This window comes from Bufo gargarizans, chromosome 9 (genome assembly GCF_014858855.1).
Source record: "Bufo gargarizans isolate SCDJY-AF-19 chromosome 9, ASM1485885v1, whole genome shotgun sequence".
Classification (NCBI taxonomy): Eukaryota; Metazoa; Chordata; class Amphibia; order Anura; family Bufonidae; genus Bufo; species Bufo gargarizans.
The window spans coordinates 179,597,101-179,738,967 of NC_058088.1; the positions used below are offsets into that span (position 1 = coordinate 179,597,101).

Below are 141,867 nucleotides of genomic sequence, written 5' to 3' on the forward strand. Positions count from 1 at the left end.
CGGGGGGCTGTGTGCGAGGGTGGCTTGCACCGTTTCTTTCCTCTTTTCTGTTTGTTCTTGGTCACTTTCCAAGCTGTGCTTCAAAGCACAAGGTTATTTTTTGAATTATTATTTTGCGGCCAAAATCAGCAAAGCGGTAAGAAAACGGCAGCAACCCTCTCCGCGTGAGGATTTTACAGCGACAGGCCTACTTACACTCTCACCAGCAGATCTAGACGGTTTATTATTGCCAGGCATGAGTGAATTCCTCAGGGGACACAATGTATCAATCTCATAGGCTCCTAAATGTACCCAAAAATTCACTTGTTAGAGAAGCAGTTTGTGCTCCAGAGCTGCTCTTCCTACACAGCAGCAACCCTCTCCAGATGAGGATATACAGCGACAGGCCTGCTTACACTCTCACCAGAAGATCTAAATGGTTTATTACTGTCAGGCATGAATACATTCTTGGGGATAAAGTGCACCTGTCTCATATGCTCCTAAATGCACAGAAGTTCACTTATTAGGGCATTAGTTTGTGCTCAAGAGCTGCTCTTCCTACAAAACAGAAACCCTTTCCACATAAGGATTATACAGCGACAGGCCTGCTTACTCTCTCACCAGCAGATCTAGGCGGTTTATTATTGCCATGCAAGGATGAATTCCTTAGGGGATGCAATGTATCAATCTCATGTGCTCCTAAATCAACAGAAGGTCACTTGTTAGAGCAGCAGTTTGTGCTTCAGAGCTGCTCTTCCAAAACCACAGCAAGCTTCTCCGTGTGAGGATTATACAGCAACAGGCCTACTTACACTTTATTAATGCCAGGCATGAGTAAATTCCTCAGGTATACAATGCATCAATCTCATATGCTCCCAAGTGCACAGAAGTTCACATTTTATGAGCAGCACTATGTGCTCCAGAGCTGATCTTCCTACTTGAACTAATTTCATTTTGAACTAATGGAACTGAATCTTCTGGTTCTGCAATCAACCAGTAAACAAGTATTCCCTCCTCCCTCCTTTTCGCCTCTCTCTGTTCGTCATCCATATTTTTACCAACCCTTACCTTGTGTCTTCTGAGTCTGCTTTAGGTGATAGAGAAGCTCTTCAGCTCTTCTGTCTGTTTTAGTAGCATTTAATAGGAAATAACAATATCTTTTCTATGAACTCCGTATTGTGTTGTTCCTCTGTTATTCGTCCTGGAAATGTATGACTAAATTAACTGCTGGGTGGTCTCATTCTCCTAGCCAATGGGTTTGGTCCCTGCATACTGTGTAAAGACACACTCTGTTGGAAAGTAGAATATATAACACCCAGAGGCAAATGTAGTCATAGATTTCAAGGAGGAATAATAGAGGAACCACACTATGCAGAGATCTAAGAAAAGGAATACAGGCATTTACTAAAACAGATATGTCAGAAGAGCCTAAGTATGTAGAAAGGTCCACTTCTTTGGGTATGTTCACATAATGCAAATACGACATGTATTTTCTACAGGATCTGTAGGTTATGGACCATGTGACGGACCATGTGATGAGCGCAGTGACGTCACCAAAGGTCCTTTTCCTCCCAGGTCCTCAAAGAAGAAGAAAAAAGACAAGCCGGGCTGCGCGAACAAGTGGATGAGGTGAGTTTAATTATTTTATGAATTAATTTACTGAATTTATTTTCCCGCAACGCACCCGCATCTTGTCCGGCCCTCACACGCGACGCCCGTGTGAAAGAGGCCTAAGGTTTCCATTCACTTCAGTAGAGGTTGCAGCCTGGGAGGAAAATCATGCAATTTTTGGAGAATTTGGTGACCCGATTTACAGAAATCTAGAATATATCAAAGAAGATTCCCACTACTTACAGCGTGAAATTAGATACGAATGCCGAGCTGGGTAACTCCAAATCAAAGATGGCCTCCTTAGATTCATCATGAGGGTTGACCATAACAGTCTGCACCTTGGTAAAAGCATAGCGGGACACTATGGTAGATTGGATGTGGAGACTGCTGATCGTCAACTAGGAGACAACAAATATATTAGTTATAATTATGCACATATATTAATACATAATTTAGTTTTTAGAGCAGCAGTGTGTTCTCCAGAGCTGTACCTTCCTACTATAATAGGGAACAGGAAGGAGCTTTTCAGACCCTGCTGCTTGGAGAGGTAACAAGTTAAGACACCCTACACAGCTCAGGAATGACTTGGCCAGTCGTATCATTGAACCTGCGTGCCACTGTGCGAATTGCAGGTATTATTGATAGACTACAGTTGCCAGCCAGATTCGAGAGAGAGAGAGTTTAGCAAGAGAGTGTAATCAGAAGGCCATTGCGTCTAGCACTGCCTAACTCATGCACAGTCATCTAGGAAAAAGGATTTGCACTGTGTACAGACTGTTGTTGGATGTACTACAACTCCTAATTTGCATTCAAGTAAAGAAGGAGATTTTATTTGTTGAACTGGGCCTGGTTACTGATTCCTACTACACCATTCGCTAGCCATTGTGTCGCATAGCGCCTACCACACCTTCTGCCAGGCCCACATACAACCACCAACATCAAGGGCACCCCAAACCACCTTCAGGCAGGAGCCCCAACTATTAGGAGTGCCGAGAGGGAAGAAAAGGTGCACCCTCCTTTTCACTGCACTGGACCTAGGGAGTGATGGCATGGGGGAGACCACTGTGACACATCCTCTAGTCGGGGCCACTACCACTCCGATCCTCCGTTCTGACTCTTTAGGTGCTTGCTGCAGATGCTGGATTTAGTAACCAGAGTAGTTGTAAAAAAATAAATGTCTCTTTTTAATACAGTACACAATGGGAGGTGTAGTACATCCAACGGTATCAAAACACAGTTCCAAGGCAAGTCACAGTGCTATGTCTGCATATAGGCAAACTGCAATGATGATAATAGGAGTAGTAGTCCCTGAGCTCCTTCTAAACACTTTACAACCTTTCCAAGATGATCACATGTGTGCAAAATTCTCAAAAATAGGTATTGCAGTTCCCACGGCGGGGTGCAAATCCTACAAACAGTCAGCCAACCTGTTATATAAGTGTGAACTGTGAAGTTAACTGTTAATCCTTCCACAAGCTGCAAAGTCTATAGCCGTAAACACTGAATGCGTTGCTAGCATGAACAGCCTTGTGATCATGTACAGTCTATGAACGTCTTCTCCAGCTTTCCCTCATGGATTGTTCTCTCAACAGGAATGATGTTTCTCCTGGAGCTGAACTGGCATCTGCCCTGAATGACAGGCAGAGCTAAACTGAAGTGGCTGATGCAATCCTAACTAAAAAGCTCAAGAGAAGAAAGCTAGGTCCCTCTGCTGAGTCAAAATGGCACCTACAGACAGCTTTTGGGAACACATACAAAGCGCAATACAAAACATTAATGGTTTTAGTAATGTACCAAATTGAACCCTTTGCAGGATCCCAGTTCTGGGTTACTGCAATTGCAACAAAGAGAAGAGGGGTAGGAGTATATTACTTTGTCTTAGAAAATGCTGGCATAAATATCCCCTGACTCTATAATAGATATTCACCAATCACAGAGGGTAGAGACCAGCTGGAGACTAAGGGTATGAACCCTTTTGCAATCAGTCTTTTCGACACAAAAGCATTATGTATGCAGCTCCTGTCCGCAATTCAGTTCCCCAAAAAAATAGAACATGTCTTATTCTTGTCCACAATTGCGGACAAGAATAGGCATATTCTATTAGTGCCGGCAATGTGCGGTCCGCAAAATGCGGAACGCACATTGCCGCTGTCCGTGTTTTGCGGATCTGCGGATCCGTGGATCCGCAAAACACGTTATAGACGTCTGAATGGAGCCCTATTCTATATTTTTCTGGAGCTGACATACGGATGCAGAAAGCACACAGATGATCAGAAAGACAGAACATCTCCTATACTTGGCAGCAAAATGCAGATCATGGACCCACTGAAGTCAAAGGGTTGGAAAATAAACGCGGATGTGACGCAGGCGATATCCGTTTTTTGCAGATCCACATTTTGCGGACTCGAAAATACCTACAGTCATGTGCGTGAGACCTAAGTGTGACACTGTATAGACTATCTCTTCAAATGTATGGAAGCCTCTCTAGCATTATCTGGGACATCTCTGACACAGTAAGCTGGCACATCTGGCACTGTAAGGGGCATCTCTGTTGTAGGCGTTCTGGAGGGCATGGCTAGAGAAAATGTTCATTTCTTCCACTTTCTGCAGTGACTGTTCCCCTGAATCTTTGCCTATTTTTGTCCTATAATGTCTTACGAGCCTCCTTAGCACAAAGTGCCATAGAAAGTGCTGCCCCTTTGCCTCCTAGAATCAGCCCTTTCTTTGGTGTCCATATGTTTAACCTGTCAGACAGCTGTCTATGGAGAAACGCATGAGAGTCCTGCAGCCTCCACTCTCCGGCGGCAGAGGAAGCATTAAACACCTGCTTCCTCCACCGTGACTTCATTACACACAGCCACTGGAAAATCATCTGCTTGTCCAAGGTCCTAAAGACTGAGGATTCTGACCTGCTGTTCCCTCAGGCTCTCCAGGGAACAAGGGAATATTTGATTTCACTTACTCCTATGTAACTGCCAGTCCTCACTGGCACACTGTTATTAGAATCCTGCACCAGGCTATAATCTGTAAATGTTGAGAACAGAGGGACTGTTACTGTTCACTGACGACCAGGGCTGGTCATAGGGGTATACAACCTGTGCAGTTGCACATATGGCCTGGCACTTGACCACGATGGTGGTTAAAGGAGTTTTACAGCCAAAAATTGGTGGCAATGGTCTCAGAGTGGCTTAAGAACATAAAGGAACCGATACTTCACTGATCTCCCGTCTCGACAAACAGGAAATGCTTGGAAATGCCCTCTCAGCCAATCACTGGTCACAGCAGTGACCCACCTCCAGGGCCGTCTTTAACAAGGGGCAAAAGGGGCAGCTGCCCTGGGCCCAGTTGCTCCTGGGGGGCCCAAGGCAGCTGCCTCTTAAACCCTGCTAGCCACTGCCCCGGGTGTCAGGCTGTCAGCTACACAGGGGGTGCTGCCAAGCCATGCCTGCCGGCACTCCAGGCAGCGTACTGTGAGAGCTTTGATTCTCTAGGACCTTAGATGACATCATCACCATGTGACCAGTAACCTAGCAATATTACTGGTCACATGGCTATGAGGTCATCAAAGGTCCTACCAGGAGTGTTGCTGTAGAAGTTTGCCTTAACTGTGGAGCTTTTTTTGTGAAGATTACATCAGAAAAAGGTGACGGCGCTGTTATGCTAATATACTGTAAACTACTGTATAGTGTGGGGGGCTGTATACTGTGTGGGGTGGTATACTGTATACTGTGGGTGCTGTATATTGTGGAGTGCTAGACTGTATATAGTGGGGGGCTGTATACTGTGGGTGCTGTATATTGTGGAGTGCTATACTGCTGTACTGTATAGTGTGGGGGGCTGTATAGTGTGGGGTGCTGTATTGTGTATAGTTTGGGGTGCTGTATACGGTGAGGAGCTATACTGCTCTACTGTATACTGTGAGGTGTTGTATACTGTGGGGTGCTGTATACTGTGGGGTACTGTATAGTGCGGGGTGCTATACTGCATACTGTGGGGTGCTGTATACTATAGGGTGCTATACTGCATACTGTGGGTTGCTGTATACTATAAGGTTCTATACTGCATACTATGGGGTGCTGGGGTGCACTGTAACACTAGGGTGAGCCGAGCCCTGGTCTCCTTCCTGCAGAGCGGTGCCCACTTCCAGCCTGAGCCCAGCTGCCCAGAGCACTGATCCTGAGCCGCTGGAGTCTTCAGAACTGGAAGTATTTACAGTAATTCCCTGTACTCTACCAGATGTGTGGATTTTTTGTGTGTGTGTGTGTGTGTGTGTGTGTGTTATGGTGGAGGGCGTGATTGCCTGCTAAGGTGTGGGAAGGCGGGATCCAGGGGGCCCAAGTAAATTTTTGCCCAGGGTCCAATCAATATTAAATACTGCCCTGCCTACCTCAGTCGGTGATTGGCTGAGTGAGCATTTCCTGTCTGCTGAAACGGGAGCAGGAAATGAAGGGCAGCATGGACCCACATAGGCAACTTCGAAATGGTAGCAACAAGGAATCGGTAAGAATGTCTGTTTCTTAGTCACTCTTCAACATATACATTCTGGGAATGCAGTAATATGTACAGTATATACTCAGTTAAACGTATAGCAGCTGACTGTAAATGTGACCCCATCATGTTGTGTGCTTCTCTACCTTCCTGATATGACACATTAGGATATTACTAGGCCTTTCATAAGTGTGGACTCTGGACATTAGTCCTTCCATACCAGGCAAAACTAATGGATGAGACACAGGGATACACATCGATGGCCTATCCACAGGATAGAACATCACTGTGTGATCAATGGACATCTAACAGCCTAGGTCCTAAACGATCGGCAGGACAAAAGGGATGCTAAGCTTGCTCGAACCTTACAATCCTGACAAAGTTTTTCCTGATACATCACCATATTCATAGACTGTGACTGTGCCACGTGGCGGTACAACCTCATTCAAGTCAAACAGAATAGGCTACCAAAGTATATTGCTGGAAAACCCCTTGAAGGAAAGAGCATACATTTCTCATCGGTGGAGAAACCTTACTGATCACAGTTAGTGATGGACAATGGGCCCATTTGACCCGTTGCTTGGAATTATTTTATATCCGTGATCCCTCGGGACTCATGTGACTCCCTGGCAGTAAGTATTTTATGGGTACCAATGGGTAAGTTCAACATGACCTTATGGAGTACTGTACTTTGGACCATCCTTTCTTTTTAGAAAGATAGTCAAGAGATACATTGATCACATGGAATCCTGCGGCTTGGACCATGAGAAACGAGCTTGGGGAGGAGACCAACAGAAACTGTTTTCCTGCAGCACCCCCACAGGGGAAATTAAGTATCACACAATTAATTAATAGGCTGGTCATGTAACGTTCCGATGTGCTGGGTCTCCCAGAGTAAGATATGCGCTTTGGAACCAATCTCCAATCGAGCAAGTCTTGAACTATGGAACCATGTCTGCTAATGCCTTCAATGGATATATACAAGGTTCCTTTGGCTATAAAGTCATAAGCTATTGAATATATTCACCATCCAGGTATCGAAATGGCAAGGATCGATTGATTATTTTACAGCCATGGGATGCTTGGATGATAAGCGGCTTCAAAATTATCAAAGGTTAGCTGACCACGTTCTGCATGTCTATTCATAGAGGACTGGGACAGTGGGAGACTTCAGTGATTGGGACTTTTATACTTCCATCAGGCGAGGACCGCAAGGTTGTCGTGTAAACATCCTGTCCACCTCACATTCTTGAAATGTTTCTCTTAGTTGAAGGGCGCACAGATCTTTGCAAGAGGTACTATATAATCAGTATGAGAGTCAGTACCGTATATGCATGCAAGATGGCAAGAGTAAAAGCAGTAATAATATGTCCGCCGATACATGTTGAGATGCTTAGGGAAAAAACATATTTCAGCGCTGATGTCACTTTAATCAAAGCTGATTATAAGTTCTTTGCTGGTTTGTAAAGATTGCATTCATCAGGAACATACATATTCTAGAGGAAGACCATAACATCAACCCCATACCCTATCCTGAATTAAATTGCATCACCATACCCCCTCATTCACCCGGTAATAAGTTCCATATTTGTCTGAGGATCCCCACGGACCTTGGGTCTTAGAGCATTGCCGAAATGGTCAGGTCATCTCTGGTGCATGTGGATAGTTAATCCCATCTCCATTCCTTAGAAATTGAGCTTGCATCCCTCTTCTGCAAAGGCCACATCCCATTTGCAAGGGGTTCTTATAATATGTTCCCGATAGCATCTCTTCTTGCACGTCAAAAATTGTAGAAAAAAAAAAATTCACCCTGGAAAAAGACCAGAATCCCAAAATAAGGAACATGCCCTTTATTTTGGGAGCTCAGTGTTTTCTTAGTAATGGTTAGGAGTCCCAAAGGTCAGACCTATTACACAAGTCATAAAATTTCAATATGGAAAGCAACCCCTTTAAACTCAAAAAGTTCCAGTATAAGGAGAGTCTATGGAATTCTCGCAGCTCCACTTTTTTCGGTGGATTTTATGTTTCCTAGTAGCCATCGTAATCCCTGTTTGGGTGACCACAGTTTGAGTACATGTGCAGAAATAGTCACAGTAATTCTGTCTATGTGTTCTGTCTGATGTACAAAAGTCTGCCTCTCCATACTACAAGATGTTACAGCAGTGGGTATGTAACCACTGTGTCAACCAACCGCTGTACAGAGATCTGGACTTCACTAAAGGGGTGCCACCAGGCCTCTACCTCCTGGAATAGTCCCAGTGTGGTTGACAGCTGACCCACAAGAGTCAGGGACAGAACTAGAGTACATGCGTATATGTGAAACAAGTCTGAGGTCACGGCTGGCAGCAGAGGGTCACTACGGTAAAGAGGCACAGGTCAGACAGCGGAGGGTCAGAAACCAGTAAACAGGCAGGGGTCAGTACATGGGCAGACAACAGGTACAAACACCTTAGCAAGGGACTAGCAAACTAGGAACATTATTGTTCAAGCAAGGAATGAGACAAACAGCTAGGCATATATACCAGTATACCAGCAGCTGATTAGCAATTGGAACAGCAGCTGAACAGAGCAAAATGAGGATTAACCCTTGCAGTACTGCAGCATGAGGGGAGAATCGATGAAGAAAGTTTCTAATATTCCCATAGGACACCGAAGCCCAGGTCACTGCTGGAGTGCTGGAATTGCAACAGACAAAGGGCGAGTGGAACAGCACCCATGTCTGTGGCGGACCTGAGAAGCCAACATAATACAGAGGAATGCTTCAGGCAACAGGAAGCACGGGAGGAACACATCATAAAACTTCAAGACGAGACAAGGAACATATAAGTCCAAGAAAGCCTTAAGGGTTAACTTTAAACTTATTGGGAGGCTTGAGGAAACAACTACTGTAGGTGTCATGGACACTCCCGTGACAGGGACAAGGAGATCAGAGAGACTGGCAACAAGTGGGTTAATCTGAATGCTTCCTTGTGGATCATTTGTGTCTGTGTTGTTTTGGTAATGACCACACCTCTGGCAGGTGTTGTTGGTTTGGTCATTTAACTTCCACTATTTATTACTGCTTACCCCTTTAAGGGGTGCGGTTTATTGCATCAGTTTCTGGACTCTGGGCTAGCTGGTTGTTGGTTCTCGGTTGAGCTCTTGGCACTGCCTTTGCTCCACGTGAAGTTAAGTGTCGTCTTTCCTATTTGTATTTTGTTTGTTGTATTCCCCTGTCTGTTGTATCCAGGCCTGTGGGAGACGCCTGTTCATCCTTCTGGTGGAGGAATAGGGTGTCTTAAGTCCTGTCACTATACCAGGGCCCTACAGGGTGTGTTAGGGCTCTAGGTTCCTGTGTATGAACTTTCCTACCATCAAGGTCAGTTCATACTGATAGTTAGTCAGGACTTTGATTAGGGTTATTCTAGGAGGTGACCTTCTCCTTTACCCTAGTTTCCAGGACTCGTTCTTATCCCCTTCCCTCCTGTGCTCGGTGTGGAGTTTTCCACCCACACTGCATCCATGACATAAGGGATGCTCAGGGGCGCAGCTATAGGAAGTGCAGAAATAGCAGTTGCAACCAGACCCTGGTACCTAAGGGGGTCCAAAAGCTCTCCTGCCACATTATAAATGTTGACTGTTACAGATTTACACCTCTGGAAAGGGTGTAGAGTGTAAAGGGGTGCCCCGGTGAGGACTTGTGGAGCACATAACTACTCCTTTCAAACAAACTGCCAGTGGAGTAACTGGTGACCACCAGTATGTTATGTTACGTGTGCTGAAATATGCCACCTATTGTGCTGGGCAGAGATTTATGTGTGAAGATGAAAGTGCATTTTATTGTGGGCACTGTGTTTTTGGGTGTATTGTGCCCTTAAGACCATAGCGGTGGTCATACGTGTGGATGCTGTAACATTGCTCTACACAAGTTAAGTCTTAGGCAAGCTCAGGTTATCAATCAGAGGAGCTCAGAGATCCTCATGGTCAGCGTACAGCTGTTGAGCCTAAGTGCACCTGTCACTAGTTAGCCAGCAGTGAGGAGGATCGAGGGTTGGAGTTGGGCCAGTGATAAAGGAAGAGATGGAGTTGCAGACCTCTGCCTTTGTTGTGGGCCTGCTCTGGACCGATGCCTCTGATTGGGCCTCTGGAGTAAGCACCTGCTCCAGGAGAGGAGACTGGTGCAGATAACGCAAGTGGATTGAGGCTACTTTTGGCCTGGAGACGGTAGAGTGGTTCCACCAGACCTGATACTCTGGAGTAAATGGTAGCCAGATATTGTGACCAACCAGCCTGCCAGGCCCTGCAACCGCCCGCTGTAAGTAAATTCAGGACTGTGCATGGTGGCGGGGCGGATTGGCCATAGACCTTACAGGGAAAATTCCCGGTGGGCTGATGCCAAGGGGGCCCCCTGAGTCCTCCTCACAGCTGGCCAGTGGAAGTTTTTGGGTATGTATTTTTTTTGCACTGCTGGGGTATTTTGTGATGGACTGTGGTATATGGCTCTGTTGGGGTGGTATAATGTGCCACAATATGGTATTGCTGGCCCTGCCTACTTGTGTTAGCCCTGCCTTCCATCAATTTGGACCCTACTACAAGACTTTTAGTATTTTTTTCAGGGCCACCTTAAGTTCCCAGTCCGCCCCTGAATGGTAGCCCTGTTAATAAGATGCCTGGTTCTAGAAGCTGTCCTGTTCCCAGCAGAAAATGACTTTGGAGTTTAGAGACTGTCCCAAAACTGTTAGCAACTGCCAAGCTCTGTGCCACAATACTATGTGTAACCATGAAGTTTGTGACCTCTGGAAGAGTTCACAACCATAAGCTTGTTGCCTTGTTGCCTCCATCTGGATCTGGGCCGAGTCTGTGTGAGTCACTGCGCCATCCTTGAGTGGGATACCGTGTAGAGGTCATGGGCTACCCCCATATTTCTGACCTTCTTACATAGGGACAACATATGTTCTTTCTCCCAGGATCTTAAGAGATCAGTATGAAGTCATACGTCTACTGAAGAAGATTCTTCTTCTTTTTTCTCTCTTACCTCAGTCTTGGTTGCTCGGATCTGACGCTTGAATCTCTATTGGAAAAAAAAGAGGCAACATTTTTAAAATTTTTGTAAAATTTTTCATCATGAGTATTAGTATTACATTAACATTTTAACGGGAATTACATTCTTTTATGCCAGTATTTTTGTGGACACACATGACAGCTGGTTTGTCTTATTTGTCCCAATTTTGGTGCCATAGTTCGTACCCATAAATATCAACTGCGAGCCCAAATCTCATCTATTTCCTTTTTTTCTCTTTTTTTTTTTTTTAAAGCCCCTTGCGGCCGCTCAGAAGTTGTTACTTGTAAACACAACTTTGCAAAGCTTGGGAATCTGCCAGAAAATAATTTGCAATACTCAAGAGATAGAGAAGTAAAAGCTCCAGTTACAAACTCCTCTGCCGACAAAGCTGCCTAAAAGACCTAGGAGAAAGTGGAATTTTGTTTTATATTTTCAAAAATTTTAAACCGACCCAAATGTTCAAACTTTTCGTATCTTCTAACCACAGGAATATATCATGTAACTTGTGCTAGTTGTGTTAGTAGATAATACACTGTATTACCTAAGAGTAGACTATGTCTAACCCCAAAGGACAACCATTAGAATTCCCAGGGCCCCTCAAAGCTAAATGGTATGGACTCTCTGCGATACCTCAGATAAGCAATTTGCCTTTTACAACCTCTTATTAAAGGGGTTTTCCCGGAGTTAAATATTGATGACCTATCTTCAAGATCCGACACTGCGGCCACTTCACTGTATACCAACCACAGCACTAAATTGAATGGAACAGCTGCAGAAAGACCAAGTGATTAATAAATGTAATATCACAGGTCACAGGCCCAAAGAAGAGGTTGCATGGCACATCCCTTTAATAATTTCTAAAATAAACTGAATGAGAGCTTTATAAATCTGTTTGCAGTGAGCAACCTCTAGTGGCGTCTACTGTCAGGCAGAATTTTATTTTTTCACTCCAGCTTTGGGGCTGCTTTCCTAGAGGTAGACTGGCAGGCAGGACCCTGACTGTCTCTCCTGCACTGCTCTGGTGGTGGCTCTGTGCTTTATAAATGCTTCCTAAAACAATATCTGTCTCTAATTCCTGGCAGCTACTTTGTTTACTCCTCCTGCATAGCTACTACTTCTCCACTCTTCCTTCTACCAACCTGCTCCTTCTCTTGTCTCCTACCTAGTTGCTCCTCCTCTTCTCCACCTTTTCTCCTGCCTTTTATCTCCATCTTCTACCAACCTGCTCCTTCTCTTGGCCTCCTGCCTAGTTGCTACTTCTCTTGCCCTCCTGGCTGGTTGCTCCTCCTCCACCTTTCCTCCTGCTTTTATCTCTGTCTTCTACCAACCTGCTCCTTCTCTTGCCCTCCTTACTAGTTGCTCCTTCTCTTGCCCTCTTGCCTAGTTACTTCTTCTCTTGCCCTCCTGCCTAGTTTTTTCTTCTCTTGCCCTCCTGACTAGTTGCTCCTTCTCTTGCCCTTCTGACTAGTTGCTCCTTCTCTTGCCTAGTTACTTCTCTTGCCCTCCTGCCTAGTTTTTTCTTCTCTTGCCCTCCTGTCTAGTTGCTCCTTCTCCTTTCCACCTTTCCAGCTGCCTTTTATCTCCTACTTCTTCTACCAACCTGCTCCACCTCTTGCCTAGTTGCTCCTTCTCTCGTCCACCTTTCCTGCTGCTCTTTATCTCCTACTTGTACCAACCTACTCCTTCTCTTGTCCTCATGCCTAGTTGCTCCTTCTCATCTCCACCTTTCCTGCTGCCTTTTATCTCCTGCTTCTTCTACCGAACTGCTCCTTCGTTTGTGCTCCTGCCTAGTTGCTCCTTCACCTTTCCTGCTGCCTTTTATCTTCTACTTGTACCAACCTGCTCCTTCCTAGTTGCTTCTTTTCTCCTCCACCTTTCCTGTCCTCCTTCTTCTGCCAATTTTATCCTTCTATTCTGCTCCTGTCTAAATGTTTCTTCTCAATAGTGACTGATGTGAATCTTCTCTTTTATAAATTTTTCTGCAAGAGCTGAATGTCACATAAAGCTGGGAATGGGCCAAAATATGTGCACAGGTAAGAGCTGTGGCCATAGGGGTGACCTTCATGTGGCTTGGAACTGATGGCAGCTGCAGAGCCTACTGTGCACCAATAAATTTGGCACATAATAACAGTAATGTGATTGCCAGTTGATGCCAGGTACAATCATACTTGGGTCAGGCTCATAACCAACTATATTGGTATTACTATAATTCTAATAATTGAAGTGGACACCGTGGCACTTTGCCCTGAAAGCTGAGTCCAAGGTAAATACTGATGGTAATCTAAGAGGGCACCTAAGGGGTTCAGATATTCACAAGGCTTCATGTTCACTGATTCACTGGCTGGATTGCTAAATCTATTAATAATGCCATGTACTACTCCCCCATCAATGTAAAGGTCATATAGTAAAAGCCCCCTACTGTATTACATAACTCTTATGCCTCCTTGTGCTCATAAGCATAGTGGGCATTTCATATCGTTGGTGGTTCGCTTTGGACAACCCCCTTTTGTTTGTAGGGCCCCACTGCTGCAACCCCCGGCTATCCACTGTAGTCCTTGGGTGAACCAAGCAGAATGTGTTTAAGTTCCCTGCAGCGCCACCTTAGGAGAAATGAAACATTACACAGATCTCCCTTAAAACCAATGGGCTGACTGTGTAATGTAGACATGACAGGTCCTACAGGGCAAGATAACTCTTGTAGGCTCTTGTAGCTTCTAATGTGGGTCCTGACACAAGGGGACCTCCATCCATAGAATAAAAAGGAACTGAAAAAACAGACAACCCTCTTTAATACTAGATATAAATAATGCAACATTTTGACCCACTGCAAAAATAACAGTATCCAGCAAAGAAATATTCCAAAAACTAATCCAAAATGGACCAGACCATTACTGTTTATGACACTAGCTACACTGTAGGACAGGGATGTGAAACGCGTGGCTCTCCGGCTGTTGCAAAATTACAACTTCCACCCTGCCCAGACAGCCTACAGCTATAAGGGCATGCTGGGAGTTGTAGTTTTGCAACAGCTGGAGGGCCATGAGTTTGGCATTACTGCTGTAGGATATCAGAGAAGTTGCCAGGAGACATGGATATGTATACAGTTCATCTTATACTATTATGGCTATAGAAAATTATGGTGAAGACACACCAATGGCTGTCATCTCTCAACTGCTATCATAAAACCTTAAAAAAAAAAATCCATAATCCCAAATTGCATTTTTGCAACACAACCCCAAAAATTGTGAAAAAAACCCCATTCCCCACATGATTGCAGTTCAGTATATCTGTTGTACCCAGCAGAAGGTCATGACAGAGAGTTCCAGGTTGACTTACCTTCACGTAGGGACTCGTTGGGCTCCTCTGATCAGTGAATGACAGGTCCATCAGGAACAGGAGCACCATCAGTAGAAAATAAGTTCTTGATAAGTTTCCCATAGCAGACATTGAAAAATTGCTGGTGAAACATCTAAGGAGCATCACTAGGAAGACTCTGCTCGTTGACTTCACTCCGTACGGATGGACTTTCCTTTGCACTTTTAAACCTAGAGCATTTTTTCTTTTGGGTGTTAAGGTCTATAAAAGATGCATTCATTCCTTTACAAGCCATGATTGTCCAGATGAGTTAGACTTGGGACGCTTAATTGGAGACAGGCCAACTTCTTCCAAAACCTCCCCCCCCCCCTGCACTAAATGAAACCAAAATATTCTGAAGTTTAGCCCAGTTTCAGAAGTGTGTCAATAGCTCTTTAAATAAAGTCGAATGCAGCCCCGGACATCAAAGAGTCAGAGGGGAGGTAGACAGCTAAAAGATGTATTTACCCATTTACTGCTGGGTCAAAGCTGACAACTGCCCTAGCTAATATTCAGGAGATTAGTGGTCGCAACCTCTTCACAAGGTGACCTATCCAAACCACCCTCATCCACCTCCATACTCTCCGGAAATCTTCTAAAACTTTCTTTAGTATTTTTAGATACGTTTGTTCCTGTGGAAAAAGGCTGTTTAAGCCATAAAAAACAACAAAAAAAACCAAAACCCCTTCTGACAGGTTTTATTGGGTTATCCCACACACTACAAATATAGATGTGCTTTGCAAGAGCCCTCTGGAGGTGTGGCTTCAACCCACTCACCAGAGGTGTAACACCCCAGAGGTGCATTACCACTTATGCACCCTGCTACTGTCTCCTATGGTTAACCACGTGTCAGCCTATGTATTAATTTCTAGGTCCTGAAAAATGTGTATTCATATTTCTTATTATGTAACTGTTTACATGTAATGTGCCTGGATCAACAGCAGGTGGCAGCAAATATGACAGAGCTACAGGTACATAGAATGGAGCCTTCTCTTCCATTCTAACACCCCCCTCTGTGGTGTGGTGGGCGTGTCCCACTGCCTGCAGGAAGGGTGGAGACCAGTCCTAGTCAGTCTAGCTTACCCCCTGCTAGGGGAAGGTCTATCTTACCCCCTGCTAGGGTAAAGTTCTAGCATACCCCTTGCTAGGGGAAGGTCTAGCTTACCCCCTGCTAGGGGAAGGTCTAGCTTACCCCCTGCTAGGGGAAGGTCTCGTTTACCCCCTGCTAGGGGAAGGCAGCAGGTGCACGTCCCTGTTGGACGAGCCCTGTATAGGCCAGCTGGAGCGCCTTCAGCTCAGCTGGATATGGAGGCAGAAGATGGAAGCCTCTGAAGCCAGGAGTGAAGTTTCCTGGACCAGTTTAGAGACAGATTACAGAAAGGAGTTGCAGCCCACAGCTAAAGCTAAGTTATACAACCAGCCTGCAAGCACAGCAGAGCCAGAGAGCAACAGATGTAGCAGAGAGGAGTTTACCTGCCACAGTTAATGCCAAAGCCTGCTGGAACCAAGATAAAGTCTGCACATTGTTTGGAGAAACGTTTATTCAAGTAAAGCTGTTATCAACTTCATCACAAAGTCTGGACTCAATTTATTTCTTCATCCCCTTCATCCCCTACCCCCTTGCTCTGCTTCAGACGACAACGCCTGGGGTACCAGCATATCCAGGTAGGAGCACCGTGACACGTGCACAAAACATTAAGGGACATTTAGGCTGCCCTACACCACTCTGGCATTCCTACACCTGGGTACCACCTACTACATCACTAAAAGGGGCCCTGTGCCCTTGTTGCTTCGCTGCAACTGGCATCACGACAAACATGTACTTTAAGGGACCCCTTGCCGTGCATCCGACGCTACTGCAGAGGCAATAAAAGCAAAGGTTTGAAAAAAGTTGAGATGAGAAAAACAGGGCTGCTTTCTTCCAGAAACAGCGCCACTACTGTACATGGTCTATGTTTGGTATTGCAGCTTAGTCCAGAATCGGGATAAACCAGACATGAAGTATGGACAAAAGTGGTGCCGTCTCTTTAACAACCAGAAACTTGCTTTATTGATTTAAAGGGGCTTACCAGGATGACTCTGGTTTTTAACAGATATGTTCATGTACTCTCCTGACCTGTTTTCAGCATGTAAACCAATCATGGTGGTTTGTTTCCCTTCTGTATGTAGCACTTCCTGTTGCTGTATCCAACCAAACCCATGATGCACTTCTCCTTCCTCTGTCACAGCCCCTAACCATGCCCAGCTAGTTTCTAGCTCCTCCCACTGAGCTATTTACATAGGCACTCCCCTATCACTGACACACCCACGTGGACAGGACATCACAGGAAATAGGAAAGAGCTGCATGGACATGGTCATGTGACCACGGCCCAGAATGAGAAGAAATACATTACAAAATGACAGCGACCTCCATAAAGGATTACTTTAAAGGATGTTGATCCAAACTGGAAAACCCCTTTAAGGAGAATCTGTCATCATAAACATGCAGCCCAATCTACAGGCAGTATGTTACAGTTTTGTGTGAAAAGATTCAGTAAAACTTATATCTATGCAGTGACATCTCTGCTCTTTCCATGTTTAGGAGTCCAGTGGGCGGTCCTATTAGTGAGGACTATGTACAGAGATGACTCAATCACTTTTAGCACCGCCCACTGGACTCCTAAGCATAAAAAGAAGGGGATTTCAATGGGTAAATTACAAGTTCTACTGAACATTTTCCTACAAATCCATACATCAATCTGCTCAGCTCCTCCTTCTCTATAACATACTGGATGCTCATGGTGACAGGTTCCCTTTAAATCCTCCATAATAAGTGTTAATGTACCTTCAGGATCATTATCCTTGGAAACGGGCTTCTTTGTAAATTACAAGGTCTTTCATTTATTGCACAAGGCTGTTTACCGCGTAGCCTCCAGAGTAGGAAGTTCAGTGACTCAGATGTTGACCAATGCTATTAATAAAGACGTTTTTCACATTTAGAAACCCAAGAGGAAAGGCTTGGTCTGTCGGTTTTAGGACATTTTCAGGACTTTATAGTAGGACCTGGCATTCCCTCTTAGGCCTCTTTCACACGGGCGTCCCGGATTTGCTCCGGATGCGTTGCGCGCGCATTGCGGGAAACCCGCGGGGGGAAGCACGCAGTTGCAGTCAGTTTTGACTGCGATTGCGTTCCGATGTTCAGTTTTTTCCACGCAAGTGCAATGCGTTTTGCACGCGCGTGAGAAAAATCGGAATGTGGTACCCGGACCTCTTCACTGAAGTTCGGGTTTGGGTTAGGTGTACTTATAATATAACATGGTTATAAGGGAAAATAATAGCATTCTTAATACAGAATGCTTACTAAAATGTGGCTTGAGGGGTTAAAAAATAAAAAAATTATTAACTCACCTCATCCTCTTGTTCGCGCAGCCGGCATCGTCTTCTTTCTTCTTCTTTCAGGACCTGCAAAGGGACCTTTTGATTACGTAATCGCGCTCACCACCTGGTGAGTGTAGTGACGTCAGCGCAGGTCCTGCTAAATGAAGATAGAAGGATCTTCTATTTTTATACAGCAGGACCTGCGCTTACGTCATCAAAGGTCCTTTTGCAAACAATGCTTTATTGTTGTACATTTCTACAATAAAAATGATCTGATTTAAAAAAAAAAAAAAAAGGTCCTTTTGCAGGTCCTGAAAGAAGAAGAAAGAAGACGATGCCGGCTGCGGGAACAAGTGGAGGAGATGCTTTAGAAGGCAACGGCGCTCCTGTGCACTGCGGCCTTCTCCAGCTTAGCCTAGGCCATGTAAATGCCACGTTCATCGGAGTGAATGGGGCTGAGCTGCGATACCAAGCACGGCCACTATACACGGTATGGCGCCGTGCTTGATGAGTAGTGTTGCCAACCAGAATTTTTTTTTTTTCTGGACAACTTATCACAAAATCACGGACAGCCAACATTTTTTATGGACAAACTGGAAAACCATAATTAGTGATCAAGTTTATAAGCAATCCATATACTTATAAGAACTCCTTACCTGCATTTACTGTGAGCTGTAAAATGATGATAATTACCACCGAAATAATCTAGTCCAGTACTTCCAGCCTAAAAAAAAAAAAAAAAAAAAAAAAAAAAAAAAAAAAAAAAATCACGAACACATCCAATTTGGTTCACGGACACAGAAAAACTATTTTACGGACTGGCCAGAAATTTCATGGCAACCCTGTTGGTAAGCTGAGAGAAGGCTGCCATGCTACGAGGGCGCTGGTGCCTTCACAAACAGATGAGCGGCGGGGGTCATGGGTGTCGGACCCCTTCCGATCAGATACTGATCATAGGTCATCAGTATAAAAGTCTCAGAAAAGGCCTTTAAAAGAAACATGCACCCTCAGCTGAGCCAAGTGTGCATGTCTACAGTAGACTCGTCTACAGAAGAATCTTATGAGACATTTTTCCACCTCTGCTTCCCTGCCAATCACTCTCATCATCTCTACTCGCCAGACAGCGTGGGCCTATGAGCTGCTCGCTGCCCATGGGCGTTAATCACCCGTAGAAGTTCAGCTTCCATTTACTTAAAGCTCTTTTGTTCATTGCCCAAATGTTATAATTAGAGGAGCTCATCCGGGATGATGGGACAATAATGCTATATATTGTAAAGAGGTTAATGAGTGCGGTTCATTCATTCAGATGTTGTCCTCAGCCCTTCAGCCGTCATGTCAATGAATAGCCCTCCGTACCCTCAGCTCTAAGTGAATCAGTGGGAATATGTCTCTTCTTGATGGGCACAAGGGGAAGCGGTGCAGAATAAAGTTATTGTAGAGTATTCATTAAAAAAGGATTGCATTGATCAGCTGTTTTTGGGCTGCCGCCGCGCCGAGGGCTGCCAGGGTGCAGAGCGGAAGGAGAAGACTCCATACACTGTTTAAAGGGGTATTCCCATCTTAGACAATAGGGGCATATCGCTAGGATATGCCCCCATTTTCTGATATGGCGGGTCCCACCGCTGGGACCCGCACCTATATCGAGAACGGAGCGGGGAGCGCTGTGGCTGGAGGACCCCAGATTTCTCGGGGTCCATCCACCACCAAGCGCTAATCCCCGCCTCTCCAATAGAAGTGAATGGGAGCGTGCCGTGCATGTGCGGCCCATGCATCCCATTCATTTCTATGGGGCAGACGGCAATAGCCGAGCCAGCACTCGGCTATTTTCGGTGGCCCCATAGAAATGAATGGATGCACAGTGCGCTCTCCTTAACTTTCGGGGCTCCGTTCTCGATATAGGTGCGGGTCCCAATGGTGGGATCCGCACCTATAAGACAATGGGGGCATATGTGATATGCCCCCATTGTCTGAGATGAGAAAACCCCTTTAATTAAAGCTCAGTTGCCGTTCACTTGAATGTAAGCTGAGCTGCAGTACCCTGGCACGGCCACTACACAGTGTATGGCGCTGTCTGCCTCCAGCTCCACACGCTGTAAAGCCTCCGGCACCGCGGAAGCCTGAAACTACAGATCGGTGGGAGTACCAGGTGTCGAATCCTCACCGATCTGATATTGACGACTTATCCGGAGAATAGGTCATCAATATCTCTAAACTGGAGAACCCCCTCAATCGTCCGTCCAATGTATAGTTTCCGGAAACAGTTTATCTGTGGTGGTCAGGGGCGTAGCTATAGGGGGTGCAGAGGTAGCAGTCGCTACCGGGCCCAGGAGCCTGAGGGGCCCAAAGACCCTTGTACTGCATAAGAAGACACACAAAGCACTGAGGGAAGGGGGGCCCAAGCCTAACTCTTGCACCAGGGCCCATGAGCCTTTAGCTACGCCCCTGGTGGTGGTGCCAGATATTCTGATATTGATCAATATCTAAGTCCCAGAAAAACCCGTTCTACTATACTTGTACTTCTAAGTTAATAGGGGGGCTTGTTTAAGACCCTTATCTATAAGCCAGAGCAAAGAGAGGTTGCAAAGAGTGTCTCTTGCTTTGGAGGACCCAGCTTGTCCATGCTTTGAATGGTCAGCCCACTGATTTAAAAGAAAATTTAGTAATACTTCATTTCACCAGTGGTGGCACTGCAGGAAAAATACACACTCGCTGCAGGGTAAATGAACATCGATTATAGCTGATCGCTAGAGGGACTGAAAGAACACCCAGTGATTAGTCTAGTGTCCAGAGACCATTCTAATAAAAAGGGACTACCCAATGCAGACCAGCCCTTTAATGGCGGTGTATGTACAATCCGATTATCAAAACTAACTCTCATGGTCCATTTTATAGTTAAATGTTGCGTTCACTTTGTGAGCCCCCTCTATGTTATACGGACCCACTGCGTACATTTTACGGTCAGCTGCCTGTGAGTTATGGACATTCCCCCTCTGGCTCATCCTCCGCTATAGCTCTGTCACATAGCGGCCCTGCTAGGAAAATAATGATGTCATTTGTCCATGAACTGTGAATGGAAGTCTTTTCAAAACATTGAAAATGTTGTAAAATTAGGAAAAAATAATCATAGTGACAGCGCCAATACCGTCTGGGGCCAAAAGCGCATTAATAATGGTCTACTGACCCTTGCCCTCTGTACTTAGGTTGACAGGGCCAGGCATGAAGACGCTTTCACTGTCTGGCCCTGTCAATTAAAGTACAGAGGACGTGGCAGTTGCAGAGAGACTGAAAACTAAAAAAATGTTGACGGGATGGCGTTACCCCGAAGCGCGTTTCGGCGTGCCTTTGTCCGGGGACTGTGCACATGTCATCCACAATGCTTTTTGTGTGAGGACCTTTGTATTTTTGGCTTTTTCCGCCAATTGCTGGTCCATTTCTGTCCTATCCATGTTATTTATGCTGTGGGCTCACCTTATTATTTAGGAGTATGCTATGCACTTGACTCAAGGATTTTTGACTATATGTATTCTACCTTTATTCCAGTGGTCTGACTATGCCGGGATGGTGTTTTTTTTCTGTCCCCTTCGCTCTTTTTTAATGGCAACATATACTATATTTATTATGTAACAATAAAGTATTTTTCTCAATTGGTTGTTTATGAGCTCTAGTTTTTTTTAGTTTTCAGTCATAGATTCAGTGAGCCTTACCAAGTTATTTTTGTGTGGACGGTCCCTATATGTAGCCGCAATACTTATTGGTACTTTTTCGGCAGGGATACCCATGGTCATATTTGTTTTTTTTCAGTTGCAGAGAGAGCAGAGCCTCTAGGTGTAATGACAACGCCCCCGTTGCTCCTAGAGGCTCATTTGCATATAGTAAAACAGCATTTTTCTCAGCAATGCGGACACATATGAACATGGCACCAACACGGATGTCTTTAGCTGCCAAGTGCACGTGTAACAGGTCAGCCAGTGTCATAAGTACAAAACTGCTGACAGATGCCCTTTTTAACATGAAGAGAAGCACAGAAACAGACGTGGATATCATATACAGGTAAACCAGGCTTACCGTTTAATGTATACAGCTCCTAGGCAGACCTATGTGCAACACCCCAGGTCTAACCTTATGTCATCTTATGCATTTATTCCAGGTCCTCCACACTGTGCATTTCTAATATTATGTAACTGTTCATGTAATGTGCCTGGTTCACCAGCAGATGGCAACAAACCTAGCAGAGCTATACTTAGATAGAATGGAACCTTCCATTCCATTCTAACCCCCCCCCCCCTCCTCTCTGGAGAGAAGTGGGCTTGTCCTACTTCCTTCAGGAAGGGTGGGGACCAGTTAGAGTCAGTCTAGCTTACCCCCAGCTAGGGGAAGGATGTGCAGGGGCACTTCTCTCCCTCAGGAGCCAGGAGAAAAGTTCCCTGGCATAACCTAGAGTCAGACTACAAAGTGAAGTGCAGCATACAGAAGAAGCTGAGTTATACAGCCAGCCTGTCAGTACAGCAGGTTCAGAGAGAAACAGATATAGCGGAGTGGAGTTTGCCTGCCAGTGTTAAGGCTAAAGCCTGCTGGAACAAAGATATCTGTTTTGGAAAAACGTTTACTCAAGTAAAGCTGCCATTGAACTTCATCTCAAAGGTCTGGACTCAAGTTATTCTTTTATCCCTCAATTATTTCCCCTATTTATTGCTTCAGAGCCAAAGCCTGGGGTCTAGCCGTACACAGGTAGGAGCAGCGTGACACACAATAAAGAGACATTTTAGGCCTCAACATACCACTCGGCATTTCCTACACCTGGGACGCGTTATATAGAGGGCCGTGGGGGGAGGCGCCCGCTGCATATGTGCCTCCACAAACTCTGATTTAAATCTGATTTGTTAATACATCCGTCTCCTACTTCACTGATGGCCGATATCTAAAAGACCCCCCCCCCCCCAAATGCCTGGACCCCTTGTATGGATTAGACTTACCTGCTCCTGGCACCTGCGTTGATCGCTGCAGCGGTGACCAGCCTCAAGCAGTGGCGGCCGTGCAAGTATCCAGAGCGTCGCAGGTGCCGGGGAGCAGGCAAGTATAATCCATACAAGGGGCCCGGGCATTGAAGGAAGGGGGGGGGGGATCTTTTTAGATATCGGATAACCCCTTTTAATTCACCATTATAGCAGTATTATTTAGACACTCTGTATAGTAGAGTTTTTGTTATTACATTATATAGGAAGCTGTTATTTGGTCACCATATGTTGGTACCATTTGGTGGTTTTTACTGTACTGGATGGTGGCAACAACTGTATGGAAGTGTTATTTGAGCACTATATTTTCTATATTTTGCAGGTTTTGCGGGACTAGAACACTGATGTCTTTTTCTGTGCATGGGTCATCAATATCTAATTGGTGGGGTCTGACTCCTAGCACCCCATCTGATTAGCTACTTGAAGAGGCCAGGGCGCTGCGGACTCTTGAAAGGCCAGTGATGTCACGTTTTTGTCGGCAACGTGGCCTAGGCGACGCTCAGTTCTATTCAAGTGAATGGCCCTGGGCTGCAATACCAAGCACAGCCACTACACAATGAACGGCGCTGTGCTTGGAAAGATGTGAGGAGGTGCTCACTGGTGATTGGTAGCGGTGCCGGGTGTTGGACCCTCACTGATCTGATACTGATGAGCTATCCTGAGAATAGGTCGTACTCTGGGAAAACCCTTTAAAATTAGGTATTTCTTGGTATGGTTATTTGTGTACTGTATGACTGTACACCATATGGGGAGCAGACACCATAGGGCCACCATTTAACATAAGACTGGCCATGTAAAATAGTATATCTCCGTATACCTATACCTCAACCAAAATTGCAATATATATACAGGGGTGCACCACCAATGAGGCCAGGTGAGGCGATCGCCTCAGGCAGCACCAGGAAGGTCCAAGAGGGGGGCAGCTGAAGGGCCATGGGCAATGAGCGCTTTCATTGTGGTAAAGGGATTAGGTTAAGAAATTGGCATGGGGGGGGCGCCATTTAAGTTTTCGCCTCAGGCAGCAGAAAGGCTAGGTGCACCCCTGTATGTATATATACATACAAAATTACTATGAGGGTCGTTTTTATTCATATAGATGGAGAGATTTTTTTTTTGAAACTTTACGTTCCTTGCCTGTTGTGTTTTCCAATACCCCCCTGCCTTGATTATCATGGAAAAATACGTAAAGAAGTAGAAAATTTAATTTCATATAATTGGCCTGGGGGTGAGATCACCCTCTTAGGAACGGTAAATTCTTTAAAATGAAGTCATTTCGAGTGATAATGTGAATTTGCAACTTCCCGGCTCCACACCCACGATTGAGTTTCCTGAGTTATGTTATGTTCCGGGAGTTTTAATTTTTAGGGCTCTACATGACATCGGGAAGGAGAATCTGGGGCCTCCGCACGCCATTGTTGTGGTGGTTGAGGAGATCTGTGTAGAGGTTTTATATGAAAAAAAGTAATTTTACAGCGCGTTTCGGGACCATAAAACCGGCAGAAGTTGGAAACTATAATTTCATCTTTCCACTGATTTGGCAAATACGTTCATTAGAAACTGAGTTCATATACATGGATAACATATTACACTAGTATGTTGACTCTCAATCAGAGCTACACTCGCTCTTTCTGGAAACCGGTTGAATTTTAAGCACCTGCACCCCCAGCGATGTGACCATTAGGGTCCATTCACACATCCGCAATTTCGTTCCGCAAAATTGCAGACCCGTTCATTTCTATGGGGCAGCACGATGTGCTGCCTGGATCCGGAATTGCGGATCTGCACTTCCGGGTCCGCAATTCTGATCCCGAAAAAATAGAACATGTCCTATCCTTGTCCACAAGGCATTTTCTATGAGAATGCGGGCGATGTGCGGTCAAATAATACATTTTTTTAATGCTTTTAGTTTGCTATTATTTTTTATGCTTTTATTTTGCTATTATTTTTATGCTTTTAGTTTGCTATTATTTTTATGCTTTTATTTTGCTATTATTTTTTATGACTTTATTTTGCTATTATTTTTATGCTTTTAGTTTGCTATTTTTTTATGACTTTATTTTGCTATTATTTTTATGCTTTTATTTTGCTATTATTTTGTTATGCTTTTAGTTTGCTATTATTTTTTATGACTTTATTTTGCTATTATTTTTATGCTTTTATTTTGCTATTATTGTTTATGCTTTTATTTTGCCATTATTTTTATGCTTTTATTTTGCTATTATTTTTATGCTTTTATTTTGCTATTATTTTGTTATGCTTTTAGTTTGCTATTATTTTTTATGACTTTATTTTGCAATTATTTGTATGCTTTTATATTTTTTTCCCCATTTGTCTTAAAAAAAAAAAAAAATCAGAGTGCTATGCAGTGTCAGAATCCAAGGCAATCTCATTACTGATCTCAGGAAAATAGGGTTAAGGCGGGTTCACATCCCCATTATGGATTCCGTCATTGTTTTCCGTTATAACGGAAAATAACGGAATCCATAAGACGGAAGTCAAAACGGAAGCCTTTAAGAGGCATTCCGTTTTGATCCATCATAATAGAAGTCTATTTGCAATCATAACGGATCCGTTTGGTTCCCGTTTTGCAAGACTGAAAACAAAGTCCTGTCGTCTTGCACTTAGGCTACTTTCACATTAGCGTTTTTCCGTCATGGATCTACAAAACTGCTTCCGTTACCATAATACAACCGCATGCATCCGTCATGAATGGATCCGGTTGTATTATGTCTTCTACAGCCATGACGGATCCGTCATGAACTCCACTGAAAGTCAATGGGGGACGGATCCGTTTTATATTGTATCAGAGAAAACTGATCCGTCCCCATTGACTTACATTGTGTGTCAGGATGGATCCGTCTTGCTCCGCACCACATTGCGGACAGAAAAAACGCTGCTTGCTGGAGATTCACACATACGCTGCGGATACTAACACCAGGCTAGGATCACAAGACCAATGTACATCACATGCTCCCGGTGGTGGCCGCGGGGGAGGATTGGGGCACAACCTAGATAACCCCTTTAAAGGGGTCCTCTAGGATAGAGGGAGTCTTTCTAAAAGAGCACCACACCTGACCATGGGTTGCATGTGGTATTGCGCCTCAGCACTATTCAAGTCCAAAGGGTTGTTGTCCCACCATAAGAGTGTATCCCCTAACCAAAGGGCCGGCCACTGGGACTCCCACCGATTATGAGAACAGGATCCTGGACTCCCCGGAGTAAATGGAGCAATGTTTGCGCAAGCGCCCTGCCACTCCATTAGTCTCTATGGGACTGGCAGAAATAACTGTTCATGTGCGACCTCCGCTCCACTTACGGAGGAACCTCTTCTCATGATTGGTGGTGGCCCCAGCAGTCAGATAGTTGCTAAGTTCTTATGGTGTGACTAGCCCTTCAATATTGCTGAGCTTCAATACCACATACAACCTGCGGTTAGGTATGGCACTGTTTTTGGAAGAAAGCAGCCATGTTTTTCCTGTACATCCCCTTCAATGAACTACTGTAAGTCTTCTACAACAGTGGTCCCCAACCTTTTTTGCACTAAGGACCAGTTTCATGCAAGACAATTTTCCTAGGGATCGGCGGGGGGGGGGGGGGGGGGGGGGAGTTTAGGGTTTTATTTTTTGTTACGGCACTCACCACATCGGATTTTTTTTTAAATATTTTAATAGTTAGGACTTTTCAGATGTGGTGATATGTAATATGTTTATTTATTATTTATATATGTCATATGTAAAATTGGGAAAGGGGGTGATTTATACTTAATATTTTGGTGTTTTTTTTTTTTTACTTAATAACTATTTCCCCCCTTAGAGGCTAGAACCTGGGATCTTTTCATCCCTTGTCCTATTCACCCTGATAGAGCTCTATTAGGGTTAATAGGACCTCACACTCTCCCTTGTGCACACAGCAGCAGGGAGGTTACCATGGCAGCCAGGGCTTCAGTAGTGTCCTGGCTGCCATGGTAACCGATCAAAGCCCCGGGATTACACTGCTGGGGTTCCGATTAGAAGCTGCCACTGCCACCAATGAGGAGAGGGGACCCTGTGGCCACTGCCACCAATGATTTTAATACTGGGGGGGGGGGGGGGCACACTGCGCCTTCAATGTTTTTAATACTGGGGGAACTGCGCCACCAATGATAATTAACCTTTAATACAGATACAGGAGTTGGGCGCGGCAGAATCACATAGCCGGCACCCGACCTCTGACAGGGAGCTACGATCAGCGGCAGTTAACCCCTCAGGTGCCGCACCCTCCTCCTGTATCTGTAAGAGGACCTTTCATGGGTCCGGACTTTATTAACTAAGTAGCAGGACATGCAGAGCGGCGCCCAGGGATCTGCCTGCACTTACTATTATATCTGGGAGCTGCTCCGTTCGCCCGCTGTGGCCTTCATTACCATCTCCCTACTATGGGAACACTAGGGAGGAGACAGCAGCTTCTCTCCCTGGGCGTTCCTTCTCCCTGGCTGTAGCGCTGTTCAATCGCAGCGCAGAGCGTCACAGACAGGGAGAAGGTGAGGTTTTTTTTCTCCCTGGCTGTGACGCTCTGCGCAGTGATCGGACAGCGCTACAGGCCAGGAAGAGAAGCTGATATCTCCTCCCTGGTGTTCCCATAGTAGTAATTAGCATACAGCGCGGGAGACGGTAACGGGGGCCACACAGCGGGCGAACGGAGCAGTGTCCAGGAATAATAGTAAGTGCAGGGAGATCCCTGCACGCCGCTCTTCATGTCCTGCTACTTAGTTAATAAAGTCCGGACCCATGAAAGGTCCTCTGGTAAAGTCCGGACCCATGAAAGGTCCTCTGGAACGCTCTCCTTCCTTCCTGTTGTACGGCTGCCCGCTGTGTGTATCAGGCGCGCATGCGCCTGGCTTCTCCACTCCTCTGTATTGCCACGGCCCGGTCCTGGCGGTTGGGGACCGCTGTTCTACAATTTATGTCCAATGAAGATGCATTTAGTATGGTGAAGATGGCAAAGTCCCAAGGTCTACATACCAAAAATGCTCCCAATGTCATTGCATTTGACCCCCTGAGGGTAGGTGCCTAATCCTCAGTTGGTCTCATCCACTTTGCTATTGGGTGGTGAGAACCTGTGCAGGACTCGCCTCTCCAGGAGAATTGAATTATTAGCAAATAAGGGGGTGAGAAACAGGCAGACCCAAAAGGTTCTGGTAGGAAGATCGAGACCAAGGACCTTCTGTCCTGAGTGGCAAAACATGGCAGGATAATGGGAGAGGTCAATTTTTTTCTTTTCTTTGCCCATTTCCTTATTTTAACCCCCCCCCCCCCCCCCAAAGTCTTGGTCTTCAAGGTATAGACTCATTCCTACAATAGAATTTACTTAATATTTTGGAAACAGGTATGAATTAAATCTCTCCCTTGTGCTCTTCGCTTTCATCAAAACGTGTTCAGTATCACATGTTGTTTTGGAGCTGAAATAGCAAGATCTTTGCAGATGTTCCACATAAAAAGCCTCCTGCCCACGCTTTATTGGTTTCAGTTCTTGCCTCATCTCTTTTAAAAATCCTTCATCACGCAAACCCTTCCAGATGTTCTGGCCGAGGCCGAAGGTGACAAAATACTTTCTACAATGAAAACAACCCAAACGAGGAGAGTAAAGTGAGCTCATAGTAGGGACTTATTAGGATCTTGGACATGAAAATATGGGGATTGTCATTGGACTCCATATAATTGTGGGTTGCGGCAACACATGGAGTGATGCCCTGTGCTACTGTACTGCGGCCATAATGCATGCGATTGGGTTACATGGAGGAGGGCAGGTTCTGTAGACATGTGTTTCGACAGACTGGGTTGAAGATGGCAATAACTTCCACCCAAACCCTGATTTAGATATATGCATATTATGGCGTGTCTCATCATTTAGAATTAGCTGCCACCTGAGTAGATGTAGTTGGAGGATACCCATGTATACTCATTGCCTATAAAAAAGCACCTCCTTGAAGGTGTCACATATGACGTATGCAGTATTAATGTTAGTGAGACGCCATTACAAGATGGCGCTAGCACACAGATGTTTACATTAAGTTCACATACCAAAGTTTGTAAGATAGTGCACAATGCGTAGATGCCAAGTATTATCTCTTTTCTTATCTCCTTTTCCTTCTTAGCCAATGAAATAATGGCATGAGCCTCAGAGGGCCCCCCCCCCCCTGAAGATGTATAAACTGCTTTACTTATTGTAATAAACAGAGAGACTGTCTTTGACCTGCCTTTGTGTCACCGTATGTCTCTTTGTGTCAGCGCATGTCTCTGCCACGTGTGGATATTAACCCCTTGGGTTAAAAGCAGCTTCAACATAGACAACCAACTCTAGGCCACCAGGGCCCAAACACTCAAGTTACCATTTACTAGATGGAGGACTCTACATTCTAGGTTCTCAGCCCGTGGTATGTGTACCATGTGGGGCAGAGGTATAAGTAGAAGCTCTTGGACCCCAATGGGAAATCTGTAACAGTATGTCAACCTACTAAGTGCAATTTATAATATTAGTGTCTGGCCTAGAGGCCTTTGGGCCCCTCTAGGCAACAGGGTACTTGTGCAACTGCTACCTTTTGTATGGTGGCTGGTAAAGTACTCAAGGGGGGGGGGGTGTATATCTCACCCAGAGTCCTCAGATTGATGAAGTAAAAAGATTCCCAAAAAGCTGGGTTGTTTTAGTAAAGGGTAGTTTGCTCAGGCACTTTTCTTTAAAGTGTATTATGGGCAGGATTTTTTATGGAATGGCAGATGGTATGTGGGACTTGCCATTCCCTCCCCACTCCAGTACAATAATTTCTCGTAGCTCGAGGCAAACCAACGTGTAGCTGCTGGGATCATTACTGGGGAAATAAATACAGGGCTAAGTGCCTCATTCAAGGTCAGAGCCAGGAAAGTGGTTGACCTGTTGGCTGTGTAAAGTGGATCTCACTGTGTTTGCTGAAAGTGTCTAGGTGAGAAAAAAAATAATAATTTTTAGTTAGCGCCCAGCCGGGCAAGGATTTCTTGTTGCTGTTGGTGTAGATTTTGCTGTGGAACTATACAAGTGATTGTTGAACTTGGATGCCACTTGGATGTCGGAGGAAATATAAACAGTTTTGGACTTTTAACCTGTTGGAGCCTCTGGATCTGTCACCGCTGACCCACCCCCAACACCCAGATCGCGCACTTTGTACGTCTAATGGCTACTTTCTGCCGTGTCTCTAGGGGATACTAACATTGTCCTCATGCTGTGCTTATAATAGGTGCAGCATAGTGGGGTACTGGGGTACTTTCAGGAACACTGCTCTACACCCCTGTGTTGCCAGGACCTGGGCTCTACACATATACCTACCACTGGCTTATCACGGTTAGTACACTGCTGCATATTTGATAGGGACACACAGAAGACAGCTACTCATACTTACCAATGTTGTAGTTGCTAAATTAGGGGCATGTAAGCCCTACCCACCAAATATGTTGGAACCCACATTGATGGGTGAGGCCTACATAAGCCCCACTCATTTTCAGCCTAGGACAGCCCACCTTTGCCATGACTAGCTATGAAAATTATGGACAGTCCCTGCAAATTTGGGAACTGTTGTCAACTACGGTTACTGACTGCAGAACCGAACTTCAGCCGCCATCTTTCCACAGACCCTGTTTTGACTGGTGCCTACTAGAGATCATGTGATGGCGAAAAGATCATGTGACTGCAGTAGACCGAATGAATGAAGCGATGTGATTGGATCTGAGCTGATGAAGACATGTGACTGAATGGAGAGGTAATAAATCACGTGACTAGAACCAAGGGGATGAGGTCACGTGACTTGTGCCGAGAAAGAATCATGGAATGAGCTACGCTGTATATACCCCACTGCATTTACACATACATGCCAACATTTTGGCATAACACCTGGGAGGCAATGGTCTGCAATCAGTGTTGCCCCAAATTTTGACAAGCCACGACCCCTTCTCCCCTTATTGTGTATTCAGCCCCTGGGGCTGTGCCCGATGACGCAGCCCTAATACCACATATGGTTAGGAGCCGATCTCAGATGTCCTGGGAGAGGTCCGCACCCCCCGGGAGATCTGCCAACACCTACGGGAGTCTGGGAGGTCTCCCCTTTTTGGGAGATTTAGCCAGTATGCATTTACATGGTCTCTGAAGTTGGGCATTGTGTCATGGGCTTCAATTAAAATAGAGGCAATGACAGTTGAATATATAATGTACAGTATCTATATGATATAATTTATAAGATAACGCATCACCTACTATAAAGTATCTAAATATTCACAGCCACTGAGGAATTCCGAGCTGGCGATCACTACTGCAGCTGCTGAGGAACCTCTTAAAGGGGTTATCGCACGACAAATATTCTTCAGTTTTGAAAAGCAACACCTGGATCTGAATACTTTTGTAATTAGATGTCATTAAAAATTTAGCACAGTCACTGAGTTATTCAATAAAATCTGTCTGTATAGCGCCACCTGCTGTCTGTTTTTTTTCTGACTTCTTTGTCCGACTCACTGAGAAGGCCGCACATGCTCAGGTTCATCCTTTAACTGCCTCCTGAGCTGTGATAGGGAGAGAGGTGCAGCAGAAAGAACATGTGTCCTGAGCTGCAGCAGAAAGGACACATCTCTTAAGCTGCTAGCTTGATTTAAATTTAGCTTAGCCATTGGAGCAACGAATGATTAGATATCTGGGTCCATGTGAGGTACAGGGCTGGTTCTAGTTTTGTTAGAAAGAGTTTGTCATGTACTATATGATGTCTGGTTTTCATTTTTTACATCAGTCCTGGGAGAACCCCTTTAAAGGCAAAGGCAGCATTACATGTCAGCCTATCAGAGGTGGTCCAGGAAAGGAAACCTTCTACAAGTGTTCTCCGACACACTGCTTAGGCAGGATGAGATGATCAGCGTCTATTTAGCGCTGCTCTTCTCTGTATAATTGGAAGGTTCTGTTATTAGAACGTGATTTTAATTACAGACAAGTCATGAAAGGTTTTAGTCGAACCGAGAAAATTCAAGGAATCGCAGCAATGCAAAAGGCGGCCGACCGGGAAGAGCCCAGCAGGCCTGTAGTTTTAGAGACTGGTGGGGTCCTAGAGATTGGACACCATAAAATGTCGAGGGATTCGACGACATGTCACGTACAAGACAGTAAGGCCTCCTGCACACGAACGTGTGCTTTGCGTTGCCATATTGCGGATCCGCAAACACGGGCACCGTTCCGTGTGCATTCCGCATCACTGATGTGGACCCATTCCCTTCAATGGGTCCACAAATCCAGAGATGCGGAATGGAAGCACGGAACGGAACCACTACGGAGTGCTTCTGCGGGGTTTCATCCCGTACTTCCGTTCCGCAAAAAGATAGAACATCTTTTTGCAGAACGGCTGGATCGCGGACCCATTAAAGTGAATGGGTCCGCGATCCGCTGTGGCTGCCCCACGGTGGGTGTTCGTGAATTGCGGGCCGCAGCACGGCCACGGGACGCACAAGTTCATGATGCCTAGTTGTTAATCTGTTTATACATTTTCAAGAGGAATAACAGAGGAACGGCACCATTCATATTTCTTAGAAAAAAAAACGCTACTGAATAGGTATTTCGGGGCAACTAAAACAGACAGGACAGGAGAGCAGACAGCTCCTCATTAACTGGTTTTGATGCAGTTTTGAACGCCCCTCAACTGCTACGTATGAGCACACCTTAAAGGGGTTATCCCATCACTAGCATATGCCCCCATTGTCTGATAGGTGCGGGTCCCAGAGGTGGAGCAGGAGAACGGAGCAGAGAAAGTTGAGGAGGGCACACCGCGCATGCGCAACCGCCCTCCATTTATTCATTTCTATGGAGCCGTGGAAAATAGCCGAGCGCTGGCTCGGCTATTTCTGTCGGCCCCATAGAAATGAATGGGAGCGGTGGCCGCGCATGCAGCGGTGCGCTCCCATTCACTCCAATGGAAAAGGACCTTTGGTGACGTCACTGCGCTCATCACATGGTCCATCACCATGGTGATGGACCATGTGATAAGCGCAGTGACGTCACCAAAGGTCCTTTTCTCCCAGGACCTCAAAGAAGAAGAAAGAAGACAAGCCGGGCTGCGCGAACAAGTGGATGAGGTGAGTTTAATTTAGTTTTTTTAACCCCTCCATCCCTAATTTACTTAGCATTCTGTATTAAGAATGCTATTATTTTCCCTTATACCCATGTTATAAGGGAAAATAATAAAGATCCGTTCCCCATCCTGATCGTCACCTAGCAACTACGCGTGAAAATCACACCGCATCCGCACTTGCTTGCGGATGCTTGAGATTTTCACGCAGCCCCATTCACTTCTATGGGGCCTGCGTTATGTGAAAAACGCACAATATAGAGCTGGCTGCGATTTTCACGCAACGCACAAATGATGCGTGAAAATCACCGCTCATGTACACAGCCCCATTGAAGTGAATGGGTCCGGATTCAGTGCGGGTGCAATGCGTTCACCTCACGCATTGCACTGGCGCGGAATTCTCGCCCGTGTAAAAGGGGCCTTAAAGTTTGCAATTGCAGCTGACCCCCTGTAACAGATCATTAGTGGTAAGCCCAGAGACGCGTGCAATGGGGCCTGAGAGCTTAAAGGGGATGTCCACTTTGTAGTCAAATTTCCAAATGCCCTAAGCTGTTGTGTTCTGACATCGCCAATCATAAACACCTCCGCTTCCTATCCCAGAGCTGCATTCAAAGGCTCCCTGCTGCGCAAGGATCGGCTGTGGATGACGGCGGTGTCCCTGTGGACTGGACTCAAGACAGCAGGGGACAGATGCGGAGATGCAGGCAGTATAAGCTTCAACATCTGTGCATATGCTGAATGTGTTCAGCCATTGTTTAGCAACCTCAAGCACTCCAGCTTTTGTGAAACTACAACTCCCAGTATGCTCCAGTCACTTCTATGGGTGTTCTTAGAACAGTCAAGGTTGCTGATCCTTGGTTTGGTGCCTGCTCAAACTGCGTGACCACCGCCATCTTGAAGTCCTATAGGGGGTATTTATGTTTGGTTCTGTCTGAACACAACAGTTTACGCATTTTGGATTTTTTTTTTTATATCTCTGGATACAGGATTAAGAAAATCATGGCTGCTTTCTTCCAAAAACAGCGCCCCCTCCTGTGAACAGGTTGTGTATGGTATAGCAGCTCCACTCCATTCACTTTATTGCGGCTGAGCTGCAATACCCAACACAACCTGCGACCGTGGCGCTTTCTCTGGGAGAAAAAACTGCCACGTTTTCTAAAGGGTCCATTCACATGACCGTATTTTTGGTCCGCATCCGTACGTCAGTTCCGCAAAAAAAGATTATGTCCCATTTTTGTCCCACAATGATTAGGCATTTCTAGCACAGGACAGAAAGTGCGGGAAGCACACGGTCGCTATCCGTGTTTTGCGGACCTCAAAACGGATACGGTCATGTGAACGGCCCCTTATCCTGTACGGCCAGAAGAGGCTTAAACCTGGCTGGTTGTGGAGTCCTTCAGTCCCGACGAGATCCTGGGCCCATCCGCACCTGTACCATGCTGATCTAAAAAACGATTCTTCTAATTGATGTTTTTAAAAGAAGTTGAAGTGAAATTAAATTACGTTTTTTTAGAAATCACAACCAAACTGCAGCTAAAAAACATTCTAGTAGTGTAACTTTTATGTGCACATCAGCGTCACTATCATTTCATACAGGACTCGTCAGTGGCGTCCAGAAGACTCGCGGCTCCACTTCTGTAGAATCTTTTCTGCAGCTTCCAGTGTAGCATCCTCCTGAGGAGAAAACGCACAGCGCCCATCAGTACTCTGTGTACACTGCCCCCTAGTGTACGCACTCTGCAAGCAAAGTATCTAGGAGCTTGTGCTACTTTAGGTAGTATTCTTTAGGACAGCTGTAGAGCATGAAAGCACAACATGCACCTTGGGGGCCACATGCCATTCTGTGTGGCCCTAACCATCTGGTCTGTCTAGTGGCTGCTTCCATGCATTTTATATGTCAGAGGCGAGTGGCGTTGTTGGGGAGTAGACAGGCAAGTACTAATGGTCACTGTGAGGTCCTCTCTGGTAGCCCCATAGATAGACAGAAATGGTGGTCTCCTGACACTCCAAGAAGGAGTAGATCAGATTTGGAGGTGGGCACTCCCCATTCTCCTGGAAGTGGAATCTGCTTTTTTTTTTTTAGCCCTTGGGAATGGCTGGGCACGCCTTCTCTAGAGTAAATCTATGCTATATTAAAAGGGGTTGTCTGAGATTTTGATATTGACGGCCTATCCTCAGGATAGGTCATCAATAGCTGATCAGTTTGGGTCCAACTCTCGACACTCCCGCTGATAGACTGTTTGAAGAAGCACAGCGCCGTACATTGCATAGTGGCTGTGCTTGGTATTGCAGGGCAGACCCATTCGCTTGAATGGGACTGAACTGCGCCCAGGCCATGTGACCGATGTACATGATGTCACTGGCCTAGGAAGAAGCCGAAGTGTTCACTGGAGCACTGTGGCCTCCTGAAACGGCTGATCGGCGAGGGTGCCGGAAGTCAGACCCTCCAATGATCAGCTAGGCCTGTGATGGATAACCTCCGGCACTCTAAGCTGTGGTAAAACTACAACTCCCAAGATGCACACTTGCTTGGCTGTTCTCAGAACTCCAAAGAAATGAATGGAGCATCCTGGGAGTCGTAGTTTCACCACAGCTGGAGTGCCGGAGGTTAGCCATCAATATCAAAATCTCAGCAACCGCCTTTATAAGGGGTTGTCCGGGTTCAGAGCTGTACCCGGACATACCTCCATTTTCCCCCGGCAGCCCCCCTGACTTGAGCATCGGGGCAGTTCATGCTCCGATGCTCTCCTTTGCCATGCGCTAAATCGCGCAGGGCAAAGGCATTTTTTTTTTAGATCTGGTGACGTACCGGGGCTCTCCATGGGGCTGCCAGGAATCCCGGTGACATCACTGGCACTGATGGGCGGGATTTAGCACTGCTCTAGCCAGTAAAACTGCTAGGGCAGCGCTAAAGCCTGCCCATCAGAGCTGGTAACGTCACCGAACACACTGCCGGGCGGAAGTTTCCGCCCGGCAGTGTGTTATGATAAACAAAAGAGACCTTGCCCTAGGCGATTTAGCGCAGGGCAAGGGAGCGCATCGGAGCATGAGATGCTCCAATTCTAGCCTCAGGGGGGCTGTCTGGGTGAAAATAAGGGTATGAACCCGGACAACCCCTTTAAAGAGTTTGGCCACCTTGGGGAGTGTGTACATTCCAGAATCCAGACCCAATAACCTAATCTTATTGATGAAGAACACTTTAAATTGCAATAACCTTACCTTTACGAAGCAAAACCTCAGGTAGTTCTCAAACTGCTTCTTATGTGGGCCGCTGTAAAAGGCAGACATCGGGATAGCGGCCAATTGCTGCAATGAGGAAAAGCAAGAAACACGCCACTTGTAACAGGTCCAACATCAAGAATTCCAGACTGTAATAAGGCTAATTAGCAGCTAGGGCATTTTGTCTGTATCCCACATAAAAACACCTAATTTTAGGATCTACTGTAGGAGCGTAAAAGAAAACACTATGACACACTTCTGAGCAGTCTTCTCTGTGCAAAAGTCAGAAAAGCAAAGGCGATGTCTCATCCAAACAGATCTGCTCAGGACCACACTCTACTACCCGAAAGCTACTGCATGTAATACTAAATTTCACCTGCAGTGGCCGCTGTAGTGAATCTACATGGCCAGCAGAAGTTCCGGGTTACTGAGGTCAGACCCACAGCGATCATCTGATCACCGGCTGCCTTCAATATGAAAAAAATATTTTTGCTTTCGGGATGTAAATACATTTTTTGTCGCCTTCTTTACTATATTCATGCCTCATTATTTCTATCCTTATAGCCTTTGCTGAATGAAGCCAGGGTCACCCGCTGCTTCGCAACAGGAAGGGCCATCTATTTATTTTTTGTAAAAAAAAAAAGCACGGGCACCAAATGTGTCACACCACCCCCAAACCTTATAACTTGTGTTTTCATGGGGTATATATTTTTTTAGGTACTTTTTGAGGATTTACTCTTTAAAACAGAGTCCCCATCCAAGTCTGCATATGACTTACTTTATGTTTCATCATCCATTTTGTAAAGTAGTGATCGTAAGGTACGTTTGGATCTGTGGGAGGGGGAACCTCAGATTCTGCAAAAAAAAGAGAATGAAAACCAAAATATTTCCTGTGGTCCCCAAACCCCAGGAATGGACGGATACCTTGACAAGAAACCTATTAGACTGATGCAGGCAAACTTACTGAAGACAGAGATGTCAGCGATCATAAAGTAAGAGCCTTGGGACATCACGGGTTTCATCCCCACCTCTGTAAGGCAGCGGTAAAGCCGGTCCCGCTTCTTCTGCAGGTCATCCCGCAACTGTACAAAGTAACACTCAGGCTTTCCTAGCCTCTCCAGTTCCTTCTGAAATCCTTGGGCCACTGCTTCCTATGGGATGAATTCAGGTTACTGCATCGTTTCGACGTGGACTGTTCAGCTTTCACTCTCATAAGGCGGACATCCCTTTTGAGCAGTAAGAAGATAAATGGGGCAAAAATATAAAACCATTGCAAATATGCTTTTTATCCCTTAATACCATGAAAACCAAGGGTGTCCCCAGCTGTTATAGGAGCCTTTATCGATAAGGAAGAGGAAGACATCCTCTGCACAGACATAGTCAGGAGTTGTGCTGCCATTGCCTGACTTTTCTTAAAGGAAACCTGTCATCAACTTTATGCTGATCTCACTGTGGGCAGCATAAATTAGTGACAGAAATGCCGATTTCAGCGGTGTGTCACTCATCAGCTAAAAGTAAGTGGTTGCTGAGAACCAGCATCATAATCATTGCAGGATGGGCCTTGAAAAGAGTCACATCTACCTGAGAAGAGTCCTGGTTATACATAATCTCCTGCTCTCCCGCCATCTGCTGATGATTGGCAGTTCTCTCCTACAGAGAAAGGGAGAAAACTAGGTAGAAGCCGGTCAGTAATCAGCAGGTGGGCAGGAATGACCAGGACTCTTCTCAGGTGGCCGGGACTCTTCTCCAGGCCCCGTCTGCAACGATTGTGATGTTGGTTCTCGGCAACCACTAACTTTTAACTTATAAATGACAGACCGCTGAAATCAACTCACCTGTGTCTAGTTTATACTGCCGTTAGTATGGGCACTGCCGTTAGTATGGGCAGCATAAAGATGATGACAGGTTCCCTTTAAAGGGCTTGTTCACTTAAAAACTTCTTTCCATAAACGTCTTTAGGACGCATGCACACGACCGTATTTTTGGTCTGCATCCAATCAGTATCTTTTGCAGATCGGATGTGGACCCCATCATTTCAATGGGGCTGCAAAAAATGGGGACAGCACATTTGTGTGCTGTCCGCATCAGTATGACCGTTCCACTGTCCCGCAAAAAAAAAAATAAAAAAAAAAATATAAATTCCTGTTCTTGTCCGTTTTGCAGCTAAAAATAGACATTTTTAACATAGGGTGGGACATGCGGAACGCACACGGCTGGTATCCGTTTTTGCAGATCTGTGAATCGCAGAATGGTTTTGGTCGTGTGGCCTATGGCTCATTCACACGTCAGTGTTCGGTCAGTGATTTCCATCAGTGATTTTGAGCCAAAACCAGGTGCGTCTCTAAATACAGAACAGGCGCAGATCTCTTCCTTTTGCCTCACAATGACTGATGGAAATCACTGACGTGTGAATGAGGCTTTAGTGTGTATGAAAGTATGAAGGTCGGTCCTGTCCTTCCTCGACTAGCCAAAGTGGACAACCCCTGTGAAGAGCCGCTCTCCCTCTTACCTGGGCGCCGGTTGCACAGTGATAGACAGAATTCTGATGCACAGTCCTCAGGTGTTTAAGAAGAGAATCCGGCCCAAAGGCCCAACCAACCTGTAACAGAGAATATGCTCTGAAGTAGGAATGTAATAGGACTTTAAAGGAAATTCTGAAGGAATGATTATGGGGAGCAGGGATTACTCTGGACAGTAAAGACGGCCTTACACCTTAAGGCGGGTTTACACGGGCCGAGGGGCAGCTGATTGTCGGGAAGAAAGTGTTGTTTCCCAACAGTCGGCTGCTCGTTCAGTGAAGGAGACCTCCACATTTACAGGCACAGTAATGAGAATGAGGGATCGCCTATGGGATCCCTCGCCCTCATACAGCTGCATTGTTTATAGACATCAGACCGCTGTTTGGACCGCATGATCTGCTGCTCAGAAACAATGATTGATGTGCCTGCAGGAACGAAAGGATCACCTGCTTAATGAGCGTTTTGCTCGTTCATCGGGTGATCGGTGTCATATTGATATGTTGTTCCCAATAATTTGCCCGAATATCGAACCGTGTAAATCCACCTTTAGGCAGCTACTTCCGAACACCTACACCCTTTGGAAGATTATCTCCAGAGCTTGTAGGTGTTCTCAATAGGGAGAGGCAAGGAAGTTGTTGCCAGATCCCCCTGGCGTCAGCATACATCCCAAAAAAAACACAAAGCATCAGTTACGTTGGAAAGATCCTCCTTTCCACCAACATCAGCTTTCGGGGGAGAGTGTAGACGCCCCGCATGCACAGTTTCCGCCAACATATATCTAATGTGTATGAACACCTTCATTTCACTGAAGAGCACTAGACACAATAGACTGCACTGTAATGCACCGTGAACCTAAATTAGAAGTTTAGTGTCCCTTTAATGGCCACATATATCGCAGCAGCTGTAAAAGTGTGACATCAAGTCAATAAATTCACCTTCCATCCAGTGGCGCTAAATGTCTTCCCGGCACTTCCAATGGTTATGGTCCGCTCCCACATTCCTGGAAGGCTAGCTGGAGATATTAACAGAGGCATGGTTAAAGCCTGTAGACCCTACAGACAGACGAGGCATCCATCTCTATCACATTCTTGGCCAGTTCAGTTGGTAAGCAAAAGCAGTGTGCAGCCCCTTAAAGGCTATGTACATCTTCGGAGGCAATTTTTTTTATGATGGCATTTTACGGTTAAAAATCATTTTTTCAATTGGCCTTTATTAAAAATATTGAGCTGTTCTGTCACAAAGGGTTAACGGTTTATGTGACTGGTACTTTCACTTTGTTCAGTCATCTAATACACCTTATCTCTAATTTACTAAGAGGTCATAAACACTTTTTTATCAGTAAGATAAGAGCTGAGCTATAATGAGTGTTTATAAGGTCAGAGAGCAGAGATAAGGAGCCCGTCTGCTCCTGGTCTGACGGAAAAGACAGAAAATCCAAAGGGTGCTACTAGAGCATCTCAGCTCTGTACAGAAAAAAGGACGCCATAGTTTTAATAAAGACCAAATTAGCTAAAAATAAGTACAATGCAATAATTTAAAAAAATTGACCCCCAAAAGGTGTACATAGCCTTTAAGACCATGACTCAAGATCTGCAAAGTAGACGCACCTACACTACCCACCCACTAGTTTAACCATTAAAATGTACCCCCAGAGTTACTTCTGGCTATGTCTCCCGCCATGACAGCGCGATACTCAGCCAGTAGACTGGGTGGTACTGTTGCTTAGGCAGCTGTACAACGTCAGAAGCTTCTGCAGCAAAGCTCCTATGCAAGAGAGGTTTTCAGTATTGTACATTGATTTGGCACCAGTATCACGCGATGTTAGCTGGAATGTGAGGGGAATGGCGGATGCTACAAAAAGACATGGTCTGTTCCGTTACCTATCTAGATATCAGCCAGCAATAGTATGCTTGCAAGAAACGCATATGACTAAACAATCTATACATGTTCTGCAAAAGCCGTGGTTGGGGTATTCGGTGCATTCCGTCTTCTCCTCGCATTCCAGGGGTGTTAGTATCCTAGTTCATAAGAATGTCATGTTTGAGTGCCTCAGGGTATGTGTGGATGAGGAGGGCAGGTTTATAGGAGTGCATTGTGTGGTCCAAGGGATGAGGATGGCGCTGGCGACAATTTATATACCCCCGCCATTTTCCTCGGTGCCTTTGAGGAAGCTCATGGAGTTTATGGCAGAATTTTCAGAACTTCCAATGTTAATAGTTGGCGATTTTAATAATGTACTTGACAGTTCGCTTGATAGATGCCAGATCACACCTAGTGGTAGTAGTACGGGGGAGACCCCATTTGCAAGATTACTCCGGGAAGTGGGTCTGATGGATGTATGGAGAGAGACCCACCCCCTGGACAGGAAGTACTCGTGCTGCTCCTCGTCTTATGGTTCCCTGTCACGCATTGATCTGGGTTTGGTGAATGCCCATATGTTTCCGCTGGTGCAGAGTTCGGAGTATCTGGCTAGAACCTTATCAGATCACTCCTTATTTAGTATCGCTCTTGATATTTCTGTGGCGGCCAGGCCGGGGGTTAGATACTGGCGATTGAATGCCTTTTGGTTGAAATTGATAGGTGACCCGTCCGAGTTGCTTCAGTCCCTTAGGGAGTATTTTTGTATAAATGTGGGGACTGCATCTCCGATAATTGTTTGGGAGGCGATGAAGGCCTTCCTCAGGGGCTCCCTTATTAAAACAGTCAATAGGATTAAATCTAAATCTAGAGAGCTTGATCTGCAGAAACACGATAACATGAAGCTAGCGGAGGAAGCATTTGTGCTGAATCCATCTACCCTAACTAGCAGTGCCTTGAAAATCAGACAGGAGGAACTGAGGTGTCACCTCTTGGAAATAGCAGAGAGGAAAAGACTGTTTTATAGGCAGCAGTTTTTTACTGAAGGGGAGTGTGTGGGCCATATGCTCTCGGTTATCGCAAAAGCGCAACAGGGGTCTCAATGCATACCTGGCCTGCTGGATGCTGATGGCGTCCTCAGGCGTGATACTGACAACATTTTGAACATATTGAATAATTTTTACTCTTCTCTGTATGCTCCTAAGGTGACATGTTCGGAAGAGGATATTGACGCATTTTTAACCACATTGAATCTTCCTAAGCTTTCCAGGGAGGACAGTATGCGGTTAGAGGAGCCGATTGAGCTAGAAGAGTTGAGGGCGGCGTTGGCAGCTATGGCTAATGACAAGGCTCCGGGTTTAGATGGGCTTCCGGCGGAAGTGTATAAGACCTTCGCGGATGTGTTACTCCCGGAACTTCTGAAGGTATTCAATTATTCCAAGGAAGGAGGGGTGCTTCCTCCGTCTATGCAGGAGGCATTAATTGTAGTCATTCCTAAGCCAGACAAGGATCATTCTCTCCCAGACTCATATAGACCGATATCGTTACTCTCCACTGACGTTAAGTTGCTTGCAAAGGTATTGGCCATGCGTCTGTCTAAAGTGATTTTGTCTATCATACACTCTGACCAGACCGGCTTTATGCCTCAGAAATCGACGTCACTTAATATCAGAAGAGTGTTTGCCAGTATTCAATTGCCAGCTGAGAATGTTGGAGATAGAGCTATCCTTTCTTTAGACGCGGCCAAGGCCTTTGACAGCATTGAGTGGCGCTTTCTGTGGAGAGTTATGGCGTTTATGGGGTTTGGGGATGAGTATATATCCTGGGTCCGGGTGCTATACTTTAATCCCAAGGCATGTGTCAGGGCGAACGGAGGGGTATCTCCCAAGTTCTGCTTGGGCAGGGGTACCAGACAGGGGTGCCCGCTGTCGCCTCTGCTATTTGCAGTGGCGATTGAGCCGTTAGCTGCAGCGATTCGTCAGTCACTGGACATTCGGGGGTTCCAGTATGGAACAGTTAATAATAAAGTGGCGATGTACGCAGACGACACTTTGCTTTTTTTAGGGGACACTGGTCCATCTTTGGAAGCGGCTATGAAAATTATTGACTGCTTCGGTGCCCTGTCGGGTCTGACTATTAACTGGAGTAAATCGGCAATTATGCTGCTGGACGGGCAGGGGCAGTCGCAGATAGTGAGGGACAGAAATATTCCATGTGTAGCGTCCTTTAAGTATTTGGGTATCCATATATCGCCTAGAATCCGGGACTTTGTGCGCCTTAACTTTGACCCGCTGGTTGGTAAATTTCGGAACAAGGCTAAGGCATGGTGTAAATTGTATCTGTCGGTGGCGGGAAGAGCCAATCTCATTAAAATGGTGTTGATGCCTCAGCTGCTTTATATTCTACATAACTCCCCGGTCTGGCTGCCAAAGTCCAAATTTGTTCCAATTAATGCTATTTTCAGGGAGCTCATATGGCGGAAGGGGCAACCGAGGATTAAGCTTGAAACGCTGCAGTATCCTAAGATGGAAGGGGGCCTTGCAGTGCCAAACCCCTGGGTATACTTCCTGGCTGCACAATGCCAGCATTTTAAAGGGTGGATAGAACTGGAGTCGAGTGAGGTGTCGTGTCAGTTGTTTCAGCATTGTTTGTCATCTAAGGACCTAATGATGATTCTTGAGACTAGAGGAGGTGGGAAGAATGGTCTGTTGGGAGATTTGGGTTACTTGATGCATTCTGTGTGGAACTGGGTTAAGATCCTAAGGGGGGTTGTCGGCAGCACGGAATACACTCCATTGTGGGATAATCCCGTGCTGCCGGAATTCCTCTCTCTGTCTGATTTTGGGGAGTGGAAAAGGAAGGGTATTCTGAGGTTGGGCCACCTTCTGGAAGAAAAGAAGTTCATGTCCTTTACCAGATTTCAGGAATTGTATGACCTACCTAGAACACATTTTTATAAATATCTTCAGGTGCGTCATGCGCACAATTCCACATTTAAAGGTACGACTGTGATGGCGGGGAGAGATGCTGCATTGCACCAGATTCTGTCCAGGGGGGCAAGGAGAGGTATGATCTCATGTATATACAAGCTGCTGCTTGATAAGTTCCTACTGTCACATCCGCTTGCGGCTAAAGGTAAATGGGAGAAGGATGTTGGCGAGTTAACTGATGACCAATGGTCTGACATACTGGAGGCGATACCTCTCTCTTCCTTGAGTGAGGGGCGTAAACTCTCGCAACTGTTCATTGTCCATAGGGTCTACAAGACACCGGTTTTTTTGTTTCGCATAGGGTTTAGACCCACGGATGAATGTCCAAGGTGCTCTATGGCTTCTGCTGATTTGTTGCATATGTTGTGGACGTGCGAGAGATTAGGGAGATACTGGGAGATGGTATCTCAGACGATACAGGACGTTTATAAGGTGCCGGTGCCGCCTGATCCGAAAGTGTGTGTGTTGGGATACGTATCTGAACTGGCCACTAGTCAGGTGCATAAAATAGCTATAGGTAGAGTGTTATATGTTGCTAGAAAGTTGATCGCTCTGCACTGGATACAGACAGCGCCGCCAACCCTAGGTGAATTCCTAAATGCTGTTGACACAATGTTAAGCTATGAACGGATGGTATACCAGAAGCGTGGATGCCCAGCAAAATTTGAAAAATTATGGGAACCGTGGCTGTCGTCTCGACGTCTGCATAGGAATATATGTTAGTGCGCCTATGTATTGTGTAGATTAAGAGGGGGCGGGATGGGTGGGATGGGGGGGGTTGGGGAGTTGGGCGGAAATTAGATTTTTACTCATGGATTGGTATCCTGGGTGTTACCAGATTTGCTGAATAATGTGTCTGTATGTCATATTGGTTGTGGCACGCTATAGTGTGCATTTACTTTGTACATTTTTCAATAAAAAAGATCTGATTTAAAAAAAGTATCACGCGATGTGCACCTCCTGCTCTTTGTAGGGGCTGCAGTCGGGTGTAACTCTGGAGGACCCCTTTATGGCACTTGGAGCTATAAGAAGGTTAAATATTTCTAAATGTAGAGCCAGAAACACAATACAACCATAAATTGTCCCATCATTTCCATAACGGACTTCCACACTTTTAGGACCCTACATCTGCTGCATCCCCTTTGATGCTTGTACTTCCACTTTCATACTCACCAATCCGTACATGTCGATTCCCGTCATACACCAGCCATTCATACACTTCATCGGAGACGCACAGTAGGTCATATTTCACGCAAATATTAGCAATTTCTTCCAATTCCTCTTTATTAAATACCTACAAAAAGCAAGCAAGGAAAATATTAGACATGAAGTCCAGTAGGAATCGGCTATGAAGAGTGTCTCTTGCTCTGGAGGACCCAGTACGTCCATACATTTTCCAATATGAACCTATGGGTTTCAATAAGGAATGTGTAATGCTCCATTTCTCCTGTGGTGGCGCTGTGGGGAGATTGAACACTAGCTGCTCAGTTCTCCCAGTGATTATAGATCCCAGCAGTGGGACACCCTAATGGCATGAGACCCTTCTGACAAAAAGGCGTTGTCTAAAGTGGACAACACCTTTCATTTAGGCATTCAAAGGCCCAACCAGACAGGACGTGGGTCCAATTGTCAACTGGATGATCTATTGCAATAATGAGAGCAGTGTACTCAGGGGGGGACTGGGAACTTAAAGTGTCCCTGGAAAAAAAATACGAAAAGTGGCCCTGTTTTGTAGTTGGGTCCAAACTGATGGAAGGCAGGGCCAGCAATGCCATATTGTGGCACATTATACCACCCAACAGAGCGAAATACCACAGTCCATCACCAAATACTGCCGCCAACAGCACAAAATACATCCCCAAAAATTTCCACTGGTCGGCCGTAAAGAGGGCTCAGGCGGCCCCCCGGAAAATTTCCCTGTGAGGTCTACGGCCAATCCGCCCCTCAGTGTGCTACAAAAGGATAGGGGCATCACAGATTGTTGGAAATCTTTTGGCGAGCTCGAAAACTAGGGGGTCACAGAGTCCCCTCTCTGAATGGAGTGGTAGTGCACATGCTGATCCACCACTCCATTCACACCTATGTGGCTGACATAAACAGTGCCATAGAAATGAAATGAATGGATGGGTGGACAAACATAAGCACCACTGCTCCATCCAGAGAGGAGACTCCTCAGGGACTCTCTGTTCTTGGGATCACTGGGTTCCCAGCAGTTGGACCCCCCCTGTGATCCGATATTTATCACCTATACTGTGGATCATAATTATTATCACCTATTGACATTTTATATATTACATGGCACACCGAATACAAATATTTTATAATATATCATACTATGCTGAGATACCATAAGATACATGAAAAAACTAAGCCTTCGGTCCCATCTGTGTGGGCATTCTGTTCTTCTATTCCCTTGTAGGCAGGCCAAAGATGGATCCATCATATGATGGACACCAATGGTGCCTGAAGGACCCCATTGACTACGCTGTGATCCGTCAGATCTCCATCATGATGTCTATCATTTTACCACACAACATAGTGCTACACGCTGCTCTATTTTGACCCCCATTTTTGACCAAATCTCTGATGGAGGCCTCTAATAGAACCTCCAACATAGATGTGAACGAAGCCTAAGATCTTCTCACTTACTTTGCCCAGTGGATTATTTGGCGTGTTTAACACCAGCATTTTAGTATTTTTATTGATCTTCGCTTCCAGCTCAGCAAGGTCCAAACGCCAGTCACCGCTGTTCAGTGGTTTCCCACCATCTGCAGGCTTCTGCTGTACGAGAGGAGGTAAGAAGAAAGGTATAAATGACAGGACGCAATGTAGGGTTATACAATTCCTGTAATGGCCTATATTAGGGTCCGAACACACTGTACCCCCGCCGATCAGCTGTTCTGCAGTAGTTCTGATGCTGGAAGTCAGCAGCAGAACTATAAAGCTCCATCTGTGGTGTAATGGATGGAGCTGGTTTCTGCTGCGCTCCTTCCATTCACTTCTATGGGACCAGTCCAGTCCACTGCACAATAGATGGAGATGTGCAGTTCCGGCACCCAGCTAGGCACGGTGTAGGACCCTCGCTGAATCAGATAATGATGACCTATCCTGAGGATTGGCCATCACTTGTAAAGGAGTGGACAACCCCATTAATATCTGTTTATATGATACCATCCACGTGCACAAGGGATGGTATTTTATGGAAAAATGGAACCACTTACAGGTCTCAGGGAAACAAATACACATCGTCCACCGGCCATTAATGTCATTGGTTCATAGCTGTCGAAGAAGGGTTCAATGATAATGACCTGAAAGAAGAAGGTGCATACTCGTTACGTTACCGCCTTAAAGGGGCTGTCCCAAGATAGGATAGGGGATAGTACTCTAATAAGCTGAAGTCCGACGACTGGGACCCCCACCAATCACAAGAACGAGGGTCGCGGTAGAGCATATGTGGTGAAACCCCATCCTGCCCGAGACCACCATGCACTGTACTCATAGAGAATGAATGGAGCACCACTGCCGGTGCTCCTCTGAGGCTCCATTCATTTATATCTTGGGGCAACCCCTTCAATGATCAGGAGCCATTTGCTGTGTTTGTACTTTCTGCTTTGACATATTAATGTGTTGGGTTATTTTGGTGATTATTAATCTATGCCCTCGTGTTACATTAGCTAATCGTAATGTAGCATAAGTGCAGTCCCTGCATCGTGATTCATCCAGGCAATGCTGCAGTCACCCATCCAAGGCAGAGCATGGGTGACAATCTGAACGCTTGTATAGGATTTGTAAGCTGATACTTCAACAAGCTGAGAAAAGCAGCCATCAGCAGGAAAAAAAAAAAAAAAGACTCTAAAAAACCCAGAAAAGTGCTAAAAAGTTAAGAAATGGTGCAGTTTATACTGTTTATGATATGCCTAACTGGGGAAAGATAGACGCGCCCATCTGTGCTCCTAGAATTCTTCTTCAATCAAGGCCAGATACACATACTCCAGGAAGAAGCATACATTCTGAAGAGTCGGCCACTTCGGTTAAAGGGGTTGTCGTCACTTCAGCAAGTGGCATTTATCTTGTAGAGAAAGTGAATACAAGTCACTTACTAATGTATTGTGATTGTCCATATTGCCTCCTTTGCTGGCTGGATTTGTTTTTTCCATCGCAGTATACACTTCTTGTTTCTATGGTTATGACCACCCTGCCTATAAGCGCTCCTATGGTCCCGGCCACCAAAGAGGCTGGCACTTTTTCCTATAGTGTGTAAGCACGACCACCACTGATGGATTGCAGGGTGGTCCGAATAACCTACAGAAACGAGAAGTGTATAATGTGATGGAAAAATGAATCAAGTCAGAAAAGGAAGCAATATGGACAATCACAATACATTAGTAAGTGGCTTGTATTAACTTTCTCTACTTGCTGCAGTGAGACCTAATCCATATAATATACCGGGTGATATTATGCCATCTTACCTCATCTCCTTTGTCCACCAGAGCTTGGAAGGTAGAAAAAAGAGCACCGTATGCGCCCACTGACACCATGATGTTAGTTAAAGGATTTAGCTCTTGTCCAAAAAGTGGTCCAAACAACTGGGCGAGGGCCTTTACCAGAGGAGGGTGTCCCTGTAACGAAACAACATGATTGAGACTGGGGGTGGAGGATATAATAGGAGCCATCTTTTTTTGTTGTGTGCTGTCATCTGCTCTGTAGTGAGTAACACGACCATACCACCGAAGCGTAGAGATCCAGTGGCGGCAATGAAGACTCCCAAATAAATATGGAAATGTCCATTTATTAGGACACCTGAAGAGGCGACTGACGACTTCTAGGCAGTGACTGACATGGAGGATGGCGGTTGTAATACTCACAAAGGCTCTGGTATACTGGTTCAGTAAGGTGTGCTCATCGGTAACGGCTTTGGAAAACGCTTCTCTCAAGTAACTCGGAGGAGAAAAATTGGGGAAGCCTTGCCCCAGATTCACAGTTTTATACTCGTCAGCGAGGCTGACGAACTCCACCCTGCAAGAGACATGAGATGTTGGGACCAGAGCTTGGATGTTGACCCATAATATTACTATTACAATAATGCTAATTTGTAAAGGGCGTGCCCCTTATCCCAAACATGCAGCTATAGCGGGATGTGCTTCTAGGTGCCCAAGGAACACCCAAAGCCCTTGTGCCCTTCTTTTATCTACTCCCTTTCCATCACCTCAGATGGCATTTCCCCAGTAGCGCTCATCATACACCTTAGGCAGCCACCTACTTTGCCTAAGGCCTCTTATTTGTTCCGCGGCGGATCCGCAATACACGGGTCACCACCCATGTGCATTCCGCATCACGGTGCTTCCGTGGTGTTCCGTTCCGCGAAAATATAAAACTTGTTCTATCTTTTTGCAGAACAGATGGATCGCGGACCCCATTCAAGTGAATGGTTCCGCGTTCCGCATGCAGCTGCCCCACGGGCGGTGCCCGTGCATTGCGGACCGCAGCACGAACCCGGCCAGCACACGGCCGTGTGAAAGAGGCCTATCCCTTTTTGTTTTCTTACTGCAATGGGTGCCTGACAATATACAGTACTATACAAGGCATCTATGACGGTGGTAAGGATCTTAGGATCCCATGGGACGTCTGTCTTGATCGACGTGAATCAAGAGCGCCCCCTATAATAAAAGGAAAATCATTGTAAATAGGAGTCTTTGTTCCATAGTAATATAATTTCCTGGGGGAAGAATGAATATGGCTGCAGTAACTCACACAGGGGGCGTCACCCAGCTTTCCCAGGAACAGATATATCTAAGAAATGAGTTATCACTTCTTCAGCTGGACTCACCAGATGTTTTCGTCCACTCCCTCCAGTCTCCGGGCATGGATCCTCTTTGCCATTCTGTCCTGTACATGGGTAGTAAAAGCACAGAGCGGTGAGAGGCAGCTCCGAATCCCCCTCCTGTGAGGTTGTGAAGAGATTCGGCCCCCCCACCCTTTCCATACGGAACCAGTCAGGAAAAGCAGACTCTGGACTTTGGGCTTTGCAAAAGCTAAAGAATGTGAGGGCATGGCTGGCAGAGCAGACAAGCTTTATGATGCACGCACTAGACCGTGCAACTCTGTGCCCTCTTGAAGGGGGGCCATAGGGTGGTGGACAGTGGAGCTTATGAAATGGTGCCCGAGGTAATGTGTCCCAAAGGGCAACGAGTCCTGGAGCAGGGTTAATTAGTAACATGGGACAAAACAACTACTGGGCACAAGTCGAATGCGATTCCTGGCACGTCTATATCAGCTACTAAGCCGTTTGCAGTGCGGGCATGGTTCTTGGCGCCTGGTAATAATTCGGTGTTGAATTAGATGGGCCCTCTACCATTGTTGGCCAGCAGCCCTATGTTTTAAAGGGACACAATTGACATCCATTTTACATGCAGTATGTGTTTGTTGCATGTGCTGACATCTGGTGGCAAAACAGGTAACTGCAGGCTGGAGAAAAAAAATAGAAATCATCTCGCTTTACAGCCTACAGTAAAACTAGACATTATAATTTCTATAAAATGATTACAAAAACATTCACTGCTCTTTTTTTTTATTTAAATAATCTAAAATAACATAATATAGGGAGAGTGTCTCTTTAAAACACATGGGGGGGGGGGGCAATCATGAAAACGGTCTGGGGCTCCATGGGGTGGTCTGTTGTCATGATGTAGCAGCAGCAACCTAGCCCACCTGTGGTGGCCAAAGGTGGCACTAATTCAGGCAGCCACCCCCTGTAGACTCAGCCTTGTTGCCCACAGCAACCAATCACAGAGCAGCTTTCATTTTGCAAGAGCTCTGCTAGAAATGAAAGCTGCGCTGTGATTTGTTGCGCTCCATCCTCCTCACGGCTTAACAAGCACGGCGTTGTACATTGTATAGTGGCCGCGCTTGGTATTGCAACCCAGGACCATTCTCTTGAATGGGACTGAGATGCGCCTAGGTCATGTGCCCGACGGACATGACGTCACTGGCCTAAGGAGAGGGCACAGCATTTATGGCCAAGCACCGCGCCCCTTCAAAGAGTTGATTGGCTGGGGTTGCTGAATGTCGGAACCCCCACTGATCAGATACTGTTGATCTATCCTGAAGATAGGTGTCACAGGTTAAGGGAAAACACCAAATACACACCACAACGAATAGACAACAATCTAGGCCTCAAAACCTAAGGAAGTGGGATGGTGACCTCCTAGTAATCCCTAGGCCTTTCCCTAACTCCTGCCAGTATGAGCAGATCCTGATGGTGGAAATACTCATACACCAGATACCTAAAGCCCTGCTAAAACTGACAAGCCCTAGGATAGGTAGCAGGGGATGAGACAACTGGTTCCTTCCAGAATGAAGGAACCTGCGTCTCCTTGAGGCCTAGAAACAACACCCACCAGATAATAAGAAACAGTGAAGGCAACAAGTACTCAGCTTAGAGATGTATGGAGAAGCAGGAGATCCAAGACAAACCAGCAGTAGCAACTCCAAGCAGAAACTATCAACCGCATGGTCAGCAGTGTGAGGCGGATCTAAATAGAGCCTCATCACTGACAACGAGCGGCACCTGAGGAGAGGTGAGATCCTGCCAAACAACAACATACACAGAGGAAAACAGAGAGACCTGTCAGACAGCCTCACGTGCAGCAAGTCTATCCGATCTTCTCACCTCTCTCGCGGGAGGGACCGTGACAATAGGCCACCAGTATTAATCTGGAACACTCCTTTAAGAGTGGTGTCACGTATAGCGATTTTAGGACAAATGCCGCTTTTTTGTGGTGGTTTTCCAGGCACAATAGTAAAGTATATAAATCACTACAAACAGAATGTTTTTTGAGCGTTTTTTTTGTTGTGGTCAGTTTGATATTTTTTTAAATGCAAAATTATTTAGCAACCTGTCCTAGACTGTGAGAGTGACTGGTTTCCCCCAGTTGCAGAGATGTCTCGGGAGCGGTGCCTCACTACACTGCTGTACAGATAATGATGTGATCCTGCCTACCATATGTCATCATGGCTGAGCAGCCTGACAGGAACGTTCACCAATATGTAGTATATGCAAGTGCTAGAGCCTAGTGTGTAGTGAGGCCAGTGGAAGCAACTAGTCCTACTTACATTGTAGGACAGGTGGCTAGCGGCAAATTTAATTTATTCCTGGAGAACCCCTTTATTTCCCTTGGTTCTGACAATGTACTCCCACCCGAGTCACAAAATACCGCCTCCCGCACCACACTGCCTTGTGTGAATATGCCTATAAATGGTCCACCAACATCAAAGAGTGGCTATTGATTTCAATAGACACCGTCCAATATGAGGACTTTACCCTCCCTCTATTATCTCAAAATTCCCCAAAAATGTACATCGTGTCGTCAACGCACATTAACATCTGTTCATCCGAGCCGGAATAACACATGAGAATTGTGGGAACAGACATTTTCCCATGTCACTGACAGGCTGATTAGTAAAATGGCCGCCGACGGCATGTGTGCAGGATGTGTCTACAGTCTCCTCGGGGCTTTGTTCCTCCAGAGACATTAATCCCACAGAATTTATAGTTCATGAGTACAAGCTAAAAGTGGAGTGTCGTAAACAGAGTCCAATGTGACATTTCAGGACAGCACATGAGGCGCACACCGGGACCTCCACCATTACACGCAACTCCGTCATTACTGGTATATAGGGCCTGTAGGACAATGGGCTTTAATAAGGTGTATTTTGGTGATAGTGGTGGTAGATCAAGGATAGATATTCTGCCCGGGATTGGGTGCCGGTCAGCCATAACAGCATATTAAGTTGTTTGCATGCTGAGGTAAAAAAATAAAGCCACTCGTATATAATGGATGGACATACACCAGGGGCTGTCGGATCTTCTTCAGCGGTCTACTCTCATAGGGAAAACAAGTGAGCCATGCCATCATTGGCAAATATTCTGCCCGAGAGAGCGCTGGTCGGCCATAACAGCATATTGAATTGTTCACATGCTGAGGTAAAAAAATAAGAATCCAGCTCTGAAGCCTCGTGAACGCAGCTTTGGACTATAATACCTGCAAAATGGGTGAACGTACGCTTTAAAGTATAACATGACAAGGACATACTAACCACATACACAATGATACTTTTCGAGGGAGATTATCTGACCCGCCCTTATAGAATACTTAGTAAGAGATACTCACATGAGCATAGTTAGCAGTGGAGCTATAGCGTCGCTTGTACCACTGTCTATGTGCAATCGCCACGGATCCAGCCACTCTGCCTCTGAATATGACCGTCACCGACAGCATGATGGGGAGGGGGAAGGAGGCTGGAGATACACAATAGTGTATGTTCCCCTGTAAATAGCTGTCTGCTCCAGAGCAATGGAAAATGTAGCAATCAGACCACCTAAAAATGGCTGTGTCAACGCCTAAACTACACCTATTATGTAGAATAGTTGCATCTCAGACGCACAAAGCTGATGGCGGTTTCTTATTTGCAATAATAAATTACATTGCCTCCCCAGGCGACAGTGAAGGGTATGGACAACTTTGCATGTATTTTGTACATGAACACAATAATATGCACCTTCAAGATCTACCACAAGACAGCAATATTAGAACAAACAGCCTAAAAACATTACAAAATGCAGCCCTATAAGCTACATTTCACCTATCGCTCCTGTCTGTTCTCTAGGATGGAGGACAACTCCTGCTCTTCCACTCCGTCCGCCATACGTGTGAGTGACAACATGGCTGCTCTTAAACATCCGACAAAGCAAGAGCTCACTAATAGCTCACATCAACCACTTGAATAAATGAAATACATGTCTGCCTGCCTCTCCACTCGCATGTATCTGTCTGGTGCGCATGTGTGAACAGGACCTTAGTTCAGTGTGTCTCACCTCAGGTTACACCCTTTCTCTCCTTGATCTGTGTTGCTGTCCAGCTGGTGACTATCTAGTCCATCAGCTCCACTTTAAATACCTGCTTGTTTTTCCCTCACTCTTTGGGATCATGAACGTATTTTATTTCCGCGTCCGTTCCATTCATTTTAATGGATCCGCAAAAGAAAAAAAAAGGGAAGTTACTCCATGTGCATTCCGTTTCCTATGTCTGTATTTCCGTTCCGCAAAAAAATAGAACATGTCCTATTATTGTCCGCATTACGGACAAGGATAGGACTGTTCTATTAGGGGCCAGCTGTTCCGTTCCGCAAAATACGGAATGCACAAGGACGTCATCCGTATTTTTTGCGGACTGCAAAATACATATGGTCGTGTGCATGAGGCCTTTACCAGATCAATACAGGTCCTGCTAGGTTCTGTTCTACCTTGCTATCTGAGCTATAATGCGTTTACCTGTCGTTATTCTGACAGTTGCCTTCCTAGACTTTGACCGCAGGCTGTTCCTGACCACGAGCTAACCTGGTTCTTCTGGTACTCTGCTCTGGAGTCCCTGATCCCTGTGGGTTAGCAGCCTACTACCTGAGTGGTTAGCACAGTGGATGCACATCCACAGATCGTAATAGTTTGATCAGGCCATGGATCCTGCTGATCCACTACGGATGAGTTTTGCCAAGTGACCACCATGACCAACTGCTGGATTTTGTGCACGGCGTGTCTATCCGCCTGAATGCCTTAACCACTGCTTTAGGCCTCTTGCACACAAACGTTGTCCGCAATACACGGGCACCCGCCCGTTTGCACTCCGCATCACGGATGCGGAACCCATTCACTTGAAAGGATCCGCAATCACGGAGATGCGGAACGGAAGCACGAATCGGAACCCCACGGAGTTCTTCCGTGGTGTTTCTGTCATGCTGTCTAATCAGCACCTTGATAGGTCACACCTGTGAGGTGGGAGGGATTATCTCGGCAAAGGAGAAGCGCTCACTAACGCAGATTTAGACAGATTTGTGAACAATATTTCAGAGTAATGGGTCTTTTGTGTATGTAGAAAATGTTCAGAGTTCAGCTCATGCAAAATGGGAGCAAAACCAAAAGTGTTGCGTTTATATTTTTGTTCAGTGTATGTTTGTTGTATAGATGTCTTTATCATGGAGAGTTCTGGAGATCTGTTGCCATTTCTGAGTAACCCCCCCACATGTCTAAAGCCCAAACTAAGGGCTCATGCACACGACGTATGTATTTTGCAGTCTGCAAAAAAACGGATCCGCAAAAAATACGGATGACGTCCTCGTGCATTCCGTATTTTGTGGAGCGGAACAGCTGGCCCCTAATAGAACAGTACTATCCTGGTACGTAATACGGACAATAATAGGACATGTTCTATTTTTTTGCGGAACAGACATACAGACACGGAATGCACGAGGAGTAACTTCAGGTATTTTTGTCCAGTAAAAACGCTAGTGTGAACGTAGTCTAAGTCTGAACATGTCTCGGCGATGAGTGTTGTGCAAAAATCTCCTAATAAGCCTCCCTATTCTGGAGTACCAGTGGCTGATTCTGTTGCTAGAAATTTTTTCCCAATTCGGCCTGTGACTAAGGCCCCTTTCACACAGGCGAGATTTCTATGGGGCTGTGCACATGAGCGGTGATTTTCACGCATCACTTGTGCGTTGCGTGAAAATCGCAGCAAGCTCTTCTTTGTGCGTTTTTCACGTAACGCAGGCCCCATAGAAATTAATGGATCATGTGACGGACCATGTGATGAGCGTAGTGACGTCATCAAAGGTCCTATTCCTCACAGAACAAGACAGAAGAGATGCCGGCTGCGCGAACAAGTGGATTAAGGTGAGTTAAATATTTTTTTATTTTTTTTTAACCCCTCCAGCCCTATTGTACTATGCATTCTGTATTCAGAATGCTATTATTTTCCCTTATAACAGGAAATAATACAATCTACACTACAACTTACCCAAACCTGAACTTCTGTGAAGAAGTTCGGGTCTGGGTACCACAGTCAGTTTTTTAATCACGCGCGTGCAAAACTGAACATCGGAACGCAATCGCAGTCAAAACTGACTGCAATTGCGTTTCTAATCGCGCTGGTTTGCCGCAATGCACCGGGACGCATCCGGACACGCTTGTCTGCGAGGGGCCTAAGGCTTCAGCTCGCATGGACAGAGTTGCTGTACCAGTCTGTTGTAACCAATATTCCAGATGTTTTCCTTGTATTGTACTCCCATCTGCTCTGGCAGCTTGTACAGAGTAAAGGAATGTCGGCTCCAGACCAGAGAAGTGATAGAGAAAGGAGGGGTTCTGTTACTCTGGCGGCCTGTGTCCACCGCTCCACTTGCTATGTATGTGTCTGTCTGTCTGGTGTGTATGTGTGAACAGGAGCTTAGTTCAGTGTATGTCACCTCAGGTTTAGCCTTTCTCTCCTTGCTCTACGTTGCTGTCCAACTGCTGACTAGTTTATCAGCTCCCCTATAAATACCTGCTCGTCTGTCTCACTCTTTGCCTGATCAATACAGGTCCTACTAGGTTCTGAACATCTGCTTTACCTTGGTATCTGAGCTATAATCCGTTCTTTTCTGGACTTGACCCCAGACAGTTCCACGAGCTAGCCTAGTTCCTCTGGTGGTCCTGATCCCTGTGGGTCAGCAGCCTACCACTCATGGGCGGTTGAAAAAGTAGACCCACATCCACAGTTCGTGACACCCCCATTGTTATCAAACGGAAAGTGCACTGTAGCTCATATACTGACGTTGTGCACATGCTCTTTAGATGTGGAGAGATCTTCTGGTTAAAGGGCTTCTGTCACCCCACTAAAGTGATTTTTTTTTTTTTGGGCTGGTGAAATTAGTTATATTGCGATATATCACAATATAATTGTGTCACTTACTTTGATCCAGCAGTTTCTTCAAAAAACGAAGTTTTATCATATGTAAATCCGGTCTCTACCAGCAAGTAGGGCGGCTACTTGCTGGTAGCTGCTGCAGAAATCCGCCCTCTCGTCGTGTTGATTGACAGGGCCAGCCGGGATCTCCTCCTCCGGCCAGCCCTGTTGGCATTTCAAAAATCGCGCGCCTCTGTGGATTCGGCGCAGGCGCTCTGAGATGAGGAGGCTCGTCTCCTCAGAACTCCCTCAGTGTGCCTGCGCCGCTGACATCACCAAAATAGAAGACGTCATCGGCGCAGGCGCACTGAGGGAGTGCTGAGGAGACGAGCCTCCTCATCTCAGAGCGCCTGCGCCGAATCCACAGAGGCGCGCGATTTTTGAAATGCCGACAGGGCTGGCCGGAGGAGGAGATCCCGGCTGGCCCTGTCAATCAACACGACGAGAGGGCGGATTTCTGCAGCAGCTACCAGCAAGTAGCCGCCCTACTTGCTGGTAGAGACCGGATTTACATATGATAAAACTTCGTTTTTTGAAGAAACTGCTGGATCAAAGTAAGTGACACAATTATATTGTGATATATCGCAATATAACTAATTTCACCAGCCCCAAAAAAAAAAATCACTTTAGTGGGGTGACAGAAGCCCTTTAAGAAGCCATACAGAACTCTGGCATCAAGGTGCCACTTGCATCAATATTTCTTTTTTGGCAAGGAACATCGTGAGAACACGTTACGAATGTCCTACCCCCCAGGGCAATTATACTGAAGGTTCTAGCTTTCATTATAGGGGTTGTCTCAGAACAGACATTGGTGGCTTATCCCATCAGAGGTCACTGGCTAGAACGTAGTGGCTTTCTCAGTATTGTTCCTCCCAGTATTGAGCCTCCAGTCAGCTCCACCTGGCTACATGGTCTCCATAGAATATAATGGATGGACCAACTTCCAAAGAAACCCAAGCAGAACCAATCGGTAAACAAAGGTTCACAAAGCTTACCATGCTCCACTACTACTTCATCCATATTGGTTGGTCCACCACAGACATTGGTACGCTGAGACCATGGCTATACAGTCACAACTGTAACGGCATTGTGGCCACATCGTGCGTGTACGACCACCATCAACTTATTGCCCCCCGACCTGGTCATATGACACATACAGCCATTAATATGGTCACCAATGTTGTCCTAGACCTAGGCACAATGGATCATTTGATTTCTGTAAGATTTGTACGGAATCCGAAAGAAAAACGTTTTGATTCCTCTATATAAATTCAGAGACATACGTGGGCACAGAAAAGGCACCTCTATCGCAACCCATTAGGGCTCATTCGCACCACCGTATGAATGGGCCCGCAACGGGTGGGGAAACATTCATTTCAATGGAACCGCAAAAGATGTGGGCAGCACACTGTGTGCTGTCCGCATCCGTTGTTCCGTTCCGCGGCCCCATTTTCTAAATAACGCCGGCCCTGTACATTTGGCAAAATGCGGAATATACATGGCCGGTATCCGTGTTTTGCGGATCCGAAATTTGCGGACCCCAAACCACAGCACGGTCATCTGAATGAGCCCTTCCAGGGTTTGTCTCTTCTAAGACAATGGGGGCATATCGCTAGGATATGCCTCCGTTGTCTTAGAGGTGCAGGTCCCACCGCCGGGACCCGCACCGATATCGGGAACGGATCGGGCAAAGTGGTGATTGGAGGACTCCGGCCACTAAAACCTTGTTGATGGTTGCGGGGTAAATAGGACAAGGTGAAGGCAAACCCGGAAGGGAGTTGAGGGGACCTGGTGAAGCAATAAGGAAAGTCCAGCTCTTCGCTGTTTAGTGCGTTGGGAGAGTACCTCACTTTGCCTGTTCACCTTTGGTCAATTTCCCGCAAAAGGATGGATTTGTGAGAGATAGGCTTTATTCCTCTATACATATATAATGTGAACATTCTGTAGTACACATTTTTGTCCACTAGATGGCCGCAAACCAGATGTATGAGCCATGTGTGCATTAAAGGGGTTGTAACCCGGACATACCTTCATTTTCACCCTGGCAGCCCCCCTGACATGAGCATGATGATGATGATGATGATGTATAGTCTTGTGTACACGCAATCTTACCCTTAGGGCCTCCATGCGCTTAGCTGGCTGAGAAGAAGGCATGACACTTTACCATGGTCCGCAAAAGCCTAGAGGATAAGGCACCTATTCCAGAAACCAATTTCCTAGCACTTATCAAATGGAGAATCAAGAAAGAGGGAGGGAAGGTAGGGGGATCTCAAGGTTCAAACGAGATATAGAGAATGTGAAGAGAACAAAATTAATAAACGTGAGGAAAAGCTATCTTTAAAATAGAAGGGACATTACCAACCGTGAATTTATAGACTAAGATATAGGAAAACCCCCAAAATGATATGAACCAAAAATAAGAGTTACATAGGAAGATCAAACGCCTGTTTGAAAAGTAGGGTTTTCAGTGCACGTCTGAATGAGAGAAGACTGGGAATCATTTTCAGGGCCAGAGGTAGGTGGTTCCAAAATCTGGCCCCTTGAGCCGAAAAGGATCTACCTCCACGTCTGATCTTATTAACTTACGGGATGTTAAAATTCGCAGAGTTACTAGACCTCAATGTCCTGGTGAATTTACGTTGCAGGTACAAGGGCCCCACACCATGGAATACCCTATGCATGAAGCATTCAATTTTAAACATCACCCGTTGTTGGACGGGGAGCCAGTGCAAGGCATTAAAAGAGGGAGTGATACGCTCTCAGCGGGCAACACCCGTTAGTAGCCTTGCTGCGGCATTCTGCACAAGTTGAAGTCTATGCAAGTTCTTAGGGAGTCCCATGTACAAGGCATTACAATAGTCCAACCGACTGCTGATCGCTGCTCCGACCAAGGCTTTCCTGAGACGGGATTCGATTTATTTTAAGATCCTCCTTTAGAAGTTTCAGCTGGTAGTGGCAGGTACTAACCACCTGATTTATCTGAGGAGCCAGGGTTAATCTGCAGTCCAAGACCACTCCCAAGTCCCTGACCTGGATGGCTGTCTCAGGGACAGGTCCAAAAGACAATGGCCATTGGGGGGCTGAGGGTGTAATTTTCTGGTCACTGAATGTAATACATTCAGTTTTGGTGCCATTAAGCTTTAGATGATTGGCACTCATCCAGTGATCGATCTCCAAGAGACATCCGGACATATCGACTTGATCAACTGTACTTTTGGCAAGCCTAAAGTACAGTTGTGTATCATCCGCATAAAGATGAAACTGCAGATTGTGGCTCCTGATGATGTCGGCCAATGGTCTCAGATAGATGATGTTGAACAAGACTGGAGATAGTGCCGAGCCTTGTGGTACTCCACAGGACAGTGGGAGATCGGCTGAGTGAAATACCCACAGCTTCACTCGTTGTACCCTGTCTTGGAGAAATGAGACCATCCATGCCAAGGTCTTTCCATCTAGTCCGGCTACCACTTTCAACCAGTTCAGTAACACTTAATGGTCAATAGTGTCAAAAGGGGATGATAGGTCCAGAAGGACTAGGACCATAGAGTCGTTCTGGTCTAATGCCATCAGTAGATCGTCCTGGACAGTGACCAGAGCGGTCTCGGTACCCCTTCCGGGTCGGAATCCCGACTGGAAGTCGTCAAGAATGTGATTGGCCTCCAGATATCCCTGTAGTTGTGCAACAACCTCCCTCTCACCTATCTTTTCAGCGAACGGCAGTCCCGAAATCGGTCTAAGGTTACTCAGATCGGTCACAGGTAGCGCCGGTTTCCTAGGCAGGGGTGTTACCACTGCCTGCTTCAGAATAGCCGGCACCTGACCGCTGGAAAAGGAACTATTTATAATGTCTCGAATGTATGGTGCCATTACAACCGCGGCGGACTTCACCACGGCCGCCGGGCATGGGTCTAGAGACGAGGAGGAGGATCTGAGTGCTCCAATGAGTTCAATCGTTCTCTCCTCAGAGATGGGCTGAAATTAGGTGAGGGGATAGGGTAAGGTTGAGAGTGGAGAAGAAAGTGTCTCATCCGTCCTATGAACCGTTGGGATATTGTCCCTAAATTTCTGGATTTTTTCAGCAAAGTAGTCAGCCATTTCCTGGCACAGTGCTTGAGAGTGCTCCGTCGTTGCAATCTTACATCTAGGATTGACTAGTTCTCTAGCCACTTTGAAAAGTTCTCTGGAGTTGTTAGCCGCATTGCCTATTTTATTTGAGTAGTATGTTCTTTTGGTATTTTTAATATTATCTCTGTACTTTCTCATACTTATTTTGTATTTAATTTTGGTGTCTTCTATGGGATTTTTTCTCCAGGCCTTTTCAAGGCCTCTGGTAGTCTTTTTATCCTCTCTTAATTCAGCAGTGAACCAAGGCGGGTTTTTATAAGGGGGACGAGGTTGCTGTTTATGTTTCATAGGTGCTAAGGTGTTTAGTGTAGCCTCTATACAATCATTAAAAGCTGTTAGCTTTGCTTCCATGGAGCGGAATAAATCTATATTCAGATTCTCCTTAAAGCTGCTGCCAAATTCCTCCAAATTAAGAATTTTCTAATTTCTTTGTTGGGTGAGAGTCTTATTTCTCACTGGAAAATGGGGAGCTTTTTTTTTTTAAAGGGTGGATAGTTTGAGTAAAAAGTATATTTTTGTGATCAGTCCACACCAGATCATGTATGGATTGGACCTGTATCTCCACCCTGGATGTCAGAATCCAGTCCAGGATGTGGCCACCCCTGTGAGTCGGGGAGGTCACCTCCTGCATGAAGCCAATGGTCTCGAGGGATGTTAATAATTGCTGGGTTTGGATGTTGGACACATCATCGGCCCAGCAATTTATGTCGCCCACAATGATGTTCTTCTCACTATCTAGGAAGGCCAATGTGGCCGATTCCAGCAGTTCGTCATCAAATCCTGGAGAGTGGTAGACAATAAAGATTGAGAAGGCCTCTTATGGATTCTTCTGGCATTTGATAGCTAGGTGTTCGAAAGTTTTGAAAATTGGGCCATTCTTAAGGGCTGTCATCATTAGGTGCTTACGAAAGACCATTGCAACACCTCCACCTCTAGTGGCCCAGTCTATGTGAAGAATTTTGTACAAGGGTAGGACCAACTCATCCAACATAGGATCCACCCCCTCCGAAAACCACGTTTCGGTTAGGCACAAATAGTCTAGATTATTAGATAAAATCAAATCGTAAATGTTGGCTGCATTCTTAACCGCAGAACGGCAGTTTAGAAGTGCCCCTTTCAGCATATGCTGGTTCTGAGTTGGAATCGGCCCCGAAGGTGTAATCTTTTTCGGGAAGCTTTTCCTTCTTCTTAAATGCCTATGGGTTTTTTGGCAAGATGGCTTTCAAAATGCTTTCAAGAAACCACCTTGTGTGTCTGGTCTCATGATGAGAGCAGTATGGTGTACACATACTTATACTTCTAATTGATTTGGCACCACACAAAAGAAGATGCGAGTCAACCCCTCTAGGCCGCACACGGAACCTATCTGACAGCACGCAGGACCTAGGGCTCCATACTGCAGAACTTACACCCGTCATGTACCGCCATATGGTGCCTCCATGCTTCTAGGGGAGCATCGTCTCTGTATGTTTCGTATGAAATCGGGGGACGTATTACGGCTCTGCACAGCTCAGAGGGGTCGGCGCGGTAGCTCTGTGGATAGTTTGTGTGTCCTCCCTGTGTTTGCGTGGAATTAAAGGGGTTTTCCAACTTTACATACTGGTGAGTCAGGATAAGTTATCAATATTAGACAGGTGAAAGTGATGCTGCGGTAAGACGACGCCGGACACTACACGGCGGACAGCAGCTTGTGCTTCCACCTCCGTCCACTGTATAGCGTCTGATCGGTGGGTGCGCCGCGCGTCGAACCCCCACCGATCTAATGACCTATACCAGGGATGCTCAACCTGCGGCCCTCCAGCTGTTGTAAAACTACAACTCCCACAATTCCCAGCTGTAGGCTGTTCGGGCATGCTGGGAGTTGTAGGTTTGCAACAGCTGGAGGGCTGCAGGTTGAGCATGCCTGACCTATACTATACTAACTGCTGGAAAAACCCATTTATAATTTGGAACTATTGGGGACAGACGCGAGTGGCGTCATCTCCACACAGAGCAGCGGCATACGTTGGCACTATGTAAATGACGCTATGGCGTCCGGTGCCATGCTATGCCACTGCGGCACAATTTCCGCAAAAATTTTCTCTATTCTTGTTTGTGCACTGAATTGTAAAACGGACAGTCCATCCCACCGGCCGGTATCGCTTTCCATGATTCGCGTCACAAGACCTTCTTCTTGCGTAGAGGTCAACGGCACACAGTCGTCATGGTAACACAAAATAATAATTTCTATTTATTTTGGTGACCACTCTGAGCGCCCCTGACTTATCAACAATCATGTGACTTTCTATGCACCCTATCATGGCGCAGCAGGCCTTGTCTACCAGCAATGCCAACTGTACCCTGAACCCCCCCAAAACACAAGACATAGAGGCCGTGGAATACATACAGGTCCACGGTGGGATCCAACCCTGGGGTCAGCTCAGAGTGGGCGGTAACGTATCCCGGAATAGAGTGCTCCTGCCCGCAACAAAGATGGCGGCGGAAGACTTTCAGGCCCCGCCCCTAGGATCGCTGTATCTCCGCCCCGCCTATCCCAACGCCGGATACCGGCTCCAAGACCAACCCCTCGGGATACCGGTGTCCCCCACCCACTCCGGGACAAAGCGTCACTTCCGGAGGTGGGGATGTGGGGCACTGCGGTGGCGAGGGACAAAGCGGAGAGTAGAAGAAGAGGGACCGGCCGCGGCCCGGGGGTTAAGGTAGGATTCTGGGAAACGGTGGTGAGGACCGTACCATTCGGGAATGAAGGGGGGGGGAGACTGTGTGGGTGCTCTAGGTGCTGGTAGTGCCGTCCCTCCATCCTCATTGAAGGCCCATTTGCTTGTATTGATGTCAGCTTTAGGCCATATTGCCTTAGTAATAATTGGCGTTAACCCAAGTGTCATATATAGGGCGCAAACCTGATTTTTGGAGTCACATTAAGTGCCCTCCACAATGGCACGGACCACCGCCAAACCCCTGGGCACCTTGTCAGGCGCCACCTGCGCCAATGTCAGTCATTTCGCCTTTTCCACTTACGGGTAACGAGTAAAAAGTTCTGTAAGTTTCCATTCCATTTTCAAGATCACTGCTTGCTGTCAGGGCACAAAACTAAAGGGCCGTCCTGCTGATACGGCTCTGGTACACGAGCTCAGCATCTGGGCGTGACCAACCGGTGCGGATGGTAGATTTGGGGCCACGCCCATATGCCTGCCATAACAAGGGGAAGCTGCCAGCACCCCCATAATAGGCCAGATTGATACCAGTCAGATTTGGGCCTGATGGACACCCTCTAGCTGCTACCATGCACCCACGATGGTCAATGCCCATGCCAGTTTACCAAAAAATTGACAGAACTAGACTGGGAACACCCCCATAATGGGCCACCCAATGGCTGCGACATGCAACCGACCCCCACTCTGGTAAAACCAAAGTATTGGTTGCAAAATTGTGGACCAGGGTTGTTCTTAGTGGATTACCCCTTTAAGACATTTTTTTTGGGGGGGGGGGGCATGCAGGCCAAGGCCAACAAGCCACACCTTTGCCAGCGCCCAGAACTTTTCAGTCCCTAAACCACATGATTTAATGGCCCGAAAAGGGTTTTGGTGAGTGTGCACAAGGGTGCCTGTACCCTTGTTTCGGGGGCATCGTTGGGGGGGGATACAGGATCACCCCTTTAATACGTTGTCCTCTTCTTTTTTCAGGTGTAGCTGCTCCCATGGAGTTGGGCACCTGCCACTGCTGCTATATCCGTGATAGATCGCGCCTGTTGTTTCACACTCCGTCAGAGCACAGATAGCACCGCCAGACAGTACCCCGGGGTAAGTGCACCCACTAGACCTCAGCACATAGCAGCCAATCAGGATCCAGCTCTCATATTCCTAATGTAAGGGGGTCCGACTACTGATCACAAGAAAGGGGGGGGCCAATGATCCTCTGTCTGGATGGCGCGCAGACATGCATGTGTACCCGCTGCTCCATTTAACTTTATGGGGACAAGTGGTGGTCTGTCTCTGGCAGCGCCCACGTGTATTCACCGCTCCCCCTTTCTTGAAATCGGGTGGTGCCCCTTTTAAACTCGTCCCCTATCCTGTAGATAGGGGTTACGTTGTGATGGGACAATCCCTTTAAATGGAGAGAAGCGTCCTGATTGGTTGAAACGCTGCTCCTCTTTTCTGTTGCACAGTCTATATGCTTTCTTAAAGACTTGTGTATTTCTGTACATTGCCAGCTGACTCAGCATAGTGCCGCCACACCCGCTCTCATAGTCGGTGCCGGTGCTGGGCTGCCCTTGTACTGCTGCCAGCTCTCCTGCGCACACGCCTTCCATTGCTGCTCATTTCATGCACATTTAACAATTGTACAGAATGTTCTCAGCAGGTTATTTGCTTTTCTTCTATAAAGGTGCATATGTTGTGTTTTATACTGGTGACCTATCCTCAGGATCATCGGTATATGATCGGTGGGAGTCCCACGCCCGTGTCCCCCGCCGATCAGTTACTTAAAGTGGCCACTGAGCGCCATAGCCTCCTCGAAGCTTACCCTAAGGGTCCATTCACACGTCCGTATGTGTTTTGTAGATCTGCAAAACATGGACACCGGCAATGTGCGTTCCGCAGACTGCACATCACCGCCACTCTCATAGAAAATGCCTTTTCTTGTCCGCAATTGCGGACAAGAATAGGACATGTTCTATTTTTTTTGCGGATCCGGACAGCACATTCCGGCCCCATAGAAAATGAATGGGTCCGCACCTGTTCCTCAAAATTGCGCAACGGATGCTGACCCATTTTGCGGACGTGTGAATGGACCCTAAGCCAGTGATGTCACCTTCGTCATTGATGTGGCCTAGCCGCAGCGCAGTGAATGGGGCTGAGCTGCAATACTAAGCACAACCACTGTACAATGGATGGCGCTATGCTTGGTAAGCTGTGAGGGGGCAACAGCGCTTCAGCCAGCTGATCTGCGGGTGTCGGACCCCCATCTATCACATACTGATGACACTTAAAAAAGCCATTTAATAGGACACGTGGGACAACCCCTTTAAGTCAATTCACTACTAGATATTCTGGAAATATGTGCCAACCTGCACAGACCCTCTCGCTCAGGGATGCCCAACCTGCGGCCCTCCTGCTGTTGAAAAACTACAACTCCCAGTATACCCTAATAGCTGTATGCTGTCCAGGCATGATGGAAGTTGTAGTTTTGCAGCATCTGGGGGGCCGCAGGTTGGGCATCCCTGCTTTAGCTCTATGGATGGCCATACGTTTTAGACGGCCAAACGGGTATCTTTCCCAACCCCCGTGTACATGCACACTCGGCTCGATCGAGCATGCATGTCTTTTGAAAGCAATAGAATCGGATGTGTTAAAACCCAACAGCCTGATCCTTATCTCCTCCGACATCTGCCTTCGGAGGCCCCCTTATACATTGCATGGTTGATATCGGGGACTTCAGCCATGCTTGCAGCTGGAGACTGAGACTGCCTTAGGGAGTTGCCTTTCATGCAGTTTTCTGGTGGCTTCTTGTGTGGTGGTAGATCACGTCGCCTTGGATCCTATGTTTGCTTTGCTCACTAACATGAGGAATGTCCCTCCTCGTCACCGCCGCCGGAGCTCGTGGCGGATGTATACCTGCCGCTGAGTGAGGAGGGGGCTAGTCCAAAATATTCTTCTGCTTTATCGGTGACTTAAAATTTATCCCCAAATTGCTTAAATGCGATAAAATAAGAGAAGATCTCTCTTAATTTCCATCACCGGTCCTCCCCGCAGCGATGATGTGCCATATACCCTACATCAGGTATGCTCAACCTGCGGCCCTCCAGCTGTGGCAAAACTGCAACTCCCAGCATTCTCGGACAGCCTACAGCTATCAACCTACAGCAGGGCATGCTGGGAGTCGTAGTTTTACAACAGCTGGAGGGCCGCAGGTTTAGCATCCCTGCCCTACATCATTGCTACAGCCAGTCACTGGACTCGGTAGTATGCAGCACAAAACTGCCGAGGCCAGTAATTGGCTGATAATGTCGGGTATTTACGGCTGCGTCACTGACCAAAGCGGAGGACCGGACAAAACTGATCTTTTTTTTTTTTTTTTACATTTAGGGGCTTTAAGGGGACCTCTCCTGACTTGTCTGCTTTAGTAACTACTGCATCCGTCATGTAATGACCATTCTGGAGCATCTATTCTTATGACTTTATGTTGTGCAGTTCCTCTATTATTCCTTATAAAAGTCATCAATGAATGGCTAGCAGTTTGCAATGAAGGTCCAGATGGTTGTTACCAGTTTGGGGGTGTGTCCCTGCCCAGTCTGACCCTGGCCGCATTGATTGTGTAGTCAGACTGCGCTGGCACACGCCCAGATGGACCTTCACGGCAAACTGCAATTCATACATATCTTCTAGCAGGAATAATAACGGAATGGCTCATCCCAGAGTCATAAGAATAGACGGGGGATGCAAGACATGAAGGAGAGATTAGAGGCCCTTTAAAGGGATATTAGAATTAAAGGCATGTTTAAGGGTAAAGTCTGTTTTAAAGGGGTTGTCCATGCTTAGAAAAACCTGGCTGCTTTCTGCCAGAAACAGCGCCACTCTTATCCATTGGTTGCATCTTGTATTACAACTCGGTTGAAGTATTCTGGAGCTGAGCTGCAGTATTACGCACAGCCTGTGGACAGGTGTGGCGCTGTTTTTGGAAGAAAGCAGCAATGTTTTTTTCGGATCTGGACACCCCCTTTAAGTAGGCTGTCATCTGGCAGATCACAGATCCTGTTTGCTGACATCCTGGCGCTACTTAAATCAGTCATCTCGTCTCCTGCCATACCATACAGCAGGGGGGGGCTCTCCAGTTTGCCCCCACAGGAATTTGTTTTATCCACACTCGCTTAGAAAAATGGAGAGAAAAAAAAGCAAAGTTGTCAGAATTGTCCATGGCAACCAATCAAATGCCTTCTTTCGTTTTTCCAAACCAACGGAAAGAAGTGATTTTAGTGGTTGCTATGGACGACGGAGATGTCTACCAAGTTTTATGTACAATTGGGCCTCCTTTCTCAGCACTGTCGAAGAGAAAATCTGGCCTTGTTGCCCATGGCAACCAGTCAGAACTGGGCCGCGAGGTCCGTACGTCCGCATAGGACAGGGGCCATAGTATAGAGGTTCTGGTCCATGTGGAAGTAGAGAGAGGACTATTGCGCACACAGAAAGCAAATATGGCCGTCCGAATCAGGCATAGGTTGCTTTGAGATGGCTGCCTTCCGCCAAGTCCTGTCCCCACTAATATTCCAGTCCAAAATTTAGAGCGTTTTCCTCCTGAATAATTTTTTTCCCATCTCGTTCCTTGAAGCAATTTGTTTGTACATCTGTATGTAAACCCCCCCCCCCCAAAAAAAAAATATATATATATAGCGGCGTATGTCGTGTTTCTTTGCGTATGAGTGTCATGGAGTTTCGTGTGCTATTTTATATTTTGTTTTCCCCGTTTTTGATCCATCCTTTTACTCATAAAATATAATGGTGGACATTTGTCAAGTGAGGGGAAAGTGTCGCTGTTGCCCATAGCAACCAGTCAGCGCTTTTGCTTTCCGACAGAGCCTCTGAAACATGAACTGGAAGCTGATTGGTTGCCATGGGCAACGGCTCCATATTTTCCACTAGACCTATGTGGAACTGATGGGGGGGGGGGGGGGGGGGTTACCTCCGCCATAAAGAAGAAAGTTAATAAAATGGAGAACCTCCTTGAAGGACGGCTCAGTTTTGTTTCATGTCTGTGTGGAGGGCCGATATCATTGTAGATACAAAAAAATACTAGGTTTCCAAGGTGATGGCCTCTAATGGCTGCCATTACATTTCTTACATTTCCCACTTAGTTGTCACCCAGCTCTTGTTTACCTCAGACACAAGGGAAGGAGTTAATAAAATGGAGAACCCCCTTCAAAGACGCCCCAGTTTTGTTTCATTCCTGTGTGGAGGGCCGATATCATTGTAGACACCACAGTGTGCTAGATTTCCAAGGTGACAACCACTAATGGCCGCCATTACATTTTACCCAGCTTTTGTTATTCGTGTATGGTGGGAAAGCTTTAGGCGTTCAGACTTATCATGTCCATAGGGTTAGGCTTCGTTCACATCACCGATCAGCCCTTCCGTTCTCCTGGCCCGTTTAGGACGGATTCGGCACGTAACTGTGCCGAACGGAGCCCACGGGTTCCATAGACTATAATGGGGTCCGTTAGGTTTCCGCTCTGAAGATGATTTTGGAGCGGAGACAAAAGTTGGACATGCAGGACTTTTTTCTCCGCTTCAAAAATCTTCTTCTGAGCGGAAACCTCACAGACCCCATTATAGTCTATGGGGTCCTAAGGGCTCCGTTCGGCACAGTCATGTGCCGAATCCATCCTTTCCGTCCTAAACGGGTCAGGAGAACGGAAAGGCTGAACAGTGATGTGAACGAAGCCTTATGATGTATAGACAGAGGCCAAAAGTGTGTCTTTAGGACTCCATCCTACCCAGGACCCTATGGGTAACAGAGGCCACTGTGTGGGTTTGTGCCTAACAGGTCCATACTCCGCTTGGTTTGAACAGTCAGATGTATGCCATTTTTGGTCTCCTCGTGGAGCCTCCTTCCCTCAGCGTAGGGTGTGTTTGTAAGCAATGGTTTACGAGAGAAGAATTCTTGGCCGCCGGCCCAGGGCTGGAGGATGTCTTATTGTGAGTGGACTTTGATGTGTTTTTACCCTGCGTCACTTTAGTTTGTGTTTTGTGACTAGTTTTGGCTGCCAAGGTTCAGGTCTGAGAAAGCTGAGCTCATACTGTTCTTGTTAGCGCTCTGCCATGTTACCACCTCGGCATTATTGGTTGACTTCATCATCTAAGAGTATAATAATGAAGCCAGATACCCATCCCGAAATTAGAGATTTGGGCTCTATCACAGGCACAATGACCTACCGGCTGCGATAACCCATAAGGAAGCCCCATCTCTTTTTTTGGTTCCCTGTCCAACTTTTTATAAAGGTTTTTAAAACATGGCCTATTAGATTATTAGGGATCCAATTCTCCGCACCCACCAAGTAGCTGGTCGAACTGGTGTCGAGAGTCAGATCCTGAACTATTAAATATTGATGGCCTGTCCTAAGGATAGATAGAGCTTAAAATTTTAAATTCTGGAAACCCCCTTTAAAGGGGTATTCCCATCTGGATTTTAATGGCCAATAAAATAGGTAAAAAATGTCCGAATAGTGCAGGTCCCACCTTTGGGACTCACTCCTGTGTCAAGAACGGTAGTGAATGGAGAAAGACATGCACGCGTGCGGCTCGCTGCCCATTTAAATGGGGAGCCCTGTTCTTGACACAGGAGTGAGTCCTAGAGGTCTTTACGGCGTATCCCATCTATATATGCCTTAAATGTTCAGATGGGAATGCCCCTTTTAAAGGGGTTGTTCAATACTATAAACTGCCCCCCCCTCCATGAGCCGGGCCCCTCACAGGGAATATACTTACCCCGCACCGCCGCTGCTGCTTTTCCCTGTGTGAGAATAAAAACATCCAGTTTCGGGGGGGAGCAGCCAATGGCAGGCGGTGATGGGGACGAGCCTCCCTATCGTCACCCGCAATGCTAGGAAGGCTCGTCCCTGCTCTCCCCGACACCAGATCTTTTCATCCGCTCACAGAAGCGGCAGTGCGGGGACCCGGAGCGGCGCAGGGAGCTGGGTGAGTATATTCCCTGTGAGGGGCCTGGTATATTGGGGGGGCAGTTTTAAGGCATTTTGATCTTCTCAGGATCTGTCAGAGATCTTCTGGTTGCCCACTCACCATATTGGGGTGTTTTGGGGCACTCTTAGAAAGGGCAATATCTGTTAAAGGGGTGCTTTCTTCCGAAATGAGCGCCACCCCTGTCCATGCGTTGTGTGTGGTTTTGCAGCCATGTTTTTTCAATCCTGGACAACCCCTTTTAAGTCCTCATGCACACGACCATGTCTGTTGTGCAGTGTGCAAAACACGGATGCAGGCTGTGTGCATTCTGCATTTTGCGGAACGGAAAGTCCAGCCCTCAATAGAGCAGTCCTATGCTTGTCTGTGATACGGACAAGAATAGGACATGTTCTATATTATTATTTTTTTGCGGTGGCACAGAATAAACGTGCGGATGCGGACAGCACAGGGAGTGCTAGTCGCATCTTTTGAAGTTAATGGGCCCTCATCCGACCCGCAAATAAATGCAGTTCGGATGCGGACTCAAACCACGGTCGTGTACATGAGGCCTAAATCCGATGCCTCCCACCTTGATTAACCATTAACTCGTTCAGCACAAACTCTGATGCCACAACCACACTTTTACTTTTGCCCGAGACGCCATAGTTGAGCTACGACACGCATTTTAGAATAGCACCTAGAAGGGAATTTGGGGGCGCAGTCAAGCAGATACTGCTGCGCTATGGTGGCCTGATGCACACAGCAATCCTGGCACATGGGGGCATAGGTCTGTTTTAGGACCTGCAGGCGCCCCTTGTGCCTCCCCGAGACGCTGTGTTCACCCCTGGAAGGAATGGTGCCAGTGTCGGTTGCTTCCATAATACAAAATTAAATTTTCCTTACAAATTCGCAGTGTGGGGCCATGGCATACTGTAGATGGCGGTTTTACGGTTTTGTGTCGCAACAATTTGTGATTCAGTCGTTCGCCTAAGACTGATCCAAACAAACAATAAATGAGCAATAGTTTCTTAAAGGGGATATTCCATTTTGTGTTTTTAGACGTTGTGATGGGTGATGCTTGTAAATGTATTCTGAGGATGCTCGCACTATTTCAGCCATCAGGTGGCGTGGCCTTGTGGAAGGTGACCTTCTGTAATGGACTGATTCAGCAGACGTGTGGGAAGCGTGCCTATTAACCCAGGCCTGCACGTTTCTGAGCTCCTGAATCATCCTGACATCTGGAGCCAATGGATCCCACGAGGGTTAATGAGCGACGTGCAGAGTTTTCTAATACCTTGCCTCTGGCAACGGGCTTTCCAGCTGGTGAACTGCAAATACAAGCATGTCTTTACTAGTAAAGAGGTTGTCCATTTTTTATTTTTTGAGAAACGGCGCCCATCTGTCCATGGGCGGTCTCTGGTATTGCAGGGTCAGCCCAATTCACTTGAAAGGAGAAAATAAGCAGATCCTCTCTCCTGATATTGGATAACCCCCTTAAATTTAAAGGGGCTCATCGCTGGAGTATCCAGTCGCTTTATAATTGGAGGGGGGGGGGTCTTTAGGGACAAGCATGGTCCTGAGAATGATCTACGCCTGTTTTTCCTTACACATGGGCATCCCCGGCTACCCCAGGGAGCTGCAGCTGGCCCCATTGACGTGCCACAGTTTCCCAGCACTGTGGGTGGTCGGGGTAAAGACTGTGAAGGGGCCCTGACTCTGTGAACCCTCCATTCTCAGAATCAGTAGGCTTCCCATAAGTGGAACCCACACCGATTGTAAAGTGGTGGCATACACTAGCGATACACCATCGACTCAGGAGATGGGGAGTGCCCCTTTAACTTGCTCACTTTTTTTTATTTTTTTTTGCGACCCAAGCGTCCTTAGAACACAATGATCAAATCGAACTGATGCATCCATGATTTCCTTAAGGGCTCATGCACACGGCCATGCCCATATTGCGGCCCAGGCAGCGTCCATGTACTCGCCGCATCACAGATGCGGTCCCATTCACTTGAATGGGGTCCGGAAGGTGTGGTGCGGGAACCCATGGAAGCACTCCGTAGTTTCTCTCCGTGCCTCCTTTTTTGCGGTGCGGATGGATCACGGACTCATTCAAGTTAAATGTGTCGGATCCGTCTGCTGAATCCGCATGGATGTTGCCTGCGCAGAACGCCCGTGTGCATGAGCCCTAATGGAGTGAATAGAGATTAGATCTATCTGCATGCTGAGACTTCTGGTTAGCCCAGTTTCCCCCCAGATCATTCGTAGTATTGCATTAAGATTGGGCGGGCGTCTTCAAGGACACACCGGTAATGCAGCGGTTAAGACGAGCGTCCCCTGACAATATTCTCCAGCCCCGATGTGTGCGGTTTCCTGTCCATTCCCTCCTCCACAGCCGCCTGTGTCGTTTTATTACTTTGTGGAGACGTTAGGCTTGAATTTTAATGCGTTTAAAAGTCCCTGATAGAAGGAGCTATATGAGATCAGAGTAGTCCTCGACGCGTTTTGAGTATGAAGTCAAGGTCTCCGACGTCCCTAAAATTCCCTAAAGGGTTGGAAGCAGCAGTTTTTACGCTCCAGTCCTTGCATTGCAGTTGCATTGTATGATTTCTAATGCCCTTCCTCCTGTCTGATCTCTGTGCGGCTGTCCTTACCTGTCCCCGTTGGTATAAATAGTTAGGTGTCTGCTCTGGGATCTCGCTTTGTACTAAAACCCTGTTCTGTTTGCTCGTTTCCAGGTGAGCCATGATTCCCATCACAGAGCTGCGCTATTTTGCCGACACGCAACCGGCTTATCGCATCTTGAAGCCATGGTGGGACGTCTTCACGGACTACATCTCCATCGTCATGCTCATGATAGCGGTGTTTGGAGGCACCCTGCAGGTCACACAGGACAAGATGATCTGCCTGCCTTGTAAATGGGTCACCCAAGACAGCTGTAACGATTCCTACCGTGGCTGGACACCTGCAGAAATGGAGTACATCAACAGTAGCCTGGGGCCTCCACCTGGACTTGGTCCAACGGGTATAAAATACGACTTGGACAGACATCAGTATAACTACGTGGATGCAGTGTGCTATGAGAACCGGCTGCACTGGTTCGCAAAGTACTTTCCTTACCTCGTCCTGTTGCACACGTTGATCTTCTTGGCCTGTAGTAACTTCTGGTTTAAGTTTCCCCGCACCAGCTCCAAACTGGAGCACTTTCGTATCCATCCTGCTCAAGTGCTTCGATTCACCGTGGACTACTCGAGCCTTGTCTGAGACAGTGGTGGAAGAAAGCGACACCAAGCCCACTGGAGCAAAGATGAACGGCTCGGTGGACAAGAAGTCTTCTACGGCCAGCGACGATGTGGAAGCAACTGTGCCCATGCTCCAGAGGAGTAAGTCCAGGGTGGAGCAGGGGATCGTCGACAGGTCCGAAACCGGAGTCCTGGATAAAAAGGAGGGCGAGCAAGCCAAGGCCTTGTTCGAGAAGGTGAAAAAGTTCAGGACTCACGTGGAAGAAGGAGATATAGTCTACAGGCTTTATATGCGCCAGACAATCATCAAAGTCATTAAGTTCATCCTGATACTCTGCTACACGGTGTATTACGTCAGTAGCATTAAGTTCGATGTGGACTGCAAGGTGGACATCGAAAGCCTGACTGGCTATCGCATGTATCGGTGTGCTCATCCGCTGGCCACTCTCTTCAAAATCTTAGCTTCTTTCTACATCAGCCTCGTGGGCTTTTATGGCCTCGTCTGCGTATACACTCTGTGGTGGATGCTGAGAAGATCCTTGAAAAAATATTCCTTTGAGTCTATCCGAGAGGAAAGCAGCTACAGCGACATCCCAGATGTGAAGAACGACTTTGCGTTCATGCTGCATCTCATAGACCAGTACGATCCGCTCTACTCCAAGCGCTTTGCAGTCTTTTTGTCAGAAGTCAGCGAGAACAAACTGAGACAGCTTAACCTTAACCACGAGTGGACCTTGGACAAGTTACGCCAGAGGATTACCAAGAACTCTCAGGACAAGCTCGAGCTGCACCTCTTCATGTTGAGCGGTATCCCCGACACAGTGTTTGACCTTGTCGAGCTGGAAGTCCTGAAACTGGAACTGATACCAGATGTCACCATCCCTCCAAGCATTGCCCAGCTCATAGGTCTAAAGGAGCTCTGGTTGTACCACACAGCAGCTAAAATCGAGGCACCAGCTTTGGCCTTCCTCAGAGAGAATCTGAAGTCACTGCACATCAAATTTACGGACATCAAGGAGATTCCTCTGTGGATCTACAGTCTGAAAAACTTGGAGGAGCTGCACTTGACCGGTAACCTGAGCGCGGAGAACAACAGATATATAGTCATCGATGGTCTACGCGAGCTGAAGAGGTTGAAAGTGTTGAGGCTGAAGAGTAACCTGACTAAACTGCCCCAGGTGGTGACCGATGTCGGCATTCACCTGCAGAAGCTCTCCGTCAACAATGAGGGCACCAAACTTATGGTCCTCAACAGTCTTAAAAAGATGTTGAACCTTACAGAACTGGAGCTGGTGCGCTGTGATCTGGAGAGGATCCCTCACTCCATCTTCAGTCTTCACAACCTTCAGGAGATAGATTTGAAGGACAATAATTTGAAGACAATCGAAGAGATTATTAGCTTCCAGCACCTGCACAGACTGAGCTGCCTGAAGCTCTGGTACAACCATATCGCCTACATACCAATTCAGATTGGCAATCTGGCCAGCATGGAGCGCCTGTATCTTAACCGCAACAAGATCGACAAAATACCAGTCCAGCTATGCTTATGTCGAAAGCTCCGCCATCTTGACCTGAGCCACAATACCCTAACTAGCATCCCAGCGGAGATCGGGCAACTACAGAACTTGCAGTATTTCGCTGTAACTGCCAATCACGTGAGTATTTTACTTACTGTTGAATAAATGTGACCCCCTGCTGCTATGATAGGCGGGTGGGGGTTAGCTCCTCACTTCTTGCCATACAGGTGTATTACTGTGGTACTGGTATATTCCACAGTAGTAATTACTTATTACAGGTCTTATCCATGCTACTCACCAGGGGTATGTGACCTGTGGCTCGCCTGGCTGTTATAATACTACAGCTCCCACCATCACATGCAGGCTGCAAGACAGCTATGAAGTCACAGGTTCTATACTCTTATATAGTGCGAGATTCCCAACCTGCGGCCCTCCAGCTGTTGCAAAATTACAACTCCCAGCATAGCAAGACATCGGCCTACAGTAGGGCATGATGGGAGTTGTTGTTTTATAACAGCTGGAGGGCCGCAGGTTGAGTATCGCTGATCTTATGTATAAGGGGACCTCCTGGCTCTCCTCTGATGCCAGGTCTTGGGAGAGCGAGAGAGCGATCAGGCATGTTGGATTTCAGCATGCCTGCTCCTTTTGTTCTCAGGGTGATAAACCGCCCCAGCAGCTTTCTCACCTCTCCAATTGCAACAACATGCATGCTTGACCGAGCTGAGCAGGCATGTACCTGGAGGGTCGGGGGAGAGAGCCGTTGGCCAAATGAGTGTTCGGCCAATAGCTATGTCATGCGTACGACCCGCGTTAGGTTCTGTTCACACCGTGTTTTTGGCTACGTTGGAAGAATACCTTGGAGAGAAGCCTTCCATGTATGATGCTGCACAATAGGCATATGTCAGCCATAGAAAAAAAGGCATACCAAGAGGTATACAGGATTTACTTTGCTTTCCTGTCCAGTGACTGCTAGATCTTTTGGCCTACCGTGGACGAGAAGGGGCCTATGGACATGACAGACCCAATTTGTCCCTCCCATGTAGCCAAAAGTGAGATGTGAATAGGGCCTCAGTGATGCTTATCGCAGGCCTTGGTTTTATCCATGCTGATATACGACCTGTGACGCTCCTGTTCTTGTAGAGCATTCATGCTCAACCTGCGGCCCTCCAGCTGTTGCAAAACTACAACTCCCAGCATGCCCGAACAGCCTACAGCTATCAGCCTATAGCAGGGCATTGTGGGAGTTGTAGTTTTACAACAGCTGGAGGGCCGCAGGTTGAGCATGCCTGTTGTAGAACCACAACTCCCACCATCACATGCAGACAAAAAATGTGGACCTGCTCATCTAAGCATCACTGAAATGCAAGGTGCCTTTCCGAGTGCCCCCGGCCGCGAACGGCTTAACAGGATGAGCTGTTAATACCGCTGCTGCTGCTGCTGCTTCGTCATCGTTGCATTATTTGCCCATTTTTATGAGCTGGAGCGTTTTCTGTAAATGGCATTTTAATTATTAAAGACGTTCAATATTTTGTTACTTCTAATGAAGCCGCAGTCGATAACCTGTTCTCCCGGAAATGGACGGAAAAGGGAGGTTTAATTATTATTTTTTTGTCTAGGTTGTTTTTTTCTATATTGAGACGTGAAGCTGCGGGTCCCGTTTGTGAATCAAAGGGGGTACTCCGGTCGGGCTCTCCTAGCTGTTAGAAAACTACAACTCCCAGCATGGTCAGGGCATGCTTGGACTTGTAGTTTTGCAGCAGCTAAAGAGCTGCACGTCGGTGGCCGCTGCTCTACAGCCTCCTTCCATGAGAGGCTGAACGTTTTACAGCAGGCTGCTTTACTGCCGGTTATACAATAGTTTCTGATTAGCTGGTAAGTAGTTAGGGGAGCGGATCTGCTCGACCAAGGATCAGACTAGCTGCTGAGGACTACTTCCTCCTAGATCAAAGGTAGGCAACCTCCAGCTGTTGTGAAACTACAACTCCCAGCATGCATACGTACTCTGCTTTTCTCCAAACTCCCATAGAAATGAATGGAGCATGCTGGGAATTGTAGTTTCACAGCAGCTGGTGTGCCAAAGGTTGCTGATCCCTGTCCTAAATGTAGACCTAGCCTTCTGTGGTCTACGTGGCCCATATTTACACCAATAGCCTCATAGCAAGTCTAATGCTCATCAGACCCGATCCTTCTCTCCCCCAATGTAATCTGTCAGGAGCTCCCCAATCTTATTAGATTGTTGGCCGATCCCTCCAAAAATGGTGGGTTTTGCTGAAAATACAGTATTGGCCTTATAGGGGTTGTCCTATATTACAAGAGCTTATCCCCTATCGCAACATAAGGAGCCATGTTACCCCGTTGGATGCTCCATTCAACTGTATCAGGACTGCTGGAGGTAGCAGAGCGCTTAGAGGTGAATGAAGTGGTGGATGGGGGGGGACATCGGTGCGCCATTGTTGTGATCGGTGAGGAGCCGAGCAGTTACACACTTGGCACTTGTGCATAGGGGATAAGTTCTTGCAATGGGACAATTCCTTTAAGCAGAGTAGGTTACTTTATTTTACATGTCCCATGTGACCTTCCCCGAAATAGGGCGATAATATTCAGAACATTTGACTGTCTGGAGGACCTGTCTTGTCCTGTATTGCCCAGGCAATACATTGAATTGTGTAATACCACTTCTCTCCTGTAGGGGCGCTGCAGGCAAACTCAACACCTACTACCGGGTATTACCCGCTCAGGGACTCTTTATTATTAACAAGGGTCCCGTGTGGCAAGTAGGGATTGTCCAAGACGGGGACCTCCTTTAATCCAGTTGTCTTTGCTTCTCCATAGATTGAGAACCTGCCTCCGGAGCTTTTCCAGTGCAAGAAACTTCGTACTCTGAATCTAGGGAACAACGCCCTGCAGTCTCTCCCTTCCAGAGTGGGCGAGCTGACCAACCTGGCCCAAATGGAGCTGCGAGGCAACAGACTGGAGTGTCTCCCTGTGGAGCTAGGGGAGTGTCACCTCCTAAAACGCAGCGGACTGGTGGTGGAGGAGGACTTGTTTAACACTTTGCCTCTGGAAGTTAAGGAGAAATTAACCAGAGCGGACAAGGAACCAGTGTGAGGAAGACTCTGAATCTTGCTGAGCAAGTCATTTCCTATTGGTGACCCCTCTCCTAGAAGATGGGGAACATCTGCTTATTCTAAACTCCCAAAAGTGGACCACGAATTGTCCCAATGAGCACTGAACAAAATTCCCTGACGTTCTCCTGGCCTTTCCTATGAGGTCCACATACCGGAGGACCCTGGAAGGGAAGGAAGGCCGCCACCCGTTCCTGTTGTGCAGACTATCTCCAGACGGACAGCTTCGTTAACGCCGTCCCGTGCTTGTTCCTCTTCTGCTATTTTTAGGGAGGACTCCTAATGAATTTCTTTGATGTGCTTTTATCTTCTCCATCAGTCTTTTTATTTGCTTTAGATTTTATTATCTTGGATTTTTATTTTTAGCATGACAAAGGGGCAGACCCCCGATCCCTACAGAGCCTTAATTTAAGTAATACCATCACTCCCGTCAAGCTGCTTGTTAACATGGATCACTGTGCCAAAGCCTGGGAATAGTATATTGACCAAGTGCAGAGGCCGCAACACGCACATTGCCTTTTAGCTGATGAGAATCGAGGGACACTGTGGGGGAAATTCATCAAGGTGGCAGCAAAAAGTAGCAACTTTTTGCCAGTTTATGTTGTGGCTGGCTTAAAGGGCATTTGTCAGCAGATTTGTACCTATGACACTGGCTGACCTGTTACATGTGCACTTGGCAGCGGAAGGCATCTGTGTTGGTGCCATGTTCCTATGTGCCCACATTGCCGAGAAAAATTATGTTTTACTATATGCAAATGAACCTCTAGGAGCAACGGGGGCGTTGCCATTGCACCTAGAGGCTCTGCTCTCTCTGTCATTGCTGCACTCTCCAGTTTGACAGGACCAGGTTTGATCATGTTTTCACTGCCTGTCAATCAAAGTGGAGAGGGCGCGGCAGTTGCACAGAGAGCAGAGTCTCTAGGAGTAATGGCAACGCCCCCATTGCTCCTAGAGGCTCATTTGCATATATTAAAATGCAGCCACATATGAACATGGGACCAACACAGATGCCTTCAGCTGCCCAGTGCACATGTAACAGGTCAGCCAATGTCATAGGTACAAAACTGCTGACAGATGGTCAATGACTACTAAAACGAGGGGGTAGAAGCTGGGTGATCAGCTCTCCTTTGCTAGGAGAAGTGAACAAGCCGTGCAGGGATCCATAGAAAGTCTGTGCACCGCATGCTCAGTTCCCCTCAAAGCTGAAAGGACATGGCTGAGAAATGCTTGTTGGACCTGGACCCCCACTGATCAATACCTCTGACATGTTAAACAGTTCAAGAAAAGGGTAGGTACTCTCTAAAAGGGTTGACCCATCTGGGACATTCGTGGCCTATCCATGGGATACCTCTAGGACACACTCCTGTCTCCAGAACGGGACCCTGTAGCTCCTGGCTGGGTCTGGAGATGTGGCCATTGCTATTAAAGAGACCCGCGCATGCGCAGCCACCTCTTCATTCCCAGAGGGGCCACGACAGGGCACCACTCTGGAGATGGGAACAGGCCCCAGAGCTGTGGAGGAGGCCATAAATGTCCCAAATGGGACCGCCTATGTCTGATGGGTAAGAGTCCCACCTCTAAACCTGCACCTGGCTCTAGAATGAGACCCCCCCCCCCAAAAGCAAAGGAGAGGGCACCCTGCATGCAATTCTGTGGCAGTTCCAAAAAGAGCCAAGCAGGCGCGCTCGGCTATTTCCAGAACTCCCATAGCAGTGAATGGCGACCGCACTGCGCAAGCACGCCCACCTGTCCATTTTCAGAACTTCTAGAGAAGTGACTGGAGGGTGGCCATGCTTCCAGGGTGCGTCCTCGTTCACCTTGTTCCAGGCTACATTTTGTGCAATTTTTTGACTTGAAAGGGAACTCTATAGTCTTAATGATCTGATGTTTCATAGATCCAAGCGAGAAGGTGATATTGGTGATCCCGGACCACCGATATCTGGATTGAAAGGGTTCTGTGGTGGTATCAGTCTCCAGAATAGTCCAAACCTCTGAGCAGTGCCGATCACTACAGAGCCCTGCCATTCTGGAAATGAGAGGCAGTCTCCGTTCACCATTGAATGGACTTCCCCTTTAAGGACTTGGGTTGTACTTAAAATAGAAGAAATTATCTGCGGACCAGTAACAGCTCAGCTGCGAGTCCTAGATAGTAGGGTGCCCGCTGCGCCAGCCCACATTGTGCTCTGCAGATACCTTCCTGCTTATCTCTTCCCTCTTTCTTTGCACTAGAAGTTTTTTTTGGTCTTTTCGCGGAGATATGGACCCTGTTGCTTTACACGCCCTTTTACCAAGCGGCTTGTGCAGGGCTTCGGCCTTCGAGGGTCCGCTTTGCCAAACCTACTTCTTTGCACACAGGGCGGCTAGATGCTCGATTGCGACACATCCGGATCAGGACCCCTCAACTGTTTGTTTTTCTGCAGATGATTTTTATTTTTCCACTGAAAATTAAAATTTATTCTCGCCATGGACATTTCACTTTTAATTGGTGCAATTAAAATGTCGCCTCATCAAAATCTCCCGAATAGTCCCTCCTTGCAGTTGGCCTCTTTTCGGTGGTGCAATTGGCGGTAAATCTAGGGCTCCCAGGATGTGAACTTGTGACCTTGCTCCCCTTCCATCATGTCAAATGGTCACTGGATGCAAGGAGACTAGGTCACTGCTGCAGCCAGCAATCGGCTGCAGCGGCGTCAAAAACTGACTTTTACATGCTGGGAAAGAAGGAGCGGGGAACCAGCACTAGGAGGCACCTAAGTAGGCTTTCGCCTTCGCAAGAGTGTCCCCCTACAAAGGTGCTCATCCCTTTTTAAGGATGACTAAGGGCCATTGCACACGACCGTATGTATTTTGCTGCCCGCAAAAAAGGGTGACATCCATATTGCATCCGTTTGTTTTTTTTGTGGATCTATTGTAACAATACCTGTGCTTAAAACGGACAAGACTAGGACATTGTGTGTTTTTTTTTATTTTTTATTTTTTTTATGAAGAATGCACACTGTAATTTCCTTTTTTTAATTTTTTTCAAGCCCCATTGAAGTGAATGGTTGCATTTACGGATCTGTAAAAGAGCGGAAACGGAACAAAATAAGCCCAATTTCAGAGATATTGCCAGCCCTTACATTGTTGTAGATGCCCGGCGACCAGTCCTAAAATATACATGCCTTTATGAACACCAGTCTGACATTGGGAAGGCGTGTTTCACACGGGCGTATTATGAATTTATGTCCCCGCCCGACGGAAGGTTAGTGGACCTGAACTCTCAGCATCTCTGTGACACCCGGCCATAACTACACGTGTGTATCCAGCTGAAGGATGCACAACCCCCAGACCCCCCCACGGTGAGTTTTGGGCACCATTGAACCTTATGGCCGTCCATGCTCGTGGTTGGGGTCGGTGGTCTTAAAGGTATAGTCCAACCAACTTGGCTCAGTTCGTTCTCATTTGATGAGGTCAATGACATTTTGTTGCGTTTAGCTGGGGCTTTTTTTTATCATATGTGGTATTTATTGGTCTAGTTTTATGCTTTTATCAGCCATGTGCCTGTTGCATGAGATTCTGCAGTCCAAAGACTTGATCTTTCAGCTGCGGCGCTACGCTCATGTCTTCCATACTCTGCGGAGGATCAAGAGAATTAATTTGCATTTTTTTTGTTTGTTTTGGTTTTTTTTGCATTTTCTTTTACATTGCCCCAAGGGTTTTCTATCTTGTTACATGGAGCTGCCTGCATCAGGTGGCTTTTTTTCTTTTATTTTTTTATTTGTTCTAGTCTGGCTGGGGTTGTCACTTTTTTTCTTTTCTTTTTTTCTTTAACCCAGCAGCAAGCAGGACCTGTTGAGGAACCCATACTTCCCACCACTCTGTTCCAGCTCCGTAGCTCCTGGGCCGTCTTCACTGGACCTCCGGGCCCCCTCTGTCAACTTCACATCTGGGGTCACATGTGCTGGCCTCAGTGGTGACGTGTCCCCAGTGCATCACCGCTGAGGCCAGGCATTGGCTGCAGCGGCACACATGACCTTGTCCATGCAGAAGTTTACAGACCAGTACGGGAAATCCAGTGAAGACAGACCAGGACCTCCGTAGCCGGAATGGAGTGGCAGCGGGTTTCTCCAACGGTCCTCCTTGCTGGAGAAAATTTTTAAAAAGACTTGGACAACCCCTTTAAGGAAAAACTCATATGTAAATCACTCTATGTTTGCATCTTGATTAAAGCGATACTTTAGTCCAAATGACATTTTGGTTTCTATGTGAGTTTTTATTTTCCCATCGACTCCCAGGCAGCGAACCCAACGCTCGTGATACACGACAAGACCACCAAGTTCACAAATATGTCCGCAGACCATCTATATGAGTAAGTGATGCAACTCAGAATTTTTAGGACATGTCACAGTCTCATTTAGAAAGTGGCCGTCCTCTGTAAAGGGGCTTTATGGGCTCGATATCCGGTGGCGATTCTGACTGAGCGCCTCCTTCGAACAGCTGGTCAAAGAGACCATGGCGCTTTGGCGCACTCTGCTCCCCTTTCGTTGTTTATCTGGCACAGCGCCATACATTGGATAGTGGCAGCGAGTAGTATGGCAACTCAATCCCATTCACTTGAATAGGACTTAGGCTACTTTCACACCTGCGTTTAGGTGCAGATCTGTCTGGTATCTGCACAGACGGATCCGCACCTATAATGCAAGCGCTGGTAATCGTTCAGAACGGATCCGTCTGCATTACTATGTCAAAAAAAAAGTTCAAGTCAGACAGATCCGTCCTGACTTACATTGAAAGTCAATGGGGGATGGATCAGTTTTCAATTGCACCATTTGTGTCAATGTAAACGGATCCGGGTTACATTTTATTTATTTTATTTTTTAACTCTCCTTAATCCACTTGATCGCTCAGCCCGGCTTCTCTTCTGTCGTCTTCTTTGAGGAATAGGACCTTTGATGACGTCACTGTGCTCATCGCATGGTCCATCACATGATCTTTTACCATGGTAATGGATCATGTGATGACCGCAGTGACGTCACCACAGGTCCTTTTCCTGTGCACAGCAAATAAGAAAACAGAAGAGATGCCGGCTGCGCGATCAAGTGGATTAAGGTGAGTTATATTATTTTTTTTTATTTTTTTTTAACCCCCTCCAGCCCTATTGTACTATGCATTATGTATTCAGATCGCTATTATTTTCCCTTATAACCATGTTATAAAGGAAAATAATAATGATCGGGTCCCCATCCCGATCGTCTCCTAGCAACCGTGCGTGAAAATCGGACCTCATCCGCACTTGCTTGCGGATGCTTGCGATTTTCATGCAACCCCATTCACTTCTATGGGGCCTGCGTTGCGTGAAAAACGCTGAATATAGAACATGCTGCGATTTTCACGCAACGCACAAGTGATGCGTGAAAATCACCGCTCGTGTGCACAGCCCCATAGAAATGAATGGGTCTGGATTCAGTGCGGGTGCAATGCGTTCACGTTACGCACTGCACCCGCGCGGAAAACTCGCTTGTGTGAAAGGGGCCTTAAGGTACTTTCACACTTGCAGCAGAGGATTCCGGCAATCTGGACGCAAACGGATGGCATTTGTCAGACTGATCCGGATGCGGATCCGTCTGACAAATGCATTGAAATTCCGGATCCGTCTCTCCGGTGTCATCCGTAAAAAAACCGATCTGGTATAAAAAAATTTGGGGGGGCGGTTTCCAGGTCTCTCCAAACACATTTGCACGATGTGACCCCCTTTTAGAAAAAGACACCGCCCTCCAGCTTGCATGGGCTTATGACCTGTAGCCGGCTTCTCCCCTCCCCGCCTATGGGTAGGGTCCAGCCCTCCTTCTCTGGTGCTGGGAGCAAATGACCCATAGGGCTCATAGCCCCAGACCAGAATGTCGCAGGAAGATGGTTCCGGTCCCAATTGATCCGCCTGGATTTCGGCTACAACAAGAGTCCAAACATGGTACCGTTATTTGGTTTCTGTGGGAAGATATGGAGATCTCCCTTCCCTGACTTCCCCCCATCAAACAAAGATCATGGGCACGTACATCGTGGCCACCGGGACACAAATATGTATCCGGTTTCCGCCTGCGATGGCCGGGTGATTCCTAATTCGTTATGAAATGTAGGTGCCAACATGTCTGGAAGGTATCCTTGATCCTGGCAAGGGCTGATATCTCCTGCAGGATTTAGCTTGCATCCAAACTGGCTGATTGAGGTGTGACCTTCTCCACCTGGGGCCTCCTTGAAGTCTGGACCCCTAGGGCTTTCTTCCTTGCCAGCTGACAGTCAGATGACTGGGGGGGTGGGAACTTATTTTGCATGTACACTGATGTATATGCCAAAAGGTGAATCAAATGACAATCCTGGGCTGCCAGTAAATAATAATCCATTTTCCTCACAAGGGGATAATCGACAAGAGTCTATTTGCTAATATCTTGGCACAGATCTTTACATCACAATTTAGCAATGAAATTGGTCAGTAACTGGTGGTTTGCAGGGGTGATTTGCTAGGTTTTGGGATAGTCACTATGAGTGCCTCCAGCATCTTTGACAGGAGGGGACCAGTTTCCATTGCCATAGAATATACTTATAGGAGGTATTTGTTTGAGGGCCATATTTCTTGTAGTATAATGCGGAGAAACCATCAGGGCCCGGGGCTTTGTTTAGAGGGAGGGAGCGAATTACTGCCTGTATCTCTGCAGAGGAGATTGGCCTATTTAGGGCTTCTAGGTCTTCTGGGCGTACTTTTGGAAGGTTGACCTGTTCTAAAAAGGAGTTAATATTCTGTTGGGTAGGTTGGGCAGTATTGGCATCTTCACTTAGGTTATATAGGAGAGAGTAGTAATCTCGAAATGTGTTGGCTATGTCTCTAGGGGCGTAGGTTGGGTTCCTTGTGGTGGATACTGTGTTTTTTATTTTAGCGTCTGAGACTTAAGTCTTTTCGCCAGGAGCGCCCCCGGCTTTGTTGTCTTGGGCATAATATTGGAACTTAAGGCGGCTAAGAGATTTCTCATGGGCATACAGGAGGAGGCTTCTCAGACGCAGCCTGGATTTGGAGAGCGAAATTAAAGGGAGTCTTTCACGCCGATTCACCGTATTAACCTAATAACAGACTTATGTCCACTTACCATATGTTGCTTGCTATCATCGTTCTGCCAAAAACACTTTTAATCCATATGCAAATTAGGCTGTGAAGGTGCCCAGGGGCGGCGTTACAACGGCCGGTGCCCAGGCCCCTGGGTCATTTTCATACGAATCCACTCCCCCTCAACCGCGTCTGCCTGACCTTTGGTCTCTGCTCTAACCTCCCTCCTCCCGTCTGTAATCCTGCGCATGCGCCGATGACCGTGAAATTGGCACGTACGCGTTGAATGACCACAATCTGGCCGGGGCATCACAGTTTACTGTGCGCATGCGCCGGCCCCGGCCTAATTTGCATTCTTGCCGTGATCACACTTACGTGCTTGCCGTGATCACAGCGCATCACGGCAAGAACGTAAGTTAGGCCGGCGCATGCGCACAGTAAACTGTGATGCCCCGGCCAGACTGTGGTCATTCAATGTGCACGCACCGATTTCGCGGTCATCAGTGCATGCGCAGGATTACGGACGGGAGGAGCGAGGTAAGAGCAGAGATCAAGGTCGGGCAGACACAGTGGAGGGGGAGTGGATTCGTATGAAAATGACCCAGGGGCCTGGGCACCGGCCGTTGTGACGCCGCCCCTGGGCACCTTCACAGCCTATTTGCATATGGATTAAGTGTTTTTTGGCAGAACGAGGATAGCAAGCAACATACGGTAAGCACAGTTTTAATAGGGGGGATGCCGTGGACATATAGTACAGACCAAAAGTTTGGACAAACCTTCTCATTCAAAGAGTTTTCTTTATTTTCATGACTATGAAAATTGTAGATTCACACTGAAGGCATCAAAACTATGAATTAACACATGTGGAATTATATACATAACAAAAAAGTGTGAAACAACTGAAAATATGTCATATTCTAGGTTTTTCAAAGTAGCCACCTTTTGCTTTGATTACTGCTTTGCACACTCTTGGCATTCTCTTGATGAGCTTCAAGAGGTAGTCACCTGAAATGGTTTTCACTTCACAGGTGTGCCCTGTCAGGTTTAATAAGTGGGATTTCTTGCCTTATAAATGGGGTTGGGACCATCAGTTGCGTTGTGGAGAAGTCAGGTGGATACACAGCTGATAGTCCTACTGAATAGACTGTTAGAATTTGTATTATGGCAAGAAAAAAGCAGCTAAGTAAAGAAAAACGAGTGGCCATCATTACTTTAAGAAATGAAGGTCAGTCAGCCGAAAAATTGGGAAAACTTTGAAAGTGTCCCCAAGTGCAGTCACAAAAACCATCAAGCGCTACAAAGAAACTGGCTCACATGCGGACCGCCCCAGGAAAGGAAGACCAAGAGTCACCTCTGCTGCGGAGGATAAGTTCATCCGAGTCACCAGCCTCAGAAATCGCAGGTTAACAGCAGCTCAGATTAGAGACCAGGTCAATGCCACACAGAGTTCTAGCAGCAGACACATCTCTAGAACAACTGTTAAGAGGAGACTGTGTGAATCAGGCCTTCATGGTAGAATATCTGCTAGGAAACCACTGCTAAGGACAGGCAACAAGCAGAAGAGACTTGTTTGGGCTAAAGAACACAAGGAATGGACATTAGACCAGTGGAAATCTGTGCTTTGGTCTGATGAGTCCAAATTTGAGATCTTTGGTTCCAACCACCGTGTCTTTGTGCGACGCAGAAAAGGTGAACGGATGGACTCTACATGCCTGGTTCCCACCGTGAAGCATGGAGGAGGAGGTGTGATGGTGTGGGGGTGCTTTGCTGGTGACACTGTTGGGGATTTATTCAAAATTGAAGGCATACTGAACCAGCATGGCTACCACAGCATCTTGCAGCGGCATGCTATTCCATCCGGTTTGCGTTTAGTTGGACCATCATTTATTTTTCAACAGGACAATGACCCCAAACACACCTCCAGGCTGTGTAAGGGCTATTTGACCATGAAGGAGAGTGATGGGGTGCTGCGCCAGATGACCTGGCCTCCACAGTCACCGGACCTGAACCCAATCGAGATGGTTTGGGGTGAGCTGGACCGCAGAGTGAAGGCAAAAGGGCCAACAAGTGCTAAGCATCTCTGGGAACTCCTTCAAGACTGTTGGAAGACCATTTCAGGTGACTACCTCTTGAAGCTCATCAAGAGAATGCCAAGAGTGTGCAAAGCAGTAATCAAAGCAAAAGGTGGCTACTTTGAAGAACCTAGAATATGACATATTTTCAGTTGTTTCACACTTTCCCACTTTTGTTATGTATATAATTCCACATGTGTTAATTCATAGTTTTGATGCCTTCAGTGTGAATCTACAATTTTCATAGTCATGAAAATAACGAAAACTCTTTGAATGAGAAGGTGTGTCCAAACTTTTGGTCTGTACTGTAAGTCTGTTGTTAGGTTAACACAGTGAATCGGCGTGAAAGACTCCCTTTAAATGAGAATCCGAAAGGGATTGTTTATTTATTGTCTCGAGCTTTTGAATAGTTTGTGTTTATCTCTTTGTTTGCGCCATATGCTGCTCTGTTTGATAATCACCCCCCTCATGTATGCCTTGTGGCAGTTTCACAGGGTTGGACCTCTGAGTTACAGTTTATAGCAAAGAAACTCTCTCAAGGACGACTCCACTTCTCTATCCACTTCTGGCACTGACAGAAGGTACGTACGGTCAGGTCCATAAATATTGGGACATGGACACAATTCTAACATTTTTGGCTCTATACACCACCACAATGGATTTGAAATGAAACAAACAAGATGCGCTTTACCTGCAGACCGTCAGCTTTAATTTGAGGGTATTTACATCCAAATCAGGTGACACCCGGGACCCCCGCCGATCAGGTGCTGACGATCTATCCAGAGGCTAGATCATCAGTTTAAACAAACTGCAGAACCCCTTTAAGTATTATTTTGAGTTACCCAGAAATGATAGGTGAATTTGGTGAACCTAGTGCTCAGGCAACTAGGGGGTTGCCCAGCTCCCCCAATCGGTCTATCACAAAGAAAGCCTTCACCCGGACCTCCGACATGAAAATACTACAAAAGTAAAAAAGATAAAAGTTAACAAGCAGTGAACCGCGGTATAACATAAACAGTACCCACCCGATCCTGGAGGTACTGTGTGAACTGGGGGTGACAACAGTTGACATCTTAGTTTACTTCAAAGGGATTCCACCTTCTCCCTCTCCCTAATTAGGGGGCTCTTGGGAGGAAAAGGATGATAGCCCTATACTGGGCCTTCTAGGGCTAAGGTTCAGGATGTAGGGATTGCATGCCACTCCTTGGCTAACCTCGCAGGGGAATGTTTTTGGTCTGCGGGGGTTCTTCTTCCATAGGAAGGTGCCATTTGGAAAGGAGAGCTTTTCCTTCTATCGATGCAACTGCACTGAAGCGTCCCTTTCCTGTTAATGAGGACTGTAGTGGGAAATCCCCACCTGTAGGGGATAGCTTGCTGTCTCAGGATGGAGGTAAGTGGTGCGAGACAGTCTGCGGGCTTGCAGGGTGGCAGCCGATAAGTCGGTGAATAATTTCAGGGACGAGTATGGGTCAGGTAGTGGCTGTTGTTTTCACGTCTTTTCCATGAACATCTCCTTAATATGGTAGAAGGTGTATCGGGCCAGTACGTCCCTGGGCCGGTAGGTGAGCCGGCTTGGGAAATCTGTTCGCTCTGTCTATGCTGAGCTCGTAATCCGCACCGTCGGGGAGTAGAAGTTTGGTGAACTGTTGTATTTTCTGAGTTCTGGGTCCGGAAAGGCCTCCGGGATGTTGCGGAACTTTGTTCCTGCGGCTGCGATTCCCATACTCCACCAGCTTCGCTTGTAGAGAGGCCACCGTGTGGAGCGGAGACAGGAGCTTAGTAAGGTCCTTGTGCAAGGAGGATCGCAGGGCTAATAGCATCCCTTTTAGTGTATGTTCAGATGCAGCTTTGTCTGACGTTTTGGTTCAGGTTCCTCTGTTGAAGCAGTAGATGGGGGTAAGGCAGCACTTTGTTCTCCATTCTGCCTGCTCTGCTGCTGCAGGCTTACCAGCGCTGCGTCTCGACCATCTCTGGGGGTGGAGGAATGGCTCCCCTCCTCTCCAGGCACCGTGCAGGGCCTGTGTTGTAGTTTCATCTTCCTCCCCTCTAAAGGGGACAGGCGAGTCCCAGTCGCCATATCTAGGGAGAACTGCCGAGCGGCTGAGGGAGTCGGGGTTGAGGCGGCAGCGGAGTGAGTTGCAGGCGGCAGGAGCTCTGCAAGGGCCATAGTACTGCGCGCACGCGCTCCCTCATACACGCCATCTTTGCCTACCGCCTTTAGTTTTCGGCCCCTTTCTTTCCCCCAGCTGTTTCGCAGCCATTCTTGGGCTTGAGGGAATGCCTTAGGCTGCTGTGGCAGTCGCTAGACGAGGGAGATGGACGGCGGGATCCGGAGCTCTCTCACCAGGCGGCCATCTCAGTTGCCAGCCAGGCCACGCCCCCCCCATTCCACCGTTTTTTTTTTGTTTGTTTTTTTAAAACAGCCCCTGGATCTGAAAACTTTTGTAATTTCTTGTAATTAAAAATGAATTATACCCTCTGAGCTATTCAATAAAACCTATCTGTATAGCGCCACCTGCTGTTTGTTCTTTTCCTTATCTCTCTGTCCTTGCTGAAGTGGTCACCCGCGCTCAATTCCCTCTTCAACTGCCACCAGCCGTATCTACTGTTAGAAGCTGTGACAGTTACTTGGGAGAGCTGTTGCAGACAGTACATGCCGCCCCCCCCCCCCCCCCCCCCCCCCCGGGCTGTGATAGGGAATGAGAGCTGCAGCAGGGCTGTGATAGGGAGAGGCCTCCAGCTGAAGCCCCATCAGCTATGACAGGTCAAAAAGACAGGTTGCTTGAGTGGTGATAGGGAAAAAAAAAAAAGATAACCACAGCAGAAAGGACACACACCCTTGAGCTGTGATGGGGAGATAGCTGCAAAAGTAAAGCCACACCCCCCTGAGTTGTGATAGAAAAAAAGAACTGCAGCAGAAAGGACCCCCCCCCCTTGAGCTGTGATAGGGAGAGAGCTGCAGAAGAAAAGACACTCCCCCCTGAGTTGTGATAGAAAAAAAGAACTGCAGCAGAAAGGACCCCCCCCCCCCCCTTGAGCTGTGATAGGGAGAGAGCTGCAGAAGAAAAGACACTCCCCCCTGAGTTGTGATCGAAAAAAAGAACTGCAGCAGAAAGGACACCCCCCCCTCCCTTGAGCTGTGATAGGGAGAGAGCTGCAGAAGAAAAGACACTCCCCCCTGAGTTGTGATAGAAAAAAAGAACTGCAGCAGAAAGGACACACCCCCTTAAGCTGTGATAGGGAGAGAGCTGCAGAAGAAAAGACAGGTCGCTTGAGTGGTGATAGAAAAAAAAAAAACCACAGCAGAAAGGACACACCCACTTGAGCTGTGATGGGGAGAGAGCTGCAAAAGAAAAGGCGCGCCCCCCTGAGTTGTGATAGAAAAAAAGAACTGCAGCAGAAAGGACACACCCTTGAGCTGTGATAGGGAGAGAGCTGCAGAAGACACGCCCCCCTGAGTTGTGATAGAAAAAGAACTGCAGCAGAAAGGACACACCCCTTTGAGCTGTGATAGGGAGAGAGCTGCAGAAGACACGCCCCCCTGAGTTGTGATAGAAAAAGAACTGCAGCAGAAAGGACACACCCCTTTGAGCTGTGATAGGGAGAGAGCGGCAGAAGAAAAGACACGCCCCCTGAGTTGTGCTAGAAAAAATAAAAATAAAGGACACCCCCCCGAGCTTCCAGCTTGAAAGAAATCTAGCAATGAATGGGGAGATCTCTGGATCCATGTGAGGTCCGAGGCCGGTTCTAGCTTTGTTTAAAAAGAGATTGTCCTGTACTCTATGATGTCTGATTTTCATTTCTACATCAGTCATGGGAGAACCCCTTTAACTATACATTGACGGCTTTGAACATGAAGATCTACTGAACAACACTTGATAATAATAAAGGGATCGTCCAGGATTAGAAAAACATGGCTGCTTTCTTCCACAAACAGCGCCACCCCTGTCCACAGGCTGTGTGCAGTATTGCAGCTTAGTCTCATTCTGCTCAGCGAAGTCGAATTGCAATACCACACACCGCCTCGTTGACAGGAGTGGCGCTGTTTGTGAAAGAGATCAGCCAAATTATTCTATTTCTGGGGAGCCCTGGTTCCACAGCGCCCTCCTCTGGTGTCACACAATCAATCAAGGGTTGAGGAGGTCGTTCAGCAGGACAATGCTCAGGATTGATCAAAATTATTATTATTTATTATAATTTCTTTTTTTTTTTTTAGCTAAACTCCCGGCCGGCGGCAGGTCAGCTGACAGTGATCACATGACGGGTGCTGGTATGCTGGGGCCTCTCATTATCTGACAGCTTCATCTGTCCTCCCATCCTCCACTGGTCAGAAGGTTGCAGGCAGCTCTGTCCTCCTCGACATGGCTCTGGTGACGGACGAGCAGGTGCAGAAGGTGAGATCTGGTGCTGCTCCGCCTGTACAGGTGGAGCAGACTGGCGCACATAGGCTCCTATGGATGTACCACGCGTATAATTCCACCTAAGGGTCGGTAAGAAGAAGCCACAGGCGCAGAGGGAGCAGGATTAGTGCAGCACATGGCCGTCCCTATGTAACTGCCACCGGGCGGATTAACCTTCGGCTTGGTCACGGACAAGCAATATCATACATGGGTGTCCGGAGCCTATATGGCGGTACGTAGAGTCCCTACAGGACCATGTGGTGCGCCTGTGAATAGCGCCATAGTGCGTCATTCGATGGAGCACAGTGAAAGTACCCCCATGTGTGTCCATATGAAATGAGCGACATATGGCGGTACAGAATGGACCTTTAAGGGCACCATATTACGGATGCGCTGCTGATTGGCTGATTAAAGGGGTCTTCACACGATGGACTTATCTGAAGGATAGGTGATAAGTGTCTGATCGATGGGACCTCCACCAATGATTAGAAAGGGGTAGTGGGGGGGGGGGAGGGGGTCGTCCAGAGCCCCTGGTGCCTCCTCACGGCATAACCGGATTGGTGATCGAGCGCGCCCCCTGATCAACCATAGGGAGCCCCAGGGCGAGTGGCGCGACCACCGCTGCAATCCAACCCGCTGGTCTCGCAGTGAGGAACGACGAAGGCTTGGGACCCTTCGTTCTATTGATCATGAGGGGTTTCAGCTCTGGGTAAGGACCCCCCACTGACGGCTGATTACTGGGGGTCCTAGCTCTGAGACCCCCAACAATCGGTTTATTGCTGTATGATGTAATACATGAGCATTTTGCTGCAGATGGGGGTCATTTCCAAAGGCTTTACGCTTGTTAAAATTTTTAGCAAAATTTGCACGAATTACATTTTGCGCAAAAAAAAAAAAAGATTTGCAACTTTTTTTTTTTTTTTTCCTACTGCTCTCCCCACTTTTTAAAAGTGCCGTAGGTAATAAATTGGTGGCGCCTATTAAGATGCCAGTCTTCAGTAAATGAGTTGACAGCAGAGTCAATGAGAAAATGGCGCCACCTGCTGGAGGCCTGAAAAATTCCTGATCCTTTTGTCTAATACTGGATCCGTTTTGCAGTTCCGTGAAGATGGCTACCTGGTCCTGGAAGGACTTTTCAGCCATGAAGAGTGCGAGTCTATGAAGGAGGAGATCAGGAGGATAATATGGGACACGGACGTCCCCCCGCACTGCCGCACAGAGTTTTCTACACAGCAGGAAGAACAACTGAAAGCTCAGGTTTTTAGCTATTTTATGTTTTTTTAAATAGTATTCAGTGGTTTTATCGTTACCCCATGTCCTAAAATTAAAGGGGGTTGCACAGGATTAGATAAAAATGTCTGCTTTCTTCTCGAAACAGTGCCACACCTGACTAGAGGTGGTTTGTGGTATTGCAGGTCAGCCACTGTCGTACACAATGGCGCCCGCTATGGAGATCTCAGCCCGGCCATGTAGCACTTGGACGGCCATTCATTTGCCCCAGACCAGGCCAGAACTTCTCCAGCTAATTGCTTAGGCTAGCTTCAGTATAGTAGAGAGTTGTCATGTTGGCATACCCCTTTAAGACCCCCCACTGTATTACCGGGTAGATTTTTCTTTCAGGGGTCTAGAAAATCAAGGGGCATAAAACTCCATCTTACGATGACCATACGCCTCCCTGTACACATGCATGCTCAGCTCAGCCAAGCAACCGCTACCGGGCACCTCTGGGGGGCAGCTTATACCCCATGAGAACAAAGGATAAGGAAGTGCCTTCCCCTCCCCCCAGCGTAACACACCCTCAAGCAAATGATGGGCCGCTACCTCCGAGTATGGCCACTTTAAGTGGAAGTTGCATAAGTTTGGGAGAAGGAAGACGAAGGTGTGACCAGCTCTCCATTGTTTCCCTGACAGGGAAGCGCTGATTATTTCCTGCATAGCGGGGACAAGATCCGCTTCTTCTTTGAGAAAGGAGTGTTCAGTGACCAAGGTGAGAGCGGTTTTATTTATGTGGACATGAAGGCTGAAGGCACGGGGGTTTGAGAAAAGGGGTCTGCTATGGTCCAGAAACAGCGCCTCCGCCGTCGTTGGTTTTGCACTTAAAGGGCATCTGTCAGCAGTTTTGTACCTATAAAACTGGCTGACCTGTTGGCAGCTGAAGACATCTGTGTTGGTCCCATGTTCCTATGTGCCCGCATTGCTGATAAAAATGATGTTTTATTATATGCAAATGAGCCTCTAGGAGCAACGGGGGCGTCGCCGTTACACCTAGAGGCTCAGCTCTCTCTGCAACTGTCGCTCTCCCTGCATTTTGATTGGTGTGATGACATTTTCACTGCCTGGCCCTGTCAATCAAAGTGCAGAGGACGCGGCAGTTGCAGAGAAAGCAGAGCCTCTAGGTGTAATGGTAACGCCCCCGTTGCTCCTAGAGGCTCATTTGCATATATTAAAACATCATTTTTCTCATATGAACATAGGAACAGTACAGATGCCTTCAGCTGCCAAGTGCACATGCAACGGGTCAGTCAGTGTCATAGGCACAAAACTGCTGACAGATGCCCTTTTAAATGGAATAAACTGCAATACCAGACACACCCTGTTGACTAGAGGGGCACTGTTTCTGCATCTGTGTACCACTCTCCATTAGTGGTTGGCTCTTGGCATTGCAGACCTCATGGTGGCACCCGCCGTGCCCGTAATATTTATGCCGCATTATCTGTTCTTCAGGTGACTTTCTGGTGGAAAGAGAAAAATCTGTGAATAAAATAGGACATGGTAAGAAAAATACTTTTCATTCCTATCGTTAATAGTTTCTATTAAAGGGATTTTACGGCATTTAATATTGATCAGTGGGGGTACGGCTCCCGGCTCCATGCCGATCAGTTGCCTGAAGGGGGCGGCGGTGCTTGGACAAGATCTTCAACCTATTCCTCGGCCTGTGACGTCACGTGGGCCCATTGAAGTGAATAGGATTGAGCTGCAGTACCCAGCACAGCCACTATACAATGGATGGCGCTGTGCTTAGTATAGTATGAAGAGGCTGCAGCCATAGTTTGAACGCCACGGCTGATCTTGGGTGCGCCAGGAGTTGGGCCCCCACCGATCTGATATTGATGACATGAGGATCCCCTTTATAAGTGAGGCGTGTGCTTTTAGATAGGGGTTTTAACCCCCCTCAAACTGACCCTTGGGGGGTGCTGTAAGCTGCTTTAGCCAAGGCGAGTGGATGTTGCAGCAGGAGGGGAGCCCTGCCTGGTATTTCAGTGTAATGTAAGTGCTGCAGTACCAGACATAGCTCCTAGGTGGCGATGTTTCTGCAGGGAAAGATGCAACTCTCACACAGTCCCTTTAATTGTGGCCAATCTGACAGTAAATACAGGAGACGGCGGTTATGTCCAGCTTGGTATAGGAAGTCTTACTCTATCCCAAATCCTTAGGGATAGAGGCCAGGATTAGAAAAACATGGCTGCTTTCAGCGTCGCCCCAGTCCGCAGGGTGTGTCTAGCACTGCCGCTCAGCTCCATGGAAGAGAATGGGACTGAGCTGCATTACCGCACACCACCTGTGGACGGGGGTGGCGCTGTTTTGTGGAAGGAAGCAGCCACCTTTTTTATAATCCTTGGACCTGGGTTACTCATTATGGTGAATACTAATTCATCCTACAACATGGCTACACGCACCTGACTTCTTCCTGATGTGTTTCATGTATGTGCTCTTGTTTGCTTCTTGCAGCTTTACACGCACATAATCCGGTATATAAAAGGGTTACGCACTCCCCAAAACTACAGGTGAGCGGACAAATCATCAAAACTCTACCCCCTGAAAATGAATGGGATAAGTCTTTGTGATAAAGGGGTTTAGTGCAATGAGGGCTGTCACCGTTGCACTGCTCCTTATCACCGCTATCCCCACCCCCTGCTTTAGATTGACAGGGCCAGGCAGTGGCAATAGAATCTCTCCCGGCTCTGTGTACTTGCACCTGAGCTGTCGCTTTGGCAATCGGCGCATGCGCAGTATAGCCCTGACGCTTGCCCACGCTTAAGTCGATTGTGCCGCATTAGGACTGTACTGCGCGTGCGACGATTGCCAAAGTGACGGCACAGGGCCAGGAGAGATCACATCGCCACTGCCTGGCCCTGTCAATCAAGGCAGAGGGGACTGGCTGCCATAAGGAGTGGATCTTTGTGACAAGGTGCAACGGTGACACCCTCATTGCACCAAACTACTCATTTGCATATTATATTACAAATATTACATGCTGTCCCTACTGGGTCCCAGAAAACAATTTCACACCTCTGTGTTGGAAACGGACAAGAATAGGGCATTTTCAATATTTTTTTTTTACGGAATGCGTCATTTCCGTTTTTTTTCAAGCTCCATTGAAATAAATGGACCTGTAAAAAAAAAATAAAAAAAAAAAAATAAAAATGGAAACTGAAAAAAATATACGCTTGTGTGCATGAGCCCTTATTTATATGGCCCATTCTGAGCTGCAATACAAAGCTCAGCCACTATATAATGGACGGCGCTGTGCTGGATAAGCTGCAAGGCCATGTTGCTCCTTGGATCGGCGGGAGTCCCGGGTGTCAGACCCCTGCCGATCACATACTGATGACCCGTCCTGAGGATAAGTCATCAGTATACGACACTCGGAAAACCCCCTTGTAATCCTGGATTGGAAACAACTTTACCGTTATTTCACCACTAGGTGGCAGCACAAAAAGCTCCGATCTGAACTCACCCTGAGTAAAAGTAGACTAGTTCGTGTAGCCTTCATCTGTGAATTTCTGTACACAGGAGGTGGGTCGGCGGCTGGGCCTCGTGAAGCCTGTGATAGTGCAGAGCATGTATATATTTAAGGTAACCCTATAGTATCTGTATGGCACCAGAGATGCCGGTTATTACATATATAATATGTCATTCATTATGCTTTTTTTTTTTTTTTCCAGCAACCTAACATTGGAGGGGAAGGTAAGAACCAGAATAATGCAATGTGGAAAAAGTGCCAGAACCAGTTAAGGCGGCCACCCGATGCCTATGGGGGTATCCCGACTTTCTCCCAATGGTAAAGAAGGATCGGGCATTTAGATATCAGCATGCTCAATCCTATGTTCTCAAGGAAGCCGGCGGCTTCTTCCGCTTTCCCTATGCTTGGCCCGGGCTGAGCATGCATGTGTATAGGATGGATGGGGGAGGGAGTAATAGCCTTCCACTGGCACCAGTCCTAGGTGTATGACCGCCTCTGTCTTCTGTATCAGTGACCCCGCACCAAGATGCCACCTTCCTGCACACGGAGCCTCTCGGTCGGATGGTAGGGTTCTGGATCGCGGTAGAAGATGCTAATGAAGACAATGGCTGCCTGCGGTTTATTCCAGGTTCACACCGGGGTAAGACGCGAGAGGGGAGCCCCCCCCTCTATGTGAATACTAGGCTAGGTCTATATGTAAATGCTGATCTCTCCCCATTTTATGGATCGGTTGGAAGGTTATAGCAAAATCCAGAGATAAGCGGCATCATGTTTTATGTCCTCTGGCTGAGCATGCATGTACGTAATAGTCATACCAGTCTATACAAATACTGGGCTCCGGAATACCGCCATATGGTTGTGTTTGTATTACAGCCATAAATTCTCTTATGATCCCTATGATGCTATTTGGGTCAGTAGACCCACGGTTGGTCCGGGATTTGCGCCTTTTAATATGGACCTAAAAGAGATCACTATGGCTGCCGCTTCACCGCTATCTATCTCCTTCCTAAGCTGGAATATCGCGTTGTATGGTGCGCACACCGCCAGGCTCCATACCCTGCACGGCGTTCGTTGGGGAAGAGCCCATCTACAGCGATGACCAGTTTGTTCCAGCCCCGGTGCCCGAAGGTACATTAAGCTTATCCTAAAAATAACTATATCAATACATGGGGTTATAATTAAAGGAATTGTCCAGTCAGGAGCTCAGGATAGGTCGTCAGTATCTGACTGGTGAGGGGTCCGAACCCCCACTTATCGGTTATTTCGCCCCGGAAACTAAACAGTGGATGGAGCTGGAAGCAGAAGGCGCCATGTACGGGGTAGAGGCAGTGTCGGGGTAGTGCAGCTGCCATTCAAGCAAAAGTCAGCAATATCTAAAAGCTGGTATACCCCTTTAAGGCAGTCCCCACACAGTCATATAGGAGACTGGATATGGATGGAGACTTTAATGCACACAGTAGTCCTAGAGATGTTGGTTGTGCCATTCATGTTTATCATGGGGACAATATACAGTATAAGTCATACCAGTTACCCAGAATGCTTTGTTCCTACCTTCACTCACCACTAGGAGGACTAGTTCTGATCCACGGAGAAGTTGTGCACAAAAGTGATCTGAACACTTCACCGAACTCTCGTCACGCCTACTCCTTCCATGTCATGGAGTCCCAGAATACGACCTGGAGTCCGGAGAACTGGTAAGGACCGGCCCGACCACCAGAAAACATGGCCGTCCATCCAGGTCTTCACGAGTGTGCAGGAAGCTGAGATTGGATGGGCTGTTTGATAGATCCTCTCAATGGAAAGAAAAATGGTGACCATAGTCTTCCAGTCCTAGGCTGATTCATAGTGTTAGTGCTGGAGCATATATCCCTTTGAGGAATTGCACTATACCGCTTGGGGATGGGTTGGCTATGATTAAAGTCTAAGAATACCTTTGGGGGGGCATAATTTTTTAGTATTGTACACATTCTGAGTTAATAATTTTTTCAACTGGTCTTTATTAAAGATGTTGAGCCCTTTTCTCTGTACAGCCTTGAGATTCTCTAGAAGCAGGCTCTGTATTTTTCCCGTCTGGCAGCTCAGCTGACGGCTCCTTATCTCTGATCTCCTGACCTCATAAACACTCATCATAGCAGAATTCTTATCTTGCTGATAAGAACGTGGCTTAAAGTCAGACAATGGTGGCATATCTCTAGGAGGGTGTAAAACCCGTACCTATCTTTAGAACAGAGCCTGCAAAGTGAAGAAGGGCACACTGCGCATGCGTGGCCGCCCTCCTTTCATTCCTATGGGACTGCCGAAAATAGCCAAGCCAGCATAGAAGTGAACAGATCGGTGGCCGCGCTGTGCTCTTCCCATTCATTTTCAATGGGACTGCGTGCTCGGTAATTTTTGGTGCTCCCATAGGAATGAGTGGAGGGTGGCCGCACATGCGTTGTGTGCCCTCCTTCACTTTGGGGGCTCTGTTCTAGACATAGGTGCGGGTCCCAGAGGATCAGACAGTGGGGGCATATCCTATCTGAGGCGAGACAGACCCTTTAAATAAGTCTTTATGAACTTTTAGAGGTTTATCAGAGGAGCAGCTAGACAAACAGTTAACCCCTTATGATAGAAGGGTTAAGTATTTTTAATAAAGGCATTGCCCCTGAAGGTCTAAATAGCCAGGCGTCGCCTCTGGTGCTTGTCAGTGGTTTGTCTACTGAAAGAGAAAGCCGCAGGGGAAATGTAATATTACACAGTGCACATGACATCCCAATGTCCTAAGGTAGAGGCTGCGCAATTAGGACTATGTAGTGTACACGCCTTAAAGGGATTGTCCATGATTACAAAAAAACATGGCTGCTGTCTTTCAAAAACAGCGCCACAACTATCCAGAGGATATGTGCGGTACTGCAGCTCAGGAGCTGAGTTGCAATACAACATCCATCCTGTTGACAGGTGTGGCGCAGTTTTTTTTTATCCTGGACCTATTTCTTACTTCGGACTCTCTAATTACATTATTTCTTCTCTCCAGGTTACAACCAAGCCAAGAACTCCCCTTTCCATCCTTATACACATGAGAAGAGCCAGCGATGAGAACTTGATGTGTCGTCCTTCTCCTTCATCTGTATAACCATAGTAATGATCAGGTCCCCGCTCCTCCTATTCCTGACTTTCTGGTCCTGCTCAGCCCACAGGATACAACCGCTCGGCCAATCACTGGCGGAAGCAAGTCACCAGTGCGGCCAGTGATTGGCTGAGTAGTCATTTCCCGCGTGATGAGAGGTATAAGGAAGTACTGACTGCCCGAGTGTAACAGCCGCTGCAGTACGCCACTGTTCCCCTGCGCTCAGCGATGATTCTTCTGTCCGCCGCTGCAGTCCTGGACTCTGTTGCTGAGGATTCCGCTCCACGGGTTCCATTCAGCCCTGGCCACAGCATGCTTTTGTTGTTGGTGTCTGGGGGTGTCATGCGTCACTCCCTGGGCTGCAGGGGTTGGGTCAGTGTGACCTCACTGACCAACCCAGGCTCCCCGGCAAGTATTAAGGTGGCTCGGCCCCTGCCCAGGTTCCTCAGTGTCAAGGTCCTTGTGCTTGCTAAGTTCCTGATACTCACGTGTGCTCCTGATTTACGCTTCTTTCCTGGACTCTGCTTCTCGTCTGTTCCCTGCCTGCTTGCATTGACTCTCCTGTTGCAGAGCTGGATTGCCTGCTCTGACTACGCCTCTGCTTCCTCCTTGATCCTGCACTGTGTGCTCCTGGTAATGACCACGCCTGCCTGACTACGCTGTACTGCTGGTACCTACTCAGGTATCTCCTGGACCAGCTGCCTCTGACTCGGGGACTGCTCTGGAGTAGCTCCTGGCAACTACCCTAACGGCTCAAGTCTATCCTCACCATCTGAGGCTCTAGTGAAAACCAGGTAGTTGCTTAGACATGCCCCTCCAGAGTATAGCCAGTCAGTGGCACAGTGGGTTCACACCCGCTGATCCGTAACACAGAGGAACAGAAAGCATTGTAATGGGAGCAGGGATTGGTAAGATTTTATTTTTAGCATTTCACACCTTTCTGAGCTGTTTTTTTAACAAAATATTGAAAAATCGACCAGACAACCCCAAGCAACTTCCTTGATCGTCTTCAATAAAGATTTCCTACCACTTTGCTGCTGCAGAGCATGTGTATGTCCTTCACCTAGCTGGCTGCCCTGCTGATAGGTCAGAACATTGGCTGTGACTGCTCTCTCCCTCCCTTCTCTCAGGGTTGTCTCATTCACACATCAGTGATTATGAGCCAAAACCAGGACTGGAGCCTCCGCAGACATAAGGTATAAGGGAAAGATCTGCAGCTGTTCTGCGTTTAGAACCGCGCCTGGTTTTGGCTCAAAATCACTGACCAAACACTGAATGAGGCATTAGAGATAGCAACAGAAAGGAGAATGCACAGGGCAGATCAGAGTGTGGCTGGAGAGGGGGGGCAAGCACACACATGGTAGTCTGAAGGGAGAGAAGAGGGAACCCATGGCAGAATCTGAAGGCAGAGGATGAGGAGGGTTAAGTCACACATGAGAGCTAGAGAAGATAGCAGCATCCTGGACACACAGATCCGGCATATATTACATAGAAGAACGTCTAGAAAAACGAGCAGGGGGTCTGATAATGAATGAGGATTGCAGACGAACTTAGCACAACTTTTAAGGTAACTACTAACCTATGTAAAAAGGTGTCCAAAGCCTTAAAATGTACTTTGACCCCCCAGGACCAGTGACATTCTTGTCCGTCAGACTGTGTCAGGTACTGCAGCTCTGCACCATTTTAAGTGACTGAATCTGTAATACTAGGCACAGCGAGTGGCGCTATTTCTATTCTTATACAACCCGAAAACTGGTCATCTTCGCTTAGTCTTCCGCTACTGGTCTTATGAAGTTCCAGGATCTCATGCAATTCTCATGTCTGATGCATTGAAGGAATTTTGCTGAACTATTACACTCAGAGACACCAAAAATACAGAAGACACATTTATTTCCCAAAAACTTTTCGACTTACACCAAATATCGGTGTTTTTTTTTGTATACATTTAAAGTGACAGTACCATGCATATGGAAATTTCAGAAATCTGAAATTCTAATCTGGTTATAACAATACAGCGTCCTACATGATTACTGTATCCTGACAACCTGAGTATTCAAATCTGTGATAATACTGTTGTCGCAATTAAGGTAATGACTTCAAAGTGCGTGTAGAGGACTGCTACAAAAATAAGAAGGCGATAGGGTACGCAGGAAAGAAATATGGCCGCATTCACAAGACCATTCAAACCGTGAATCCGCAAATTACGGGCAACAGCCGTGTGCAGCCCGCATCCTGCATTGTCTTTAATGGGTCCGTGATCCGTGGCAAAAGACAAGACATGTTCTATCTTTTGCGGCGCGGAGGAACGGACCCGGTCGCACAGGAAAAACCCTTCTGGGTCTGTACCGCTGCGACACAAAAGATAACCCGTCCTGTCTTTCGCCGCATCTTGGACCCATTGATGAAAAGGGGTCTGCACAGTCATGCAGGTTTAACATGGCTAGTGCACGTGTTTTGCAGACCCGTGTGTATGCGGCCTAACGGAAATATTAGATGTATGTGGGGAGGTATTCTGCAGAGGTAGCGCCCGTAGAGCATCTGGCAGAGGACTGTACATCTCATCCTCTTTCCAACCAACCGCAGAGAGCAAGGCAAACCCTTGAGAATCGGCTTCCACCACTCGGTGGTGCCTTCCTCTTGTAGATGCCTCCGTTTCTCAACGCCATCTGTGATTCGGTGCATGGGCCTGCATGAGCCAGCGGTGATTCGGGCCCCCTGCGTCCAAAGGACGACTCTGTACCAGATCCTTATAAATAAAGTTGCTACAAACAAGTGCAAGAAAGGCACATACATGACGTTAGGTGCCCAAAGGCAGATCTTGGCTACTCGGGCAGTAACAGCGCTCAGGATGATGGCTACGAACTGCACCAAATCGGCTCTTCAGGTCCTGGTTTGTATCAACTTTATTTATCCTAAGCCAGAGAAGCATTTGATGATGGGTGACGTTTGCTCACATTTTGTCCTATTTGGTCTCCCCACTTCCTTCATTGAGTGCATTTCTGTGTTCTATACTGTAGGTCAGATCAGTCTCCATTATTATGGTACCATTCTGTAGTTTCCCTTTAACCGCCTGTCCGGGTGTGCCGGAAACATGACCCTATTCAATTTCATCCCTCTCTAACACACCTGGCTGGGCTCCTGGTGTATCCCCCTAGACCATGGTCTGGTGACCAGCAGTGTCATCGCGATGACTTCCTCAAGGCTTGATGACCCTCTTCTTAGATCATCAGAAGGATGTGCAGGTACAGGGGCAGCAACAGATTGTCGATCTGGGTGGTGAAAGCTTCTAACAGCGACACCAGGGTGATGGAGCCCAGTAACCACCCGTAGCCGCTGTTCATGTTCACATTAGTGTCTAAGATGAGAATCAAGGCGACTGCAATGACCTGGGCAAATATCCCCATCATGGTGCCTTCAAACGTCTTCTTGGTGCCAGGCCATTTAATCTCGCCCATGCTGCTGCCACAAACAGAGGCTATGGTGTCCTCCTACACCCACCGCTAGCACCCCACAATAGGGAAGCAAAGTAGAAGGGCTGGAGAGAGAGGCGGCACAAAGTCTTGGAAACAGCCAGACCGGAAGAGACATCCCTAGGAGAAGGTAAATGTGCGTGAGAATCAGAGGACCGCTGTCCCTCTCGTCCAAGAAGAGAGTCAGCAGCTGCCGTAACGTCTGTCCCAGCGGTCTGATTCGGAAGTAGCGAATATATTCTAGGAGCACGAAGACGGCCAAGCAGGCCACGGAGGCGACGAAGAGCAGCTGCATGTCGTACAGAATACCAGGTATGTACGTGGCCACTGCAAGGAAGTGGAAGTACTTGCGAGTCACCGTGGACACTTGAAGCTTCTTAGAGTCCGGAGTCCGCTTAGAGTTCTGGTAGAGAACGATGACGCAAGCTGACAGAGCCAGCAACACCCAATAGCTAAGGAGATAGAGACGGGTCCAGCTCTGCACCAGGAACTCCACCAGCCAGAAGAGGGGCTGCCTCTTGATAAGGTACTGTAACCACGGCACAAAGATTCCCAGACCCAACACAGCCGTCATCAAGTAGAAGAACAACGAGGAGGTCCAAGTGGAGGAATCCATGAAAAAGAACAAGGCTGAGAAGATAATTCCCAGAAGGACCAGAGCCACCAGGGTGACCAGCAGCAGGTAATCTGCAGGATCTCCTTTGCCACCCGCCGCATTTAAAGAACGTTTGATAAGCTGGTTAAGGACGAAGCTGAGTCCGCCGAGAACGAGCAAGGCTTCTCCGGGCGTGAAGCAGCGTGGCATCAGGTACAGGAGAATCATGCTAAGGTATACAAAGATGAGGAGCACCTCCAGAACCTCGATGACTTCTGACACGGCCAGAGAGTTCTTCATGGTGTAGAGAATGGCACTGCCGGCGGCGCCCGACACTATGCAGGTGTTTTTCGGTACAGGTTTCGTGATCCCTAGTGCAATTATGGAAAGGAAATAGGCTAAGGTCATCCCGGTGGCGGATACCACTACTCCATACCTCTCAAAGTAAACGTTACCAGAAGCTTTACACCTCTCTCGGATGACAATGCCAAGCAGGGGGATGATCATGCTGGCTGGCAGAAGGCCGCTGTTGGCAGAGGATCTGTACTGAAATACTGCTCCGCCAGACTGCAACAATCTGTCCCATTTGTGCTGCACGTAAAACGTCTGCACGGCCAAGGCCAAGGCGCACCAGGAGAAACGGTCCCACACTACTGCATGGACGCTTAGGACGATGCAGAACACCACCAGAGACTCCGCCACCAACAGCTTGTTCACCATGATGGTGGCTTTCCTGGATTTCGTTATCACTGCTGCTTCAGTGTTAGCGATGCGTGCAAACTCCTTCTGTGCTGTCATCTGTGTGCCTGTCAGAGCCCCTCATGCCTAAAAAAAATAAATAAAATAAAAGTGCTCAGAGTCCTAGTAGTAACCAACATACACTGATCAACCATCACATTAAAACAACTTTCTAATAAGGAACAGGTTTTTTTAAGCCCCCTAAGGGACCTGAACAAAATCATTAGATTGCTTTTCCCATACACTACTGTGAGTTAATACAGTAATGAATGGGAAATTTGGTATATTCCACCTGCGATAGGTTTGGTTGCCTCGCACAGGCTCTGGCCTATGACAACCAACGAATCTCAGCATGGGGAAGCCATTCTGAACCGGAGAGCGCTGCCGCCCGAGATGCTGTGGTCACAATTGATTATGGCATCCCAGGGGAATAAATGTCTGTGACCGGCGCCATCTTTAAAGAGTACCTCTACAGCGCATCTCGTTAAAGGGGTTGTCCCATTAAAAATATTCCGCATTTTTCAAACCAACAACTGGGTCTGAATACTTCTGCAATTTCATGTAACTAAGAATTTACTATTACCAATGTGTTATTCAATAGCATCTATCTGTATAGCGCCAGCTGCTGTTTGTTCTTTTCCTCATCTCTCTGTCCACTTTGATGAGGTGGTCGCACATGCTCCGTTCCATCCTGCAACTGCTACCAGCCATATATGCGGTTAGAAACTAACATTTTCAGGAAGAGAGCTGCTGCATGAAGGACACATCCATCGGACCTATCCTCAGTATCTGATCGGTGGGAGAAGGCAGAGGGGCTCGCAGTAGTGCAGCGTCCTTCTTGCAGCTTCTCCTAGGCCAGGCCTAGACGTAACTCAGCTCCTTGAAGTGAATGGGGCTGAGTGCAATACCAAGCACGACCACTATACTACGTACGGAGCTTGGAGAAGGCCACCGCACTCACAGGAGCGCAACCGCCTTCTCAAACAGCTGATCGGCGGGGGTCCCGGATTTTGGACCCCCCACAGAGCAGTAAAAATAACTCGGAAAAGCCTTTTAAGGCTATGGCTGATCTGTGTACATCCCATACACCAGTGTTTCCCAACCAGTGTGCCTCCAGCTGTTGCAAAACTACAACTCCCAGCATGCCCGGACAGCCTTTGGTTGTGCGGGAATGCTGGGAGTTGTAGTTTTGCAACAGCTGGAGGCACACTGGTTGGGAAACACTGGCATACACAACAGATCTTGAGTTACAGACTACATTAAACTCCAGAGCTGCGTGCACAATTCTGCTGGGAATAGACAATACGATTGTCATCAGACACACCCTACCTGCTAAAACTGAGCTCCCCCAATGCAATAAGGCAGGCATGCTCAACCTGCGGCCCTCCAGCTGTTGCAAAACTACAACTCCCATCATTCCCTGACAGCCTACAGCAGGCATCCTCAACCTGCAGCCCCCCAGCTGTTACAAAACTACAACTCCCATCATTCCCTGACAGCCTACAGAGGGGCATTGTGGGAGTTGTAGTTTTACAACAGCCGGAGGGCCGCAGGTTGAGCATTCCCTGCAATAAGGCATTCTGCAGAAAGCAAAGCACGAGAATATAAGCCCTGTGTAGACATTGAGCCTGCAAGGAATACTGGAAGATTTCAGCTCTGAAGCTTGCAGAATTGTGAATACAGCTCTGGGTTAAAGAACAGACTGTAGCTTGGGATCAGTACAAGATAGGTAGTGTATTTACCTACCTAACGTCTTATGTTGAAAGCAGAGCTGTGGCAATCAGCTGATAGGGGGTGCACCTTTATTCTGTAAAGGGGACAACCCCTTTAAATGGACAATTCTCTCTCAGTTAAACATTTGTGGCATTTCCACATGATGTGCCATAACTGCCTGAGGCGGGAGAATGGGGGCCCATGTCCTCCCCATGGAGTCAGCAGGTAGGTGTTTATTTAAAGGGAAGGTTCCCAGTGGTGGGCAATATTAAAGGGGTATCCTATGGATTTACCCTAAATGTCTGATGGGTACAGATCCGGCATCGATCCCACATCCGCTCTCTCCATACACTTCTATGGGGTCAGGGATGTCACCGCTCACATGCTTGGCTAATGCCCATCCATTCTCTGCCCAGCAGGACCCCCCAACTTCAACCCCAGAGGTGGGATTCATGACCACTGGCAGGACCTCTGCTTGCTGTCAGTGAAAGCGCATATTATTGTTTAAATCCACAGGTTAAAACCTCAGCTGAGGGTTTGCTACAATGTATCCGGTCTAGACACCCCCTCCCTGGGTAAAGAGTGCGGTATAAAGGGACAGATTAGATAACTATATGCCCCCCGGCTACCAGCAGCACGCCTGCCCTCGTCTCGTTATCCACCTTTACCTTGGACAGCGCCATGTTGTATTCCGGTCACCTGGCGGGAAGTGACGTCACGGAGAGTGCCCACTTCCGCCAGGAGTGAGGCGTTCACCTCCGAGTTATAATGTGGTCGGTCACGTGACGTACGGACCGCGGCCCGGTCTAGTTAGTCACGTGTGCGGCAGGAAAAAAAAAAAAAAGTGAAGATGGCGGCTGCCGGGGGCCTGGACGAGAGGTAAAGGATACGTGACGGCGAGGAGAGACCGGCGGCGGCGGCCACCACCGGAAGCTGGGAGCGGGTTACGTTTAAATGGGAAAGGGCGGGAGAGTGTGAGATGCGGGCTGTGTGCAGGGAGAGCTCCGGTGTGTGGCGAACTACAACTCCCAGCGGGCGCTTCATAACTGCTCACAGAATATCCTTTGCCTCAGAGCGGTCTCTTTCCAACTACAACTCCCAGCATGCTCTGGGCGCCTAACGTACAGAAGTACAAACTTCCAGGCAGTTGAGCATAATTATTAAACTACGACTCTCATCAGTCACCAAGTTACAGGAGACAACTCCCAGCATGCTTATCAACGTGTTTGTTGCTAAGACCCCACCACAGGATTCCTTATGAATAGTGTATAGAGCTACAACTCCCAGCATGAGGGTCGGGGGTACGGAGACTGTCAACCCTGTCCCTGACACACATTCTAGTGCAGCGCCTCCACCCTCTCAGGAGGTGACGGCCTATAGAGAGTGCCCTCTCCGCAGCAGGTGACGGCAGCATTTAGAGAGCTCCCCCCTCGCAGCAGGTGACGGTGGCATTTAGAGAGCTCCCCCCTCGCGGCAGGTGACGGCGGCATTTAGAGAGCTCCCCTCTCGCAGCAGGTGACGGCGGCCTTTAGAGAGCTCCCCCCTCGCAGCAGGTGACGGCGGCCTTTAGAGAGCTCCCCCCTCGCAGCAGGTGACGGCGGCATTTAGAGAGCTCCCCCCTCGCGGCAGGTGACGGCGGCCGTTAGAGAGCTCCCCCCTCGCGGCAGGTGACTCCGGCATTTAGAGAGCTCCCCCCTCGCAGCAGGTGACGGCGGCATTTAGAGAGCTCCCCCCTCGCAGCAGGTGACGGTGGCATTTAGAGAGCTCCCCCCTCGCCGCAGGTGACGGCGGCCGTTAGAGAGCTCCCCCCTCGCAGCAGGTGACGGCGGCATTTAGAGAGCTCCCCCCTCGCAGCAGGTGACGGCGGCATTTAGAGAGCTCCCCCCTCGCAGCAGGTGACGGCGGCCGTTAGAGAGCTCCCCCCTCGCAGCAGGTGACGGCGGCCGTTAGAGAGCTCCCCCCTCGCAGCAGGTGACGGCGGCCGTTAGAGAGCTCCCCCCTCGCAGCAGGTGACGGCGGCCGTTAGAGAGCTCCCCCCTCGCAGCAGGTGACGGCGGCCGTTAGAGAGCTCCCCCCTCGCAGCAGGTGACGGCGGCATTTAGAGAGCTCCCCCCTCGCAGCAGGTGACGGCGGCATTTAGAGAGCTCCCCCCTCGCGGCAGGTGACGGCGGCCGTTAGAGAGCTCCCCCCTCGCGGCAGGTGACTCCGGCATTTAGAGAGCTCCATCCTCGCAGCAGGTGACGGCGGCATTTAGAGAGCTCCCCCCTCGCAGCAGGTGACGGCGGCATTTAGAGAGCTCCCCCCTCGCAGCAGGTGACGGCGGCATTTAGAGAGCTCCCCTCTCGCAGCAGGTGACGGCGGCATTTAGAGAGCTCCCCCCTCGCAGCAGGTGACGGCGGCCGTTAGAGAGCTCCCCCCTCGCAGCAGGTGACGGCGGCCGTTAGAGAGCTCCCCCCTCGCAGCAGGTGACGGCGGCCGTTAGAGAGCTCCCCCCTCGCGGCAGGTGACGGCGGCCGTTAGAGAGCTCCCCCCTCGCGGCAGGTGACGGCGGCCGTTAGAGAGCTCCCCCCTCGCGGCAGGTGACGGCGGCCGTTAGAGAGCTCCCCCCTCGCGGCAGGTGACTCCGGCCGTTAGAGAGCTCCCCCCTCGCGGCAGGTGACTCCGGCATTTAGAGAGCTCCCCCCTCGCGGCAGGTGACGGCGGCCTTTAGAGAGCTCCCCCCTCGCAGCAGGTGACGGCGGCCTTTAGAGAGCTCCCCCCTCGCAGGCGTCTTGACGTCCGTTAGAGAGCTCCCCCCTCGCAGCTGGTGACGGCGGCATTTGCAGAGCTCCCCCCTCGCAGCAGGTGACGGCGGCATTTGCAGTGCTCCCCCCTCGCAGGCGGCTCGACGGGCGTTAGAGAGCTCTCCCCTCATAGGAAGTGACGACTTAGAGAGCGCCCTCCTTGTAAGTGGCGTCGGCCTTTAGAGAGCCCCCTTTTTCGCAGGAGGTGATGACTTAGAGAGCGCCCTCTTCGCAGGCGTCTTGACGGCCGTTGGAGAGCTCCCCCCCCCTCGTAGGAGGTTACAACGGCCTTTAGAGAGCCCCGCTCGCAGGAGGGGACGACGGCTTTTAGAGAGCTCCCCTTTGCAGGTTGTCTGCCTTTAGAGAGCTCCCCCCTCGCAGGCGGCTCCCCCCCCCCCCCCCTCGTAGGAGGTGACGACTGTCTTTAGAGAGCCCCCCCCCCCCTCATAGGAGGTGACAACGGCCTTTAGAGAGCTCCCCCTTTGCAGGTTGTCTGCTTTTAGAGAGCGCCCTTCTCGCAGGTGGCTCCCCCCTCGCAGGAGATGACGGCCTTTAGAGAGCTCCCCCCTCGCAGATGGCGACGGGCCTTTAGAGAGAACCCCCTCACAGGCGGCGTCCTTCAGAGAGCGCTCTCACAAGTAGCCACAGCCTTTAAGAGAGCTCCCCCTCGCAGGAGGCGCAATGGCTTTTAAAGAGCGTCCCTTGCAGGAGGTGATGGCCTCAGAGAGCTTCCCTTCGCAGGCAGCAGCCTTAAAAAAAGAGCTTCCTGGCAGGTGGCAACAAGCTTTAGAGAGCGCCCCCACGCAGGAGGCGGCCTCCAGAGAGCATGGACTTCACAGACGGCATCCGCCAGGTAGTGCCCACACACAAATATGTTGTGTCCCCCTGTGTCTGTGTAAGTCAGTGGACTGCAGCAGGGGCCTCCCCCCTCTGACTCTTCCGCCACAGGACAAAAAAAATATCCAAGCCCCTCCCCTTGGATAACTATGCCCCGCCCCTTCAGCCAGTCTCCAGCGTGAGATTACACCCTGTGTTCTCTGCAGGGATTCCATAAGACTGAAGCAGCGGGCGACTATACTTCTAGGTTTAACGGTCCTATAGCCATCGCCACGAGGGTGATCCTGGGGCCCCCCATGATGTCTTGCCGTTATCACAGATTGACCAGGCCGGACATCCATTGGCTGCAGTCTTGACGTGTTGCTGTCACGTGTCCCATGATCTGTCGCGGCCTCGGTATCGCCTTCCCCGATCTTCCTCGTATTCGCCTAATTGATCCGCAACTTTGTTTTTGCAGAAGCAGCCGGGAGCTGTGGACCATCCTGCTCGGCCGCTCCGCTATGAGAGATCCTGTAAGTGCTCACCAAGTCTGACCGGCTACTCCATCACCAACCTCACGTCACCTTCCTGCCCCCCTACTAAACAGCCTGGACTCCCAACAGAACCAGGCCATCTCCTTAAACACTCTGTGCTTCCTCTGACCAAATGTAATGTGCTTTACTTGGCAGATTCAAATCAAGGCAGAGCTCGACCGCTATGGAGAAAGATTCCTGCAGGGATTGTCCTTTTACAAACCACCCAGGTACGTTTATAGACAGACTCTGTGGTCTTTATCACTTCCTCACCGTGTGTAGCCACTGCTTGCTGTCAGTGAATGGAAGGATTCCATTCAGTGTGAAGCCAGTCCTCATCAAGTTCTTATCACATAACTGAAGAGTCTGCTGCTGTGTGTCAGTGTAAGGGCTCATTCACACAACCGTATGAATGAGTCCGAATACGTTCCGCAATTTTGCGGAACGTGTGCGGACCCATTCATTTCAATGGGCCCGCAAAAGATGCGGACACATCCGTAGTTCCGTTCCGCGGCTCGGCAAAAAATATAGAGCATGTCCTATTCTTGTCCGCAATTGCGGATTTTTAGCCCAAAATGAATAAAATGCAATTATTAAAAAAAAAATTGCCCCGAAGGTGTTCATAACCTTTAGGCTGGTTTCACATGAGCGAGTTTCACGCTCCAGACTCGCAGCGTGAGTATCAGACAGCTCCCATCCTGACGTCCCAGCACTGCCGGGTTCGCATAGCTTTATATTGATTTATGATGCAATGTAACCCTTACAGTTCTGGAATGTATTGGATAACACTGACAGCATTATGTCAGTGCTATACAATACATTCCAGAACTGTAAGGGTTGCATAGCATCTTAAATCAATATAATGCTATGTTACCCCAGTAGTGCTGGGAGGTCATGACAGGTGCTCTCGCTGACACACACTGCTTGTTTTGAAGTGGCCTTAAAGTGCCACATTCACTGACGGCAAGCAAAGATCTTGAAGAGATTGTTCTTCTCCAGTTCCTTAAAGAGATTTTTGAGACTTTGATATTGACGGCCTATCCGGTGGGTACCCCCGTTGATCAGATGACTTTCCGGCAAGCAGCTTGTCACCGTACATTATGCTCTATAGTACCTCTGCTTGTTGTTCTCTATTAATATGCTTCTTCCTCTTGTAGCGCGAGCTCCGCAGATAAAGTGAAGGCCAACAAGAATTTAGCTCCTGCCCTGAAGGAGCTGGGGCAGAGGATCAGCAAATTTCTGGTGAGACTTTTTGGATGCAGGGGGCGAGGGGGAGAGTCAGGAGAATTACTGTCCGCCCATGACATGTAACGCTGCGTTCATTTCCACAGGGCCTGGATGAGGGGCAGAGCGTGCAGCTGCTGCATTGCTATCTCCAGGACGATTACAGAGGGACACAGGACTCTATAAAGGTCAGCCCTCGCCCCTGTTCTGACCTGTCGCATAGGGCGTACCCACTGATTTTACAGCTCTCCCTTCTTTATATTTTTTAGCTTGTACCACAGGATGAAAGGCAGAGCCAGGCACTGATGCTGAAGGTTTGTGTCGTCATTCTGCCCACGAGCATGGATGTCATATGAAGGGTTGGCCAGAAATGAAGGGGGTATTCCCATCTTGATATTTATGACGTATCGATAGAAGCTGCCATCAATGTCTGATAGGAAAGGGTTCCAGAAGTGGGACCCGCAACTATCCCCAGAACGGGGCCCTCTGAATTGAATGAAAGAGCACATCACATATGTGCAGCATCCTCTCTGTTTACTTCTATGGGACTTCCAAAAAAAGCCCAGCATGCACACTCTGCAATATTCAAAAGTCCCGCAGCAGTGTATGGCGAAAGCTACGTGCCAGGGCATTGTTCTTGAGATAGGTGCAGGTCCCACCTCTAGGACCCGCTACTATCAGACATTTATGGCAGATCCTATTGATATGCCATAAATGTTCAGATTGGAATGCCCCTTTAAATATTGATTAGCTATCCTCAGTACAGGTCAGTATCTATCAGAATGGTGGGGTCCTGACTCGGCACGTTGAAGAAGCTGCCGCTCTTGGATGAGGGCTGTGGCCTCTTTATAGGATACCAAGCACGGCTCTGTATGTTGTGTAGTGGCTGTGCTTGGTGTTGTAGTTCAGTCGCATTCACTTGGGCCTTGTCCCTGATGGACGTGACGTCACAAGACGAAGAAGAGGCTTGAAGCTTGTCATCTGAGCACCATGGTACCTTGATATGATCTGATCTTGATGACCTATCTTGAGGATAGGTAGAACATTTTGCACCTCAATTATGGTGGGCACTGTTGCATTTTAAACCATGCCTTCTTGTCAAGGGAGCTGAAAATGTGTCTAAAACACATAGTAAGTTCAGGGCGAGGCAAGCGCGCCTTGTTTATTGGAGCTAGTTGAGCCAGTAATTCTGGCACATTCAGCTTCAAAACCTCCACCGCTGTTTTTAACGTGTTCCCTGTTAAAGTGACATACGTGTTAGTCCCTGGGGATCACACACTCTCAGTACTTGTGCCCACATGATCAGCTTGGCCATCGGTTTATACTTATCTAGCGGACGATCACAGACCCAAGATAAATCCATCTTCTGTGCAAGATATACCATATTATTCACCTTATAAGACGCATCTGCCCATAAGAAGCACCTAGCACCTCAGCTCAGACCCCCAGTGTTAATCAGACCCCAACTCGAAGCCCCAATCAGACCCCAATGTTGATCAGACCTAAAAATAGATCAACTCGCCTATCCTGCTCCAGACGGCGCTGCTACTCGGGCACTGCAATACTCTTCCTACCTCCTTGTACTGTAACTGGATGTTGCCCAGCGTGGGGTCCCAGACGTCTTCACACTGTGCACAGACCACAGCACAGCATGGGGCGCCGGCAGAAGAAGAACAGGAAGCGGTGAGTGCGACCAGCACAAGGAGCGCTGTATTCACCGCTCTCCGGTCCTGCTGTACATAATGGAAGCACTCATTAGTATTCGCCCTACAAGACGCACTGCCATTTCTCCCCCACTTTTGGGAGAAAAAAGTGCCATTTGTAGGGTGAAAAATATTATAGGCTATAGGCCCCTGTAAAAAAATAAAATCAAACTCGCACTTCCTGGCCTGATACAGTTTTCCCCAGCTACTGATAAGTGGGGTCTTGTAATGTCGTGGCTTTGATATTTAGTTGTATATTTGGTGTGTGTTCTTGGATTGTATTTAGATCGCGGACTATTACTATGAAGAGAGAATTTGTATGCTGCGCTGCGTCCTGCTCCTGCTGACCTACTTCCAGGATGAGAAGCATCCGTACAAGGTACAAGTCATGTTCACTTTACCTGACGTTTCAAGTCAATCCCTGATCTATGTGGAGAGGGGGCCTGCCAAACACTTGTGAGCAGCTGGCTAGCTCAATATCCCCTCAAAACGTGGTAGTGTGGAGTCCTCCAGAATGCATTGCTTTGAGTAAGTGCTGTCCCAATTACAGACTTTCTTCCAAGACCCTCAGTGTTCACTTAGAAAGTATGGATAGGACAGCAGTAAGACGTGCTGTGCTGTAAAGTAAGGTTATCCTTGATTGCTCACTTGTAGATTTTCATGTTTTATGTTGTCACTTTAGAAAGAATTCAATGACTGCATGGATATGCTGCAACGGGAGGACTTGATGGGGAAATATCGCAAGCACTTTGAAGATATCTGCAAAGAAGAAGCTCCCACATGGGAAACGCACGGGAACCTCATGGTATGTCAGCAGCTTTACTTTTCTCAGATGATTGACACACTGTCTCAGAGAGCCCCTTAGGGTCCATTCACACGTCCGCAACTGTTTTGTGGTCCGCAAATTGCGGAAACCGGCCATGTGCATTCTGCATTTTGCGGACCGCACATAGCCAGCCCTATAATAAAAATGCCTTTTCTTGTCCGTGGATGCGGACAACAGTAGGACATGTTCTATTTTTTTTCCGGAGCAGCGGAACGGAAGTACGAATGCAGACAGCACACAGGTATGATGTCCGCATCTTTTGCGTCCCCGTGAATGGGTCGGATGCGGACCCATTTTGTGGACGTGTAAATGGACCCTTAACTAGTATTCTGCTAATGGACTTGCATGCAAGGGTGTTTGTTTTATACACACATGTATACTGATCAATGTATTAGGGAAATGGTAAGTATGCAATTCCCCCATATATTTATGTGGCTTTTCACAAACATGTCTAACATCCCCCAAACATTTCAGTTTTTCACTGCTTTTGTTCTGATTTTTAGACTGAACGTCAGGTGTCCCGGTGGTTTGCACACTGTCTACGGGAGCAAGCAATGTTGCTGGAGATAATCTTCCTCTATTATGCCTACTTTGCCATCTCCCCCTCCAACCTACTGGCGCTTACCAGGCTGTTCAGAGAACAAGGTTTTGGACGCAGACAACAAAACCGTCACTTGGTTGAGCAGAGCTTAGACCCTTTAATAGACAGAATCGGGTGAGTGTTCATGTCAGTGGTTCATGTTGATTTACATTATGGGGCTAACTTGAAGGAAAACCCCAGGAAAAAACGTGTTCCTGCACCAGGCATAAAGGCGTATGCCAAAGTAAGACATTTATGGCATATCTACTGGATATGACTTAAACTTTTGTGATACAGTCCCACTTATGGCCATATAAAGGGGATGTTTAGGTTCGGAGGTGAACCCGGACATAACCCCTTCTTCACCCCTCCGGCCCCTCTGAGTGGAGCATCCGAGTATTTGACGTTACGATGCTCTCCCTTGCCCTGTGCTGTATTGCGCAGTGCAAGAGCTTTTCTGTTTACAAACTTACACTGCTAGGCAGAGGCTTTCACCTAGCAGTGTTCCCTGTGACGTCACCGGTACTAATGGGCAGGGCTTTATCGCTGCCCTAGCCTGTGAGTGAACGGAGTTGTTCAGCTTGGTTCCTCTTATTATTGCAGAATTGATGGTCTATCCTTAGGATAGGTCATTAATATCAGATCAGTGGTAGTGGCCTGCCTACCGCAACGATTCCCCTTCGTTGTTTATCCGGTTTAGTGCTGTACATTATTGGTGGTTGTACCTGGTTTTGCAACCCAGTCCCATTCACTTTAATGGGCTTGGGCTGCAAAAGATGCTGTGCCGGCCAGAGCCGCTGTGCTAAGTACAGAGCTGTGTATGGTAAGCGATGAAGGGGTGCGGTGCTCGTTAAAATGTGGCAGTTGCTTCAATCAGTTCATTAGCTGAGGTTCCTAGTCAGACCCCTACTAATGCGATATTGATGGTCTAACTAAGGAGAGGCAATCGGTGTCAAAGTCCTAGAAAACCTCTTTCATATTGGCTGCAGTAGTGTTTATATTCCATGTCCAGTGCTTGGTCTTTGTTCTGATTATATAACAATGACTCGGTTTTGTATTAGGTATTTTGAAGTTCTCATCCTGTTGGAGGGAATCGACATGGACTCTCTGCAGGACTACCTTTTCAAGGATGACCTCGAGCATCCATTTACCAACGAACAGCAATTCTGCAAGGTGAAGTTTGTCCTCATTTCCATTAGGATACCGGAAGTTTTTGCGTTTTCATACTTTTTCCCTGTCTTCCTGGAGCCATAACTTTTTTATATATATATATATATATTTTATTTTTATTTTTTTCGTTCACATAACCATATGAGGGCTTGTTTTATTTTGTGGGACAAGTTGCACTTTCCACCATTTTTATAGTGCAGTGGGAAGTGGGTAAAAAATTCCAAATGTGGTGGAATTGGGGAAAAAAAAAAAAAAGAACAATTCCTCCACAATTTTACGGTCTTTGTTCCTATGGCGTTCCCTATGCGGCAAAACTGACCTGTGCCCTTCATTCTCTGGGTCAGTACGATTACTACAATACCACATACAGTCAGGTCCATAACTATTGGGACATCGACACAATTCTAACTATTGTACACCACCACAATGGATTTAAAATGAAACAGACAAGATGTGCTTTAGGCCTCATGCACACGACCGTTGTTGTGTTCCGTTGTTACTTGATCCGTTTCCGTTTTTTTATTTCCGCTTGTCTTCCTTTATTTTTGGAGGATCACCAGACATGAAGAAAAGTAAAAAAAAGTCTAAGTCAAGTTTGCCATGCAAATGATAGGAAAAAAAACGGACGCGGATGACAATCTTGTGTGCCTCCGCGTTTTTTCACGGTCCCATTGACTTGAATGGGTCTGCGAACCGTTTTCCATGAAAAAAAATAGGACGGGTTATATTTTTTGGACGGACTGGAACCACGGATGCGGATGACGAGCGGTGCATTAGCCGAGTTTTCAACGGACCCATTGAAAGTCAATGGGTCCGCAGAAAATCACAAAAAACGGAACAGCGGACACGGAATGAAACAACGGTCGTGTGCATGAGGCCTTAACTGCAGACTGCCAGCTTTGATTTGAGGGTATTTACATCCAAATCAGGTGAACGGTGCAGGAATTACAACAGTTTGCATATGTGCCTCGCACTTGTTAAGGGACCAAAAGTAATGGGACAGAATAATAATCATAAATCAAACTTTCACTTTTTAATACTTGGTTGCAAATCCTTTGCAGTCAATTACAGCCTGAAGTCTGGAACGCATAGACATCACCAGACGCTGGGTTTCATCCCTGGTGATGCTCTGCCAGGCCTCTACTGCAACTGTCTTCAGTTCCTGCTTGTTCTTGGGGCATTTTCCCTTCAGATTTGTCTTCAGCAAGTGAAATGCAGCTCAATCGGATTCAGGTCCGGTGATTGACTTGGCCATTGCAGAACATTCCACTTCTTTCCCTTAAACTCTTTGGTTGCTTTTGCAGTATGCTTTGGGTCATGGTCCATCTGCACTGTGAAGCGCCATCCAATGAGTTCTGAAGCATTTGGCTAAATATGAGCAGATAATATTGCCCGAAACTCTTCAGAATTCTTCCTGCTGCTTTTGTCAGCAGTCACATCATCAATAAATACAAGAGAACCAGTTCCATTGGCAGCCATACATGCCCACGCCATGACACTACCACCACCAGGCTTCATTGATGAGGTGGAATGCTTAGGATCATGAGCAGTTCCATTCCTTCTCCATACTCTTCTCTTCCCATCACTCTGGTATAAGATGATCTTGGTCTCATCTGTCCATAGGATGTTGTTCCAGAACTGTGAAGGCTTTTTTAGATGTCGTTTGGCAAACTCTAATCTGGCCTTCCTGTTTTTGAGGCTCACTAATGGTTTACATCTTGTGGTGAACCCTCTGTATTCACTCTGATGAAGTCTTCTCCTGATTGATGACTTTGACACACATACACCTACCTCCTGGAGAGTGTTCTTGATCTGGCCAACTGTTGTAAAGGGTGTTTTCTTCACCAGGGAAAGAATTCTTCAGTCATCCACCACAGTTGTTTTCCGTGGTCTTCCAGGTCTTTTGGTGTTGCTGAGCTCACCGGTGCGTTCCTTCTTTTTAAGGATGTTCCAAACAGTTGTTTTGGCCGCGCCTAATGTTTTTGCCATCTCTCTGATGGGTTTGTTGTGTTTTTTCAGCCTAATGATGGCTTCACTGATAGTGACAGCTCTTTGGATCTCATCTTGAGAGTTGACGGCAACAGATTCCAAATGCAAATAGCAGACTGGAAATGACCTCTGGACCTTTTATCTGCTCATTGTAATTGGGATAATGAGGGAATAACACACACCGGCCATGGAACAGCAGAGAAGCCAATTGTCCCATTACTCTTGGTCCCATAACAAGTGGGAGGCACAGATGCAAACTGCTGTAATTCCTGCACCGTTCACCTGATTTGGAGTAAATACCCTCAAATTACAGCTGACAGTCTGCAGGTAAAGCACATCTTGTTCGTTTTATGTCAAATCCATTGTGGTGGTGTATAGAGCCAAAAATGTTAGAATTGTGTCCATGTCCCAATATTTATGAACCTGACTGTATAGGTTTTGTATGTTTAAATACTGGAAAAAATTAATGAAAACAGTTTTTTTATAGTTGTGTCCACTGGGCTGTGTGGGGGGCTACTTTTTTGTGGGATGATCTGTAGTTTTTATTGATACCATTTTGGAGTGTGTCTGTCTTTGATCACATTTAATTCCATTTTTGCAGGCAAGAGAAGCAATGAAAGAGTCGCCATTTTTTTCATTGCATCTCTTACCCCAAAAAAATTGAATACACCATTCACCGTGTTGGAAAATATTTTTATAGTACTGGCGTTTTTTGGTGCGGTGAATGGTGTATTCACCATTTTTTTATTATTTATGTATGTATTTATTTTTTTTGTTCTAAAGGAAAGGGGGACTATTAACATTTTTATATGTATTTTTTTTGTAGCCCCTCTAGAATGCTACAATGTCCAGTACTTAGTTTTTTAGAGAGTGTTACTATACTCCCATAAGGAGTATAGTAATTCTGTAATTGCTGATCTCCTATGTTGGTCGGCAGGTGGCAGGTACTATAACTGCAGCTCTCTTCAGATAGACCCAGCCTATTAGATACAGTGGAGGAAATAATTATTTGACCCCTCACTGATTTTGTAAGTTTGTCCAATGACAAAGAAATGAAAAGTCTCAGAACAGTATCATTTCAATGGTAGGTTTATTGTAACAGTGGCAGATAGCACATCAAAAGGAAAATCGAAAAAATAACTTTAAATAAAAGATAGCAACTGATTTGCATTTCATTGAGTGAAATAAGTATTTGAACCCTCTAACAAAAAAAGACTTAATACTTGGTGGAAAAACCCTTGTTTGCAAGCACAGAGGTCAAACGTTTCTTGTAATTGATGACCAAGTTTGCGCACATTTTAGGAGGAATGTTGGTCCACTCCTCTTTGCAGATCATCTCTAAATCCCTAAGGTTTCGAGGCTGTCTCTGTGCAACTCTGAGCTTGAGCTCCCTCCATAGGTTTTCGATTGGATTAAGGTCCGGAGACTGACTAGGCCACTCCATGACCTTAATGTGCTTCTTCTTGAGCCACTCCTTTGTTGCCTTTGCTGTATGTTTTGGGTCATTGTCGTGCTGGAACACCCATCCACGACCCATTTTCAGTTTCCTGGCAGAGGGAAGGAGGTTGTCGCTCAGGATTTCACGATACATGGCTCCGTCCATTTTCCCGTTTATGCGAATAAGTTGTCCTGTGCCCTTAGCAGAAAAACACCCCCAAAGCAAAATGTTTCCACCCCCATGCTTGACGGTGGGGACGGTGTTTTGGGGGTCATAGGCAGCATTTTTCTTCCTCCAAACACAGCGAGTTGAGTTAATGCCAAAGAGCTCTATTTTGGTCTCATCAGACCACAGCACCTTCTCCCAGTCACTCTCTGAATCATTCAGGTGTTCATTGGCAAACTTCAGACGGGCCTGCACATGTGCCTTCCTGAGCAGGGGGACCTTGCGAGCCCTGCAGGATTTTAATCCATTGCGGTGTAATGTGTTTCCAATGGTTTTCTTGGTGACTGTGGTCCCTGCTAATTTGAGGTCATTAACTAACTCCTCCCGTGTAGTTCTAGGATGCTTTTTCACCTTTCTCAGAACCATTGACACCCCACGAGGTGAGATCTTGCGTGGAGCCCCAGAGCGAGGTCGATTGATGGTCATTTTGTGCTCCTTCCATTTTCGAACAATCGCACCAACAGTTGTCACCTTCTCTCCCAGCTTCTTGCTAATGGTTTTGTAGCCCATTCCAGCCTTGTGCAGGTCTACAATTTTGTCTCTGACATCCTTGGACAGCTCTTTGGTCTTTCCCATGTTGGAGAGTTTGGAGTCTGCTTGATTGATTGATTCTGTGGACAGGTGTCTTTTATACAGGTGACTAGTTAAGACAGGTGTCCTTAATGAGGGTGACTAATTGAGTAGAAGTGTCTAACCACTCTGTGGGAGCCAGAACTCTTAATGGTTGGTAGGGGTTCAAATACTTATTTCACTCAATGAAATGCAAATCAGTTGCTATCTTTTATTTAAAGTTATTTTTTCGATTTTCCTTTTGATGTGCTATCTGCCACTGTTACAATAAACCTACCATTGAAATGATACTGTTCTGAGACTTTTCATTTCTTTGTCATTGGACAAACTTACAAAATCAGTGAGGGGTCAAATAATTATTTCCTCCACTGTATAATGACCGGCATCCCGGATGATGATCACACTTGAACACGGCATCTAAAGGCTGTAATGACCACGATCGGCATTATTGCCACGGACATTAGCCTCGGGTCTCTGCTGTTTAAAACAGCAGTGACCCATCGGCTATTCCACCCACTGCATGCGCCAGTGAGCGCCATGTTTAAAGGGCCCACCGGCGCAGTACATGTATGGCGCTGCTAGCGTAGGGGTTAAGGTAGATTCTGTCTATATTATCCAGTGTCTAACCACATTTTTTCTTAATGATGCCTCCACAGGACATGGACAACATCTTGTTAACATTTGGAGATATCCCTCACCATGCTCCTGTCCTTCTGGCCTGGGCTCTGCTGCGGCACACTCTGAGCCCAGATGAAGCGGCTACAACCGTCCGGAAAATGGGCAGTGTCGCCGTCCAGCTCCATGTCTTCAAGTATTTGACGAGTATGCTGCGAGCCCTTGGTAGTGGTGAGAATAATGTAAGGGTCCATTGCAATGCTTTTTTTTATATTTTTTTTGTATTAATAGGCATCCAGTTGCCATATTGAATCTGGTTGTAGCCTGCATTCATTCTGTTACGACACTACCACAATACTATTATTCAACATTATCTGCTTGCTTTTACGTTGTGATTATTTAATGGGCGCGATTTCTCTGAATGCCATGATTTTGATTATCTTTCCTTTTTATTCCTTGCAGTGTACAACCAGCACAGCATGTCTATGCGTCTACAGTCTGCTGTGTTTCGCTTTGACGTCCATGGAAGAACATACCCTGGGCAAACAGCAGGTAAAACTTGCAGCCATTATTATGTGCACTTGGATACCTTATTTTCCATTGTGCTGAAAAAAAGAAATGTCTACCGCACTGTATATGTTACTGTGGGCTACGTATGCCATGGTAGGCATACAGACTCATATGTTGTGGGTTTATTTGCCACACGTGTCAGGAGATTTTTACAGTTTATAATATAAACTGAACATAATCCATTAAATATATATTCAAATTATTGATAAAGGTGATAAATAATATTGTAATTGTCTCCACAGGATATTATCGATGCAGCCTGTCAAGTGCTGACCGCACCAAACCTCTCAGATCTCTTTTGGAATTCGGTGTGTATGGACAGTTGAGCCTAGACAGTAGATTTTTATTGGGGGCTGCTCTCCAACTTTTGCAAAGTGAATAGGAGCAGCTCTGTAGTAACCAGGGAAGGCTACTACACAGTGGCTGTTGCTCCAGCACCGGACAGCTGATCGGTGGGAGTCAAGCCTGCCAGTTAAAGGGGTTGGCTCACTTCAGTAAATGGTATTTATCATGTAGAGAAAGTTAATACCAGACACTTGCTAATGTATTCTGATTCTCCATATTGCCCCCATTGTATGATAGTTGCGGGTATTACCACTGGAACCCTCCCCTACACTGAGAACAGAGGCCCAAAAGTTGTGGAGGGCGCACTGCACATGCGCGGCCACTGCTCCCAATCAATATGGGGTCCACAGAAAATATAGCGATATACCCCCATTGTCTCAGATGGGAATACCCCTTTAACTTTCTGAAGTGAGACAACCTCTTTAAATCTCGGAGAACCCCTTTTATGTATTTTTGGCTTGGCAGTGCTTTTTGTGCGGGGTTGCCACCAGGAGATACCAAGAGTTAAAGGGGTTATCCCATCTTTGACAATGGGGGCCTGTCGCTAGGATATGCCCCCATTGTCTGATAGGTGCAGGTCCCACCTCTGGGACCCGCACCTACAAGGAGAACGGAGCAGAGAAAGTTGAGGAGGGCGCACTGCGCATGCGCAGCTGCCCTCCATTAATTTCTATGGAACCGCCGAAAATAGGCGAGCGCTGGCTCTGCTCTTACCGTCGGCCCCGATAGAAATGAATGGGAGCGGTGGCCGGGCATGCGCGGTGCGCTCCCATTCACTTCAATGGGAGAGGCGGGGAGCTGCGCCCGGTGGTGGACGGACCCCGGGAAACCCAGGGTCCTCCAGCCACAACTCTCCCCGGCTCCGTTCACCTTGTAGGTGCGGGTCCCAGAGATGGGACCCGCACCTATCAGACAATGGGGGCATATCCTAGCGATATGCCCCCATTGTCAAAGATGGGATAACCCCTTTAACAAGTTCAATCCTTAGCTCTCCTCATTACAGATTAATTTGGTTATCCTTAGCTGAAAGCCTCCTACTGTATGTGCAGGAAAGTGGTGGAGCTGCAGAAAAACCGTTCCGTCTTGGAGATGGTTATTGTGTAGTAAATGTCTTTTCTTCCTCCAGGATACTTCAATAGGCCTGGGAATTTTACTAGACAGCGTGTGCACAATGTTCCCCTATCAGCTTTCTCCTCTACTCCAGTTATTTACCGCTCTTGTCTCAAACAAGTCCACGGCTAAGAAGGTAAAAGGGGGCAGCATTCCTTCTATCTTATTCTTGGGGCTCTTACACCTGTTACGTTTGGTTCGACTTATGTTCTCTTGGCTGTTCCAGGCCTATAACTTCCTGGATAAGATGGCATTTTACACCGAGCATTATAAGCACAAGCCTCATGATGTCATGTCGCACGATGATGAGACGCTTTGGAGGAGACAGACCACCAAACTGCTGTATGCTTTAGGTAATATAATAATCCAGGGGATATATATAAAATGCTTGTGTCACCTGAGAATGAGCAGAGTTTTTGTTGAATTGCCCAAATCCCCTGCCTCCTTTCCCACAGCGATAGAGTTGAAGGGGCTGTATCATCTGAGACATTGGAATGTCAGATAGGGATGGGACCTGCACCTATCTCTAGTAGAGGCCCTGAAAATGAACGAGAATGCACTGTGCATGCGCGGCGCGCTCTCCATTCACTCCTTTGGGAGTTCCGAATACAGCTGAGTGAGTGCCCTCAGCTATTTTCGGAGACCTCTAGAAGTGAATAGAGAGCGCCCCCCCGCATGCACGGCCTCCTCTCCGTGCATGCGGGGAGCTCTGCTATTCTCGTAACTCCTATAATTGAATGGAGGGTAGCTGCGCTTGCGCGGTTCGCTCTTGTTCACCTTGGGGGGCCCAGTTGTAGGGATAGGTGGACCTGCACCTGTCTGACATTGGTGGCATATCCTAGCAATATGCCATCAATTTCTCTGACTAGTCATCCCCTTTAAGGGATGAAATTTTGGTTCACTCCAGCTAAGACTAGGGGATGCTCACCGCATATGGATTTTGACAGCCACCTTTGAACTGCATAATACTTTTGTATGCAGTATTTGCCTGTGCTCCCCCTAGTGGTGGCTGTAAGAGTATAAATCTATGGCTGTATGAAGATGAGCAGTGCATTCTTATTTTGCTTGGTGAGATTATCATTTATTGTATTCTCTTGCTTGTGTTTTAGGAATGGGCCAGACTAATCTGCGTATATCGCCAGGAACAGTTGGTCAGGTGATATGTGATGAACGCGGGTTTTTTGTGCGATGGGAATACTCGTACAGTAGCTGGACCCTTTTCACCTGTGAGGTTGAGATGCTTCTTCATGTAGTGTCCACAGCTGGTGAGAATCCCTGTTCCCTGGCCTCTTCCTGTGTCAGTGTATTGCACTGCTCATTGCCCTATGTCTTCTCCACTCTCTGCTTCTCTCCAGACGTGATACTGCATTGTCACAGAGTAAAGCCCATCATCGACCTTGTGCACAAAGTTATGAAGACAGACCTGTCAATCACAGACTATCTTCTGCCCATCACCTCTCGGATTTACCTGCTCTTGCAGCGGTAGGTGGACAGGAGAGCGGTGAAGCTGCAATGTGCATGCCATCATTGGATGTGGATAGTCATTCCACTCTCTCACCAGGTTAACAACTGTCATGAACCCTCCGATGGATTTCATAGCCTCTTGTGTGGACTGCCTGACTGTTTTAACTACTCGATATCCTGGAAAGGTACGAAAGGTTTAAAGTTCCTTCTAAATATGTACTTAATGGGGTTTTCTGGGGATTGCCTGTCCTCAAGATAGGTAATATTGGTGGAAAGCATGACTTTTGGCATCCTCGCCAATCAGCGTTTTGGCCTTTCACGGTTTACCGAGCGCAGTGCGGTATATTTTATTGTGGCTGTGCTTGTTATTGCAGCTCAGTCCTATTCGACTGCGACTGAGCTCTACAAAGGCTCTGTGACCGATAGACGGGGTATCAGGAGTTGGATCCCCCCCCACAAATTAGATAATGATGACTGATTCTGACCTTGTCATTGATTTTATAATATATATTTTTTTTTTACCGATCACCTATCCTCTAGTCTAGATAGGTCATCGTATCTGATCTGTGGGGTCCGACACCAGGGACCCCCACCGATCAGCTGTTTTGAGAAGACCCCAGCAATTGCAGTAGCGCACCGGCATTCTCCGGTTTTCCCTAGACCATGTAATGTCATCTTCGTTGGTCACTTGGCCAAGTGCAGCCCACTGAAGTGAATTGGGCAGAGCTGCAATACCAAGCACAGCCGCTATACAGTGTATGGCGCTTTGCTTGGTGAGCTGAGAGAACGCCATGGTGCTACTGCAAGCGCCGCTGCCTTTTCAAAGAGCTGATCGACGGGGGTCCCTGGTCCTGGGTGTCGGTCCCCACCAGAGGATAGGTTATCAATAAAAAAATAAAGTCTCAGAAAACCCCCTTTAAGTCCTGGAAAACCCCCTTAAACGCCAAAGCATTGTTATGAAGTTCTCAATTACATTTTTGATTGTTCCCATCCCAGGTTTGGACAGACTTGCACCACACAGGTTTTCTGCCCTTTGCTGCCAGCTCTTCGTCTAGTCACATTATCAGGTACTGTTCTGAGCCCAGGCTTCCCTGTGGCTGCCTATAAACTGTGTCTGGTTGTGTACTGAAATGCCGCATTTTTTTGTGATTTTTGCCTCCTCTTTCCGGCTTCTGCTTCTGGACGCAGCACTGAAAACATGAATGCTGGAGGATACGGGACGCTCCTGGCGATTGAGCAGTCCAATGGGGAATATAGTGTCACAGTCTCATTCCTCCGCCTCATTACCACGTTGGTGAAGGTATGATTTTGTGGAACAGCAGAGAAATATTTTATTTATTTTTTTCCCTTCCTTTAAAGTGTTATATGTCACCGGTGTTAATTTTATGTCCAATTCAAGGGTCAGCTCGGCAATGTGCAAGGTCAAGGTCTTGTGCCCTGTATTCTGTTTGTGTTGAGAGAAATGCTTCCGAATTACCACAGGTGGCGCTACAACTCTCACGGTGTGAGAGAAAACCTCGGTATGTGTATGCCATCTCTTATTTTATACAGTGTTGGACTTTTTAAGTGGGAAACTGTGTGGCCACTATGAGTAGAGTATCTGCAGCTGAAATGCCACTATTCATTTTACTGCGGATTTGGCTCTCCTTAAAGGGACCAGCTTCGTATGGAGACTTATGGGCAATGCTCCATGGGAAAAATATTCCAAGAGGTATCTCCCAAGGAAAGAGAACCATCACGCTACCGCCACCTTGTGGAAGTGGCTCCCTATGAGTCAAAGTCTGACTGTTCAACAAGCCTTGGAAGATAACAAGGGAAAATGGCCGTCCGTAGACCACTGTTTCTGGAGGGGGTTGCCCCTCATCAGCAAAGAGTTGGATTCTGTCTGAGTTCGATGCCTTGACCACAGCTTACACTTCCGCAAGGTGGCGAGATGTTTCTCTTTCCCTTGAAGATTCCTCTTTGCATATTTTTTTTCCCCATTGCCTATAGGTCTCCATACAGGACTGGTCTCTTTATGGAAGGCGAGCACCCTGCCTAATCCACATTCAAGGCATCGCACTCAGCCATCCAGAGTCCTGTACTGATGAGGGGTAAACACCTCAAAACGGCTGTCTACGGATAGATGTTTGGCTTGTTAAAAAGTTGGACTTTGAGTCATAGGTCACCACTTCCAGAAGGTGGCGCTAGCGATATGTTCTCTTTCTTTGGGAGATACCTCATGGCATACCCAGGGTGAAATACATGGTGGAGATCCCCAGCAGAAATTGACATGCTGCAGATTTAAAATCCACCACTGAGGTCAGTTTTAGAAGAGACTTGTTCTTGTCTCATCCATTTTATTGCTACTGCAAAACGCTGAGGATTTGGAGCATATCCGCAGCCTATCTGTCCCAGGTAGACATACTCTGAGTGCTTTCATGCCATATTTAGCATTGTCTATTGGTGGACTTTCCCTACACCTCCAATGGAATGTCATTGTACAAGTTTACACAGTCATCCATTACCCATAGGCTCCCATATAAAACAAAAACACTTTGCGGTATATGTTTTAGCCATGCAGTTCCTGTCCCTATGTCCTGCTCGGGCATATGAAAGTCTTGGAGGAGGTGTCCACTAGGGCTGCACGATAAATCGAAAAAATAATTGAATCGCGATAATCGGCAAATGCAATATGGCGATTTGGCCGACCGGAAAATGCTGCGATTATATATAAAAGGGGCCCCGCGCACATAACTGCCTTTTGCGTGTAAAGTGTTTTACTAGTGTGTGTGTGTGTGTGTGGGTGAAACAATCTCTCTCCTAACAGGTCCGGCCTCTGTACTCACTATGAATGCAATGCTCTGCAGCGAGGTGGCCGGCCGGCGCGTGACTGACGTCACTTAGTAACGCTCCTCCCACTTCAGGAAGCAGGAGCGTTACTAAGTGACGTCAGTCAGGCGCCGGCCAGCTCGTGTAAAGTGTTTTACTAGTGTGTGTGTGGGTGAAACAATCTCTCTCCTAACAGGTCCGGCCTCTATACTCACTATGAATGCAATGCAATGCTCTGCAGCGAGCGGAAGCGAGGTGGCCGGCCGGCGCGTGACTGGCGTCACTTAGTAACGCTCCTCCCACTTCAGGACCTGTTAGGAGAGAGAGTGTTTCTCCCACACACGCTAGTAAAACACTTTACACGCAAAGGGCAGTTATGTGCCCAGTTTAGGACACATGAGGGGGACCAGCATAAGATGCTATATGTCTTAAGCTGGCCCCCCTCATGGCCCTATGTGTCCTCCACACATCCCCTATAACAGTGCCCTCCACAGGTCCCCCATAACAGTGCCCTCCACAGGTCCCCCATAACAGCGCCCTCCACAGATCCCCCATATAACAGCGCCCTCCACAGATCCCCCATATAACAGCGCCCTCCACAGATCCCCCATATAACAGCGTCCTCCACAGATCCCCCATATAACAGCGTCCTCCACAGATCCCCCATATAACAGCGTCCTCCACAGATCCCCCATATAACAGCGTCCTCCACTGATCCCCCATATAACAGCGTCCTCCACTGATCCCCCATATAACAGCGTCCTCCACTGATCCCCCATATAACAGCGTCCTCCACTGATCCCCCATATAACAGCGTCCTCCACTGATCCCCCATATAACAGCGTCCTCCACTGATCCCCCATATAACAGCGTCCTCCACTGATCCCCCATATAACAGCGTCCTCCACTGATCCCCCATATAACAGCGTCCTCCACTGATCCCCCATATAACAGCGTCCTCCACTGATCCCCCATATAACAGCGTCCTCCACTGATCCCCCATATAACAGCGTCCTCCACTGATCCCCCATATAACAGCGTCCTCCACTGATCCCCCATATAACAGCGTCCTCCACTGATCCCCCATATAACAGCGTCCTCCACTGATCCCCATATAACAGCGTCCTCCACTGATCCCCCATATAACAGCGTCCTCCACTGATCCCCCATATAACAGCGTCCTCCACTGATCCCCCATATAACAGCGTCCTCCACTGATCCCCCATATAAGAGCGTCCTCCACTGATCCCCCATATAACAGCGTCCTCCACTGATCCCCCATATAACAGCGTCCTCCACTGATCCCCCACAACACAGCGTCCTCCACTGATCCCCCCACAACACAGCGTCCTCCACTGATCCCCCACAACACAGCGTCCTCCACTGATCCCCCACAACACAGCGTCCTCCACTGATCCCCCACAACACAGCGTCCTCCACTGATCCCCCCACAACACAGCGTCCTCCACTGATCCCCCACAACACAGCGCCCTCCACAGATCCCCCCACAACACAGCGTCCTCCACTGATCCCCCACAACACAGCGTCCTCCACTGATCCCCACAACACAGCGTCCTCCACTGATCCCCCACAACACAGCGTCCTCCACTGATCCCCCACAACACAGCGCCCTCCACAGATCCCCCACACACAGCGCCCTCCACAGATCCCCCACAACACAGCGTCCTCCACTGATCCCCCACAACACAGCGTCCTCCACTGATCCCCCACAACACAGCGTCCTCCACTGATCCCCCACAACACAGCGTCCTCCACTGATCCCCACAACACAGCGTCCTCCACTGATCCCCCACAACACAGCGTCCTCCACTGATCCCCCACAACACAGCGTCCTCCACTGATCCCCCACAACACAGCGTCCTCCACTGATCCCCCCACAACACAGCGTCCTCCACTGATCCCCACAACACAGCGTCCTCCACAGATCCCCCACAACACAGCGCCCTCCACAGATCCCCCACAACACAGCGCCCTCCACAGATCCCCCACAACACAGCGCCCTCCACAGATCCCCCACAACACAGCGCCCTCCACAGATCCCCCACAACACAGCGCCCTCCACAGATCCCCCACAACACAGCGCCCTCCACAGATCCCCCACACACAGCGCCCTCCACAGATCCCCCACAACACAGCGCCCTCCACAGATCCCCACAACACAGCGCCCTCCACAGATCCCCCACAAACAGCGCCCTCCACAGATCCCCCACAACACAGCGCCCTCCACAGATCCCCCACAACACAGCGCCCTCCACAGATCCCCCACAACACAGCGCCCTCCACAGATTCCCCCACAACACAGCGCCCTCCACAGATCCCCCACAACACAGCGCCCTCCACAGATCCCCCACAACACAGCGCCCTCCACAGATCCCCCACAACACAGCGCCCTCCACAGATCCCCCACAACACAGCGCCCTCCACAGATCCCCCACAACACAGCGCCCTCCACAGATCCCCCACAACACAGCGCCCTCCACAGATCCCCCACAACACAGCGCCCTCCACAGATCCCCCACAACACAGCGCCCTCCACAGATCCCCCACAACACAGCGCCCTCCACAGATCCCCCACAACACAGCGCCCTCCACAGATCCCCCACAACACAGCGCCCTCCACAGATCCCCCACAACTATGTCATACCCAGCCGCGTCAGCGGCTCATATGGGAAAATCCAAGCAAATAGACCTCTAGCACAATTCCTTTAAAATATCGCATCGCATATCGTTATCGCAATTTTTAGGGCCCTAATCGCAATCGCACAAAATTCCCATATCGTGCAGCCCTAGTGTCCACATACACAGCAGCGTACATATACGTATGTATGTAACTGGTGCTGCATCTCGGCCCATTTATGTGAACAGGGTTTAGCTACAGTGCCATGGACATTGGAAGTTCTGTGTCTGGGTAAAATGGAACGTCATAAAAAACAAACAAAAAAAACCCCTGCAAATTGTTATTAGTTTCCATATAGTTCACAAGTCTTATCAGTTGCATTATGTCTTATACTGACATTCACATTCTGCTCAGATTAGTTCTATGATTCAGATGTGGGAGCCTTTTTCAGATGCTTTGGTATCTTTTTCTTCGTGGATGGTCTAATTGCTTCCCATTACTATAAAATGCGGCTACCGTGTATTATCTGACTCTGGAATTGTCCCCCTATATCAGGATACCTCATCTTGAACCTGATACATACCATCCTCAACCTGTGTCCGGACATTGATCCACAAAGCAGGTAATCGGCGATTGTGTCCGGTCATTTCCTCCTCTCGGCATTTACATATCGTTGTGATGAAGGTAATGTCTGTGTACGAATGTACTTAACCTCCCAAAATATCACCTACAGCCCCCTAAACCTGCAGAGCCTTTGCATCTTCAGTCTAACCAACACCGAGGCAGGTCAGGCCGTCATTAACATCATGGGGATCGGCGTGGATGCGATCAACGTGGTTATGGCCTCTCAGGCTGGGAGGTGAGTGGAGACCTAGCTCAGGATTTACGGATGGGACGTCTTGCAGATACATCTTTACCCTTTTCGATGACTTTTCTTTTTCTTTTTATCCCCTTTCTCAGTAGTGGAACTGAAGGACAAGGCCAGATGTTAATCCAGACGGTTAAATTAGCATTCTCCATAACCAATAATGTCATTAGGTTGAAGCCGCCATCTAGTGGTGTGTCCCCCCTGGAGCAGGCGCTCACGCAGCATGGTGCGTGTCAGATCTCCCTATCATGTTCAGATAATGGTGTTACTGGTGGCTTTCTGTTCTCTGATTGGTATGTTTCCTATCGTCAGGAGCTCACGGGAACAACCTCATTGCTGTTCTGGCAAAATACATTTACCATAAATACGATGCTTCATTGCCGCGGCTGGCTATACAACTGCTGAAACGCCTGGCTACAGTAAGTGTGTTTTTTGTCCCCATGTTATATTTCATGTGTTTACTCACAAATTATATGATCATCTTCGAGGTCTCGTCTTCTTGTTTGAGTTAGGATCGGCGAAGCAATATTCAGTGAGAAATTCAAAAACAGAATTTTTTTTTTCAGTTTTCTTCCTGCCCTGTCTTCTCTCTGGTCCTAGTGGCCCCTTTGTCTTCTTCATGCAACCTTACCTAGCTCTTCTTTTGGCGGAACTTGGGGTAGACACGAGTGATTGCGCCATGCACCTCCCCTCCTCATGCTTTGTCTTAGTGATTTCGACAGTGACAGCTGTCATGCGACCAAATATTGTAGAGTAGCAGGGCTGCCATAGGAATGAATGGGGTTGAGTGACTCCCACTTTAGCTGTGAGCGCAAAACGCGATTTTCAAACAATCCAACATTGCTGGATTTTTTGGCGATTCGTGTGTCTTGTAAGTATACTCACACACTAGCGTTAAAGTTTTCCGGTTTTGAGTTCCATAATAGGGGCTCAATACCGGAAATAAACGCTTCAGTTTTGTCCCCATTCATTGTCAATGGGGACAAAAATGAACTGAAGGTAACTGAATGCTCCAAAATTCATTCCGTTCCATTCCCAGAACGGAGAGAAAACCACAGCATGCGGCGGTTGTCTTTCCTTCCTGGGATGCGGAGCAAAATGGATCAGTCATGACCCCCAATGCAAGTCAATGGAGACGGATCAGTTTTCTCTGGCACAATCTGCCACAATAGAAAACTGATCTGTCCTCCATTGACTTTCAATGGAGTTCAAAACGGATTCATTTTGGCTATGTTAAATAAATGTTAAAGATAACACAACCGGATCCGTTCACACGGATGCACGCGGTTGTATTATCTGTAACGGAAGTGTTTTTGCTGGACCCTGCGGATCCAGCAAAACACTAGTGTGAAAGTACCTTTAGCCGCAAATATGTGAGTTGCTTTGCGATCCCATTCATTCCTGTGTCGGCTCTGCTACACTGCGATACTTGTGTGTGAGATGTGCAGGCGTTCCCTTAGGGCCCCTTTCAGATGAGCGAGTGTCACGCATTGCACCTGCACTGAATCCGGACCCATTCATTTCTATGGGGCTGTTCACATGAGCGGTGATTTTCACGCATCACTTGTGCGTTGCGTGAAAATCGCAGCATGCGCCTCTTTGTGCGTTTTTCACGCAACGCAGGCCCCATAGAAGTGAATAGGGTTGCGTAAAAATCGCAAGCAAGTGCGGATGCGGTGCGATTTTCACGCACGGTTGCTAGGAGACGATCGGGATGGAGACCTGATCATTATTTTCCCTTATAACATGGTTATAAGGGAAAATAATAGCATTCTACATACAGAATGCATAGTAAAATAGCGCTGGAGGGGTTAAATTTATTTTCTTTTTTTACTCTCCTTAATCCACTTGCTCGCGCAGCCAGCATCTCCTTCTGTCTTGATCTTAGCTCTGTGTAGCAACAAGGACCTTTGGTGATGTCACAGTCATCACATGATCCATCACATGATCTTTTACCATGGTGATGGATCATGTGATGACCGGAGTGACGTCACCACAGGTCCTGTTGCTACACACAGCTAAGATGAAGAAAGAAGGAGACGCCGGCTACGCGAGCAAGTGGACTAAGGTGAGTTAAATTATTTTTTTAACCCCTCCAGCGCTGTTTTACTATGCATTCTGTATTCAGAATGCTATTATTTTCCCTTATAACCATGTTATAAGGGAAAATAATACAATCTACAGAACACCGATCCCAAGCTCGAACTTCTGTGAAGAAGTTCGGGTTTGGGTACCAAACATGAGCGATTTTTCTCACGCACATGCAAAACGCATTACAATGTTTTGCACTCGCGTGGAAAATCACGGGTGTTCCCGCGACGCACCCGCACATTTTCCCGCAACGCCCGTCTGAAAGAGGCCTAAGGGCCCTTTCACACTTGCATTGTCTGGATCCAGCATAGAGTTCCGTCGTCGGGGCTCTATGCCGGAAGAATCCTGATCAGGATTATCCTAATGCATTCTGAATGGAGAGAAATCCGTTCATGATGCATCAGGATGTCTTCAGTTCCGGAACGGAACGTTTTTTGGCCGGAGAAAATACCGCAGCATGCTGCGCTTTTTGCTCCGGCCAAAAATCCTGAACACTTGCCGCAAGGCCGGATCCGGAATTAATGCCCATTGAAAGGCATTAATCCAGATCCGGCCTTAAGCTAAACGTCGTTTCGGCGCATTGCCGGACCCGACGTTTAGCTTTTTCTGAATGGTTACCATGGCTGCAAGGACGCTAAAGTCCTGGCAGCCATGGTAAAGTGTAGCGGGGAGCGGGGGAGCAGCATACTTACTGTCCGTGCGGCTCCCGGGGCGCTCCAGAGTGACGTCAGGGCGCCCCAAGCGCATGGATCACGTGATCACATGGCACGTCATCCATGCGCATGGGGCGCTCTGACGTCACTCTGGAGCGCCCCGGGAGCCGTGCGGACTGTAAGTATACCGCTCCCCCGCTCCTACTATGGCAACCAGGACTTTAATAGCGTCCTGGGTGCCATAGTAACACTGAACGCATTTTGAAGACGGATCCGTCTTCAAATGCTTTCAGTACACTTGCGTTTTTCCGGATCCGGCGTGTAATTCCGGCAAGTGGAGTACACGCCGGATCCGGACAACGCAAGTGTGAAAGAGGCCTTAGGCTTACATAGCATCATAAATCATATTATGCTATGCTATGGGAGTTCAGGATGGGTGCTCTCCCTGACACACGCTGCGAGTCGGATGTGTGCGACTCGCTCGTGTGAAAGGGGCCTTGCAGAGTAAGAGTTACACCTTTTTATAATGAGTTTTTGGGATGTTCAATTGATGGGTTAGGGTACGGCTACATGATGACACTTCATGTAATGTATCTCAATGGTGTCGTAATCCAATGTGCCACAACTGCAATCGTTGCCCGTCTGATTTCGATGGACTTTTTGCGACTGTCATGCCAGCAGCGTGTCACATTGTGGCACCATTGAAATACATTACATGAAATGTTGCGCGACAAATGTTTCAGTGTTGCCATACCCTTATTTTTACAATAAGCAATCAGTGTGCGATTGGATATTCAGAGTCAGACCCCAGTGATCAGAATGACTCAATAGCATCGCTCACAGAAGTGCCACCACCCCTTGACTGCAGTACCCTACACAAAAATGTCCTTATGGGTGTGGCAGTGTCTGGTGCTGCCTGGTGGAATTCACTGTGCCAAGTTCTGCAGTGGATCTCCGGTGAGGGCCACTGCCATGTCGTTCTGTTTATGGGTGGGATACCAGTGGTTGTACCCCCCACCGATCATACTGCCAGGGATTGCTCTCTCAAGCAGGGCGGCGGTGACAGATTCTTGTGCAGACCACAGGATAACGTTCAAATAAGGTTCCACTTTATCGTGGTACAAACAGCTAAATAAATAGCCTTTACATTTCTGGCAAAAACTACTAAACAAAATCCTGCTCGTCTGAGCGCTAACTAATACAGGTCAGTATCTGGCTCACCTATTAAACACAGGTCACACTGAGCATCAGGCTTTTCTTTGTCAGGATGGCAGCCAGCCTCCTGGACTTATCTCCAGACATCACTCTCTAGAGACTGACAGCCTGGGACATGTTTTATTTCCCCTTAACGATCCCAGATTACTACAGCTGGAGATCCCTCAGGCTAGGGAAAAACGCCCTGGAATGGGGTGGATTTGGAAGGTCCCACTGCCAAACCTACCTTCCCCAGTCCAATAAAATCCAGCCCATGAATTACTAAAGAAAATGGCTTCAGCAACTATGTTTGCTGAAGCCAGCAGCATCCTGGATCTTACTTTCCTCACCCAGTTAAGGAACCTGGGTGAGATATACACCCCTTCCAGAACTTTATTATTATACATGATTTAAAAATATCAGAAAACCTTTTTCACAGAACTACCCAGTCACTTACCACCGGACTACAGCTTTATGACAGCACGGCGGCTCAGTGGTTAGCACTGGTGCCTTACAGCTCTGGGTTCAAATCCGACCAAGGACAACATCTGCATGGAGTTTGTATGTTCTCCCCGTGTTTGCCTGTGTTTCCCCCGGGTAGTCCGGTTTCCTCCCACACTCCAACGACATACTGATAGGGAACTTAGATTGTGATGCTTATGTCTGGAATATATAAATGACTTCATGGGGTCAGTCCACACAGAGAAATGCTATGGCTTCATCAAAGGGCCTCCAGAACTGGTTTGTGACCTGCATTCAACCTCAAATTCTTTTTGGGGCGACTATCAGACCCACCTTAACTGATATTGGTTCCTTTAGGTGGCGCCCATGTCGGTGTATGCCTGTCTGGGAAGTGACGCAGCTGCTATCCGGGATGCTTTTCTCAACCGTCTGCAGTGCAGCATAGAAGACATGCAGATAAAAGTCATGATTCTGGAGTTCCTCACGGTCGCTGTAGAGACCCAGCCGGGGCTCATTGAACTGTTCCTGAATTTGGAGGTGAAGGACACTAATGGAACAAAGGTAAGGAGTGTTTGTAGTGGGGAGCACCCCCATAATACAGCATTGGAATATGTCACAAATTCTTTACCCTCAGATTCCTTATATTATAAATCCTTGAGGAAATGTCTTTGTATGAGATCAGCGGTGCAGAATGGCCTCAGGTTCTGGATTCTGTGCATCACTGATCCATAGTGCAGTCATGTGCATGAGGCCTAAACGTTTTCCCCTGTAGAATAGGTAAATCCAAAAAGTGATGTCATTTTATGGACACGGCAAAAGTAAAACGTAAACTTTCACGTTTATGTTTTATGGCTAAAGTGCATCCTCTAAACCTGTCCTTCTCACACAGCTGCGGTTTGTTACACTGTATCAGCGTAGGTAGGTCGGAGCCATCAGCCTGCATCCAACACAGGTGAAAGATTTTCTCTGCTGCTGACTTTAGCTCACAGAGCATTGCCTACACTGATACATTGCAACAAACCCAGCAGCTGCTGAGACAAGACAGCCACTCAGCCTCTGGATGTAAAACAGAAATATTTTCATTCATTAAGGGTCCATTCACACGTCCGCACCTGTTCCGCAATTTTGCGGAAGGGGTGCAGACCCATTCATTTTCAATGTGGCCGAAATGTGCTGTCCGCATTTGCGGATCCGCATCCACATTTTCGGATCCGCACTTCCGCATCCGTGCTTCCGTTTCCCCCCAAAAAATAGAACATGTCATATTGATGTCTGCAACTGCGAACAAGATTAGGCATTTTTTTTGTTATTATAGTGCCGGCGATGTGCGCTCTGCAAATTCCGGAATGCACGTTGCAAGTGTCCGTGTTTTGCGGATCAACAATTACTGGATCCGTAGAACACTTACGGACGTGTGAATGGATCCTAACAGCAACCAGAGTTCTTAAAAATGTGTCGTAGAAGGTTGCAGAATTCAGACTTGAAGACCAGACAGTCTGTAAAATTTACACCTCGCTTTGACAAAACTTTTCCTGATGCATCTCCTCTACTGTGTGTATATAGGAGTATAGCCTGGGGCAGTGGAGCTGTTTGCAGGTTGTACTGGACCTAATTGACCTCCAGCAGTCTGACCGTTTTTGGTGCACGCCTCAGCTGCACCGCTCCGCCATTTCCTTTCTACATGCCTTATGGCAGGATCGTCGTGACAGTGCAATGACCGTCCTAAGAACCAAGTGAGTTATATGGTTAAGTAGCAGGGTTTGTGGTGGAAGAAGTGTTCTAAAGGTCACGGAGTGTTCCATTTGTCTCTAGGCCCAATTTCTGGGAGAACCTGACAGCTCCTCTCTTTGGGACACTCGTACCCCCCTCTGAGTCTTCAGATGTGAGTGCGTTATAAGACGGTATTGTGTATAGTGATGTGACGAGCCCCAGACTAACCAATCGGCTGTTCTTTTACAGCTGAGTGTACTGGAGACCTGCGCTTTCATCATGAGAATTATCTGCCTGGAGATCTACTACGCGGTTCAGTAAGTCGGCCTGGTGCTGAGGGAGTAGAATATTGATGACCTGCCCTCATGATAGGTTATTGATATCTGATTGGCGGGGGTCTGACTCCTGGCACCGCCACCAATCAGCATATCAAGCCCAGAACCGTACATGATATAGCAACTGTGCTTGGTGTTGCAGTCCAGCTCCATTCACTTGAATGGGACTAAGCAGTGCATAGGCCATTTGACCATTGAACCTGGCTTCACTGGCCTAGGAATAGGTTGCGGCCTCTTAAAACAGCTGACTGGCAGGGGTGCCAGGAGTCGGACCCTCACCAGTCAGATATTGATGGCCTGTCCTGTGGATAGGCAAACAATATTCTACTCCCGAAAAAAAAAAAACTTTAAAAGTGCCGGTCAGCGCTCCTGACATGTCTCCTTTACTACATACTTGTATTCTGCAGCATCTTTTCTCTGCATTGTGCATTTCCTCTGTTATTCCTCCTGACTAAAATAATAGCCGGACATTACCACCCCTTGTCAATGGGGCACATCTCTACACAGTCTGACGTTGTCAGCGCAGCATCAGACTGAATATTGATAAGGTTAATATTAAGACCCTGCTGTCAATATATTTCCAGTAGGAATATTAGTGGAAGAAAATATACTCCAGAATTATTATTTTTTTGGGGGGGGGGAGAAAGTATTTTCTACATGTCAGGAGAGCTGCAGTACAATGACCGTTTTCCTTGCTGCCACTTCTCCTCCTCACTTGCCCCTCTGTCCCTTGTTCTTGTGCAGGGGATCGCTGGACAAGTCTCTGAAGAGCATACTGGGAAAATTCTCCAAGGAGAGACGCTTCACTTACTGGTCAAATTATATGCAGTCACTGGTGCAACGTGTAGTGGAGACGGAAGGCGGCTGCAGTTCATTCACCGAGTACCAGAGGCTGCTGTCGGCCTGGCGCGTGCTGCTCATCATTTCCACCCATTATGTACGTACAGAGATGATGCTCCTCATTTACTAACGCTGTCTAAAAGGAAGACGGTGTAAACCTGGACAGACTTATCACAGTTGCTGGATGATAAACCTGACGCCTCTTTAGTCTGGCTAGTCTAAGCTTACACCACCTATTTGTTGATTTTGTTTACTCCAAGAGATGCCCCCAAAATTCTCTTATGGCACATTTTTGGGTGCACGATGCCACAATGAGTAGCAAAAAGTGCCTGAAAGTGTCTAAAACATGGACTCCAGTTATTTTTAGCAAATTGCCCAGAATTCAGGCACTTTTTGATTAATAACTCTCCTCCAATATGTTCTCATGGGTTAGTCACCAAATACTATTAGATTTGTCTACTTTCTATAGGGGGTTTTCCTATCAGGGCATATGGACATCATGTGGGCATCTGTCAGCAGTTTTATACCTATGACACTGGCTGACCTGTTACATGTACACTTGGCAGCTGAAGGCATCTGTGTTGGTCCCATGTTCACATGTGCCCGCGTTGTTGGGAAATATGATGTTTTAATATATGCAAATGAGCCTCTAGGAGCAACGGGGGCGTTGCCATTACACCTAGAGGCTCTGCTGTCTCTGCAACAGCTGCGCTTTCTGCACTTTGACAGGACCAGGCAGTGTAAATGTCACACCTGGTCCTGTCAAAGTGCAGAAAGAGCAGCTGTTGCAGAGAGAGCAGAGCCTCTAGGTGTAACGGCAACGCCCCCGTTGCTCCTAGAGGCTCATTTGCATATATTAAAACATCATATTTCCCAGCAATGCGGACACATATGAACATGGGGCCAACACAGACTCCTTCAGCTGCCAAGTTCACATCTAACAGGTCAGCCAGTGTCATAGGCACAAAACTGCTGACAGATGCCCTTCAGTTTTTTATGTTGTGAGAGCACTACCGTGTATATTTTATGCTGTGACTTTTACCTTTGCTGATTTTGTGATTGCTTCCCATGACAGGCAGATGTGATGCACTTGACAGACATGAAAGTAAAGCAGGCGCTATTCCAGGACATCTTGTCAGGAACAGAAATCTTGGTAACTATCTTGCTGGCACCTTGTCGTACAGGACATTGTGGGCTGAGTCAGTATGTGACATTGATCTGACTGTAAATGACACACATCTCTGTAGTTCCAGGTCCCCAGCTCGGCTCCTTGTCTGCAGCTTGGCTTCATGCACTGCACGTTGATGATGATTTTACTGCGACGATGGAAGAAGTAAGTCTGCCCTCAGAGTTCTGATTTCTCATATCCAGAGTTAAGCTACTGTCACATCTGCAGCAGACTGTTCACGCTGGAATAAATAGAGGGTGGCTGCTCATGTGTGGTGCACCCTCCAGGACTTTGCGGGCACAGTTCTAAGTATAAGTGTGGGTCCCAGAGGTATGCCCCCCAATGTCTAAGATGGGACAACCCCTTTAAAGGGGTCCTTTGGGATTTACATATTGACGAACTACCTAAGCATAAGTCATCAATATCAGATAGGTGGGGTCTAACTCCCGGGACCTCTGCAGCGCTCTGAGTGCTTATGCCTCTTCCTGGGCCATGTGATGTCATATTCATCGGTCACATGGCCTAGGCAGGGGAAGCTCACTCCCATTCAAGTGACTGGGGCTGAGCCGCAATACCAAACTCAGCCGCCATACAATGTACGGCGCGGTGTTTGGTGAGCTGCGAGGAGGCCACGGCATTGCGACCTCCTCAAAACAGTTGATCGGCAGGGGTGCCAGGAGTTGGATCTCTGCCAATCTCATATTGATGACATTTCCCTGAGGGTAGACCATCAATATCAAATATTAATCCCTCCACTACCCTATTGAGTGCATCTTATAGTGCAAAAAATTGTCATCTAATTGCCCCTTTAATACCTTGAGGGGGCACAGTTGCATCTAGTAGCCTAAAAGGGTTTTCCAGGACTTTAATACTTATGAGGGATCAGGCAGTTGGGCCCCTTTCACACGGGCAAGTATTCTGCGCAGGTGCAATGCGTGAGTTGGACCCATTCGTTTCTATGGGGCTGTGCACATGAACAGTGATTTTCACTCATCACTTGTGTGTTGCGTGAAAATCGCGACATGTTCTATATTCTGTGTTTTTCACGCAACGCAGGCCCCATAGACGTGAATGGGGCTGAGTGAAAATTGCAAGCAAGTGTGGATGTGGTGCGATTTTTCACGCATGGTTGCTAGGAGACGATCGGGCTGGGGACCCGATCTGTATTATTTTCCCTTATAACACGGTTATAAGGGAAAATAATAGCATTCTGACTACAGAATGCAAAGTAAAATAGCGCTGGAAGGGGTTGAACAATAAATAAATAATGAACTCACCGAGTCCACTTGATCGCGTAGTTGCGGATCTCTGTCTTCTTCTGTAATGTTGAGCTGCTGGCTAAGGACCTGTGGTGACGTCACATCACATGGTGATGAACCACGTGATTAGACCATGTGATGAGCACAGTGACGTCACCACAGGTCTTTTGCCAGGTTCTGAAGATAGAACAGAGACCGGCATCTATGGAGCAGGTAAGTTACCTCTTTTTTTTTTTTTTTTTTTTTTTTCAACCCCTCCATCCCTAATTTACTATGCATTCTGTATTAAGAATGCTATTATTTTCCCTTATAACCATGTTTATAAGGGAAAATAATAAAATCTACACAACCCCGAACCCAAACCTGAACTTCAGTGATGAAGTCCGGGTTTGGGTCTGGGTACCAAACATGGCGATTTTTCTCACGCGCGTGCAAAACGCATTAAAACGCTTTGCACTCGCGCTGAAAAATCGTGCATTTTACCGCAACGCACCCGCATCTTATCGGGCCCTCACACGCCACGCTCGTGTGAAAGAGGCCTTAGATTTCAACATGGCCAGTTCCTTCTGCCAGAGGTCACTGACAATGGAGAATTCAACCTGTTGAGAACACATGCACATTCGAAGGAGCAAAGGCTGCACGTGTATGGGGATTTTATCTGACCGCTTTCCTAGATGTGTGGCCAGCTTTACATTTAATGGAGCAGTATACCGCTATCCTCATGCATAAGGAACACCTCCTCGTCACATGTCAGAAGTTTCACATTTCCTAGTATTATTCCATCTGTTTTGGAGATTCCCAGTATCTGAATAGCAGCGTCTCTGTCGTGATTATTGAGTTTGACAGGATTTTGTGTTGCTGACAGTGAGCTCAACTCACCGGAGGACATTCTCAAATCTCTGGCGAGAATCCTAGAGGGCGTCCTGCAGGCCGAGAAACAGCAGATGGAGAAGGCGAAAGCCCGAATCTTCTCAGCCCTGATCTGTGTGTTAGAAATGAAACCGATGAAAGGTAAGAAAAAATAATCTAAATCAAAAAAAGAAATGATGATGTATCGCTAGGATTTGCCATTATTGGTGGGGTTCCTCCAAATGCAGTACTTCAAATGGGTGTTGTTCTCCTAAACCTTACAACATTGGGACTCTAATTCCCCATAGAAGCCAAGAGAACAGTGTCCTCAAGCTGCACGTGGCCTCTTCATCTGTGGGTTACAGAAAGCCGGGCACAGCTTGTAGCCATCTGTGTTGAGGGTTGGGTTACCCTTTAAACTCTGCTCCTCGCTGGGTGACTGAAAGTGGATCTGTCAGGTTTCCTTTTGTCCCTATACAAGGACCACATAGAATACAACATGTCAACCCTCACTTCAAGCTAATGGGGCTGAGCTGCAGTACCAGACACGGCCCACAGAGAAGTGGGGCGCTGTTTTGGGAGTATGTTTGCTTCTGCTCTTTTAAACTTTGCAGTTTGGATTAAGAGAATTTTAAAATATATTAAAAAATAATAATAATTTCCGTGCAGCCAGCAATATTCCTCAGTACCAGCAGCTGGTCCTCAGTGTGTGCGAGAATCTGCAGGACGAGGTGATGTCGCTCATAGACGAAACACGTCATGGACTGACAACTGGAGATGGTGCAGAGGACAAGGACAGCATGGACACTGATGACATGCCCAGAACGAGGCACAAAGACCAACGTGATACGGTGAGAGGCGAAGATGTGTGAAAACTAGTGCAGAGGTGTCGCCCATAGAGACTCCAGTGCTAGTGCATTGCTCCTAGAATTGCCCTATTCAGTCTTCATTTTGCCTTTGTGAAGGTTTGCGTGCTGGCTTTACACTTGGCAAAAGAGCTGTGCCAGGCCGACGAAGATGGCGACCAGTGGATACAAGTCATCAGGCAGCTACCCGTCCTACCCTTGCTTTTCAGCGCCCTGGAGATCAGCCTCAGGGGCAAGCAGAACCTCCATTTCTGTGAAGCATCTTTCCACCTGTT

The 141,867-nt window shown here is 47.4% G+C and overlaps 6 protein-coding genes across 11 annotated transcripts in view; 3 read left to right on the forward strand and 3 right to left on the reverse strand.

The window, feature by feature from the left end:
* Window positions 1-1,829: 1,829 nt before the first annotated feature.
* LOC122919846 (inter-alpha-trypsin inhibitor heavy chain H6-like) lies at window positions 1,830-14,768 on the reverse strand. Its single transcript, XM_044269035.1, has 3 exons — window positions 14,456-14,768; window positions 11,093-11,128; window positions 1,830-1,988 (listed from the first exon to the last, which is right to left on the reverse strand). Exons 1-3 carry the CDS (start codon window positions 14,597-14,599, stop codon window positions 1,830-1,832), a joined length of 339 nt encoding a protein of 112 aa, XP_044124970.1. The 5' UTR covers window positions 14,600-14,768.
* A 19,716-nt stretch (window positions 14,769-34,484) lies between these two features.
* KYAT1 (kynurenine aminotransferase 1) lies at window positions 34,485-62,907 on the reverse strand. Of its 4 annotated transcripts, none has more exons than XM_044305207.1 (13): window positions 62,815-62,907; window positions 49,358-49,416; window positions 48,396-48,546; window positions 48,000-48,149; window positions 46,752-46,838; window positions 46,180-46,311; window positions 44,704-44,824; window positions 39,619-39,695; window positions 38,674-38,763; window positions 37,129-37,315; window positions 36,943-37,019; window positions 36,165-36,251; window positions 34,485-34,619 (listed from the first exon to the last, which is right to left on the reverse strand). In XM_044305207.1, exons 2-13 carry the CDS (start codon window positions 49,408-49,410, stop codon window positions 34,548-34,550), a joined length of 1,284 nt encoding a protein of 427 aa, XP_044161142.1. In that variant the 5' UTR covers window positions 49,411-49,416; window positions 62,815-62,907; the 3' UTR covers window positions 34,485-34,547. The 4 variants fall into 4 exon arrangements, with proteins under 4 accessions (XP_044161142.1, XP_044161140.1, XP_044161139.1 ...); XM_044305205.1 differs by lacking the exon at window positions 62,815-62,907 and adding an exon at window positions 52,701-52,823; XM_044305204.1 differs by lacking the exon at window positions 62,815-62,907 and having other exon boundaries at window positions 46,180-46,308; window positions 49,358-49,953.
* Window positions 62,908-62,978: 71 nt separating this feature from the next.
* Window positions 62,979-78,291, forward strand: LRRC8A (leucine rich repeat containing 8 VRAC subunit A). Its single transcript, XM_044305202.1, is given in 5 exon segments — window positions 62,979-63,127; window positions 64,112-64,228; window positions 72,835-73,300; window positions 73,302-74,993; window positions 77,688-78,291. Coding segments are annotated over 3 exon segments (2,427 nt in total). The 5' UTR covers window positions 62,979-63,127; window positions 64,112-64,228; window positions 72,835-72,841; the 3' UTR covers window positions 77,964-78,291.
* A 13,050-nt stretch (window positions 78,292-91,341) lies between these two features.
* PHYHD1 (phytanoyl-CoA dioxygenase domain containing 1) lies at window positions 91,342-100,400 on the forward strand. Of its 2 annotated transcripts, none has more exons than XM_044305794.1 (11): window positions 91,342-91,515; window positions 92,620-92,778; window positions 93,433-93,508; window positions 94,246-94,293; window positions 95,251-95,306; window positions 96,316-96,378; window positions 96,468-96,489; window positions 96,777-96,905; window positions 97,277-97,393; window positions 97,833-97,959; window positions 99,279-100,400. In XM_044305794.1, the coding sequence occupies exons 1-11, from the start codon at window positions 91,483-91,485 to the stop codon at window positions 99,322-99,324; spliced, it is 876 nt and encodes a 291-aa protein (XP_044161729.1). In that variant the 5' UTR covers window positions 91,342-91,482; the 3' UTR covers window positions 99,325-100,400. The 2 variants fall into 2 exon arrangements, with proteins under 2 accessions (XP_044161729.1, XP_044161730.1); XM_044305795.1 differs by lacking the exon at window positions 91,342-91,515 and adding an exon at window positions 91,575-91,753.
* An 850-nt stretch (window positions 100,401-101,250) lies between these two features.
* On the reverse strand, window positions 101,251-106,611 carry DOLK (dolichol kinase). Its single transcript, XM_044305774.1, is given in 3 exon segments — window positions 101,251-102,856; window positions 102,858-104,261; window positions 106,556-106,611. Coding segments are annotated over 2 exon segments (1,644 nt in total). The 5' UTR covers window positions 104,235-104,261; window positions 106,556-106,611; the 3' UTR covers window positions 101,251-102,589.
* Window positions 106,612-106,645: 34 nt separating this feature from the next.
* The window catches only part of NUP188 (nucleoporin 188), a 42,871-nt gene continuing 7,649 nt past the window's right edge, over window positions 106,646-141,867 (forward strand). The window contains exons 1-35 of one of the 2 annotated variants that reach the window (XM_044306490.1): window positions 106,646-106,766; window positions 109,965-110,019; window positions 110,176-110,249; window positions 111,177-111,261; window positions 111,351-111,431; window positions 111,513-111,557; window positions 113,233-113,325; window positions 113,629-113,751; window positions 114,276-114,487; window positions 115,414-115,525; window positions 120,401-120,601; window positions 120,822-120,911; window positions 121,172-121,237; window positions 122,401-122,520; window positions 122,611-122,737; window positions 123,494-123,649; window positions 123,740-123,866; window positions 123,946-124,033; window positions 124,845-124,915; window positions 125,037-125,148; window positions 125,248-125,368; window positions 129,853-129,919; window positions 130,031-130,156; window positions 130,258-130,391; window positions 130,478-130,584; window positions 134,923-135,126; window positions 136,129-136,298; window positions 136,378-136,447; window positions 136,525-136,592; window positions 137,355-137,547; window positions 138,526-138,603; window positions 138,698-138,783; window positions 140,743-140,888; window positions 141,396-141,577; window positions 141,692-141,867. The exon at window positions 141,692-141,867 is cut by the window's right edge and continues 25 nt beyond it. In XM_044306490.1, the coding sequence (XP_044162425.1) occupies window positions 106,738-106,766; window positions 109,965-110,019; window positions 110,176-110,249; window positions 111,177-111,261; window positions 111,351-111,431; window positions 111,513-111,557; window positions 113,233-113,325; window positions 113,629-113,751; window positions 114,276-114,487; window positions 115,414-115,525; window positions 120,401-120,601; window positions 120,822-120,911; window positions 121,172-121,237; window positions 122,401-122,520; window positions 122,611-122,737; window positions 123,494-123,649; window positions 123,740-123,866; window positions 123,946-124,033; window positions 124,845-124,915; window positions 125,037-125,148; window positions 125,248-125,368; window positions 129,853-129,919; window positions 130,031-130,156; window positions 130,258-130,391; window positions 130,478-130,584; window positions 134,923-135,126; window positions 136,129-136,298; window positions 136,378-136,447; window positions 136,525-136,592; window positions 137,355-137,547; window positions 138,526-138,603; window positions 138,698-138,783; window positions 140,743-140,888; window positions 141,396-141,577; window positions 141,692-141,867 (3,995 nt within the window). In that variant the 5' untranslated portion in view covers window positions 106,646-106,737. The remainder of the gene's footprint in view (window positions 106,767-109,964; window positions 110,020-110,175; window positions 110,250-111,176; window positions 111,262-111,350; window positions 111,432-111,512; window positions 111,558-113,232; window positions 113,326-113,628; window positions 113,752-114,275; window positions 114,488-115,413; window positions 115,526-120,400; window positions 120,602-120,821; window positions 120,912-121,171; window positions 121,238-122,400; window positions 122,521-122,610; window positions 122,738-123,493; window positions 123,650-123,739; window positions 123,867-123,945; window positions 124,034-124,844; window positions 124,916-125,036; window positions 125,149-125,247; window positions 125,369-129,852; window positions 129,920-130,030; window positions 130,157-130,257; window positions 130,392-130,477; window positions 130,585-134,922; window positions 135,127-136,128; window positions 136,299-136,377; window positions 136,448-136,524; window positions 136,593-137,354; window positions 137,548-138,525; window positions 138,604-138,697; window positions 138,784-140,742; window positions 140,889-141,395; window positions 141,578-141,691) is intronic. The other variant, XM_044306491.1, reaches the window with a different exon arrangement.

What these genes read in the sequence shown, in the direction of transcription:
- KYAT1 (XM_044305203.1), bottom strand. Translation starts at nt 49,581, where the DNA reads ATGCCCTCACATTCTTTAGCTTTTGCAAAGCCCAAAGTCCAGAGTCTG. An exon ending in ACCAGTATACCAGAGCCTTT is followed by an intron (nt 48,150 to 48,395) that starts GTGAGTATTACA and finishes GTTTCGTTACAG; the next exon opens with GGACACCCTCCTCTGGTAAA. An exon ending in CAAATAATCCACTGGGCAAA is followed by an intron (nt 44,825 to 46,179) that starts GTAAGTGAGAAG and finishes TGCTTTTTGTAG; the next exon opens with GTATTTAATAAAGAGGAATT.
- LOC122919846 (XM_044269035.1), bottom strand. Translation starts at nt 14,599, where the DNA reads ATGCTCCTTAGATGTTTCACCAGCAATTTTTCAATGTCTGCTATGGGA. An exon ending in CAACGAGTCCCTACGTGAAG is followed by an intron (nt 11,129 to 14,455) that starts GTAAGTCAACCT and finishes TTTTTCCAATAG; the next exon opens with AGATTCAAGCGTCAGATCCG. An exon ending in TCCGAGCAACCAAGACTGAG is followed by an intron (nt 1,989 to 11,092) that starts GTAAGAGAGAAA and finishes GTTGTCTCCTAG; the next exon opens with TTGACGATCAGCAGTCTCCA.
- PHYHD1 (XM_044305794.1), top strand. Translation starts at nt 91,483, where the DNA reads ATGGCTCTGGTGACGGACGAGCAGGTGCAGAAG. An exon ending in AGAGCATGTATATATTTAAG is followed by an intron (nt 96,379 to 96,467) that starts GTAACCCTATAG and finishes TTTTTTTTCCAG; the next exon opens with CAACCTAACATTGGAGGGGA. An exon ending in ACCTAACATTGGAGGGGAAG is followed by an intron (nt 96,490 to 96,776) that starts GTAAGAACCAGA and finishes CTTCTGTATCAG; the next exon opens with TGACCCCGCACCAAGATGCC.